This window comes from Zingiber officinale, chromosome 11A (genome assembly GCF_018446385.1).
Source record: "Zingiber officinale cultivar Zhangliang chromosome 11A, Zo_v1.1, whole genome shotgun sequence".
In the NCBI taxonomy this organism is placed as follows: Eukaryota; Viridiplantae; Streptophyta; class Magnoliopsida; order Zingiberales; family Zingiberaceae; genus Zingiber; species Zingiber officinale.
The window spans coordinates 66,701,455-66,845,633 of record NC_056006.1 but is presented as its reverse complement, the minus strand read 5'-3'; the positions used below and the strand labels follow the sequence as shown (position 1 = coordinate 66,845,633).

At 37.5% G+C, this 144,179-nt stretch overlaps 3 protein-coding genes across 6 annotated transcripts in view; 2 read left to right on the top strand and 1 right to left on the bottom strand.

The window, feature by feature from the left end:
* Window positions 1-3,360, top strand: part of LOC122031752 (polyadenylation and cleavage factor homolog 4-like) — an 11,475-nt gene extending 8,115 nt beyond the window's left edge. For 3 of the 4 annotated variants that reach the window (XM_042590880.1, XM_042590879.1, XM_042590881.1), the window contains 3 exons: window positions 1-674; window positions 766-1,299; window positions 2,756-3,360. The exon at window positions 1-674 is cut by the window's left edge and continues 247 nt beyond it. In XM_042590880.1, the coding sequence (XP_042446814.1) occupies window positions 1-674; window positions 766-1,296 (1,205 nt within the window). In that variant the 3' untranslated portion in view covers window positions 1,297-1,299; window positions 2,756-3,360. The remainder of the gene's footprint in view (window positions 675-765; window positions 1,300-2,755) is intronic. The other variant, XR_006125852.1, reaches the window with a different exon arrangement.
* A 56,738-nt stretch (window positions 3,361-60,098) lies between these two features.
* On the top strand, window positions 60,099-63,724 carry LOC122032720. The gene is made up of 6 exons (XM_042592032.1): window positions 60,099-60,516; window positions 61,745-61,868; window positions 62,778-62,917; window positions 63,059-63,121; window positions 63,249-63,317; window positions 63,422-63,724. The coding sequence occupies exons 1-6, from the start codon at window positions 60,322-60,324 to the stop codon at window positions 63,491-63,493; spliced, it is 663 nt and encodes a 220-aa protein (XP_042447966.1). The 5' UTR covers window positions 60,099-60,321; the 3' UTR covers window positions 63,494-63,724.
* Window positions 63,725-92,372: 28,648 nt separating this feature from the next.
* On the bottom strand, window positions 92,373-138,176 carry LOC122031431 (zinc finger MYM-type protein 1-like). Its single transcript, XM_042590548.1, has 3 exons — window positions 138,025-138,176; window positions 93,386-93,840; window positions 92,373-93,343 (listed from the first exon to the last, which is right to left on the bottom strand). The coding sequence occupies exons 1-3, from the start codon at window positions 138,174-138,176 to the stop codon at window positions 92,373-92,375; spliced, it is 1,578 nt and encodes a 525-aa protein (XP_042446482.1).
* Window positions 138,177-144,179: the final 6,003 nt, after the last annotated feature.

The following is a 144,179-nucleotide window of genomic DNA, read 5'->3' as shown; positions in this document are numbered from 1 at the left end:
TCGAACTTCCAATCCTGAGATCATCAGATGTTCAACGGCCATACTCACCTGCTTCAACAGTCTTGCCTTCTGGTCATATATCACAATCACTTTCTTTGCTTCCTATTTTGCAAAGTCAAAGTTCAACCAGAAATTCACTTGATGTTCCAGAACCTAATAGGCCAACACTGATTCAAGGATCCCATTCATTTGTGCCCCAACAACAATATGACCTAGCCGCTGCTAAGGACTCAGATCCATTTAGGTTGCTTACTTTGCGTTACCAACCTCCTGGCGTGCCCTATCCAAGTCAGCAAAGTAACGAAAAGGGTATTCCTATCCCCCTACAGTCTCAGGGGACCTACCTAAATGTTCTTCCACCTGGGCAAGCCAATGTTTCTTCTTACTCAGCTGGCCAGCCCTTGAAGTTGCTACCAGCACTAGGACATGGGATTCCTGAGGCTTCTGCTTTTCCATCTTCTAAAGCATATAGTACAGCTGATGCATCTTTAGATGCAAGGGGTGACCGACCACCTCTGCCTGCTGGACCACCTCCTGCTTCATCTCAAATGGGACCTACATCTCAAAATATAAGTTCCTTGATATCAAGCTCTCCTGCTAGCTCATTTTCAGGCCTTATCAACAGTCTCATGGCACAGGGGTTAATATCATTGAATTCAAATTCTCAATCTCAGGTTAACCATCTTTGTCATCTATTATGGATGAGCTACTTTTTTGTTTCAAAATAATATTACATTTCTCATCTTTTTAAGTGTAAATTTGCAGGATTCTTTGGGGGTTGAGTTTAATCTGGAACTTATGAAGGTGAGGCATGAGTCTGCAATCAATTCCTTGTATGGTGATCTTCCAAGACAATGCACAACTTGTGGCTTGCGTTTCAAGTGCCAAGAGGACCATAGTAGCCACATGGATTGGCATGTAACTAAAAATCGGATATCAAGGAACCGTAAACAAAAGCCCTCTCGCAAATGGTTTGTGAGTGCAAAAGAATGGCTAAGTGGTGCAGAAATACTGGGAAATGATGTTGTTCCTGGGTTTCTTCCCACCGAGTCAGTTGCAGAGCAGAAGGAAGACAAAGAGATGGCAGTTCCTGCAGATGAAGATCAGAATGTTTGTGCATTATGTGGGGAGCCTTTTGAGGATTTCTACAGTGATGAGACAGAGGAATGGATGTATAAAGGGGCTATGTATTTGAATACCCCAGATGGATATACTGAAGGATTAGATAGGTCTCAACTGGGTCCTATTGTCCATGCTAAGTGCAGATCTGAGTCCAATGAATCTGGACAATCATAAAGGGTAAGTACTTTTTTAGTTTGTTTTGACATTGCATTAGTTCTCTAATGATTATGAGCAATGAATTTGTATTTTAGCTGCCTTTTTTTTGAGATTCCAGACTACACATGCTTCTTGATATCTATTAAGAATATGCTGTAGGTTCCAAAAACACACTAAGTTTCAATAATCACTTGTCCCATTTTTCTTCCCCGTACTCTGCAAAATCAAAAGATGTTGGGCAAAGGTACGTGTAGCTGTTTTAATAATTGCTTAACAACACTCCTTGTGCTAGACCGAAGAGTGGAATCAATTTCACTTGTATATAGATTTTTATATGGACAAGTATACAGAAGTCAAGTGTTGTAAAGCAAACCAGACACCTCTTAAACCACCAGGAGGAAATAGAATTATGCTTCAACTCCATCCTTAGCAAAACCATGAGGCAAGAAAGCAGGGAACTAAGAATCACCTTGCCTATGTGCTTGTTAATTGTCCCTGTACAAAGAACATGGCAAACTACTACTAGTTCTGTGAAAAATGTTGTTTTTTTACACTTCTTTAAACCTTTAATGTGATGATCTCTGTTGCTTTTTTTAGGTGTTTGATCACATCCTCACCGTTGTAATGGAATAGGTCTATATACATTTATATTTTTGTTACACATGACTTGACGACACCTAATAGACCAAGTGCTTGGGTGCACGAATTCCTATTTTTTGCGACACATGACCTGACCTCACCTTGCCACCACCATTATGACATTGGTGTTTGCCTAGCTCCTTTATTTTTGACATTGGTATTTGCCTGGCCCTACTTACCACCTCGCATGCTGTTGATATCCTTCTTATTTTAAAATGCCATGACAAGTGGTATTTTATGTTATAAAAAACAATTATTTTAGATTATTTTTATATGGTTCGACTGGTAGTTAAAAAGGGTTTTGAGGGATCTGACTATTGCTGAGTTTAATGAGATCCATGTAACCGTCTCTAAATAGGTGAACAAACATGGCCTAACGAGGACAAATGATTGGAGTGGTACAGTAGACAGAATGTACTGGTCTAACAGATCATCGAATTCTGCATCAGCCCAGTTTTAAACTATTGTTTTTCTTATACTATGGTGAAATTTGATTTAGATTCAACTATTTGAATATATTGTACGGATATTATCTTTTATTTTTCTTTTTATTATTCTATTTTTCTTTTTAGAGGCAACTATTTTTCTAGTGGCTAAGATTGGGATGTTGTTTCTGATAAATGAGATGTTTTGTGCCCATTTTGAATTGCTTGAATATCTTTCCTTGAGAGGGGCATTTACAGATTAGCCTCTTGGTTATTTATTAATTGATTGGATAGGAGATGATGGAGATCAGTTTTTTCCCTTTTCAGATTGGATGTAGCCAATGATTTAATGTTTAATTATGTTATGGATCAACACATCCAACTGACGTGATATCATTTTTTGCATTGAGCAGGAAAACAACCTCTGTTACCAGCTCACAAGATTGCAGCAGGATAATATTTCGTTCTCTGCAAAATCAGTCAGAGAACCAGGTTGACATGGCACTGAAAACTTCATTCTTTTTCCTCCCAATGATCAAGCTGCCTACCATGCTGTACATGTAAAGTTAAACTCGTGTAACTTCTAGCCATGTCTAAGATGCATCCTCTTCATCTTCCTGAGCTTTTAGAATTAGTCTTTATGGATGTTGATCTCTATTGGTAGGCAGCACAATGAGTGACATGTTTATTTCCAAGTTGATTATCTGCATCGCTGGATGTTATCTCAGTTTCCTTTTCTACTATCCACCTTTGCAGCGAGGTTATGCAATTTTTTTGTTCAGAGAGAGGAAAAACAATTTTGGAGAGCCAGCCAGTAGCTTTGCAAGCCTTTGTTTCGAGCGATGTTGATATTCAAAGGTGTTTATGATGTATTAGCATGATGCATGATTGATGCAGCGACGAAACTGCGCTTGTACCATATTATAATTCCATCGTTTATTTTTTATTCTAGTGTACTCCGATCTTATGAATTCAATGTGACACTGCTGCTAAATTTATTCATTTGAAGTTCGTTATATGTGCAATCACAAGTTGTAACATTGATCACCACTAGTACCGACTCTTTTTTCATTTGCAATGGGCAGAGATCATAATGTTTTGCTTTTATCAGAAAGATCGACTATGATATATTAAGGCCGTGGAACATGACGTGTGTTTTGTGCGAATGACCGTTCTTTGTTTTATCGAACCATTTATTGTAATTAGCAAGGGCATAGCCCGCACGGATACGTCATTGAATAATGTAAGGTAGTGCACACTTGATATGTAAGACTGAAACGTTGTACGCGGTTTGTAATTTTGCATTCACTTTTTTGTTTTTGTTTTTTTGGAAACATTGTATTTTGATGTTCGGAATCATGAGTTGCTGTTACTAACTTGTTTGTGTGTGTATTTTGAATAATTGATTGACGTTTTAGCCTTTATTATCTAACGGTAGCATTTCTAACGGTTGCATTTAGTGTACATTTGGCTGAAGGCTTTTTCTAGTAAACGAAAGGTAACTATAAAACACTTATTATATATATAACTCTTGAGAGCTTTTTGACACCAAGAACTCATTGGAAAAATTCAAAAACATTTGTGCTCAAGTGATATAAGTGCCCAGCAATAATTTAGAGTTTGAGAAAGATTAGAAGACCTTAATTATTAAGCCATGGTAGTTCACTTCGAATCTTTCGAACTCTTTTTCATTTAGCGAGAGATGAAGATTTGCTAGAGTGAAATCCGAAATCCCTCTTTAAGAGTCAAGCTTGTGAAATTATAACGATTGAATCAAACTTTTATCCTTGTTTGTAGGATTTTCTCTGTTACCTTTTGTAAAGATGATTAAATGAAAAGTATTTAAGAGTGACATATTAGACGCATTATAAAGCCATGGAGTAAGATTAAGGGTTCTGAATCATGTTATATTTATGTTAATATTATATTTTTTATATTTATTTTTCAAAATACGCACATAAAAATCGACGATCACACAATAATCAAATAAGAAATTTAAAAAATATAAAACACCATTATTTTTTTCGGACGAACCAAAACAATGGTCAAATAGTATAATCCCAATAGATGTTCACGAGAGATCGAAGAAGAGTCGAGGAAATAGAAAAAGAGCGCTTGATTAGCAGATGAAGTTCGGATTCAACAACAGAGAAGGTCGATCTAGGAGCAAGGAAGAGATAGGATCATAGAGAAAGAGAAAAGAGATGCTTCGATAAGAGAGATGTATTAAATTAAAAGTTCATAAAAATCTCAAAGTTGAATAGATGCTTTTTTTTTTTAAAACTTTTAAAGTTTACTAAGAGTTTAAAGTTTGTACTCAGAAAATTCTAAAATAATCCATTAAAATTTATAAAACTTTAGATTTTCATATAATTTTAAAAAGTAAGTTTTAATATATATGACTTTTTAAACTCTATAAAAAATTAAACTTGGATATCATTAAATTTCTATAAAATTTATAAAAATCTAAATCGAATACACTAATCATTTAAAATTTATAAAAATTATTAAAAGTAATTAACAATCTAAAATTAAATACATCCTCAAATGTGATTTTAAATCAAGAATGAATAATCCATCTTACCTTCCCTCCCAACGGCTCGAACCGCCCGACCAAACCCCATCCTCTCGAGTCTCAGTTCGAACGCTCACCGGGACCCACACAGCGTGTGGTCGCGCTAACTGAAGGCGGGACCCGTCCCTGTCAGATCCACACTGGTCGTACAATCAACGATTACCTCAAACGTGTCGATCGCTGGGAGCGGCAGCGTAAAATATCTCCGCGCGTGGGGACCGTCACGTGTCGGTCGAGGAAGGGGATCAGCCGGTGAATCGGGGAAGCGTCGGGAGTCCCTTTTTAGACCCCGTTCGAAGAGGAAGAGGCTCCCCTCATTTCTCTGCCCTCTATTTGTTTGTTTTTTTTTATTTTCACTTCGTTTTTCTCTCGGCGATCTTGCGGCGACGGCCGGCGGAGAGATGGCGTGGCTGGCTCGAATGGCGTCTCCAGCGAGGCGGGTATGTGACGGCGTCGCCTACCGCCTTGGGTTCCGCAAATCCGGTGAGTTCTTCGCGCGATCGGCAGCCGCGACGCCACCGGGGGTGCTAACTCTTACCTCTCTGCCGCTTCCCCTGTTTGGTTTGTCTCAGGGCTGATGAGACTGAGGCGGGAGGTGCGCACGTGCGAATACGAGGACGTGCACGTGATGTGGGAACTACTGACGGAATCTGGACGGGCCGGGCCGTACCGCGCCACGGCGACGGCGGATCCGCCGAGGAGGAATCGACGGAACGACGGGGAGCATGCGTGGGCTCTTCTCTTCGTCCTCTGCCGCAGGTTCTAGAACTCCCATCCCTGACTTTTCCTTTTTCCTTTTTGATTTTTGTAAATACAGTGAGTTAAGAAGATGGCTAATGTTATCTATGATAACTTGGCCTTTAAAGTAAGTAAGTAAGTTTTCTATGTCTGTTCTCGCCCTTAAAGACTCCTTATGTATGCCTGATATTAAATATCCAAAACCTTTGATTTAGAATTTAAGGATAATTGGCTCATTGTGTTTATTATTATTATTATTATTAGATACCAATGAGATGCCTAAGACTATTGGTATATTCCATGTGAGGTGATCATGCTGGCACACCTTTATATGGATAATGCAGCATTTCGCTTGAAGGGTTAGCAACTAGTAAAAAATAGTCACTTGGGAGGCTTACTTGGCTAGTAAGCCATAGTAAATTAGATTTTAGGATGAATTTAAAATTAATATTTTAAATTTATTTGATTGATAAAAAAGATTATAATTTTTTTTTGGTTTAATTCATGGCCATGCTTGCGAAAAGAACATTGATTGATTTATCTCCATTAATAATTCATATTTTTTTTCTATTGCCTCTTGGTCCTATAAAAGGAGCTAATATTCATTTTCAATTCCTTCCATCTTAGTATTTTTATTTCAAATTAAAATTCCTTCAATCTAAAAAGATAATTGTAAATAAACTATAAACACTAAGTCAATTAACTATAAACTCGTGACTGACGTTGGTAGAGGTGACTCAACGACCAGCTTTATTAAGTCAATAACAATGAATATTAAATCAGTGGCAACGGTATTAACAAGTAATATTTCAGCCACCGACGATAAAGTTGTTAGACGATCATTTTAAAGGGCGAGTAAATTCACTTAAAGGCATGTCTCAACAACCGAAGGAGGTTTATTGAGAATTTAAAGGAGATTTATCTATGTGTCATATTGAGACCCCACCGATATGATGATGGCCACCCCACCAATTCGAGTTGTCGATCGACTTGTCAACGAGCTGATTAAAAATAATTATTCCCAATGAGTTTAAGGTAAATATTCCATGAGAATAGGCATTCCATATATAGTCAAATTTTCAATCAATATAGAAATACTTATTTCATTAAAAACAAATATTGATACGAAACAGAATAACTACTACAAATATGACAAGATTTGCCCGTCAACCCCTAACAAGTCTACAATAAACCACAATGGTTCAAACTTTGTGACGATAATGTGACACCCTAACAAACCTCGGATACCATATGATGATTCAATAGCACCATAACCAATTGTCGCATGCCTCTTGGACCAGGGGCGGAGCCATCCTTGAGCTAGGGCGGGCTCCACACCTATTTTAAAAAAAAAATTGAAAGTATATTTTTGCCCCACGCCCCCATCAAATCTTTATTTATTTTTTTTTACCATGCGACTACTTCACCTCACGATGACGCCACCACAATGACGATGCAGCTCACTACTTGCCGCGTAACAGCCTACACCAGTGCCGATGTCATTCTCCTGGTCCCACCTCGCACGCGTCTGATCGCAACTCGACATCGAGCACAAATGCGGCCTCCCTTCTCTCTAACTACGCGTAATATTTATGGATTGCACGACCATTGCCGCTACCTCCAAATCTGCTGTCACTGGCTTCCTCTCTAACTACCATAGTGTTATGTTCACTCTCCTTGACAAGAGTTTTGTCACAGCTGCTCTCTCTGCCAAAAGTGAAATCAATTCCATCCTGTTGTTCCAACCATCGTCACTGGAACACCAACGTCAGCCACGGGCCACCCGTAGCTTCCCCGACCCTGTGCCACCACCAGTCGCTTACCGCCGAGAGCTGCCGTTAGATCAGTAATCAATAGATAATTAAATTTATTTTGATTAATTAATTAGTTAGTTAATTAATTAATGTCAATTTAATTAGATAATTAAATATTAATCAGTTTAATTGATTTTATAAGTAACACTCTTAATCTGTCAACTAAAATGATTTTATTTTGATTAATTAATTAGTTAGTTAATTAAGGTCAATTTAATTAGATGATTAACCAGTTTAATTGATTTTATAAGTAATACTTAGTTTAATTGGTTAGATAAAATGATTCGATAACATATAGATTAGATTATTAAATTGGTTATTGAAACATAAGGAATGAAGGAGAAAAACTATTAACTTATTTTTTAAAGTAAAAGAGCAGATATTGATAAGTAAAATGAATTCTCTATCCAATATTAATATATCAAATCAAGTGATCAACAATCTAACAAATCTTCTATAATTAATATTGATGGCAGTCCTCTTGAACTTGATCCAGTATTACGTACTCCGATATGAAAATATCTTATTAATCAAAGGTATGAAATTAGATGAGCTTATATTAAGATAGGGTCATATCAACCAATTAAGAATGAGTATCCATCGACCAAATTCGGAAGTCAAAATCGACAATTCTAAAGTTATTGGTTTAAAAAATTTGTTTGGTTTAAGTATTCTCCTTCGAAAGGTGTTGTATTTTGCTTTCCATGCTTCTTGTTTGATCATAAGCATTCTTGTAATCCTGCATTTACGACAGATGGATTCAAATATTAGAAGCAAGTTAATGATGGTGATAAATGCACATTTTGATGTATATAGGATGTAATACTTCATATAATAATAATAATAATGATGTGGAATATCTTGATAATTTGATAAATATATCTCATCATATTGATAAAGTGATGAATGCACAATCTTAAGAAGAAAAGTAGAACATATTGCGGCTTATAGTTGTTGGTGCAATTGACCTCTAGGGTTTCGATGTTTGACAATATACCTAAGTTTGGTCCATTTGACCAAGGGTTGATCCAAACAGGACTTGATGTTTGAAAGAGAGAAGTCTAGTCAGGACTAGATGACTAGCAAAGGTAAGTACTACCCAAAGGATAGGTAGGTGAGAAGTCTACTGAGTGACTAGTCCTAACTGGAGGTTAGGCAAAGTGGAAGTCCTGATGAGTGAAGCCAGACCCTAGTGAGTGAAGCTTAGCTAGGTAGTGGAAGTCTTGGTGAGTGGAGTTAGGCCCTAGTGAGTGAAGTTAGGTGGTGGAAGTCTTGGTGAGTGAAGCCGGGCCCTAGTGAGTGAAGCTAGGTAGTGAAAGTCCTGGTGAATGAAGCCAGACCCTAGTGAGTGAAGCTAGATGGTGGAAGTCTTGACGAGTGAATCCGGGCCCTAGTGAGTGAAGTTAGGTAGAGGAAGTTCTGGTGAGTGAAGCAGACAATGGAAGTCTTAGTGAGTGAAACTAGGCAACCCTAGAGGGAGATAACTCTAGGTTATACTTAATTCTGTTAGCACTGTAGTACCTTATCATTTTATCTATTGTGCTAACTCAGTATTGTAGGGAAGTCCAGCTAGATCAACAGGCTGACCAAATAGCTGACACGAAGTCCAAACAGGTCGACGGACTGACTGGATGTCTGGCAGGTAAGTTAAGGTAAGTCACTGGAAGGGAGTGACTTGGTGAGGACACGTTCTCAGTTAGGGAACTGTAGACGTCGATCCAACTTAGATCCATTTTGAAAATATAAGTTGAGATCATGACTAGATTCTGGTCTCGAGGAGACAGAATCAAATTACTACTATATTTGACTATAATTGTGCTAACACTTTGTTTTGCAGAGTAGTATAATTTGTATTTACCTCGAACTAACATTTTCTTGCAGGAAAGTGAGTTGCTGGAAAATGTTGGTCGGGGCGCCCGAAGTTGGTCAGGGCGCCCGGAGTTGGTCCAGGCACCAGGAAGGCAAATCTTATCTTTGCCAGCTAGGAGCATGCCGATTGGTTATACGACGTCACGGTCCAGCTGCCGTCCTATACCAGAAAGGGATTCGGGCGCCAGGAGCACTCCTATAAAAGAAGCCTTCTACCTGGAGCAGAAATAACAATTTCTTCTACGACTGCTCTGTTGCGCACTGCTCCTGCGACGCTGCGAAGCTTCTCTGACAACTTGCGACTCAATATTCTTTTCCTGTTGTTGGTATTATTTTAATAATTCTTGTACTAAAGTTTATAATATTTTGCGAATTATTAGTGATTTCCCAACGAAAGCACTCGACGAATGCGAGCCTTGGAGTAGGAGTCGACAAAGAATTTGAACCAAGTAAAATTAGTTTTGTTAGCGTTGTGCTTATTATTTTCCGCTGCGTACTTGAATTACTAACAAATTTTTGACAATCGCTATTCACCCCTCCCTCCCTCTCCCTTTAGCGAACTTTATGATCCAACAAGTGGTATCAGAGTAGATACCACTTTGAATTGATGCAACCACCAATCAGGCAAAGGGGTTTTTTTAAAGAAAAATTATATATCATTTGCGTTTTAAAAATTATTCTTACGCCTTTCGTTTTTTCTCTCCAATTTTTGTTCGATAAATTCACTCTCATTTTTTTACTATTAGTTAGAATTGGTGAAATATCACATCCGATAAAATTTGTCATTATTATTATTTTCTATTATTTTATTATTTTTAAAATATTTATTATTATTATTTTTGAAATTTGTAAAACACACATATTTCTTTATCTCTCACACTATTTATCCCAAGATAAAATCTAGGAAATTGTTTCTTGTTTATTTTTTGCAAGTATACCAATGTCTCTTCAAGAAGGACGAAGCATCCACGAACCACCACCAAACGATCAAGAAGATTTCAACTACTAGAGGCAAGCAATGAAATGATTCTTAGGAAGTCTAAATTTTGATAATCTGTTGATATTGAAAAAGCCTTTTCGGGACTCAGAATTGAACAAAAATATGAGTAAACTAATTTGTAATATTTTACCTAACAATGTTTTATGCATACTAGAAAAGCACGAGAATGCATATGAGCTTTGGACCCAGTTGATCAAGCTTCACGAGGAACCGATAGAGCTAGAGGATCAAGTTGAACTAGAACTCGGATTACAATCCGAATCCCCAGAGTCATCCTCAGAATCGGACCAAACCAACTTTATGACTTTAATGACACAAGAGGAGGTAGGAGGATCTGAATCAGAACAAAAGTCATAATTCGAATATGAGACGACGATGGACAATAAGGATAATCCGAACGAGGATTCTAAAGGTAAAGTTGTGAATTCAAAATTCAAATATCATATAATATGTTTTGAATGTAGTAAAAGAGAGCACTACAAAAGTAAGTGCCTCATCTATAAGACTCGAACCACACAATCAGAAGTAAAGGAGAAGTCGACACTTAAAGTTCAAAAAGGGAAGGACCATATCCAATGCTTCAATTGTAAAAAGATGGGTCACTACAAACCTCAATGCCCAAAAAGAAAACCCAAAGATCCAGGGGGAGCAAAAGTTAGTAAGTTTACAATACATGACAATCTAATTTTTTCTACACATGTTAGTAAATTAGATAATCATCATTGCTCTAGTTTGGATTTACCTCAACAATTAGATATGCATGCTCAACCAAATAAATTAACTAATAAAAATCTAAACAATAATTTAGAAAACAATTCTTTAATCTTTAAAATTTCATATTCAAGGTTCAGGAAATTAGAAAAACAAAACAATATTTTGAAAAACAAAATTCATACACAAGAAAAGATAATTACCAAATTATTAAATCTAGACTTTGATTACAAGTCTAAGCTAAATTTAAATAAAAAACTAAGATAATCAAAGTATTTCTTGATTATGAAATTAATCAACAAATGTAATAACAAACCAAATCTAAAACAGAAACATAAATTAAAATTCATAAAGTCTAGATTTAACTTAATTAAAATACTTAAATATTTAACTAAACCTAATAAAATAAATATTCACTAATTCAGGGGAGACTCCAAATTAGTTGACACTTTCAAAATTAACCTACCCGGTAGGGTAATTAGGATTAGAGTAAAAAGGGACAAAGTTTAACTTGACCTACGATACTGATGTAGTTTTGGATGATAGTAGGTTAGGGAAGCTCAGTCTATGCATATCTAGGAAGATATGGTTTCGACCTGGTGCATTTGGCTGAGTGAAATTAACTAAAGCTACCCCTAACGAATCCTAACTAGTTAGACCAAGGTTTTGTACTAAGTTCAGTGGATAGGACTATTTGAAAAACCTCGAAGGCATGGTTACTCTAATGATGTTCAGGTGATTCACCATAGCCCAGAAGTTTATCCAAAGAATGCCTGTTTGTTGAGTCTAAAGCTAAATCTGAATCTAACACAAAGTTAAATCAAACCCTGAAATTGAACTTAACTCATCTCAAAAAAATTATAGAATTCCTTATTGAAAATAGAAATCGGGTGAGATGTCTAAGAAATTAAAATAAAATTAAATTAAATTAAAATAATTAAAATTCAAATAAATTAAAATAAAATAAATAAATAAAATTTAAATTTAAATTAAATTATTCAATTAAAATTAAATTAAAATTTAATTAAACTATATTAAAATTTAAATTAAATTATTAAATTAAAATTTAATAAAAAAATAAAAAATAAATAAAAATAAACTAAACTAAAATAAAATAAAATAATCGAATTAAATTAAATTAAATTAGATTAGATTAAATTAAATTAAATTAAATTAATCTAATTAAATTAAATTAGATTAAATTAAATTTAATTTAATTACCTCTAAATAAAATAAATTAAATTAAATTATATTAAACTAAATTAAATTAAATTAATCTAATTAAATTAGATTAAATTAAATTACCTCTTAAATTAAATTAAATTAAATTGATCTAATTAAATTAGATTAAATTAAATTACCTCTTAAATTAAATTAAACTAAATTAAATTAAAATAAAATAAAATAAACTAAATTATCTCTTAACTTAAATTAAGTTAAAATTAAAACTTAAAACTTAAAATTAAACCTTAAAATTTAAACTTTAACTTAAATTTTAAACTTAAATTAAGTTAAAATTTTAAAACTTAAAACTTAAAACTTAAAATTAAACCTTAAAATTTAAACTTTAAACTTAAAATTTAAACTTAAAATTTAACTTTAAATAAAAATAAAAATTAAACTTTAAACTTAAAATTAAACTTAAATTTAAAATTAAAACTTAAACTATAAATTTAAAATTTAAAATTAAAATTAAACCTTAAAATTTAAACTTAAAATAAAACTTAAAAATAAACTTTAAAAATTAAAATTTAAACTTAAAATTAAAATTTAAAGTTAAATTAAAATTAAAAATAAATTAAGTTAAACTTAAATTAAACCTAAACTTAAAATTATTATTAATCGATGTTACTTAGCTTAAATTTCAACTTAATTTAACAACTTGAAATTAACAACTTATTTAATTTAAATCTACTTAATTCTTAACCTTAATTAATAAAAATTAACTTATCTCCTAACTTATTTAACAGATTAATTAATCTATTAGTACTCTCAATCAAAATCCTTTTTAAAATTTTTTTTAAACAATCTTTTTTTAAAAAATCTTTTAAAAATCCTTTTAAATATTTTAAAAATCCTTAAAAATTATTTTTAATTTTTTTTAAAGTTATTTTAAAAATCCTTTAATAATTATTTTAAAATCCTTTTAAATATTTAAAATTCCTTAAAAATTATTTTAAAAATCTTTTAAATTTTATTTTAAAAAATTCTTTAAAATTATTTTTAATATTTTAAAATCTTTAAAAATTATTTTAAAAGGTTATTTTAAAAATCCTTTAAAAATTATTTTGAAATCCTTTTAAAAATTATTTTGAAAATCCTTGTTAAAAAATTATTTTTTTAAAAAACTTATTTTTTTAAAAAAAATTATTTTAAAAATCATTTTAGAAACTCTTTTGAAAATCATCTTAAAAATTCTTTTAAAAATCATTAAAAAAAACTCTTTTAAAAATCATTTTAAAACTTAGACATTGAACTTAAAACTTAAATTTTAATTAAATTAATTAAAATTCAATTAAATAAAACTTAATAATTAATATGTAAATAATTAAAAATTAATTCTTCAGTCTAATTTTATTTAAATAACTTAGGTTGACTTGATGGGTACCTTATTTTAACGTAATTGAAACATGAACTTTACACTAAGTCATTTCTAAATCAAACTTGACTTTACATTAAAATATTAATTAAAATTTTAACTATTTTAATTAAATAATAATTAAAGATTGACTTAAAATGAACCTTACTTAACTTTGTTTAATAACTTTAATAAATTTAACTTCGAATTAATTCTAACTTTAAACTTAGTTAATCCTACTTAAGTTAAATTAAAAAAAAAAGAAGTAAATGAAAAGTTAAATTATAACTAATACTTTCATAAATCAATTAACTCAATCAATATGAAATTTAAGTTGTTTTAATTAAATAAGTATTAAATTGAGTTAGTAACAAATGACTTATTATTGAGTTAGTAACAAATTACTTATTATTACATAAACAAATTGCTTATTGTTGAGAATAATTGATCTTAATCAAACTTAAAATACCAAGTATATAGAAATACTTATATAAATAATATACTTGATGAACATAAGTGTTACTAACACTTAATCCCTTAAAACACTTAGTTAGAAAAATATGCTAAAGTTTTGAAATTTAACATACTCAAACCCAGTGTTAACTTAAGGGGAAGTGTTAACTTAAATTCAATTAAAATTAAAATTAAAATTAAAATTAAAACTCAATTAAATTAAATTAAATTAAAATTTAAACTTCAATTAAACTTAATAAGTATCAAATTATATCTACCTTAGATAATGCATGTTAAGCATCTCTCCAAACACATAAGATTACCATATTTGAAAATCTAGAATTGTTGAGATGTTAGGAAAAGAAAATTAAGTCATACTATAATGATCAACACTTAGTGTCTCAATCTTCTAAAGTCAACCACAAACTTGTAGACTCGGACACATAGGTGGTTAATAGGGTTTTTCTAAGATAGTATCAGGTTAAGTGTCAACTTGAGGGGGAGGAAGGAGTAAAATACTTTGAAAAATCTTCTCAAACTTTATTTAAAAAATATTTCTTAAAATATTTTCAAAATTATTTTTACTTAATCGTTAAAAAAAATATTTTGCAAATTACTTTCCAAACTTATTTTTTTTTACACTTTTCAAATATCTATTTTGAAAAATATTTTGAAAATTCATCTTCAAACTTAGTGTTCTTTTGATTTGGATCAACTCCCTAGACATATAAGAAGTTTTCCTTGTAATTAACAAGGATTACTAAGGTGTGTCAAGTTGAGGGGGAGTCCTGATTGAAAGATAAAACATAATTTTCAAAACTCTTTCAAAAAATACTCCTTTTTAAATTACTTTGAAAATCTTTCAATAATCTTTTGTAAAACTCTTAGTTTTTAACATTATTTGGAATATTACTTTGAAAACAACGTGAAATATATTTTGCAAAATTCTTATTAAAGTTTTGTGCAACATATCTTTAAAAAATACTAGAAGATTTTTTTTTAAAAAAAAATTGAATGTCAAAAGTTACTTAAAAAGTAAACTTAAAAACTAACTTTAAAAATTAGTCTACAACACTACCTTGAAAAATTATTTTGAAAGCCCCTGTTACCAAATATTATTGTTGGCGCAAAATCAAATTAATAGAGAGTAACCTTCAGGTTATGTCATTTTGATATGTGCCAAAAGGGGGAAAGTGATCTTAAGTTAGAAAAGTTAAAGGAGAGAGTTATCTTAAGTTAGAAAAGTTAAAACATTTCTAATCTCTCAAACTTTTCGAATCTCTCAAACTTTGAGAAATTAATCCTTAAAGACCCAAACTTAACTTAAGAAAATTGTCAAAAATAAAAAAGGGGGAGATTATTGGTGCAATCGACCTCTAGGGTTTCAATGTTTGATAATATACCTAAGTTTGGTCAATTTGATCAATGGTTGATCCAAACAGGACTTGATGTTTGGAAGAGAGAAGTTTAGTCAGGACTAGATGATTAGCAAAGGTAAGTCCTACTTAAAGGATAAGCAAGTGAGATGTCTACTGAGTGACTAGTCCTAACTGGAGGTTAGGCAAAGTGGAAGTCCTGGTGAGTGAAGCCAGACCCTAGTGAGTGAAGCTAGGTAGTGGAAGTCATAGTAAGTGAAGCCAAACCCTAGTGAGTGAAGTTAGGTGGTGGAAATCCTGGTGAGTGAAACCGGACCCTAGTGAGTGAAGCTATGTAATGACCTAATTTTCCCTATTTCAAGTTCTAAAAGTCCATAAAAATATTTGGAAATACTTTTAAAATATTCTAGAGATTTTAAAGAATTTTTAGAGTATTTTTACGTAATTTTTGGAGGTCGTTTAGTAGGGTTACAAAAAGAAAGAAGTTTTAAAAAAAATGTTGAAGGTGAGACTCGAACCCGAGACCTTGACCCGAGCCGAACCTCAGCCGAACCCAGCCCAACCAACTAGTTTGTAGTTTTTTTGTGAATATATATAAGGTTATAAAAAGTTAGAAGTTTTGATAAAATAAATTGAAAGTGAGACTCGAAGCCGAGACTCTTTGATTCGGTAAAAGGCCGACCGACCAACTGGGTTAGCGGTTGGTGTTAATTACGGAAAGAGTGAGTAATATTTAAGGTATGGTAATTAATAAAAAATCTTAGTTATAAGAAAGGGTTTAAGTTTTTCCCGAACCCTAAACATTTCTCAACCGAACCTCTCTTCTCCTCCTCCACGCGACGGCGTCTCTCTCGGGCGAAGACGAAGCCGAGCTAGGGCTCTTCCTCTAGCGGCCGGCGAGGGGTTTTTCCGAGAGCTTCTGACGTTTTCGAGACCGTCTCATTAAGGAGAACAAGTAGATATGGAGAGAATCGTCGAGAAAGCGAGTTCATCCGAAACCCTAGAATTCTTCCCGTCGGCTGTGAGACCAAGGAACCGAGGTGAGTTGCTACTCACCTGCAGTAGGAGTAGTTCCGAGCTTCAATTTATTTTCTTTGCTTCCGGATCATGGTATACAGCATTGGGATAGCTCCGAAGTTTATTCCTTGTTTCCTTTCCTTGTTCTGAAGCCTTGCATGAAACCTTAGAGTTTGCTTGTAGATAATTTTGAATTCTAGAAGTTAAATGGTGAAATCTGTAGGTTCCGTTGAATGTTAGCTTAAAGAATGTTGTTCTTTTTACTGGTGGGGGTAAATGGTTTGTTGTTTTACTTATCTTTCTTTGTACCAATTAGAATGTTGGTATTGATAAAATTATCTACCTCACTTTCAGTTTCTCTAGTAGCTATTGAAGTTGATTAGGGATTTAGTTTTTTTTCTAAAGCATTTTCTTTTTAGTCATTGTTATTAGATAAATAGATTCTTGACTAGGCAAGACAGGTCATCCTATAGAAGGAGACAATATATTTTCTTTTAAGGCCTGTGTTTTTTTTAAAAAAAAGCTTACTTATTCATGATAGCTCGATTACCTATTTATGTGGTGTTTCTTCAGTTTGAAATGATCTTTGAATAAGTTTCCATGTCCAGTGTACCATTTGCTTGGATATGATTTAATGTACAAATCCTTATCCTGATCTTGATTCGACAAAACATGAGTGAATAGAATGTGCCTTTAATTCTAGTTGGTTATCAACTTCACGGAGTCACTAAATGAAATTTGATAACAAATATGATTCTGAACTGAAACTCAAGAGACCTTTTAATACATCTGTATAGTGATATGGAAATGGACATACCAAAGCTGAAGTTAAGAATAATTAGCTTCTGTGATTGTACATGTTTAGATTGTCTGACTTATTTGTAGCATGCTTAAAGAATTCAGATTTGCTTTCCTTTGTTTTATTTCTGTTGTAGCATGCTTAAAGAATTCAGATCTCTTTCATTAGAAGTATTAACAAGTAATAAGTAAGAAAAGACCAAGGTCTTGATTTGATCCCAAATTATAGAAGTTGGAGATCAAAGGCACGCCTGGTGCTTGAAGAAATGCCAAGACATTTTATATTAGAAGAGCTAAAAGAATAACAAGTATAAGGAAGCTATAGTTAAAAAGAAAATAAGTATTTTACTTTTAAATGGCATGTACCGGACACAAGGTCCATTGGGTGGGCTCCTAGATCGCCCCTAGGCACAAGATCACCTAGAAGTACCTTAGTAGTTTCGGGATTAGCTACCTCGACTCTTATTAAGGATGCGCGCAAATTGGTACAATGTCGGGCCCAAGAGAAGTTTATTATTATTTTAAAGTATAAAAGTATTAAAGTATAAGTATTAAACAAGTGAAACAAGCTTCACATATGTTTAGAATTAGTAAGTTTAGTTCTTCTTATTTCCAGCATGCAGTATTAGTTTGTATGTTTCCTTTATTGGTTTATGAGCATGATTAGCTATACATGTTTAGTATTTCAGTTAGTATGATTCCTTTGCTATTTATGAGCATGAGTAGCTTTATATGTTAGCATTCAGTTTTAGCATGTTTTTATTTATATACATGCATATCGAGTTTTTGTGAGTTAGATAGCGCTCACTAAGCTTTATGCTTATAGTTTGCGTTTCCTCCTACTGCAGATAAAGGAAAAGCTAAAGTATGAAAGGAAGCCGACAAGGTGGTGGTGATGAAGGTGTGTGATGGCTGGACTATGGGGAGATCAAGAGTTTGCTAAGGAATTGTCAAGACCTTTCTGTTTAGAGTTCTTTTTTGTTTTCCTTAAACGTTATTATGAAGTTGGGACTGTAATTGAGTTTATTCCGTACTTGTAGGCTGATATGTCCTATTGTTGGAGTTATATACTTGTTTACCATTGCTAGAATAGTTTCCCTTGAGTTATTGTGTTGTTTACCATTGCTAGAATAGTTTCCTTTGAGTTATTGTGTTTTTATTACTGCGTGGTTGTGTAATTATATGTTCCAGCCGCCTGTGGCTGAGTATACACTGTTTGTATTGTTGATTTGGTCACTGGTACAGGGGAGACTCTGCCAAATTTTTCGGTAGGGTTTTCATGTGGTTTTTAATCATACCTGTTAAGTAGAGTAGTAGTTAGGTAACGGTCACCCTTAGAGAGTGGTAGTAGTAAGAAGGGTGGTCGTTACAAGCTAGGTAGTGGAAGTCCTAGTGAGTGAAGTTATGCCCTAGTGAGTGAAGCTAGGTGGTGGAAGTTCTGGTGAGTGAAGCCGAACCCTAGTGAGTGAAGCTAGGTGGAAGAAGTCCTGGTGAGTGAAGCTAGGCAATGGAAGTCCTAGTGAGTGAAGCTAGGCAACCCTAGGGGGAGATAACCCTAAGTTATACTTGAATTTTATTAACACTGTTTTACCTTACCATTTTATCTATTATGCTAACTCAGTGTTATAGGGAAGTCCATCTAGGTCAACAGGCCGACCAGATAGTTGACACGAAGTCCAGATAGGTCGACGGATTGACCGGATGTCTGACAGGTAAGTTAAGGTAAGTCACTGGAGGGGAGTGACTTGGTGAGGATGTGTTCCCAGTTAGGGAACTATAGGCGTCGATCCAACTTAGTGTTAGAGTGTATACTAAAAGCCTAGCTTTTTGTATAAATATTTATCTAGAAATAAGAATCACATTGGTCAAATGTCTACATTTATGATAAATGTAGTTGTTCAATTAATTTATATTGTAGATAACATGGTGTGTGGTGTCACACACAGAAGATCATGTTATCAATACCTTATAAATTATAAACAGTAGCTCACGACCATGATGGAAAGGAACAAACCATTGGAAGGTCGTAGTATAATTAGGTGTTAGTTTATCTTAACTATATAATTACACTAGTACACTAAGAGTGTATTGAGTAGGACCATTAGAGGTCGTTTCTTTTATACTGACTTTATAAAGGAACAAAGACCTCAGTTATTATGGAAGTGTGTGCTCTTAATCCTAATATAATAACAAGCACATATATTTGATATTTATTTCTTTAATTTATCAATGGGTGAGATTTAGTTTGATGAATCAATAAGCCAGATAAGTTGGGAAATGATATCACTTATAGTGTGTGTTGTTGATTATAGAAGGAAACTGTGTCCTAGTAATCTAAGTTTAGAATGTCCCCAAGAGGAGCTCATAAGGATTGTCATGTTAAATCCTGCAGGTGGACTTAGTCCGACATGACGATGAAGTTGAGTGGTACTACTCTTGAAGCTAGATATTAATTAAGCGAGTTGTCAGTAACTTACTTAATTAGTGGACATTTGTTATCTTAAACACAGGGAGACTAACACACTCATAATAAGAAGGAGCCCAAAATGTAATTTGGGATTGGTGCGGTAGTTCAATAATAGTTCTTTAGTAGAATGAATTATTATTGATGAAATTAAGTTGTGTGTTCGGGGCGAACACGGGATGCTTAATTTCATCGGGAGATCAAAACCAATTCCTCCTCTCGGTCCCTATCGTAGCCTCTAGTATATAGAGATTTATACTCACCGCATACCCACCTTCTTACCCATCCAATGGGATCGGCCAAGCTAGCTTGGAACCCAAGCTAGGGCCGGCCAAGACCAAGTGGATGAGCCATGTAGGTGGCCGGCCAAAGCTTGGGTCCCAAGCTTAGGTGGCCGGCCACTAGAATATTAAAAAGGATTTTTATTAAAATTATTTCTTATGTGGATATCATGATTTTAAAAGAGAGTTTAAAAATTAAAAATTTCCTTTTATAGTTTTCTACAAAAGATTAAGAGAAGAGATTAATCTCTTTCCTTATTTGTAGTTTAAAAGGATGGTTTTAATTTTTGGTAAAAACTTTCCTTATTTGTAAATCATCTACATGTTTAAAAGAGAGTTTAAAATTTGAAATCTTTCCTTATTTGTTGATTAAAGGAGGATTTTAAATTTTAAGAAAACTTTCCTTTTTAACCATGTTCATGATTTAAAAGAAAGTTTAAAAATTAATAATTCTCTTTTATTAGTTTCTACAAAAGATTGAGAAAAGATTTGATATCTTTCCTTATTTGTAGATTAAAAGATATTTTAATTTTTAGAGATAACTTTCTTTTTATCCACATGTTTAAAAGAAAGATTTTAATTTATTAAATTCCCTTTTATAAACCAATCATGAAGGGATTAAATTATTGGAGAAATTTTATAAATTTCTGGAGACAAATTAGGAAGTTTTAATTAATTAAAACTCTCCTTGTTTGTAGCTTTTATGTGGTCGGCCAAATAAAATTGAGAAAGAAAATTATTTTAATAATTTTTCCTTTTCAATGGAAAAAGAATTAAGGAAATTTTTATTAAATTTTCCTTATTTGCCAGGATCAAGGATTATAAAAGAGGGGGTAGAGGAGGCTTCAAGGCTAACGACTCTATTCTATTTTTCTCCCTCTTTTCCTTGGTGGTGTGGCCGGCCCTATTTCTCTCCTCTCCTCTTGTTGGCCGAAAATTATCTCTTGGTGGTGTTTTTATTAGTGGCCGGATCAAGGAAGGAGAAGAAGGAGAGAAAGCAAGCCTCGTTTCTAGCATCCCTTGGAGCATGGTGGTGGTGGCCGAACCTCTTCATCCTAGAAGATGTTTTGATGGCCGAAACTTGCAAGGAAGAAGAAGGTGATTGGTGGTTTCTCATCTCGGAAGAACGTTGCCCACACAACGTCCGATGTTAGAAGAGGAATACGGTAGAAGATCAAGAAGTTTTTCTACAAGGTATAACTAGTAATTTTTCTTTCCGCATCATACTAGTTATTTATGGAAATAATACCAAATACAAGAGGCTTACGTTCTAGTATTTCGAATATGTTTTTCGAAGTTGTGTTCTTTTATTTTTTTTTTCCCTTGTGATTTGATTGTTCTTTTCGGTTAACCTAAAGTTATTTTAGGAAATTAAATATTAGATTTCTATAAAAGGTTTTGTCTAGTCGGTGGTGGTTGCTCCCATATCCAAGAAGGTCATGTGCCTCGCCACGTCAGTACTGGGAACCAATTATGGAAATTAATATTTAATGGAATTAATAACTTAAGGTGATTTGGGTCGAACGTGTTAAGTTCCGCAGGAGATCCAAGTCAAAACCTAAAAGAATAAATAGATTAAGTTTTGGATCAAACGTGTTAAGTTCTGCAGGCGATCCAAAATTTAATTTAAAAGAACACATGGTAGTTAGGAAAAGGTTCAGACCTTTGTACAAAATTTTTGTACAGTATAACCTCTAGGTTTTCCGAGTAGCAACCAACACTTAGATCCATTTTGAAAATCTACGTTGAGGTCGTGACTAGATTGTGGTTTTGAGGAGACAAAATCTAATTACTATTCTATTTGACTATAATTGTGCTAACACTTTATTTTGTAGGGTAGTATAATTTGTATTTACCTCAGACTAATATTTTCTTGTAGAAAAGTGAGTTGATAGAAAATGGTGGTCCGGACGCCGGTAAGGGATCCGGGTGTCCAAAGTTGGTCTGAGTGCCTGGAGTTGGTCCAGGTGCTCGAAACTGGTCTGGGCGCCCAGAAGACAAATCTTATCTCCGCCAGCTAGGAGCGCGCCGATTGATTGGATAACGTCACGGTCCGGGTCCAGGCGCCCGAAAGGGATTCGGGTGCCCGGAAGAGATCCGGGCCCCCGGAAGGGATCCGAGCGCCCGGAGCACTTATATAAAAGAAGCCTTCTACCTGGAGTAGAAATAGCAACTTCTTCTACGATTGCTCTGTTGCGTACTGCTCCTACGACGCTGCGAGACTTCTCTGACAACCCGCGACTCAATTTCCTTTTCCTGTTGTCGGTATTATTTTAATAATTCTTGTACTAAAGTTTGTAATATTTTGTGAATTATTAGTGATTGTCCAACGAAAGCACTCGACGAGTGCAAGCTTTGGAATAGGAGTCGACGAAGGCTCCGAACCAAGTAAAATTTGTTTTGTTAGCATTGTGCTTATTATTTTTCTCTGCGCACTAGAATTACTAACGAATTTTCGACAATCGCTATTCACCTACTCTAGCGAACTTTACGATCCAACAATAGTAACTATTGAAAGCATTTGATAGTTGACTTTACAAGCATGCACATTTAAAGGGCATGATGAATCTCCATCTTCTAATAATCACAAAAATTTTATTGAGATGATAAAATTTATGGGAAAAATGAATGAGAATATTAGGGACATCGTCTTAGAGAAAACTTGAAAAAATGTAAAGTATACTTTACCAGATATTTAGAAAGATATTTTGAATATTTCTTGCCAATCAAGTGAGAACTAAGATTCATAAAAAAAAAATAGGGGATGCAAAATTCAGCATTTTAGTTGATGGAGTAAAAAAATACATCTAAGAAAGATCAGATGACTATTGTATTAACATTTATGGATATTGATGGTTTTTAACCAGAGTGGTTCTTTACCATTGTACATGTGACTGATCATCTGCTGTAACACTTAAGAAAAAAAATCTGATGCTCTTAGTTGTTATGCTTTGCATATCCACAACATGTGGGGGACAAGGATATGATGGTGCTAGCAATATGCGTGACTCTTGGCATGGATTACAAGTTCCTATTTTGAAACATTGTTCATGTGCATATTATGTACATTGTTTCGCTCATCTACTTTAACTAACATTAACTATAACCTCCGAAAAAGAGGCATCCATTTGATTATTCTTTTCAAAATTGAATTCCACTTGTAATCTCTTTAACACATCTCCTAAATGTCATGTTGAGTTACTTTCTGCTCAAAGAGTTGAAGTTGCACATATGGTAGCTATTGGTGAACGTGATACTGGTAAATGATGAAATCAACTTGAAAATTTACTATGGCCTAGAAAAACTCATTGGAGTTCTAATTTTAATTGAATTTGTAACATGATTGATATGTATAGCTCTGTGATTACCATGTTAGAAAACATGGTGTATGATGGATCTTCTAATTCTATCCATGGTGAAGCTAGTGGTTTGTTGATAGTTATGAAGTCTTTTGATTTCATATTCATATTACACTTGATGTAAAAGAAAATGGAGTTAACAAATATGCTTTGTCGAGCATTGCAAGAGAAATCTTTAGATATTTTAAATGCAATGGACTGTGTTTCAACTACTACAACTTTGCTTCAAACTTTGAGAGAAGGATTTGTTATTCTACTTAATTATGTGAAAAAAGTTTGTGCCAAGTATGACATTGAGATACTTCACTTGGAAGTTCATTATAAATCTGCTAATGCCATTCTTGTCAACAACATAACTTAATCATAGTTGAGTACTACTATTGATTTGATGTATTTACTGCTGCAATAGATTTTCAAGTTGAAGAGCTTAATAATAGATTCAAGGATAAGACAGTTGAACTTTTTAAGCTTAGTTGTGCTTTGGAACTTAAAAAAAATTTAAACTTCTTAATATTAATCACATCTATTAACTTGCTGAGAAATTCGATCTTCTTGATTTTGATACACAAGATTTGCACTGCTTGAGAATGCAATTGGATCACTATAAGATTGATGTTATCGGTCATGACAAATTTCAGAATTTATCACTATCTCTTACTTATGTTAAAGATTAGTTGAAATAAATCAATCAAGAACCTACAATTTGATGGGCAGATAATTTTTTTCATTTGTTATAGTTGCTCCTGTCTTGGACCGTTGCTTGCATCACTAGCTAGTACCGAGGTTGCCCTGTTTCTTGTTCACTATGCACGTCGCGTGCCATTGTCAGCTGCCTTCCTTCTCAAACGTCAACATGAAGGGATCCTACTTGACCTCCACGCCCATATGGCTCTGCCTTTCGCGTGCTGCTTGTGCAACGTAACCACTCCAACAACTCTTGTTAACTTAGCTCAAGATCGACTCTACAGACAAGGGGAACGCATGGCTATGGGTCATGGATTGTCTTGTCGCTAATTCACATTACCAAATGTTAAAAAGATTAACCAAAGTGGGTCGTATCGATCCTTCTATGGCTTGCTCCCACTGTGACCTTCCCTCGCCATGTTTTGTCGGATTTGGCCCCATCATAATCAGAGAACTTGCCATGTGCTAAAGATCCATATTGGACGTGATGATGCATGGGCCCCATGAAGGATGAGGAAGATTTGAGAGTACGTAACACCTCCATTGTAAAGCGATCGAGAGGATGCCGACGCTCAGAATGGGAGGTGTCATAGTGCTTGGATTATTGAGTGTCTAGCGTCTCTCTTGACGCATCCTGGCGCTATATGTGGACTTAGATTTGACATCGTGGCCGAGAGTCGTTCCTAAAAGAAAAAAAACTGACAACTAATAATTAATATATTTCTAAAAAATATATAAATATAGTGGTCTGAACTGAATTTGTAGAGTGTGCATGCCACCATCCTAGCTCAGGTTGGGTTGGGTATGCTCCCTTAAAATGACTCGCTCCCGTATAAACCCACACTTAGCACGACATAGCTCGAATGTTTGTGGGATGTGCTTAAGCCGTTGACACACTTTATAAGTACAAGTCAAAATTCTGTCGGTCTTTTTTTTATCATCTAGAATACGAGATGTCCCGATCAAAAATCATGGATGGTTAAACCACCAATCAATGAACAAATTGATGTGTACGCTCTTTGGAAGTCATCGATGAAGAGGATGAGGTGGTCCTAAAAAGTACTTCAATAGAGGGTTAGATTTGCGTTAGGGAGATCCCAGCAGACCATTTCGATACTCTAAGTTAGGGTTTGCCTATAATAATATGTGAGAAGAAAAAGATGGAAAAGAAAGAGAGAACCTTATGGACTTGTCAAAAAGTCCAAAATTGGATAGAATTCCCTCGTAATTACCTTTGTGAGTGTTTATATAGTTGTCAGAAGAGCATCTCCACATTAGATGTTGTAGAGGCTGCATGCTCTTCCATCATTCTCGTATGTGACAGTGAGGGGACCAGATTCGATCGTCATTAGTTGCCTCTCTATTCATTAAATGTCACGTATAGGAGACCAAATCTCACAACCTTGTAACGATTTCTCTATTGGTGTAGTTGGCACCAATGATTAAATCTAAGTTTTGATGAATGATAAATTGATTAAAGTTAAATATGTTGTGATCTAACCTTTCTACCAAGTGTGCAGGACATGATTGGTCTGACACCAAGCTAAAATCAAGCTAGGTCTAGAGGACCTGATAGCTAGTGTAGAAGTCTAGATAGGCCAAGTGACCCGATATCTAGCGGGAAGTCTGGCTAAGTCTGCGGGACCTGATAGCTGGTTGAAGTCCAGTTGGGTCTGCAGACCTGACAACTAGCAGGAAGACCTGGTGGACCAAGGTAAATTCAAGCGATTCTGCATGTTAAGTAAGATAAGTCATTGGAGGAAAGTGTTCTCGCCACACCCTAGAGGAGTCCCTGCCCGATAAACGGACGACATCTCCCCTGTAACTATGACAATATGAAACATATATGCAATGCCACAAGGCTACTCACAAGCAATAATCAACAGCCATACAGTTGGAATATACATAACCACGCAGTTATATACACATCCCACTCAGTTGGAACAAAATGATCACAACCATGCAGTTGTATAATAAACAACCCACACAACTATATTAAAACACAGCGAAAAATGAAAGGAAAGCCCATAAATCAAAAACAAAAGACTTATTAGCCGGCTAGGCTTTACACAACTACAATAAGACAAACACAAGGTACCAACATAGCAAAATTTTAAAATAAAATTGAAGTGTACAATGCCAAGATTACAAATACATAATACAAGAAACGTAGGAAACTAAACCAAAAAATCATTCTCGGATGTGACGTGGAACCTATAGACAGGATACTTTAAGTGACTCCCTAATCATTACATGCTACCTGAGGAAAAAGACAATACACAAATGCGGCGGTAAGTGCGGGTCACCCAGTAGGTAATAGACAAGATAATGCATGATCTATATAAAAATATGGAGATCAAAACATACAGTCTCAGTAGGGAAATAAGAACATGATCATACTGACATAATCAATGCATCTAAACATAACCGATATAATGAATATACATACCCAATCTGGATATAATGCATAAGATCATGATCACCCACGACATAATAAACATAAATCCCAATCTGGATCTAACACATAAGGTCAAGATCGAAAATGATATAATAAATGTACATACCCAATTTGAAACTAACATATAAAGTCAAGATCGTAAATGACATAGTAAATGCACATACTCGAATCTGTCGAATGCACATGGTGTAATAAAAAGTAAACTCACCAGAGATCATCAATAAACCTGCTCGTAATACCTGAACAATATAACTGACAGCATATACATGTATAATATATATACAGTCTCAATAGGGAAATAAGAACATGATCATACTGACATAATCAATGCATCTAAACATAACCGATTTAATGAATATACATACCCAATCTGGATATAATGCATAAGATCATGATCACCCACGACATAATAAACATAAATCCCAATCTGGATCTAACACATAAGGTCAAGATCGAAAATGATATAATAAATGTACATACCCAATTTGAAACTAACATATAAAGTCAAGATCGTAAATGACATAATAAATGCACATACTCGAATCTATCGAATACACATGGTGTAATAAAAAGTAAACTCACCAGAGATCATCAATAAACCTGCTCGTAATACCTGAACAATATAACTGACAGCATATACATGTATAATATATGACATGTATGAAGCATGATAACTATATACAACAATCATAGCTCATACAAGTGCAACATATCACAATCACATGTAGCTAGTATCTACTAGACATGTATGCAAATATATCTCAACAAGATGCACCGCATATCATATGCAAATGCGCATGCATGCCACATAGTGTCACTCCCGCCCGCCCCTCCACCTGTCACGACCCCTATGTGGCTGAAGGGTCGGGATAATGACAACTGTACAATCCTCCAACAAACACTACTCTCGAGTGGCCAAGGTGATAATGCGCTAAGTAGTTATCTAACTACATACCAATGGGGTCCCTGACTGCTCACAACGCAGGATATCATAACCCCTAGTGACCGGGTGGCACGACAGGATAAGCGACAACTATTCTAGCTACCACTACCCATGAGTGGCCGAGTATGCAGCGCTAACAAATACTAACAACTCATTCAACCACAAGGGAGACATTTGATTGTCAGCATGCAATGCAAATGCTGAGCATGATGTAATAATCATGATACAACCACGATCATCATCAATATAACACCTTAATCCACCATAAATACCTCTAGTACAATGATCCATCTAATGCAACACTAGACAGGTACACACCACACACATACACATCCTATAATGTAGGTATAATTAACATGATACCTCTAATATCACACTAGACACAAAATCACCAACATAGTTATTATCGACATAATATCCCTAATAGTCAGACACATGTACACGCAACATAAATACAATCAATATAGTTTCTCCAATAGTAAATACCGGACATGTGTACACACACAACATGCAACTAGACAGTTAACAAGGTGACTTCTATAATTCATACCCAACATGTGTAACTCAACATAAAATGCATAATTAGCATGTTAACTCAGTCAATAAGATATTCCCTATCATACATACTCTACATGTATATATACAACAAGTATAGATATTCAAAAGCTAAGACTGTATATGAAATAAATAGATCATCTCAAAGGTCAAGCGTTACATATATAATTTATCTAATTATATACGCTGCAAATATATGAATCACACACCAAGATAAATAGCTAACACTAACGCATTAGCTAACCCTGGTCAATTTCCCTTCTATTGATTGAATCAGAACTACTTCCCACCCTAGCTTAAACCATTCATCTTCTTGGTTCACATTAAATCCTTAATTACCTTCAATCCTTCCCCAATTGCTTAAGATGGGAAAACCCTAAATGTTTCAAAATCAATCTAGATTAAGTTTAAGCATGATTCCCCCTCAATTCACCCAAAAACAGTAGCTCCAATTAAACACCTAATCTGACATCAATTCGATTTCAACAATCCTCATAGAATGGATCAACAATAGAAAAATCTAGAAGAAAATCATTGAAGAAAACTCACCTTGATGTACAGATAGTAATCAGATGCCTATACCCCAACAAACACTGCTCTATAGATACCAAACCTAACAATAAATCAACCATTACCAAGGATTAACCCAGATCCTACTCGTAGAGCAATTAAGTTTATGAAATCCTGGCAATTGGAAGCAAAACTTACCCTAATCAACCACCTTCTCCAACTTGGATCTCTTACAGAAGTAAGCCCCAAGAGATCAGTGATCTGCTCAGCGAGATTCTGTCAACACGCTGTTTGGATGCCTCACATTAGTCTCGATAGGAAAAAAACTTTACATCAAGAACTAAATATACAAAATCCATGAATTCTCAAGGTTTCGGATGAAGCATACCTCGGTTGGTCGCCCCCCGGTGGTGGCACTCGATCTGGACCTTGCTTGTGGTGGCACGGGTCACTACTCAAAGAATAAATCGACGAGAATGATCATTGCTGGTTGATCTACTAGGAACGACATAAGCAGAGAAGACGACGGTGCCCTAGGGTGTAGAACTGCCACAATCGAACTCAAGAAATCGTCGAAAGAGGTCGCAGCTTAGCAGGTAATGGGCTGAACGACATAGGCACTGTTGAGATCTGGCGGTGACACACCAGATGATACGGTGAGGGAGAGGCTGGGAATGAAGGAGCACTGCCGGCGATGGAAAGGGAGAAGGAAGACTCGGTGTTGCAGCTCGTGAAAATTAGAAAAGAGGAGGATCACTCACTCTCGAAGCTCTGAGGGTATATCCACGTTGGCGATGGCGAGGGAAGAAGAAAAGAGTCGGGGAACGAGTGGACAGAGCAATCATGGTGAGGGGAAGAAAGGAAATCTCAGACGAGGAGAAGAGGCCACGACGTTTAAAGGTTAGGGCACTGTAGCAATACCTTTATACTTAGGGTTAAATTGGTTAAACCCTAAGTTAACTCCTCAATCTACTCCTACTTAATGGTTATTCCAATCATACCTCCTCTGAGCCTAATCAGTTCATCCCCTTAAACATATCATATGGACTCCGTTTAAATACCGATGTTTTTTAAAAATTCCTAAAAAATCTAATACAATTATTTCTCTAATAACGCTTATTATTAAATTTATTGTATCTTATATTCTCCCTCACTAATAAAAATTTGATCCCTAAATTTATTGTTTAAATTTTGGGATCCTCATCTAACCAAGCAACATACTCATATACCACTCCATCCAAGTATCATGAACAAATCTCCAACTGTAAGAGATGACTCTGTGGGTCATGAGCTCACCTTATTTCTGCTACTCCCACACTGCTATCTAGCCAACTGTGGATAAATCAATTACCTCTGAAATTCATAATGTACACTATCTGCCAATCCTCCAATGTCCATATAGTGCGCTCAGACTGTCCATCTTTATGAGGATGAAAACCTCTTCTACAACAAAGCTCTATATTCACAATTTACTACAAACACTGCCAAAAATGTGAGGTAAATCGCGGATCTCAATTTGATACAATGCTCAAAGATATATCATGAGTCTGGTACTCTCTCTACAATATAACCCTACTAATTGATCCAAATAATCCGTCCTACGGATCGATAGCAGAGAAGGAAATTAGTCAACCAATCAACGATTACCCAAATCGCATCATATCCTCTCCATGTCCTAAGTAATCTCACAACAAAATTAACCATAACATGCTCCCATTTCCATTCTAGTATCTGAATCTATTGAAACAATCTTGCTAGTATTCGATGTTTAGCCTCCACTTGTTGACATACCAGACATCAAGCTACAAAATCCGCGATGTCTTTCCTTGTATCACTCCACCAATAGGAACACTTCAAATCTCTATACATCGGGTAACACCCGGATGTATCACAAATCTCGAACGATGTGTTTCCTGTAGTAACTCCTCTTGGGCAGGAAGTGACTCAAGAATACACATCTTACATGCAAATAAAAAATCTCATTCACATCATGTGAGAATTCCATCTATTGGCATGAGACTAGTCCGCTCATGCTACATCAGAACTGATTCCAAAATCATGAGTCAGATAATTCTTCTCATGAGCTTACAGCTGTTGAGAAACATAAGGAAATACTTGACTGTGCTACTATAGAACTACACCTAACCCCTGGTACGATACATCTATATAGAATACAAATCCGTCCATACTAGAAGGTGAAACCAAGATAGGTGCGGTTATTAGTCAGCGTTTTAACCCTTGAAACTGGTCTCATAAGCATCTATCTAGGAAAGTTCCACACCCTTCCTAGATAGTCCAGTCAACGGTATAATAATGATGAAAAAAAATCCTTAACCCATCTCCAGTAATATCTAGCCAAATGAAGGAAGTTGTGAGTCTCCTGTACAGACTTCAGCTACTTCTAACTAGTAACAGTCTCTATCTTTTGTGGATCTATCGATAAGCACCTTCTAGAGATAATAGGTCCCCAGAAATCCCACAGAAGATAACCTAACATGTGCATTCACTAAACTTTGCATAAAGATGTTCTCGCCAAAGCATCCCCAGAAGTATACGAAGATATTGTTCGTGATCCACCTCGGATCTGAAATATATCACACTATTGTTAATGAAGACAATTACCAATCTGGATCCTTAGGAATATTAAATTCATCAAGTCCATAAAAACATCTACGACACTAGTAAGCCTAAATGACAATACTAAAGACTCATAATATCCGTACAACAGACACTCTCAACTATAAGATCACCAACGAATCTATAATCTGATCACTAATTATAAATTACCAAATCTATAAATATCACAAACATGCTACTCTTCATGTTACTATCATCAACAACAAATACCAAATAATAAACCATCAAGTCAAATATCCATTAATAGATCATCATAAGATCTCACAATATCCATCAATCACAAATCACCCTCAACATCCATCAAACCTGATAACTCCCCAGACTAATACTTATCGTGGTGTACTATCAAGATGTAAAAATATATCACTATCCTACCAAAGGTGTATGACTATTGAAGTTCAAGGGATATCCCTTGACTTCCTGATCATTAATCAACAACTCTCCACATGGTAGAGATACGGTTAATCCTTGAGATATGAGTATGAAAGCTTTACTAATCTTATCTAAAATGTCTAAAGAGTATCTCAAATCTCATCCTTTCAAATACTCAACTATCCACAGTAAAGGAATGACAATCTAACCAAAGAGTCACTCAACTTCCTGACTAAGAGTCTACCAATCAAGAGGGTATCTCCATAACTCTCATAATCATGTCTGTAAACGTCCCTCGACAAATATCGATAAAAGGTCAAACCCTCTGATCTAAGATATAGATTTCAAGACCCTGAGTAAATAGTCATGTGGTCAAGATCTTAAGCTACTTGATAAAGACAATGTTAGTTGAGTCGCCTAACTATTGTCTTGTAACCATTCATACTATGATTGCTCCACCTGAGGTTCAGTAACCTCTAGTGACGAGCCATGCATACAAGGATAGGGGAACATTATCACTAAATAACTATTCAAAATATCTATCAATCGACGTTGTGCCCCTCAAAGATCATCATCTGATATTTCCACTCAGTAATAGTGGGATTTCATAGGCGTTAATCAACTAACAACGCATCTTTCATATTATTACGGGCCGTATAGCTCTAGGTATCATCAAGGTCATCTAACCATATTCGATCGGTCCATGAATTAGGATCTCCTAAGGAGCAGCATTAAGCAAATCGACTAACCATCGCCTTATAAACCATCATGCCACCAAAGGAGGTAGAAAAGTGCTCTCTCTCTAAACACATCAAAGTAATCACCAAGTGATGCCTTGATCTCAAAAATCATTTTCCGCATCTTCCTTCACGTGGTGCCTAGTCATGTAACGGATACACAGCTAACATCATCTATCCCGCATTAGTACAAATCATATATCTGAATGTACTCTCCAAGTTATACACCAGATTACGATTGTATCTCATAAATGTTAAGTTGGTAGCTCTACACTTTTCTACATCAGTGGAGGGGGGCATCTATCCAAATGTACCTTTTAAATTATCCGACCAGGTATAGACAATCCATGATCAAAATTCTCATAGAATATGATACATCGATTCTCTATAGATTGGTCAAATCAACAATGGTATACATCCAACTCAGTCCTTTCTATGTCTAAACAAGTCATATACTCAAACATACCTTCCAGATTATCTAACCAAGTATAAGTAACCCAAATTATCTATAGATAAGGCAGTTATCCGACCAGTGAGGTGCTGAGTTTCCTTCAAATTCCTTGGTGGCGGCATGTCTTGTAACGCCTTTACCTTACTAGGGTTCGCCTCAATGCCCCGCTCGGTGACGACGTAGTCGAGGAATTTCCCACCTTTTGCACCGAATAGGTATTTGCTCAGGTTCAGCTTGATTCCATATGCGCGGAGCGTCTGACAAGGTTCTTCTATATCTGCGCAGAGGTCGGCAGCTCGGAGAGACTTAATGAGTATATCATCGACATATACTTCCATGTTTCGTCCGATTTGCTGCCGGAACACCTTATTCATGAGCCTTTGGTAAGTAGCCCTAGCATTCTTTAGTCTGAACGGCATTACGTTGTAGCAATAGGTGTCGTCCGCTGTGATGAAGCTCACCTTTTCTTGGTCCTCCCGGGCGAGCGACACTTGGTGATATCCCTGATACGCGTCCAGCATGCATATCAGCTCGCACCTAGCCGTGGAGTCTACTACCTGATCGATCCTGGGTAGTGGGTAGAAATCCTTTGGGCGGGCCTTGTTAAGGTCTCGAAAGTCGATGCAGACCCTCCACTTGTTGCCGGGCTTTGAGACTAGCACCACATTCGTAAGCCAGCTCAGGAACTGGACCTCTCTGATATGGCCGGCCTCCAAAAGCTTCTCCACCTCAGCTCGGATGATCTGATTCTGCTCGGCGCTGAAATCCCTTTTCCTTTGCTTTACCGGCCTAGCATCCGATCGGACATGGAGCTCATGCTGCGCCACGCTCGGGGAAACCCTGGGTAGTTCATGCGTGGACCAAGCGAAGACATCATGATTTCGCTGAAGACATCCGATCAGCTCGACCTTCTGCTCAGCTTGCAGGTCGATTGCTATGAAAGTCGTTGCCTCCACCCGTCTAGGGTGTATCTGTACTTCTTCTTTCTCTTCATAAACTAGAGTAGGAGGTTTTTCGGTTATGGCATTTACCTAGTGTCGAGGAACTTTCCGAGCGGACTTAGCCTCCGCCTTCACCATCTCGATGTAGCAGCGCCGAGCAGCCAGTTGATCTCCTTTGACTTCCCCGACCTGGTCTTCTACGGGGAACTTGATCTTTTGGCAATAGGTCGAGACTACCACCCGGAATTCGTTGAGGGCCGGCCTGCCCGGGATGACGTTATAGGCTAATGGGGCATCCACGACGATGAAGGTGGTGGTCCTGGTCCTTCGGAGCGACTCCTCTCCAAGTGATATAGCTAACCTTGTATGACCGATCGGCTAGACTTCGTTGCTGGTGAACCCGTACAAAGGGGTTGTCATTGGTAGCAACTCAACCTGGTCTATCTGGAGCTGGTCGAAAGTCTTCTTGAAGATGATGTTGACCGAGCTCCCTGTGTCAATAAATATGCGATGAATAGTGTAGTTGGCGATTACCGCACGGACGATAAGGGCGTCGTCATGAGGCACTTCGATCCCATCAAGATCCCTGGGACCGAAGCTGATCTCGGGCTCGTTCATCCCCTCTTGGCTGCATCCTATAACATGGATCTCCAGTCATCTAGCATACGACTTCCGGGCTCAGTTGGAGTCTCCGTTGGTTGGTCCACCAGCAATTATGTTGATTTCACCCCGAGTGTCATTGCTTCGATTCTCTTCCTCTCGAGCGGAGTGCCCGACTTGCCCGCGTGAGGCTGGGGTGCGGTCGTCACTCCTTGCTTGATGATGATGTCGTCGCTCGGGTGACCGCCTGATCTCCTCTCGTCGTTCGATACTCTTCTGTCGATATCGCAGTTCGGGGGAGGGTGATCGACGGCGATAACTCCTGGGAGTCGGCTGGGCAACCGCAAGAACTCCGCGACAGTCTCAGGTGTTGTGGGTGGTGGATTGATGGAAGGCACAGAACATAGGAGTCCGTACCTTTCCCTTGGGCCTTGGCCGTTTGGCCGCCACGTGCTGGACGATGTGTGACCTTGCTTCCTGCTGTGGGCGTGCCATATCGGCTCGGGGCCCTCTTGGAGGCTGATGGCTGGTTGGTGGCCTCCATTCGACGTGTACAGTCGATTCTGATGGCGGTTCTTTCCTTCAAGCCGCTTGAGCTTCTTCCACGTTGATATACTCGCTGGCCTTCTTTAGCATATCGTCGTAATCGCGAGACGGCTTCCTGATGAGCAAGCGGAAGAAGTCCCCATCGATGAGCCCTTGGATGAAGGCGTGCATCATTGTTTTGGACGAGACTGTGGGGATGTCCATGACTGCCTAGTTAAAGCGTTGAATATAGGTCCGAAGAGTCTCTCTCGACCCTTGCTTCATAGAGAACAAACTGACACTGGTCTTCTGATAGCGGCTGTTGCTCGCAAAGTGGTGGAGGAAGGTCGTCCTGAAGTCCTTGAAGCTTTGAATCGACCCATCTGGCAACCTTCGAAACCAACATTGTGTTGAGTCGGACAAAGTAGTGAGGAAGACTCGACACTTAACTTCATCTGTGTACTGATGAAGGGTTGCCACGTTGTCGAACTTGCCGAGGTGGTCGTTTGGGTCTGTCGATCCGTTGTACTCGCCGATCGCCAAGGGTACGTAGTGCCTTGGCAGAGGGTCCTGTAGAATTGCTTCGGAGAATTGACGGTTGATCCGCTCGGCTGATGAGTCAGCTCGGGGCGCTTTGCCCTTTCTTGCATCCCGTGTGGGAGCTTCGTCTGAGGAAGACCGTGTTAGGACCTTGACGTCCGCTAGAGGGGGGTGAATAGCGTCTCACCCAAAACTTTACTTCCTATAATGTTAGTGCACAGCGGAATACAAAAACAAACTAACAAATACGAAAGTTAACCTAAAACAAGAAAAAAGAAGACAACAAACCAAACACAAACCCTAACACAAGGTGTTTACGTGATACGGAGATAACTTGCTCCTACTCCACGGCGTGTCCGTAAGGTGGACGATCCCTCAATCCGTCGGTGGATTAGTCCCCGGCAAACTCCGGCTAGCTCAACCTCCTTGTGGGTGGAGAAACCTCACCACAACTCCAACCAAGATCTCTTGGCACACAAAGATCTCTTGAGCACAAGTAGACTACTAATTAGACTTTAACCAAGTCCAATTTCGTCACCTTGGCCGGCCATACCAAGCTCCTTCTTATAGAGCTTGGAACAAATCGAACTGATTTACGTTACCTTACCGTCGTGGTCCTTCCACCGGTCTGTGGTGCCATAAATGGCTCTCTCAACTATGCGCTCATCGATCCATCACCGATCGGCGCTACGATCATGCTGCTTACTTGCGCACTTGATGCTGCTCATACTGTCTGAAAATCCTAAAACTAGGATTTTACTCCGAGTACAATCTCTCATGCACTCGTACCCTCACCCTTATGACTCATTTGACGCTTTCTTTGCAGCTTTGACCTCTTGCCTTCAAGCCTACTTCTTTTGGCTCTCGTCCCTCGGATGCATCCAAGCCCGCGGCTTGTCCCCAATGCCATCCTTCGCGTATGCCTCGAAGTCGCTTCCCTCGGCCCTTGTCCTCGCTGCCTTGTCCACGGTCCCTCGGATGCTCCATCCTTCACCGGACCCGAAGCCGTCAACCTGAGTCACATGTGTCACCTGCAGTCTTACACAACTCAAGTACACATATCAAATAACGAGGGTAATCCTAACTTAAACCCTTTGCCCAAACACCAAAACACATGGTCCCGCGGACCATTGGGATTGCTCCAACAATCTCCTCCTTTTTGGTGTTTGGCAATACGTTTAAGTTAGGGAAAACATATAGCAAATAAACATGCTAAAAACAATGGACTTACGATGCCAAGGCTACACACTTGGACTTACTCCGCCGAATGGACTTACATTGCCAAGGCTACACACTTGGCAACCGCCGAATGGACTTACATTGCCAAGACTACACACTTGGACTTACACCGCCAAGACTCATCCTTGGACTTTCCTCCTTTGCCAAGATCACACTTGGACTTACGTTGCCAAGACTACATGATTGGACTTACACCGCCAAGACTCACCCTTGGACTTTCCTTGTTGTACCTGTATCCTGCACACTCACAATGCATATCAAATACAACAATAAACTTAACTTAAACCTTTGCCCAAACATCAAAACTTAGGGCACCTAGATTGCTCCAACAATCTCCCCCTTTTTGATGTTTGGCAACCTGTTTAAGTTAGGGAAACATAAATGTAATACATATGCAAATAAATATACAAATCAACTCATGTATAAATAATGGAACCTAAATCCCTAGGCTCCCCCTTCACCTAAGCTCTCCCTTGAGCTAGGATTTCCCGCAAAGGTAAACTTATAAAATACCGGAAAATAGGCGAATATTAATAAGGGAATTTTTCGGAATTTTTGGAAATTTTTCGAGAATTTTTCGGAGCTCGTACGGACGAGTTAACGGGGATAAAAACGGGGTCCGGAAAAGCTTGTTTAGGCTACCCGATTTAAGCGAGGAAAAGATTATATTTATATATATATATATATATATCTTTTTCCTTTTTATTTCTTTATTTCTTTTCGTTTGCTTTTGTCGCCGAACCCGAGCATCCCCGCACCTCTTCCCCGACGCCGATTCCTCTCGCGTCGAAGCCCTAACCGCCGGCCACTCGGCGGTTCCCTTCCCTCCTCTCTTCTCCCACTCGTGCATAAGCTCGGACCAAGGGAGAAGCCGACCTTCTTCTTCTCTCGGTGTTTCTCCTCTCTGTGCCTATGCCGCGCGAAGCCTCAGCCGAGACATCTCCGTCGATCCCTTGTCGCTGCTCTCTCTGGACCGAAGCAGTGCCGGCCACCATTTTCCTCTGCCAGCGCCGATCCTCACCCCTGTGCCCTAGAGCCGATCACCGTGCAATACTTTTCTTCCTCTGCCCTGGTGTGAGTTCACTGCCCGGCACCCGAGCCTAGTGCCGACGCTGAAGACTTCTCTTCTCCTCCTCTCTGTTGTGCCAAGAATCAAAGGAGCGTGCCCTAGATTTCCTATTGCTGCCGGATCTGAACAAAATAGCAAGGTGAGTTGGGATTTGTTGTATGATCCGTTTGAATCCAACAACGATTTCAGCAGTGAGGTTGGGTTTTGCAGGGTTGTGCGCTGTGGGGAAATTTGCAGCAAGGAGTTCTTGCTGTGGTATACCTTGTTTCTAGTCAGCAATCAGCTCATCGTGTTCTATGTTCAATAACGACTGAGATTGAGGTATGGTGTAGGGATTTGGACTTACATGAGTTAGTATGATTGGTATATAATTGTTGGTTCATGTTGTTGGATAATTGTAGTATGCCGATATGGAAGGAATAATTATTTGGGTTTGAATAGAGGAAGAATTTATCCCTGCTGTAGTATAATTTAAAACGGAGATTCGGGATAATTAGGGTTTCCCTGATTTAGTATCGTGGATTTTATTAAGCTATTTAAATTCATTTGAATTGTAGCTAAATAAAATATATCTATGTGTTCATCACAGGACTTTGATTCGGGACGGTATCTCGACGAGTATCTTGATTACCGGATTTGACCAGATTGGACTTTTCTTTTGGAGGCGGGTACCTCTTGACTTATCTTTTATGATATTGTCATTGGATATGCATAGTATTTTATAACTACAAGCAATGAATATGTTTGCCTTTGGTATGTCACTGTTTGATATCCATAGCATGTTAGATTTGTCACCTGTGAAGTATCCGTACTTATATCTCGTGATTTGTTGCCATGAGTACCTTATTGCCATGAGTATCTTAGTTTCTAGAGTGACATACCATGCTTTACTGAGGTTAGGGTTAGACTCTGGATTTTTGTTTCTGACATGTATATCCAAATTATCTGATACTTAGGTTTTTATGCCATGCTTGGATTGTGTATTTCTATTGGTATATCATATATGATTCGTGTACTTAGATCTTGTGGTTTTGATCTGTGCATATTGTAGGTACATATGCTATGGAAGGGGGATATGTTTAGGATCTAGGTTGTTATACCATAGAGGACCAGTATACCCTAGATCCGTGGATTTGACATACTGATACTGTGGTACCCATATTATGTATATATGGATTTTTCTTTATGCTGATCAGGACATTCCATACTTATTATGTTCAGGACATAGGTTTTTGATATTCTATCTGACCTGTGTACTCTAGATCTTGGTATGTGACCATCGATTTTACCGTACTCATTTTATACATATGGATATGGTTATGTTGATCAGTTTATGACCATGCTTAGTGTCATGCATCATGATTGCATGCTGCGCGATTGTCGGCTCTACTATGGTTGAGCACATCGCCAGTTACATGTACTGCACACACCACCACTCATGGATTAGTGGTATATCAGACAGGTGTGTGACCTCATTGCTAGCTCCGTTAGTCGAGGACTCGCCGTGGTAGCCGCCGTCTGTTTGGCTCGCCGGCATTTAGTGTAGCGCGTGTGGTAGGCCGGAGGTGGACTCTGTTGGCTCCGTTGGTCGGTGACTCGGCGTGGTAGCCAAGATACCTCCCCGTCATCATATACCGGGAGATGAGAGCATTGAGCTCCCCCATTTATGATTTGGGGTCACAGGACAGGAGTACTCCGACAGCATCCCGTCCACTCGGTCACTCATCAGGAGTAGTGACGACAGAGTGCACGGTTGTCACAGCCCTACCCACTCGGTCTCACCATTTGTGTGTGAGATGACTGACTGGCGTCAGGGGTGACCAGGACACATCATTAGCATCATATGCATTGATGCATTTATATTTTTATGATTGTGTTTGCTGCATTTGGTTGCTGCATTTTGGTTGGATACATACTTTTGACCTGCATACAGGATTATTGACACTTTCGGTTTGACGACCCTTTTGTCTGGATAGGAGTTCCTGGTGAGTACAGCTTCCTCAGTTACCTTTCAGTTTTGCGTATTCCCTATATATGATTAGGAAGCTATATTCCATGTTTGTTGCTGTTAGATATATCTTACTACTCATGTCCATTGGTATTCGCTGAGTTGTTGAACTCACCCCCGTTGATACTATCTTTTTCAGGTACCAGGTTGGTTTTGGTGTCGCTTGGAATATCCTGTCTGCTGGTCCCCACGTCACATCAGAAGACTTATCAGTTTCACGTATGTTTTGTTTGTTTATGTATCAGTTTGTTTAGCTCTGTACTCCGGTTTTGTTTTTGGAGTGTTGATGTTGATATGTGGTATTTTGTATTTGTTATTGGTTGTGTAAGCCTAGCCGGCTAGCAGTCTTTGTGTTTGGTTTTGTTCCAGTAGAGTGGGTGATGATATATATATAGCTGCGTGTGTATATATTCCAATCCGTATATGTGTATGTAGAAGTTTCTTGGATTGTGCATAAATGCACGGCAAAGTCTGGCCAGTGAATTATCTTGGACGCGGGTATAATTTAATAAGCGTGAGCGGTTACTTGCTATGTTTGAGATTTGATTTATTTGATATCAATTTATGGTAAGATCGCTGACACGTATTCCTGTTCGTGTTTGCTGTTCCTGGTCTCCTCGAGTTTTCGTTTTGGGACTCAACAGCAAGACATCAAGCTATAGGAGGTATGTTGGTATATCTTGTTATCCTACCTTTCTCGTAGTATATGCTCTATATTACGTCTTCAATCTTTAGTTCTTTATTAAGTTGCGGTTGTTGTAGCACATATTATATGTGATGGGATAGCCACTGATCTTGATCGACCTTAATAGAGATTAAGGAATATAGTCTCTGCTGATTTTTCATATCATACCATTAGTAGTATTAGCTTCTGTTACTACTAATTGGTTAGGAGATGGAGGCACATATCAGACTCTGTTATTATTAGTGTGTAGTAGATAGTACATTCATATTCATGTTGACTAGTCAGTAGAATACCGATATACTTTAGTTAGTTTTCGTCGGTAGATGATTATTGTATTCGGGTTAGATCGGTCAATAGAAAACTGATTTACACATATTGACTTGGGGTAGTCGTGGGTTGATTTACCTTAGACGCTTGTAGAGGTTTTATTTGTTCTTGATTAGTTAGTTGATGACCGATTAGTTTTGTTGATCCGATCAGTAGGGGATTGACCTACTTTACTGTTAGATGTTTGAATCTTGGGTTATTCGTGCTTAGTTGGATATCTTGAGCACATCGAGTACCTAGCTTATACTGACGTGGGAAAGGATTGGATTAGCCATATACTATTGATGATTTGGTCAGTCGATAGAGGATCGATGTATCATATTCCATGAGTACTTTAATTTTTGACTCTATGTACCTAATAGGATAACTTAGAAGATGGCATAGGGTTTGTGTGATAGATTGGATTAAATATGCTGATTATGCATATCTATGAAGTGTACATATGATTGTTATGAGTTGAAGGAGTTCTATGATGGATAGTTCATTTGTGGATAGTGAGGGTATTCCCATCTAGATATGGTTATTATAGGTTTCTTGTGGATTATAGCTATTTAGTTAGCTGTACGTGCCTGATTGACATATTGGAGGTATCTTATCGATTTAAATCTGTGTCGTGGTATGTGCACATGGGTGTGAATGTCATGTTGGAAGTATCTTGTCGACAACATCGGTGTTGTGATATGTACATATGTGTTTGGTGTGGTATCTGAGGTATCTTGTTGATTATGTGTGATTTGTGAATGCACCTGGGTTTTAGTATGCCTTATTGGAAGTATATGTTGATTATACTCTTGACATATGTGTATATTTGTCATGTGACTGTTGTTTGAGGGGTATTGTTGATTTTACCTACGATGACATAAGCACACGTGTACGGTATGTATTGTTGGAGATATCACGATGATTTATACCTTTGTTATGAGTATGTTGGTGTATACAAAATGGAGGATTATGTCGATCATACATATGTTGTGTGTGCACGTGTGCCGGGTGTATGGTTGGTAGCATCATGATGATTCTGCCTATGTTAAATGTAGAATATTAAATGTCTACATTATGACATTGGTTGTTTTACCTTGTCAACTAATTCTCCCATTAGTGGGTGACCGACCCACTAGGAGGATGATAAAGTTGACTATGGATTTGATTTGCTTACTGGGTGGTTATACCCTAGGCTACCCACATTGGTCTGTGGAAGAGAGATCTTGTGCAGTCTCTAGCTAGATAGTTAGGTGCTTGGGGCACTTATGTATTGTTTGTGGTAGAGCGTAGCTCCCACATGTTATGGATTGTTTGTGGTAGAGCGTAGTTTCCACCTATTCTGGATTCCCACATATTTAGGGATTGTTTTGTAGTGGAGCGTTGCTCCTACATATTGCGGATTGTTTGTAGCGGAGCATTGCTCCCATATTTATTGTGGATACATATTTTGGATTATTTGTGGTGGAGCGTTGCTCACACATATGGAGGATTTCTTGTGGTAGAGCGTTGCTCCCACATATGTGGTATTTCTTGTGATGGAATGTTGCTCTCACACTGGAGGATCTATTCTTAGATGATTTATATCGTTGGTGATCAGATTCCTGATTTGTTGTCGGGGATCTTATGGTTAGGAATGCCTGTCATACAGACATTATGTGTCTTGGTGTTACCATTAGAGATTGCGGAGCCTTAGATGTTTTCAGAGATTTGATGATTTTAGTATTTCCAGGATGTTTGGATCGGTTTCCATTGTCTTGTTGACGATGTTGTGATCTATTTCGGATCCACGGTGAGACACACACACCATTTTGTATAGTTCTGGAGATGTTTCAACGAAAACATCTACATATGAAGATCAGTAGTGCATATTTTGGTTGTTTTCTGTGAGATGTTTGAGACACACGGTCACTAGTAGGAGTATACCGTGGTTACACAGGAGATAGAGGTTGTTATCGTTGGGAGTAGTTGTAGTCTATACAGGAGACTCGCAACTTCCTTGGTTTGGATCGATATGACAAACGATTCGTTGGGTTTCACGCTTGACCAGGAAAAGCGTGAAGTTTACGTGGTTCGAGGACTACGAGACCAGCTTTTAGGAGCTGAGGCGGAGACTAGTGTTGGCTCTGATTTTGGTCTACCTTTCTGGAGAGGACAGATATGTCCTCTACACCGACGCACCTATTCAGGGTTGGAGCACTGTTCTGATGCAGCACGATAGAGTAGTCTCCTATGCTTCTCGACAGTTGTAGGAGCATGAGTAGAACTACCCAGTATATGACCTGTGGCTGGCCGTCATTATTTTGTGCCTTGAAGATTTGGCAGCCTTATCTAATACCAAGATAAAATAACAAAAAGGCGGAGATATGTCTTTTGATGTGACGGTGTTACATTTGAGATTCTCACGGACCATAAGAGTCTCAAATATTTGTTCACTTAGAAAGGAATCTAATCTCCGACAGGGAAGATGGATGGAGTTCCTGAAGGATTTTGATTGTACCATTAGCTATCACCCGGGAAAAGCTAATGTGGTTGTCGACGCACTTAGCCGGAAGTCTAGAGTGACTTTGGCTTGCCACCGAGTTGTGGATACAGATTCTTGTTACCATGGCTGCTTAGTCGTCGATCAGGATGAGGATCCGAGAGCCCTAGGCTGCTGATCAGTATTTGCAGTTCATTAGCAGTCAGATAGCTTCCGGGCAGCAGACCGAGTTCACGCGAGACGGGGAGGGTATTATATACTTCCGAGGCAGATTATGCGTACCTCAGTCTCATCCGATCTTACAGGAGCTTCTTCAGGAGGCTCATCGCTCCCGATTTGCGATCCATCCAGGCGGAACCCGTATGTATCGAGACTTGAGGCGTTCCTACTGGTGGAATGGCATGAAGAAAGACATCGCGGATTTCGTAGCTAGATGTCTTGTCTGTCAGCAGGTGAAGGCTGAACACCAGAGACCTGCAGGATTACTTCAGCGGATTCCTATTCCTGAGTGGAAGTGGGATCACATTACCATGGACTTTGTGGTAGGGTTGCCGAGAACACGACGAGGCCATGACGCGATTTGGGTAATCGTTGATCGATTAACCAAATCCGCGCACTTCTTAGCGATCCTGAGGACTGATCCCCTGGATCGATTGGCTGATCTGTATTGTCGTGAGATCATCAGACTACATGGCGTACCGTTGAGTATCATCTCGGATAGAGATCCACGGTTCACGTCTCGTTTCTGGCAGAGTCTGCAGCAGGCCTTGGGCACACAGCTCCGTTTCAGTACAGTTTTCCATCCGCGGACAGATGGACGGTTAGAGCGAACCATTCAGACTCTAGAGGATTTGCTGAGGTCAGGTGTATAGGATTTTTAGAAGCAGTTGGGAGGACCACTTGCCATTGGTAGGGTTCGCCTACAATATCGGCTTGCATTCGGTTATCCAGGAGACACCGTTTGAAACGTTGTATGGTAGTCCTTGTTCGGACACCCACCCTCTGGGATGAGGTTGGGGAGGCCCAGTTGTTGGGACCTCATAGAGCTCGGCATTAGGCAGAGTTGATCCGTACTATCAGACGGAGGATGTCAGAGGCACAGGAACGCCAGAAGAGTTACGCTGATCGGAGACGCAGACCACTAGAGTTTTCTGTTGGTGATCATGTATTTCTGCGAGTTTCACCCACGAAAGGGGTGAAGAGATTAGGCCTCAGAGGTAAGCTGGCTCCGCGGTATATTGGCCCTTTCGAGATCTTGGAGAGGATCAGAGCGGTGGCTTACCGGTTAGCACTACCACCCCACGATGTATTCCACGTATCTATGCTGCGGAGATACGTACCTGATCCGACGCATGTGCTAACAGATATTCCAGTTCCAGTTCAGCCTGACATTACTTATGAGGAGGTTCCGGTACGGATTCTCGATCGGAAAGAGCGTCAGTTGCGGAACAAGACTATCCGGCTGGTTAAAGTCGGATGGCAGCATCACTCGGATGAGGAGGCTACTTGGGAGCTCGAGGATACTATCCGAGCTCGATACCCCCATCTTTTCACTTGAGGTATGTGATTTATTTACCGTTCGGTATTTGTACTCTATACCTGTTGTTGGTGTTTTCTGATGGTAGATAACGAAATTTGGGGACCAAATTTTTATTAGAGGGGGAGAATGTAAAATACCGGAAAATAGGCGAATATTAATAAGGGAATTTTCCGGAATTTTTGGAAATTTTTCGGAGCTCGTACGGACGAGTTAACGGGGATAAAAACGGGGTCCGGAAAAGCCTGTTTAGGCTACCCGATTTAAGCGAGGAAAAGATTATATTTATATATATATCTTTTTCCTTTTTATTTCTTTATTTCTTTTCGTTTGCTTTTGTCGCTGAACCCGAGCATCCCCGCACCTCTTCCCCGACGCCGATTCCTCTCGCGTCGAAGCCCTAACCGCCGGCCACTCGGCGGTTCCCTTCCCTCCTCTCTTCTCCCACTCGTGCATAAGCTCGGACCAAGGGAGAAGCCGACCTTCTTCTTCTCTCGGTGTTTCTCCTCTCTGTGCCTATACCGCGCGAAGCCTCAGCCGAGACATCTCCGTCGATCCCTTGTCGCTGCTCTCTCTGGACCGAAGCAGTGCCGGCCACCATTTTCCTCTGCCAGCGCCGATCCTCACCCCTGTGCCCTAGAGCCGATCACCGTGCAATACTTTTCTTCCTCTGCCCTGGTGTGAGTTCACTGCCCGGCACCCGAGCCTAGTGCCGACGCTGAAGACTTCTCTTCTCCTCCTCTCTGTTGTGCCAAGAATCAAAGGAGCGTGCCCTAGATTTCCTATTGCTGTCGGATCTGAACAAAATAGCAAGGTGAGTTGGGATTTGTTGTATGATCCGTTTGAATCCAACAACGATTTCAGCAGTGAGGTTGGGTTTTGCAGGGTTGTGCGCTGTGGGGAAATTTGCAGCAAGGAGTTCTTGCTGTGGTATACCTTGTTTCTAGTCAGCAATCAGCTCATCGTGTTCTATGTTCAATAACGACTGAGATTGAGGTATGGTGTAGGGATTTGGACTTACATGAGTTAGTATGATTGGTATATAATTGTTGGTTCATGTTGTTGGATAATTGTAGTATGCCGATATGGAAGGAATAATTATTTGGGTTTGAATAGAGGAAGAATTTATCCCTGCTGTAGTATAATTTAAAACGGAGATTCGGGATAATTAGGGTTTCCCTGATTTAGTATCGTGGATTTTATTAAGCTATTTAAATTCATTTGAATTGTAGCTAAATAAAATATATCTATGTGTTCGTCACAGGACTTTGATTCGGGACGGTATCTCGACGAGTATCTTGATTACCGGATTTGACCAGATTGGACTTTTCTTTTGGAGGCGGGTACCTCTTGACTTATCTTTTATGATATTGTCATTGGATATGCATAGTATTTTATAACTACAAGCAATGAATATGTTTGCCTTTGATATGTCACTGTTTGATATCCATAGCATGTTAGATTTGTCACCTGTGAAGTATCCGTACTTATATCTCGTGATTTGTTGCCATGAGTACCTTATTGCCATGAGTATCTTAGTTTCTAGAGTGACATACCATGCTTTACTGAGGTTAGGGTTAGACTCTGGATTTTTGTTTCTGACATGTATATCCAAATTATCTGATACTTAGGTTTTTATGCCATGCTTGGATTGTGTATTTCTATTGGTATATCATATATGATTCGTGTACCTAGATCTTGTGGTTTTGATCTGTGCATATTGTAGGTACATATGCTATGGAAGGGGGATATGTTTAGGATCTAGGTTGTTATGCCATAGAGGACCAGTATACCCTAGATCCGTGGATTTGACATACTGATACTGTGGTACCCATATTATGTATATATGGATTTTTCTTTATGCTGATCAGGACATTCCATACTTATTATGTTCAGGACATAGGTTTTTGATATTCTATCTGACCTGTGTACTCTAGATCTTGGTATGTGACCATCGATTTTACCGTACTCATTTTATACATATGGATATGGTTATGTTGATCAGTTTATGACCATGCTTAGTGTCATGCATCATGATTGCATGCTTAGTTTATGACCTTGTCTTTGATTAATTTCTTCTTGTCCTTAATCTTGGACACCTCATCCTTGTTATAATTATATGCTACCCTAGCATATTCCTTCTTATTGACCTTGGATGACTCTCCCTTGTCCTTGGTAACACCTCTCCTACCAATGTCATGTGCTACCTTAACACTTGACCTCCTTTTGGTCTTGGAAAATATTTTTATGTTTTCAAATAGTAACTCCCTCTAAAAATATGGTCAAACTTCTATCATTGCACCAACAATGACTTGGGGTTCTTAAATATTTAGGAAAATCAAAACTCGAAGTTTTGAGGTTCAAAGTTCAATAGTGAAACTAAACTTCAACCGAAACTTCACTCTAGTTTTTCTTAACCAATTCATACTTGTTTTCATCATGAAAACTCATGTAGACATTATTTAGGGTATACTTTATCAGGGAAAAATAGTTTTCTATGAAAATACTTTCTATTTTCAAAGATTGACACAAATTTGAAAACTCTTGAAAACTTCAATGTTTTCTCCTAATTTGTGTCTAACTTTTCAATGATGATTACTATCAAAAGATAGTCTTCACAAAGGTTTTTCAAAAGTATTTTGAAATCATTTTCAAAACCAATATCCAACCACATTCTTTGGGCTCAATGCACATGACTTGTACATTAGCTTTCCCAATGATTGGAAGACACATAACTATGTGTTTTGATGAACCTAAAACTCAACAAGATGCACTAGATCAACATCTTGAGTTTTGTTCACCATCTTAACATCTCACTTGTATCTAACGTGTATTAAAACACATATAAGTCACCTTATAGTTCTTTGTGAGATGTATATTTGGTCTTGCCCTAAACTAAGGGATCATGCATCTCTATTTAGGCATTTTAAAAATTATGATCATCCATCTAGGATGTCACTTGATATGATCCCTCTTGTTGGAACACTTCCATACAAAATAAATGCCTTTTGTCCTTAATCACAAGGAAATTGACATACTGCATGATGATTAATGACATACATCAAAATAAGTAATTTTTAAAAGCAAAGCATGTTATAGCTACATGATGTATGTATGACATGACATGGTATTTTTATATTTTTCATAATAAAATGTGAATACTAAATATGATGTCATGACAGATGATGGGCAAACAATCATGGCAAGTTAGCATAAATAAAATTTACCTAGATTACCTATCTAAGTATTCTTAACCCTATCTAACTCAAAATTTAACCCTAGATTGCCTAATTTTATCAAGAAAATGTCAAACCCCAACTTGACATTTCTTTAATTTCTTTCTAAATTTGTGTCATTTTAAGTTAAACAAATTCCTCAAAGTATGGCACATTTTACTCTTTCCAAGAGTAAATGAAATTAAATTAAAACTTAGATTCGCCTTTAACCTTCTAAGAAAATGTCAAAACTCCAACTTGACATTTCTTATCCTTTTCTAAATGTGTCAATTTAAATTAAGTTCAAAACCTCAAAGTTTGACACATTTTACTTTTCCAAAGAGTAAACATCTTACATTAGGACCTAGATTTTCCTTTAATTACCCTAAGAAGATACCAAACCCCCAATTTGGTATTTCTTATGTTTTTCCACATTGTGCCAATTTAATTCAAACATAATTCCTTAAGATTTGGCACATGTTACTCTTTCCAAGAGTGACAATTTGGATTAAGGTTTGCATTTCCCTTAATTCCATAAGAAAATGTCGAATTCCAAATTTGGCATTACTTTTGCTTCTCTCTAGTGTGTCAATTTAAATTATATTTAACTCCTCAAATTTTGACACATATATTACTCTTTCAAAGAGTAACCCAATAACCTTTTTCTTTTTCAAAGGTTAACAATAACCTTGAAAATGCTCTCAAGTGTCAACTTTACAAAGGTTGGGTTAACTACCTTTCCAATTGGAGTTGACACTCTCTAACCTATCTAGGGTGTAGAGAATATGCTCCTAGGAACCCAAAACCTATTGATGCTCCTTGGATGCTCTAGGTACTCACTAGGGATGACTTCCATAGATACCTTCCTAGGGACCTTTCTAGACTTCTTAGAAACCTTGGTCACTTCCACTAGGTCACTTCTAGGGCTAACTCCCCTTGTAACCTTATTTGTGACTTTGTTTAGCCTTTTTGGAGCCTTAGTCACCTTTACTAAGTCAACTCTAGGGATGACTTCCCTTGTGACCTTCTTTGTGACATTATTAGACTTCTTAGAAGTCTTAGTCACATTGGTCTTTGTAAAAGTACTCTTAGGGACAACTTCCCTTGTACTTTTAGCTTGACCACTAAACCTAGGGTTGGTCCCATAACTATATGGAACCCTATGAAAGGAAGTCACATCCTTCTTGGCTTTAGGTTTGTATCCCAAACCTATATAGCCATTGGATGACTCTTGTCTAGCTTTTCCTAGGTTATGCTCATTTTGACCCCTAAGAATATTTTCCATTTTTGCTAGGGTTCTTTTTAAATTATCAAGTCTTGACCTCAAGACTTGGTTTTCCGTCATTGAATCCATAGACTTGGATTTTTCTTGACCCCTATGAGTATTTATATATCTAGTCATATATCTATAATCCTTAGAGTTATTGCCTAAATTATTATTTACCTTCCTAGCCTTAGGTGTGATAAATCTAGCATGAGGAGGGATATATTTATCCTTAGATTTATCATGCATTCTATTTTCATGATAAATAGCATTATAACGATTTAAATTTGAACTAGCTTTCAAGTTAGGGTTTACCTCCCTTACCCTTGAAGCTCTCTTCTTCTCCCACTTCTTCAAGTGCACCAATTTCTTGAGCTCTCCTCTCCTTGGGCACTTTGTGTGGTAGTGACCCCACTCACCACATGTAAAGCACCTAATGTGCTTTTTCTCCTCCTTCTTCTTCTTCCTACAACTCACATTAGTTTCTAAATTAACTTTAGTGAGTTTAGGGTTTACCTCCTTTACCTTCTTGAGTGAAGGACACCTACTCTTGTAGTGCCCCATCTTACCACACTCAAAGCATTTGATGTGGTCCTTTGTGCTCTTCTTGGTAATTGAGGTGGAGGGTTGAGCTTCCAAGATCTCCTCTTCCTTGGATTGCTCTTCTTCCTCTTCACTTGAAGATGTCGATGATTCCACTTCTTCCTCCCTTGAAGATGTGGATGATACCTCCTCATCTTCCTTCTCCTCCTCGGATGTTGACCTTATGTCAACATCGGATTGGTCATTCTCTTCTTGGACCAATGAACCCTTCTCCTTGGACTCCTCTACTCCTTGGAATTGTGAGGGGTCTTCATGATAGGCAATGATCTTTTTCCAAAGATCACATGCACTTGTGCATTCACCTACACTCACAATGATATTAGAAGGTAGTAAATTATGCAAAATTCTCGTTACCTCCTTATCCGCCTCCGATTGCTCTCGTTGCTCTTCGGTCCAATGCCGAGGTGGGAGGCGTTTACCCTTCTTGCCCGTAGGAGCTTCAAATGGGTCACTCAAGACAACCCATTGATTCCAATCCATTTGGAACCATGTCTCCAACCGCTTCCTCCAATAATTGAAGTCTTCTTTGTCATACGGAGGTGGAATTCGGATATCCCATCCGAGCGGTCCTTCGGACTCCATCATCTTCTTCCTCTAGCTTCTTGCTCTCTTGGCGGTTAGTCCGTAGAAGAGCGACCTCGCTCTGATACCACTTGTTAGGACCTTGACGTCCGCTAGAGGGGGGGTGAATAGCGTCTCACCCAAAACTTTACTTCCTATAATGTTAGTGCACAGCGGAATACAAAAACAAACTAACAAATACGAAAGTTAACCTAAAACAAGAAAGAAGAAGACAACAAACCAAACACAAACCCTAACACAAGGTGTTTACGTGGTTCGGAGATAACTTGTGTTAGGACCTTCGGATAGCGGCTAGAGAGGGGGGGTGAATAGCCGACCTCAAATTATCGTTTCTTCCTACAATTTAGGTTAGCGCAACAGAAATACAATGTAGAAACGAAAGTGGAGAAGATCAAACCTCAAACACGATGATGTAACGAGGTTCGGAGATGATACTCCTACTCCTCGGCGTGTCCGTAAGGTGGATGAAGCCTATCAATCCATCGGTGGATGAGACCCCGGAAAACCGGCTAACAACAACTCCTTCTGGGTGGAGAAACCTCGCCACAAACTCTTTTGCAACAGCAATAAAGGAGTACAAGATAGAGTAAGAAAACAAGAAGAATATGAATGTAACAACACTTTGCTTGCCTTCTTGTCGACTGGAGTTCGATGAAGCAACAACTTCACGATGCAAGCAGCAACTAATCAGCAAACCAGCCGAGGGAAGCTCACACGAAGCTTCAGAAAATACAGAGCTCAGCAAAGCTCAGATCGCAAGAGTGAGGAACAAGAAGAAGCGTTACTGTAGAGGCCCTCGACCTCGATATATATCCTGCGAAGAAGAAGACACACAACGGCTAGGCCTGGACCGATCGGGCTCCACCCTGATCGATGCAGACCTTCTCATCGATCTGTGGACCAATCAGGCCCTAGGCGATCGGTCCCGGACCGATCAACCAACTCCGAGTTGGCGGATGATCGATGCGTGGTCGGACTATAGGTGGATCGATGCGTGGACCGATCCTCCTATCGCTCTCAAGTCCATCGATCGGTCTGACCGATCTTAACCTGAAACATTCATTTGTTCGATCGGTCACCGGCCGTCGGACAATCAGTATCGGATCGGTCACCGGACCGATCCAATGAAGTCAGCCCTAAACCTAAAGCCTTCTCGGTCTAGAGAACGAGCTACCCTGACCTAGTCCGGAGAACGAGCTACCGAGCCCTCTCCGACTTCTACGTTCGGTCGAGAGCGAGCTACCAAGCCCTCTCGACTTAGTCCGAGGAGGCGAGCTACGAGCCCTCTTGACTTCATCCGGTCCGAGAGCGAGCTCCGAGCCCTCTCGACCTAGTCAGAGAGCGAGCTACCGAGCCCTCTCCGACTTGGTCCGGTCCAGAGAACGAGCTAGTCCGGAGAACGAGCTACTGAGCCCTCTCCGACTTCCTCATCTGGTCCAGAGAGCTACAGAGCCCTCTTTGACCTAGTCAGGAGGCAGTGCCGAGCCCTCTCCGGGTCAGTCGAGCAGGCTCAGAGCCCTCTCGACCTAGTCGAGGAGGCAGTGCCGAGCCCTCTCCGACTTGGTCCGGTCCAGAGCCCTGACTTAGTCCGGAGAACGAGCTGCCGAGCCCTCTCCGACTTCTCATGCCAAGCTTCCATACTTGGACTTCTCCCGTGCCAAGCTCCCTGCTTGGACTTTTCCGTGCCAAGTCTCCATACTTGGACTTTTCCCGTGCCAAGCTCCCTGCTTGGACTTTTCCGTGCCAAGTCTCCACACTTGGACTTTTCCCCGTGCCAAACTCCCTGCTTGGACTTTTCCGTGCCAAGTCTCCATACTTGAACTTTTCCCCGTGCCAAGCTCCCTGCTTGAACGTTTCCGTGCCAAGTCTCCATGTTGGTGCAATCGACCTAGGTTTTGATGTGTGTGTCAAAGAGTTTAAGTTAGGCTTTCATATGTATTTGATATGTGTTTGAGTCTTGCAGGACTTGGTGGAACACATAAGGACTTGGTGTGACCAAGTTCGGGAAGCTCATCCAAGGGCTCGGATTGTTGAGTCGGTGAAGGATGGTGTGGAAGACATCCGAGGGACCGCGCGGACGAGGAGCAATGGAGTGGAGCCGAAGGAAGTGGACTTCAAGGCAGCGTGAAGGATGGCACGGAGAGGAGCCGCGGGCTCGGGTGCATCTGAGGGACGAAGGCCGAGGAAGAGGACTTCAAAGGCGACTCCGGAAAGGATGAGAGGAGTGAATGTACTGGGACTAGTCGACTGGTCATGGGACCAGTCGACTGATCCAGCTTCACAGAATGCACAGAAGCATTCTGTGCTTGTCGACTGGTCCTAAGACCAGTCGACTGGTAGATGACCGTTGGCAGAAAACGGGCTCTAAAAATAACCGTTGGCGTTGCCTAACGGCTAGCACCAGTCGACTGGTGCATGGACCAGTCGACTGGTGTCAGGGTTTGAGTTGATTGGTGATCAACTCTTTCCTCTTACTTAAGGGGAGCTTTGGGGCATTGAAGGGGTTACTGGTACTCATTGTAAACCTTCTGAATCTTGCCCAAAGCTTCCAAGCCAACTCTCTTCCTTCTAGCCCTAAGTTTCATCTTGTAAAGAGGAAGAGAACTTTGTGAGAGGGTTTCTCCACCGAGAAAGAGAAGCTTTAGCCGGAGATTTCCGGGGACTGATCCACCAAAGGATCAAGGGCTCGTCCACCTCAAGGACACGTCATGGAGTAGGAGCAAGCAATCTCCGAACCACGTTACATCGAGCGTGTTAGCGTTTGTATTCTCGTTTGTGTTTCATTGTTTTAGTTTCTATATTTCCGCTTGCGCAAACTAACGTATTGTAGAGAAGAAATCGACTTGGGGGTGGCCTAGCTATCCAACCCCCCCTTCAAGCGGCCACCGATCCTCCAACAATTGGTATCAGAGCAAGGAAGGTCTTCAACGGACTAATCGCCGAGAAGAACAACATCATCAAATGGCCGGCTCAAACATTCATCCACCCAAATTCGAAGGAGACTTCTCTTGGTGGAAGAAAAGAATGGAGGTATTTTTCAATACCGATTTTGACATATTGCTAATCATGAGAAATGGTTTTGAAGAGCCCAAGGATGAACACAATGAGGCAATCGACATAACAAGATGGACCAAAAGGCAAAAAGAAGAGCATCTAGCAAATGCCAAGGCAATCCATCATCTACACAATGTTCTTGCCCAACAAGAAATAACAAGGGTTGGAACCTACTCAAGCGCCAAGGAGTTATGGGAAAAGCTAGTGGAGTTTCATGAAGGGACATCAGAAGCAAAATTGGCAAGAAGAGACCTCCTTCGAACTCAACTCAATAATATCAAGCTTGAGAAAGGAGAAAAGGTATCAACTTTACATTCTAGAATTAAAGAAATTATTAATGGACTAACAAGTGTAGGTGAGACACTCTCAAATCGAGACATGATGACAAAAGCCCTAAATGCTTTCCCAAGAACCACAACTTGGAGCTCCATTGTAGATTCATACTACATATCAAAGGACCTAGAGAAATCCTCTCTAGATGAACTCTTCTCAACAATGGAGCTTCATGAAACAAGAGTTGAGGGATTGGATGGAGAAGCTCATAGATCAAGAGGAGTAGCCCTTGTGGCAAACAAGGGAAAGGGGAAGAAGAAAGCTCCATCTCCATCATCTTCCGATTCCGAGGAGTCAAGTGCCTCAATGGATAGTGACCAAGAGGCGTATATGGTAAGGAAAATGAGAAGAGCTTTTAGAAATTTTTCATCTAACAAATCTCATGCTAGGCAAAGCTCAAGAAGCAAAAGTAGGACAAGGAAGATAATTTGCTACAATTGCCAAGGAGAAGGACACATAAGAGATGATTGTCCTCTCTTGAAAAAGAAGGAAGGGAAGAATAAGAAGAAGGAGAAGACAAAAGAAAAGGGGAAGAAGGCTCAAAACCTAAAAGCAACATGGGATGATCCTTCATCATCATCGGAGGAAGAAGAGCATCACATAGTCAATTTTGCTCTCATGGGGATTGATGATGTAGCCTCCACCTCATCCGAACAAGAAGAAGGAAGGAGCTCAAGTGAAGATGAAGAGGGGAGCTCAAGTGAAGGGGGAGGTCAATCATCGGATTCGGACTTCTCGGTAAGTGAGGTACATAATCTTCCTCCCTATATTTTAATTAAAATTATTTCAAGCACAAATGATGATTTGTTTAAGGCAAAAAGAAAGAACAAATCTTTGAAAAATGACATTTGCATGCTTAAAGAAAAATTAGAATCCATGCCTATTAGGGATAATGATTTGCATGCTTCCTCTACAAGTTCAAATGATTCATGTTTAGAAGAGGAAAATAGGAAATTAAGGGAAAAGGTAAAATACCTCACCATAGCCCTTAGAAAATTTGAAATTGGCTCAAATACCTTAAACATGATTATTGGGAGCCAAAGGGCAAGTTTTAAGAAAAATGGGCTAGGATACAATGAACCCAATAATGAAAAGACTTATCATTTTCTACTTGCTAGGGGGAAATCAAAGACTAAGACCATAGATAGAAAATGGATCCCCAAGGAATATTTGGTTAACCCAATTAGAAAGAATTTCTATTGGGTGCCAAAATCAATCCTTAAGGGTTAGGGGATTTTGGGTTTAGTCAACCAATGAAATCATAACTCAAATTTTTGAAAAATGGTTGACTTGAGACCTTAAGGGGGAGGACTTAGCCTTGATAGTGATTCATGATCAAGAGGACTAAGTAAAGGTTACCTTTATCTCACAATGATTTGCATGATTTTTCAACCATAAATGTGAGATATTAGAATGATACTAATAATTCACTTATGCTTATGGCATTTTGATGAGTTATGATTTGTATCAAATTTTTAGTGATCATAGACCAACTATGGGGAAAGTAAATGTTTAATTAATGGACATCTTGCCCATAGATCATAGTTGGATATTTTAAATATTTTGAAAACATTTCTATGTTTTATTTACTGTGATGTAACTATATTGAAACATATGAGTGCAAAACTGAGCTTGAAATTGATACACACTTGCATATTTTCGATATTTTTGAAACTTGGTCAAAATTTTTGAAAATAGGTTGACTTTTCATGAAAACATATTTTTCCTAGTTAAAGAACATTATAAGAAATATGTGTTCAAGATTTCATGATTTTTCGAATTTTCTAGAATTTTTTTTTTTTAGATTTCTGAAGTTGGCTGCCATAGCATTCTGTTGGTCTTTAAAATCAAATTTTTTGTTCAAATTTGGTTGAAACTGATACCATAGTATGTGTACGTATCTGGTACAATATTTTTGATGGTGTCAAAGGGGAAGAAATGGGTAGATTTAAGTTAGAAATCTACTTGGGTGCAAATCTTTGAAAATTAAGATTAAGAGCATGTGTTAAGGGGGAGCTTGGGTTTTATGCTTCATATTTACATATTTTCTGTACTTTTCAAAGTTGTTATTGGTGCCTAACTTAAACATATTGCCACACATCAAAAAGGGGGAGATTGTTGGTGCAATCGACCTAGGTTTTGATGTGTGTGTCAAAGAGTTTAAGTTAGACTTTCATATGTATTTGATATGTGTTTGAGTCTTGCAGGACTTGGTGGAACACATAAGGACTTGGTGTGACCAAGTTCGGGAAGCTCATCCAAGGGCTCGGATCGTTGAGTCGGTGAAGGATGGTGTGGAAGACATCCGAGGGACCGCGCGGACGAGGAGCAATGGAGTGGAGCCGAAGGAAGTGGACTTCAAGACAGCGTGAAGGATGGCACGGAGAGGGGGCGGGCTCGGGTGCATCTGAGGGACGAAGGCCGAGGAAGAGGACTGGCGACTCGGAAAGGATGAGATGAGTGAATGTCTGGGACGACGGTGGTCATGGGACGATCGGTGATCCACTTCACGAATGCAAGCATTACGTGCTTGTCGACAAGGGACGATCGGTGGTCCTAGAGACCGTACATGACCGTTCATGAAAACGAGCTCTAAAAGAGCCGTTGGCGTTGCTAACAGCTAGCAGATCGTGGTGCATGGACGATCGGTGTCAGGGTTTGAGTTGATTGGTGATCAACTCTTTCCTCTTACTTAAGGGGAGCTTTGGGGCATTGAAGGGGTTACTGGTACTCATTGTAAACCTTCTGAATCTTGCCCAAAGGTTCCAAGCCAACTCTCTTCCTTTTAGCCCTAAGTTTCATCTTGTAAAGAGGAAGAGAACTTTGTGAGAGGTTTGCTCCACCGAGAAGGAGAAGCTTTAGCCGGAGATTGCCGGGGACTGATCCACCAAAGGATCAAGGGCTCGTCCACCTCAAGGACACGTCGTGGAGTAGGAGTAAGCAATCTCCGAACCACGTTACATCGAGCGTGTTAGCGTTTGTATTCTCGTTTGTGTTTCATTGTTTTAGTTTCTATATTTCCGCTTGCGCAAACTAACGTATTGTAGAGAAGAAATCGACTTGGGGGTGGCCTAGCTATCCAACCCCCCCTTCAAGCGGCCACCGATCCTCCAACACTCCATACTTGGACTTTTCCGAATCAAGTCAACTCAAGTCGGGTCAACCAGGTCAACCTTGACCGAAGGTTGCACCCACAATCTCCCAAGTTTGTATTATTGTCAAACATCAAGATACAACTTTTCTATTCTCGTCAAACATCAAAATACAACTCGAGTCAGGTCAACTCGAGTCGGGTCAACCAGGTCAACCTTGACCTAAGGTTGCACCAACAACTTGCTCCTACTCCACGGCATGTCCGTAAGGTGGACGATCCCTCAATCCGTCGGTGGATTAGTCCCCGGCAAACTCCGGCTAGCTCAACCTCCTTGTGGGTGGAGAAACCTCACCACAACTCCAACCAAGATCTCTTGGCACACAAAGATCTCTTGAGCACAAGTAGACTACTAATTAGACTTTAACCAAGTCCAATTTCGTCACCTTGGCCGGCCATACCAAGCTCCTTCTCATAGAGCTTGGAACAAATCAGAACCTGATTTGCCCATTGCCAGTCGACTGGTCCTTCCACCAGTCGACTGGTGCCAGCCCAACGGCTCTCTCAACGGCTATGCTACATTGCATCAGTCGACTGATCCATCACCAGTCGACTGCTACAGTGCGCTATGGTAATTGCTAAAGTACGCTACAGTAACTGCTACAGTACCACTACAGTAAAATCCTAAAACTAGGATTTTACTCCGAGTACAATCTCTCATGCACTCGTACCCTCACCCTTATGACTCATTTGACGCTTTCTTTGCAGCTTTGACCTCTTGCCTTCAAGCATACTTCTTTTGGCTCTCGTCCCTCGGATGCATCCAAGCCCGCGGCTTGTCCCCAATGCCATCCTTCGCGTATGCCTCGAAGTCGCTTCCCTCGGCCCTTGTCCTCGCTGCCTTGTCCACGGTCCCTCGGATGCTCCATCCTTCACCGGACCCGAAGCCGTCAACCTGAGTCACATGTGTCACCTGCACAACTCAAGTACACATATCAAATAACGAGGGTAATCCTAACTTAAACCCTTTGCCCAAACACCAAAACACATGGTCCCGCGGACCATTGGGATTGCTCCAACAATCTCCCCCTTTTTGGTGTTTGGCAATACGTTTAAGTTAGGGAAAACATATAGCAAATAAACATGCTAAAAACAATGGACTTACGATGCCAAGACTACACACTTGGACTTACTCCGCCGAATGGACTTACATTGCCAAGGCTACACACTTGGCAACCGCCGAATGGACTTACATTGCCAAGACTACACACTTGGACTTACACCGCCAAGACTCATCCTTGGACTTTCCTCCTTTGCCAAGATCACACTTGGACTTACGTTGCCAAGACTACATGATTGGACTTACACCGCCAAGACTCACCCTTGGACTTTCCTTGTTGTACCTGTATCCTGCACACTCATAATGCATATCAAATACAACAATAAACTTAACTTAAACCTTTGTCCAAACATCAAAACTTAGGGCACCTAGATTGCTCCAACAGACTGGTCTTGATTCCTTGCGCGATCTCAGAGGGCGTCTAGAACAAGTCCGGTGGAATGGGATCGATGCAGGTGGCGCCTCTGCTTGCGTACGGGTCGGACCTTTGTTTTAACCCCATATGGAGAGCTGTTCCGGACGGTCCTCGTGCACCGCTCAGCCTTCAGATGCTGAAGTTGCTTGTTGCGCCAGCCACTTGGCTAGCGCCTTTTGTTGTTGCTCTATCATCTTGGCCGCTCACGCCTGCACAAGCGCGTCAAGTTCCTCTTGAGAGAGTGTCACAGTATGTTGGCGTCCAGCTTCTTCCATCTCCTTGACTCGGATTCAGGTGCGTTCCCACAGACGACGCCAATTTGATCCTGTCCGAGTGCTGAGTCGATGGACGCTGGGGACGTGACGCTCCTGTTGACTGGTCAAAGACTCCAAAGACGTAGATCCCTTGCCGCTGTGAACCTGCAAACACAATGCCGAGCCGGGGATGGGTACCTCGGTGATTGCCCTCCGACGCTCAAGTCAAATCTCCAACAGAAAGAAAGAAGTAAAGCAGAGAAGAGGCAAGAACTGTAGCTACAGTAATGAAGTGAGCATACCTCCGTCGAAGTCTGGGGTCCTTATATAGGCCTCCCCAGAGGCGCGTACACGCTCCCCGAGGCATACACACTCCCCGAGGCGTACCTGGAATGGATGTGTCAGGAAAGCACGCCCGACACCCTACCTTAATAGCATGAGCATATCTCTGACGTGATAGTAGAAATTTCCACCGTACGATTCTCTGTCCGACCAGGCCGTTGGCCATGCCTCTTGTCGACGACACTGGTTCCTAGGAAGATCTCGCCACCTGCTCCCTCTGTCTTTTACCAGGCCGAGTGGAGGAACCGCTCGGCTAGCGCCTTTCTCAGGCCGAGCGGAGGAACCACTCGTCTAGTACACTAGCCGAGTGGAGGTCCGTCGGCTGACTACCTTCAGGCGGATGCCTGCTTGGCCGAATGCTGTGGCTATTGTTGGCCGAGCAGGATGGATGCTCGGCTTCCGTTTCTTCCTGCTTTGCTTGGTCAGCGTTGGAAACTCGGCGTCAGGCCGAGCTGTCGAAATGCCGGATCGACCATTCCTCCTGCTGATTAGGAAGATAATCCATCCGGTTGAACGACTACCGAATGTTGACCACTTTAACCTCCTGTTAGACGGATCCTCTTTACCACCAGATCAAATACTTTCTTCTAACATCCACTATGATTTGTAAGAATTATATAACTTAAACAGGGTTTAAGTGTCAAATATACTTTATAATTTATTTTTAAAAAAAATAAAATTAAGATGTCTTAAATAGTCACAACTCACAAGTGACCGGCGGTAACGTGCGCCTTCATAAAAACCTGAATTCATCGGGTATACCTGACGTGACGCTGATTCCTTGGCAACACCATCCAACGGACAGGATCCTCCAACCCATGGAACGACACAAATCTCAACGTATATGACGGACGGCCGCATACGGCCGCCCCTAGATATTTGTTTCACAGGTATAATAAACAAGCAATTAATCGAGACTAAATTTTCAAACTTCGAGGGAGTTTTTCATAAAATTACACTGTCCGGGCACAAATACAATCGTCATTTCATGTGAAACTTCGCCAGGCACCGTCACTCCCAGACCAGAAACGTACGCCGCGCTCGTCACCAATGCCTTCTTTGGACGCGCGTCGATTTTTTATTGGTAGTACTGGCCATCAGGGTTCGCAGCAGCACAGCGGATTAGGTGGAGGGAGCGGAGGAAGAGAAACATATTGGAAGTAATAAAGAACAGAACACTCCAGTCTCATCTCTTCTGTCCCTCTATCTCTGTCTCCCTCTCCAAGAACTCTCACGAATCCCAAAATTTCTCACCGGTTCCGTTTAATTAGACTCCTGCAATGCCTGATGCTGTGATGTAGCTTGAAATTGTCTGATTTGATCAATTTTCGCCGATTTCTCCCCTTTTGTGGGTTGCATGTGTTCCAGATTGGGAGGGGTGAGGGAGTGAAGGAATGCTGGCAGCCGTGGATCGCCGGATGAGCGGTGGATGCCAGCAGAGTTGCGGGGAGAGCAGCGAGGAGGAGCTCTCGGTGCTGCCGAGGCACACCAAGGTGGTTGTCACGGGCAATAACCGGACAAAATCGGTTCTAGTCGGGCTCCACGGTGTCGTCAAGAAAGCCGTCGGCCTCGGCGGCTGGCATTGGCTGGTAATTCCTTTCTATTCCTTGATCTTGGATAATCTGATGCTAAAGTAACAATTTTTACTGAGGTTTCATTGGGCTTGAGATATAATTTAATGGGTTTTCGACCGAATGAGATAGTTAATTTGTTTTCAATTTCAACGATTGGATCTGTTTGGACAATTTGTTTAAATTGCTTAGATGGGTTTTATTGGAGAGTTATCCATTGAGTTTTTTTTTTTTCCTTTCTTTCTAACGATAATGCAGCTTTGGCTATAGATGCGGTTTTCAGTATACCTTGCAATTTATAAATCATGAAATCCTTGAAATGGGAACTCTGTAGCTATGAATTTATCAAGATTTTTGGTTTGATTATACTCGTCATTTTTGTACTTGCTGATTTTGTGTTTGACGTTATTATGATCAATTCACGATTTCAAGTAAATTCGATGATATCAGATCGGAGATGGTAGGATGTTTCAATCTGCAGCATCTGAATAATAATAAAAAAAAGAGCTACAAAAACTGATCTCATTTGTTTTTTTTTACTGAGAACACAGCTTTCTTAAAATTACCATTGGAACCCCTGACTAGTTAATGATTTTCACCACTAACTTCTTTGAAAAAAATGATTTTAAGTTTATTCTTTTTTTTTTAAATACTTAGATCTACATTTTGACGACTTTTGTAAAAAATCGAAGCTATTTTAATATTACGAATTTTTAACAAACATCCAAGGAACATGAAGAATGAATAATAAAAAATATATTACTTTAATATAAATCAATTAATATTCTAGATATCAAATTTATGCACAAGAAACCTGGTACGAGATTGCTGTGCATCAAGAAGCACTACATCAAATTATTTATCAAAGCAATAATTTTTCAAAATCATATCTTCTAAGTCACTGCATTTTTACCAAACGCATTATAGCTGTCCATCAATTTAGTTCTCATCATGTTTTCTGCCTGTGCAAATACCGACACACAAAGCCTTGCACTCTGACTTTTAGTTGATCCTTTTCTAAAGGTTTCACGTTCAATTGGAAGAAAAAAATTAAAATTCTAAAAGAGTAGTGATGCTAAAGAAGCCTTTTTTTTCTTCTTCTTTCTTTTTCAAGCTTGTGTATATGTATACAAAAAAAAGGTCCGATGACAAATTTTGGATCAATCATTCCCTTAAGTCATGCAAGTTTTGTTGTTATTCTCAGTTGCTGCAGCTTTTGACTATTTTAATTTTTGAAATACCTCAGGTTTTAACTAATGGAATAGAGGTGAAGCTACAAAGAAACGCTCTTAGCGTTATTGAAGCGCCAACTGGCCAAGAAGACGATGATGACGAATTTAACAACATGAAGTGGAATGACTCAGATATTAGTAAATATTTTTTTTTTTCCTTTCAAGTGCTTAGGTTCAGTTTATTCTGATGATGATCAGTAAAGTTTCTAACCTGTCTTGTCCTTTCGCTATCAAGTAGACATGATTAGAATAGCTTATTCTTATCATAAGCCTTTAGGTCTTAGGATGAGTGTCTAGTAGAATTTGTCTGAGGTGTTTGTTTTGGAGTTCACTTTTGATATTTTTTATGCGGCTAGCATTACATCCGTCTTCTTGCTTCTCATTTCTATCCTCATGGTTTAGTGTGTCACCTTTTAAAGATTGTGATCCATGTTAAGTTTTTATATAGGAAACTTCTAGTTACTTGCATTGTTCCTGAAGATCTTGTAGGAATGCTGTAGAAAATAAAACAACTCCACCAAGGATAAGGTACATAGAATATTATTAATGAAGACTATGTTTCCAATGTCTTTCTTGGGCGAGCTAATTTCTGGAGATCAATTCTGGATAGTTCTTCGGTTCTTAAATAAGGCATGGCATGCATTGCCCTAGCCACCTCATTTTGCCAAACAGGTATATAGAATTCTTATTAGCTGAATCTAAGTTAAGGTCAGTGTTATATGAATTATGATCTGATTAGGCTAAATAATCTTCGGGAGGATGCACTTCTTTCTAGAATTTTTCCCGTGATTTGTTTTAGCTATGTTATCATGTCTGGACTCGATCGAAATATGGCAGCTTGAAGTTTTCATAAGCCATGTGAACATGTTCATACTCCATCAGAATAATTATGCCAACTTGAGATTTTCATGAACCAGAGCTAATTATCACCTATTCACCTTAAACAATGGCATTTTAGTTTTCTGAAGCATTTCAATTTTTTTAAATCTTCTCTTGCTTAGGTATCACTGTGTTTTTTTTTTAATTTGACATACTTTTTTCTCTCAGCAAGTGATTCTATACAGCTGCAAACACCGCAAAAATTGAGGAATAAGAACCATAAAGGATTTCCCAACAAATTGTTAAGCCGGTCTCATTTTTCTGATTCACATTCTAAGGGATCTGTGTTGCCCACAAGCTGCACCACAGTAAGAACTACCATTTGATTTTCTTTTAGTATCATATCATTATTCTATTATTTGTCTTTGCAATGTTCTTTCTTCAGATACCATAATTTTGTTATCTTAGAGTTTCCAAACGTCTAATGTATCAGCACATTGCTGGTGCAGAAAGTCGATCTGAGCAAACTAGAAACAACAGCACTATGGCGATACTCAAAACATTTTAATCTTGTAAGTTATCACAGTAGTTCACGATGCTCATGTAGTCAACCACATTCCTTGTTTGTCGTTTATCTTGTTCTGGATGAAATCCTACTTATTTCCAGAGACACAAAACCATGTTCTCTGTCTGCAACAGGTGGGTGGGATTCCAAACCCCTCCAAAGAGCAGCTAATTGAAATAGTTCAAAGGCATTTCATGTCACAGGTAAGTGAACCATTGCATTGATAAATGCATCATTGCCAGTGAATGCATTTTGTGAGTCTTTGACCGTCTTTTTGAATCCAATTGCTATACTTGTACTTCTGAAGCAATTGGATGAGTTGCAGGTAATTGTAGGCTTTGTGCAGGCTGCAAAGAGGCTGAAGTCTGTGAGTGATTGATCCCGACTCGGGAGTTATTCAAGCTAACAGAGTTTTCAAAGTCGTGTCATTACATTTTATTGCTTTTGAACCCCAAAGCTTGATTGCAAGATTTTGGAACAAATTGGGTTATTAGGTGCTAGAGTTAGTAGTCTATTGTTGATACTACTGTTAAAAGACATCTGTGGTCAGACAATGGGCACCACTTTAACATATTTTAAGTACAGTTAGCAAAAGTTTTTGGTGGATTTATTCATCTATTTTTTGCTTAACTTTTGTTTTCAATATTTATTTTTGATACATGTAGACATTATCCATGTTAAGTCAGGTTATATTAATTATTCTATCAAATTCAATAGTAAAGGGTGCTGTGGTGGGAGCATGTGCATGTGATTTCTCTATTTGTTTGTCTCCGCGAAGATAAACATGGGTAGCTTGCATGACTTAAAAACCTCTCAACTTCCTAAACCTATGACACAATATTAAAGTCCTTTTATTTTCAATAAATCATGATAATAAGGCAAAAAAAAAAAATTAATTTTCACAAAAAAAGGTTATATGCTGAGTTAGCTAAAAACATAAAGACTAAACAAAAGTTTGATTGTCTTCACACTTCTTTATAACTTCAATATATGTTAAAATTGATGATAACTTTGCTAGCTTCCTTACTTGAATAAGGCTAAGATTACTGAGCTCATCAAGAGGAAAGAGGATTTGTTTAATTGAATTTCTAATGGTGGCAAATCGACAATCTCTTATGGGAGATCCCTTGAATTAAGGAGGTTTAATCGAATAATAAGAAATTGACTAGTTGGTTGAGGGAATACAAATGAAATCAAAAACACTTTTGTGTATTAAGTTTTACACGATAAGAACGCCCATATCTCATTCCTATAAATAATGATATCTTGTGCTCCTTCCTAGATGGAGAACAAAACAGGAAGAATTTTTAAAATTTTAAAAGACTTGAAGCCATAATTTAAATGATGAAATATGACTCTATACACATCCTTCAAAGAGACTCTCCTATATATAAAAAATATTTGTGTAATATTATTTTTTTAATTGAGAACAGATATCTAATTTAAGTATATTAATCATGAGGTGATCCATCCTACGAAATTTTTTTACTAGTCATTAGGATAAATCGTAAAGTAATAATAATGGATGACCTATTACAAAAATTTAAGTTAACCGCCATTAAAAAAAAAACTCAAATATATATGCATTATTGTGGCTAGGAAGCTAGACCCATTCGTATGCCTACTAAAATCAAGGTATACCAATGCACAGCCATTGACCTAGATCATGGGATTTTTTTAACGACTCTAATTCTTAAAATATTAAAACAACACTTGTTTTTTTTATTTCAAAAATATTTGTATTTCAATTTTATTGTAATAGTTTTAAACAAAACTATTATTATACGTGTTTGTTTAAAAATATTATATAATATGTAATAACTTTGGGTTTAAAAATTACTTTATATTATAGTAATTTTACGTAAAATTGTTATAACTTGTAAGGGTATTCACATTGGCAGGTGTTATAACACCCCTTATTTCATCAAAAAGTGAAGGATCCACATGCCACATTCACATTATATTAACACATTCATTCTCTCATATTGGTTTTAACATTAATTTTCATTATTTGTGGGATCCGTTTTCTATTTATCTTTATTTTTATTACAATTTCAATTATATTTACACAATTTAAATAATTATTATTTAAAATAATTAATAATATTATTTTTAAATATATTATTTACATAAAATTAAAATATATTTATTTAAAATTAAAATAAATAGTAATATTAATAATTTTATTTAAAATTAAAATATATCCATTGTTATATGTTTAAACGATTTTTTTAACTTTTTATTTTTTTTAAAGTTTGTGGTGGGCCACAAACTTTAATATTTGTGGTGGGTCACAAATTAAAAAAATGATGGAATAAACATTAAACGCGTTCAATGTTTGTGTAGGCCCCATCTATATTTTAACAATCTTTGCATTGGTTTTAACGTTCATGGAACATTATAACATGTGAATATCAATCCAGTGCAGTTGCTCAAAGGGTATTTTAACTAAATTGAAATGATTTTCATTAAGTTAAAAAAGATTTTTTTATTAAAAAAATAATTTTATAATAGTTTAACTAAAGTTGCTATAATAGTATTGAAATAAAAATATTTTTAAAATAAAAAATAAAATATATTTTAATATTTTTAAAAATTAAATATTTTACTCAAGTTGTTAATATGTAGTGCATTATATTAGAAACTCTTTTATATACAAAGCTTGATTATTTTAAAGCCATTTAAGTCAGTAAGGATGACTTTCATTTAATAATATATTCCATGAATACTTTTTTTCTTTTTTATTTTAAAAATTAAAATTAGTAAGACCTTAACCACTAAGAATAATAATGTATATTGGACACATGAATTAAAAAAATAGTGTATCAATGCACAACTATCCTCATATTATAAGATATATCTAAATAAAAAAATAAAAAAATAAAAAAAAATGCAACTGACTAAATAAAAATTAATAGAGGTGTCAATATTGTTGGATAGACTGAGTTGAGATTAGACTGAAATAAAAATATTCAATTAGAATTTGAATTTAATTAAAAATTATAAATTCAGATAATTTGACCAACTTAAATAATTCACCCAATCCCAAAAAATCTTTTTTATTTTATTTTAATATTTTCTAATTTACTTTTATTTTAATATTTTATTATTACTAGTGATCGTGCACGCATCGCGTGTGTAATATAATACATTGAAATCACATTGATCCTTTATAATGAAATTATATTAATTAAAGCATTTTAGCATTAAAATACTAAAGTAGAGTCATTAGGGTAAAGTACTTGACTTTTGAAAATCTGAATTATTTGGTTCTTTGAAAATCCGAATTGTTTAGATTTTTGAGTGTCACCCTTACGGCTTCACTATGAAAAAATTAATTTAATTTAATATTATACTTATCTTAGTAAAAAAAACTAAGAAAAATATATTTTTTAACATTATCGACCTAAAATATTTATAAAACTTTTTTAATCATAATATTGTCAATTCTAAGATGTGAGACTAAAGAGAACTATATTTTTTTCATATAAAGCAATCAGAGAAAATTAATGATGAGAAAAATTCATAATAATATGCCGCAGCTAAGTCTTGAATTCTAGATCATTGATTGTTTCGCTTGTTGGATTACTAATAAATCTTGAGATTATTTTTGGTATGAATAGAAAAAAAGATATTAACGTAAATTTATTTTGGGAGATTTTTAATAAAATAGTAAGATTATACTAACATTTACTATATAAATATCTTAATTTTTAAAATAAAATTTAATTTAAATCTTAAAAAAAACGGTTAAACCTTAAATTTAAATCAATCCAAATTCAACCTAAACTTAAATCAATCTAAAATATTTAAACTCGAATCCAATCTAAAAAATCTATATTTTTTAATCTGATCGACGGATAAAGTTCATTTTTGACATCAGTAAAAAAATAATTTTTTTTACATACTTGCATCGGCTTTTTCTTCATTATTATCAATGTCAAAATGATTTTCAAATGTATTATGATATTTACATAAGACAATCTTTTTATGTTTTATTTATCATATAAATTTGAGGTACAATTTTATATTGTATATTTCTTGATTCTTAAATGAGCCTTTCCGTCAATATCATCAACGTCAATATGGGCTATCAAAGACACATTTCAATAGCCTTCTCATGAAAGGTAATGTTACCGGGACAGGGTGGTGTAGTTAAGATCTCGAAGGATAGGTTAAATATTTAGAGTTCAAAATTTAACTATGATATATTGTAGAATTTTTTCCCTCGATATATAGCGGATCCGTGTATAGGATCGATAAGCAATATCATACGTTGTCTTTTTACTTTTTTGGAAAAACAATATACAGTGGAAAATAAAAGAAACAATGTTAATATTTTTTCTTTTACTTGGTTCATATTTTGATAACTGCTAGGTCAAGGTCCACACTCACTAAGTATTTTCGTTGGACAATTTACAATAAACTCGATGATAATACAAATGACTTGAAAGTGAAATACACATAAATAAAAATGATACCAACGATGTGAGGAATATAGTAAATTTGAGCTTTGGTTGTCGAAATAGTATTTTGACATTGTAGAGTGAGTTTCGGAGCAACGGACGAGTACAAAAATTGTAGTGAATGCTCTTCTGAAATTGCTATTCGAAACTTCTTTTATAGATTTTTCTAGGCGCCTAGACCACCCCCGGACGTCTCTATTAAAACATATCTGATCTTACTTCATTGCTGAGTTTATCCATCTCGGAACGTGTAGATCTCTTTCAATTGGGCTGCTAGATCCCTTTCAGGCACTTGGGCTGCTAGACACTCACTGAGGCAAACATCAACCATTTTCAAAACATCTAGAATAATGATATAAGGTTAAAATATCGGTTTTCAAAAAAAAAATATTTGAATAAGATAATTTTTGAAATTGGCCTTTTACAACTTTTAAAGGAATTTCGAAAATTTATTTCAATGCATTTTTCCAAAAAAAATTCAAAATGGTTTTTTTCAAACATTCAAAGATTATGCATGGGTTTGTAAAACTAATTTTAAAAATTAATAATAGATATTTCAATCAAGACTCCACCTCAATTTGATAAACCCTTAAAAATCTTTATTAATCATAATGAAGATATATCTATGTATCTAGGGTCTTAAAAGTTTATGATTGACCCAAAGGATCTAAATACTAACACTACAATAAAAATGTTAAAAGATATATAACATTATAAAGACAACGATTTTAGGAGAAACTGTTGTGAATTTGATTAAAGACAACGATTTTTGACAAATCATTGTCTTTGAACCTCTATAAAAATAGGAAAGATAATAGTTTTGTAAAAATCGTTGTCGTTGAGTAACTTTTTTTTTAAATCAACAACACATTTTACAATGATATTTTAAAATAGTTGTTTTTAAGCACTTTTTTAGGTGTTATGACAATAGTTTTGTAATCGTTATATTTTTATATTATTTTATATAGTCAAAGACAACAGATTTAATAAACCGTTGTCTTTCACTTTATTCTTTTGCCCTTTTTCCCCTTCGCCTTGCAGTCATGTTTTATTCCCTCTCTTCAAAAATTTTTTTGCACCGTGTTTTCCCTTTGCGTTCCTGAGGCTTCTTGACCCCTAAGTTATTTTTCTTTTTCTCTCTTCATACAATCTCTTCACGTTGCGAATCCCTCTCTGGCAAACCCTAAGCATCTCCATCCAACCCCTTTCCGACGAACCCCTCTCCATGAACCTCTCCTCCGAACTCCTCTCAGCCTAACCCTCTCCCGTTGAACATCTCCGGTGAACCTCTCTCCACTAACCTCTCTGTTGGTAATATATTTAAAGCAATATAAACAGCAGTATTATATTGACACAAAAATAGCATGCAATAGACAGATAAATAAAGTAGTCGGGTTTAGAATATAGTTATCCGATTGAAGCGTCGGCACGCCGACTGTCCTTAGAAAATTTATTGTCGCCTCACGGTGCAAAGGCTCCCCGGCAAAATTCCCCCAAGATCCGACAACCGCTCGTCTTGTCCATAGGTGCACTCCAAAACAGACGCGACACTCGGACCCAACCTCAGATCGCCGAAAGACCAAGCCTCAGGACACAACAAAGGCGCAGAAAGACTCAAACTCGAAAAGAAAAATAGAGGAGGTGCTGTGCAGAATGTATCGCACAGAGAAGGGAGAAGAAGGAAGATTGAGTGAAGAATAGAGGCACTGCTTCGCTAACGAGGAAATGCATCCGCGTCTCCTCACGCGGAACAAGAGTTTGGTTCGAACCAACCGAACCGGAAACCGTGAGCGCAAGACCCACGAGCTGGGGATTTGCACCCCCCCTGCGCGCGAGCGTTAATCGCGTACATGACGCCCGGTTTATGGATTTCCGGCTTGAACCCCCCAAATCCACTCGATTTGGGCTTGGCCCGCGCATGCGTGTAGGTCGCCTTATCATTGCTAAGCAAGGATGGAAGGACTTCCTATATAAGCCCTTCCAAGCTTCTCCACTTAGTAATGTGGGACTAAAAACATTACTAAAAAATACTTTGAATTTAATACAAAATTCAACACTCTCCTCCGAACTCCTCTCATCCTAACCTTCTCCTACTAATCCTCTCCCATTGAACATCTCTACCAAACCACCCACCTTCGTTCCCTTTTCAAAGTGGGATGAATCCACAATTACACTGATATGCCTCAGGTATGACTAGAAAAAGTGCTTCTAGTTAGTTTCATGTGACGCTTATGAAACCTCAAGCCTAGACCAGACGACCAAATGTACAAGTCTGTCCCCTCCCCTTTCTTTATACAGAACATCACTGCATAACCATTGGCCTAAGCTTGATGCCCCCTCCTATCAAGCATTGTTTTAAGGATTACTTTGACTGTGTGTATATTGAAACTCCACTCTCCTCCGTTGGTGATCACTAAGTAGTATACCTAAATTTTAGGTGTTATTTCTGAGAATTGGTACCGAAGGTGGCCTACTAAATTTGTTGTTAATAAAAGCAAATAGGCATACTTTTGCGCTTTAATTTTATCCTATCTGAGTTCTTCAATATAGTGAAAATTTGTCATGAGTTGATTGCTGCGCATTGGTGATAAATTGATGGATCATTCATGTGAGTTGAAATTTAGTTCTGTGTTGATCATATATGTATCAGATAATGCCTCCATCAATTATTGATCTATTTTATCATGTTTTCCTATGAGTTGGTGTTTTTTTTATTGTTTGTCAAAGATGCTTTGTTGTCATTCTGTTCCCATCTTTAGATGACATGTAAAATAGAAGACGATGTTTCACTGTCTGCTTGTAGTTCTTCTCCTTTTCTATAAAATCTCCAAAGTTTTTTACCTAACTTTGTTCTTTGTAAGCTAAACTCATGTTCATCGTATCATCTGACAATTAATGAGGCAAAAACATATGAATTGAATAAGAGATGTCATGTGCTTAGCTGTCATACTACAATGATTCATTCTGTTTTCTTTATATAAACCTGCTTTATTTTATCTTCTGAATTAGATAAAGTAGCTTTGGTTAACAATGCAGATGCAAATCCTTTAATATTGTTGAAACATCAACTAATGATTTGGTTGAACAGAATGTTTGTTTAGTATAATAACTTGTCCTGATTGTTCTTGTAGGGCTAGGAAGAAAATGAAGGCATTGGCAAAGAAAAGCAAGGCATTAAGGGTAAATTTGTAAAAATATTTTCTTGTAGTTTAGAACTTATTTTAAATACTATTGCCTTTTTGTTGCTCAAACAAAAAGGATCCTTATTGATATAATTTTAACTTGTTTTACATGACCAGGATTTGTTGGTTAAGGTTTCTTAGATTTTGGTTATTTGATAGGGATCTATGAATCTGTATGTTTGTGTACATGTGCTCTATGTTTTGTGCATGTGCCAAATTTCTGTACATGTGCTTTATTTTCTATGTCTAGTATCTTATTTATCCTATTTTATGTGGTGTATGCTTGTTTGGTCTATTTTTTCCCCTTGCTTTTTAGTGACATCTACTACAGTAAGCTATTACTTGTCAGTTTCATTTTTGGTTGTTGTGTGAAGCTACTTGCAAACTAATGGATGCTTCATTTAGTAATTGATTCTTGTTAAAATAAATGTTGCAAAATTGAATATCTTTTTATAGTTGATGAACTGTCTTGTTTAGTTAATATCTTTTGAAGTGGAACTTAATTTATCATGATTCTTATGAACTGATTCTATTTTATTGTTGCAGGCTGAATTAAAATTTTTTTGTTTACATGGTGCAGATTTCTTAATGGCATACAAAACTTTGATCGTGCTCAAGAAATTCCCTATGAGGCTCCTATATGTGACCTTTTGTGGTCTATTCCTGATGATAATGCTTCTGTAGTATGATCCTATATGTAATCTTTTATTTTTGATCTTTTGTGGTTGGGGTATTTCTCCATGTGGTTATGGTTGGGACAGATTGTAGTAATTATAGATGCTTTTGAATAGAACTGAATGTATATATATTGTAAATAGATAATATTTTTTGGTTGGGGCATATTGTAATAAATAGATGCTTCTGAACTGAACTAAACTAAATGTATATATATTGTAAATAGATAACAATTTTTCTTACAAATACAATTATTTTTAACTATTGAAAAGGGTGATCAAAGACAACGGTTTTAAAATATTGTATGAAAAAAATCAAAGACAACAATTTTTTATCTATTATCAATGTATTTTTTTAATCAAGATAGACAACGGTTTTTAAACTATTGTGAAAAGTAATTAAAGACAATAGTTTTAAACTGTTATTAAATTATCATCTAATAGTAAATCCTTAAGAAAGACAACAATGTTTAACTATTGTCAAGTGCCATGTGGAGACATTGCTGTCTTTGGTATTAAAAGACAACAGTTTAAAAATATTATCGTTTAGCACACTTTTAATAACAGTGTCAACTATAATAATTTTTAAACAGCAAAGACAACAGATTTTATCCGTTGTCTTTTAACATTTTTATTATAATGTGAGTGTTGGTCAATAGTTGTTATCAAATGTGTATAGTTTTGAAAACTATACATGTAATTAGTTTTGAAAACTATACATGTAATTGCACTTCATTAATTATACAAATTTTGAAAATGAATTTTAAGAAAATAGACTTATGAATTTTTGAAAACCTTTTCAAGAATATTTTTAATTTACTTTTTTTTTTTTTGGCATCTCACCCATTTTAGATTTTCAAATACTGTAACCATATGTGCTTGTTAGCATAATTTATCTAAGGTAGAAATAGTTTGATTTAAATTAATTTTAGATTAAATCAGATTTATTTAACTTAATTTTATCTTAAAGATTCTTGGTTAATTAATTTAATATTGAAAATTTTAATTAAACTTGAAATTATTAATTTTGAATTAAATTGAATAATTTGAATTAAATAATTAATATTTAATTAATTTATTAACTTTATGATTTTAGGTTTTATTTTAATTTAAGTTAAGTTTAATTAATGTTTAGTTAAAATTTTTAATTTAATTGTAATTAAGATTTTATTTGAAGTTTGATTGAGATTAATGAAAGTTTTAATTAAAATTTTAATTTAAGTTTAATTAAGGTTTAGAGTTTAGTTTAATTTAAGTTTAATTAAGGTTTTAATATTTGTTTAAGTTAAGGTTATAATTCAAGTTTAATTAAGGTTTTAATTTATGTTTAATTAAGGTTTTAATTTTTGTTTAATTAAGGTTTAAATTTACATGTAATTAAGATTTTAATTAAAGTTTAGAGTTTAGTTTAATTTAAGATTAATTAAGGTTTTAATTTATGTTTAATTTATGTTTTAATTTAGGTTTAATTAAGGTTTTAATTTATGCTTAAGGTTTTAATTTACGTTTAATTAAATTTAATTAACTTTTTAATTAAAGTTTTAATAGAGTTTAGTTAAGATTTAATTAAGTTTAATTAAAATTTTAATTTAAGTTTGAAATTAAATTTTAATTAAGTTTAATTAGGTTTAATTAAATGTTAATTAAGTTTAGATCAGATTTAAACTTTAGTTAACCTATTCATCTCACCCGGTTTAAGTTTCGACCAAGGTACTAATTTTATGAGATATTTAGTTAATTTTTCATGATTTGTAGATTGTTTGACCTTGTGTTAGATTTATGTTTAACCGTCAATTAGTTAAATATTCATTTAAAAATTGGCTTTCAAGCTGTAGCGAGACACATGAGTCTTCTTAGGTATCTGAGCAACAACGACTTCTAGATAAAATCTTTTTAGGAAATTGGGCATTTAACAATGCATTGAAAAACCTTGATCTAACTAGTTTAGGATGTGGCAAGGTTGCTTCGGTTAGTTCCACTTAGCTAAGTATACCAACTATGGTATGCCTTATCTTACTTGACTCCTTAAACCAAGCTTCTCTAACATACTATTATCTGGCCCCACCCTGATACTATGTTAATTGACAAGAATAAAAAAAAAAATCTTTTTTCTATCTAACCCTAATTACCCAAGTGGGTAGGTTATGTTCTTGAGGATCCAACTAATGTGGTGTCTCACCCTTAGTCATAAAACTTTTGTATTATATTTATATAATGAATTTTATTTTTAGGCACATAATATTTATTTTGTCCTACTTGCTTGTTAGATAAGCTTTCAGAACTCATGCTTTGGTTTGGTTTTTATTTTGACTTACAAGTGAAATGAATGTTTTGTTAGTTGAGTTGAATTTGTATTCGAGTCTAGACTTGTTATATACAGCTCTTTGAGATCCAAGTATCATATATAGATATTTGAATCTTGTATTGAATTTCTCTAGAAGTTCTCTAAACTTTTTAACTTCACATTTCAAAATGGAATTTTCTTTCTCAAGTTTTACTACTTGGGTTGAGTTTCCATTTTGAATTTGTATAGTTGAGGAGTTTAGGTTAAGTTGTTTCTTAAGGAGAAATTTAACTTGCTCTTCAGCTTTAATTAATTTTTTATTTAGACATGCAATTACTTTAAAAAATTTTACATTTAAAATAAATTTTAACTCGTTGGAACTTTTGAAAACAGATACAGATCCGTGGCTCAATTTATACTCAGACTCATCTTCTTATTCTGAATTATTTTTTGACTCAGGTCCAGTTGCCATCAATGTAAGGTAGCTTGCTTGGTTTGGATCTTCAGCTTCTTATTGTTCTGAAAAAGACTTATCCTAAGTGGCTTGGAGTGTCTTCTTTCTTTTCTATCTTCTTAGACTTGTCTTCTTTTAGATTGGGGCATTCAAGCTTGAAGTGACCCTTCTTGTAAGAACCTACAAGAAAAGCTATACCTTCTTAACCTGATTTGAGTCAGTTTATTCATACAATTCTAACTCAAAAAATAACTCATCTAATTTTAATTTTGACAAATTTCTCAAAACTTTATAGGCATCTACTATAGATATCCACAATGCATTTCGAGGAAACGAGTTAAGAGCATACCTTAATATGTCCCTGTTTTCCAACTGGTGACCGATCAGATAAAGCCCGTTGAGGATATTCTTGATCCTTGTATGCAGTTGAGCTGCCATTTCTTCATCCTACATTTTTATGTTAAGTAAATTGTTTAATAATAAATCATGCTTCGTTACCTTAGCATTGTTTGCACCTTCGTGTAGCTTAACCAACTTGTCCCAAAGTTCTTTTAAATTTTCAAATAGTCCAACCCAGTAGAGTTCTTCCTTTGTTATCCCATATTGGAGGTGTTCAGTGCCTTTGAGTCAACTTGGGTCTTCTTCTTCATTTCTGGGTTCCAATTTTCTAGGTCAAACGACCCACCAATTGTATCATCTTTTGGAGCCTTGAACCCTCATCGTATGTTGAACCATTTATCAATGTCGATCTTCAGGTAAACCTCCATTTTCTTCTACTAGTAAGGGTAGTCATCCCTACTGAAGAGTGGAGGGCAAGCAGTACTATAACCTTCACTTTATGCTATTTAGATGAGAGAATCTTGCAACAAAAAATTGAAATAAAAGAATTACCAAGACTTGGTCTTGGATTAGTAGTGTGGGAGAAGAATAATATGAAAACTAAATTACCTAAAGTGATGTTGCACCAACTTTGAGAAGTGAAAAATCATGAATGAAAAAAAAAGATCAAAAGGGGTTATTGTACCAATTCTGGTTGACAATGAACAAATGGAAAAGATGCTTAAAAAAGTGGTTACACTAGAGGAGAGGGGGGGGGGGGGGTGAATTGCATTCATCGCTTTTTCACTCTAAACATAGAATATGTAGAAGAAAAGAAAAGAAATAATACTAACACTTTTTCTTTTACTTGGTTCACAGCCTAGTGACTACTAATCCAAGGTCTGCACCCATTGAGTGCTTTCATTTGACAATTCACTATAAGCTCAGTGATAATACAAATGAATTGAAAGTAAAGTACATGTAAATAAAAATGATACTAAAAACTTGAGGAATGTAGTAAACTTGATCTTCGATTGTCAGAACAACATTTTGACTTTGTAGAGTGAGTTTTGGAGCAACAAATGAGTACAAAAGTTATAGCGAATGATATTCTAAAGTTGCTGGTGAAAGCTTCTTTTACAAGCCTTTTTAGACGCTTGGACCACCCCCCAAGTGTCTCCACTGAAGTCTATCTGATTTAGCTTCATCACTGAGTTTATCTATCTCTGGACATCTGATCCCTTTTGGACGCTTGGACTGCTGATGTAGCTCGGGCATCTGGATCCTTATTTGAGTGGCCTTTATCACTTCTCGGGCGCTTGGACTGTAACAGCCCGGCCCTTTGGCCTCTTGGGCGGCCCTTGCAGCAGCCCCCACTAGCGGCCCCTTATGTCGTCGACCCATTTGGCGACCTCTAATGTCGTTGATCGACGATCTTTAACCGTGCCGTTACTCACTAGGACTTTCCACCCCTGGCAGTGGATTTTTGCCTTCCCCAGGATTCGAACTCTAGACCTCCAGGCTAAGTAGTAGAGTTGTAACGACCCGACCCTTTGACCTCTTGGGCGGCCCTTGTGGTAGCCCAATTGGCGACCCTTATGTCGTCGGCCCATTTGACGACCTCTCATGTCATTGACTGACGACCCTTGGCCATGCCGTTACTCACTAGGACTTTCCACCCCTAGCCAGTGGATTTTTGCCTCCCCCAGGATTCGAACTCTAGACCTCCAGGCTTAAGTACTAGAGTTTATGAATCCTGGTAACCATGTGAGCGCCAAAGGCATCTTTTTATTTCTCGCCTTTTTATTATAACGATCCGGCCCTTTAGCCTCTTGGGCAGCCCTTGTGGCGGCCCAACTAGCGACCCTTATGTCGTCGGCCCATTTGGCCGTGCCGTTACTCACTAGGACTTTCCACCCTTGTAGTGGATTTTTGCCTTCCCCAGGATTCGAACTCTAGACCTCCAGGCTAAGTACTAAAGTTTATGAATCCTGGTAGCCAAGTGAGCGCACTCACTTGGCTACCAGGATTCATAAACTCTAGTACTTAAGCCTGGAGGTCTAGAATTCAAATCCTGGGGAAGGCAAAAATCCACTGCCAGTGGCCAAGAGGTCAAAGGGTCGGGTTGTTACATGGACTACCCCCTGAGTGCTTGGAAGTTAATGTAGGTATGCCAACCAGTGTCTTCCAACTCAGCTACTCGTGAAACTGGATTCAGACCATTCCGAGTGCCAAGATCCTATCTGGTCACTCGAACGTTTAGTTGCTTGGATCCCTTCCAGGTGCTTAGAATGACCTAACTCAAACTTTGATTTCCTGCATCACAGAGTCAATAAATAGACATAGTATGAAATATAAGTATTAAAACATTTAGACAATATTAGGACTGTCTAGTCCTGAGTTTGGATTTCATTAAACCCTAGTTGGACCGACAATTATTGTCCCCTCAGTGGGGAATGCGTCCTCACTGGATATCTCTCCTCTAGTGCTTACCTCTGCTTTCTATTTGCAGTCTTACTTGATACTGATCTCTTGACCTACCAGGTCTTCATGCTAGATGTCCTATCTTGACTTTAGCCAGTTGTTAGATCCCTCAGATCCAACTAAACTTCTTGCCAATTATCATGTCCTCCAAACCTAGCTAGACTTCAGTTTGATGTCAGGTCTAATTAAGTCTTTTGTAGGATCATAGACGTGCTAGAGGGGGGGGGGTGAATAGCACTCATGACTAATTCGTTCATAAATACACAAAATATGTAGAGGAATAAAGAGATAAAGATCACAATCACAAACACCAAGAGTTACTTGATTCGAAGCCTGTGGCGACTCATACTCCAAGGCCCGCACGTGAGAGTGCTTTTGATGGGTAATCACTATAAGTTCAAAAAGATTTACAAAGAAATAATATAAGTATGAAGCTTTACAAATATGAATTACAACTTGTTACCGATGACTTGGTGAAATCAATCTTCTGGTTTTGATCGTTGTCGGAGCAACGTTTAGATGTTCCGGAGTGTGGGCAGTTGTTTGTTCTTGATCTTAGAAAGGTGTTGTTCTCGAAGCTTCTAGTTGACCCTCCTTTTATAGCCGAGGTAGACTTGATCCAGATCCATTGATCTCGGGATTAGTCTTTGACCCGACTACAATCGGTCGACCGATCTAGGTGTTCAGTCGACCGAACCCTCTAAACCTACCCAGCTTCTCGTCTACATGCTTCTACCACCTGGATAAGTCTTCGTTCGGTCGACCGATCCCGCTGACCTCACTGGTTTATCTTATCTGATCCACCCAGCTCAACTAGGTCACTGCTTATCCTCGGTTCGGTCAGCTGATCCCCAAGTTCGGTCGACCGATCTCTCAATCAAACTCGGTCTACTATATTGGGGTTCGATTGACCGATCCAAAGGTTCGATCGACCGATCAAGGTCGAATCTAACCCTGCACAAAATGTTAGTCTCCTGTAAAATAGAGTTAGCACATAGTAGATAATATCTAAATAAAAAGTTTTGATAGCCTTTGGACTGTCTGATTTTGACTTCAGATTTCCTTCAAAAATCTTAGGTCAAATCGACGCATACTGTTCCCTCATAGGGGACTCATAGGGGAACGCGTCCTCACCTACTCCTCTCAGGAGAGTTTACTTGTTGCCAGACTAGTCCTCCAGACCAATTGGACCTTTTACAAAATAGAGTTAGCACATAGCAGATAATATATAAATAAAAAGTTTTGACAGTCTTCGAACTATCCGGTTCTGACTTTGGATTTCCTCTAGAAATCCTAGGTCGAACCGATGACTACTATTCCCTCACAGGGGAGCACACCCTTACCTACTCCTCTCAGGAGAGTTTATCTATTGCCAAACCGATCCTCCAGACTGACTAGACTTTCCGCCTAGGGTTACCACCCCCTAGGACCTAGGGTTACCTCCCCCTAGGGTTTTCCATAACCTAGGGTTACCACCCCCTAGGGTTTTCCACCTACCTAACTGCAGCTAGGACTTTTCATCACCTAGGGTTACTGCCACCTAGGACCTAGGGTTACCACCTCCTATGGTTTTCCACCTGCCTAGAATCCACTAGGACTTTTACCTAAGACAACTTAGGACTTTCCTACAAGCTCAATCAATCTTGTTAGATCACAAGACAACTTAACGTTGGACCCTTTAACATAATCAAAATCTAGGTTCGATCATCTGATGCTTTCCGCACTAACAATCTCCTCCTTTTTATATTATGGCAATATGGTTCAAAGTTAAGTAAAACATAACAATAAATAAAGGAATTTAAGCATGAGCATAAATACAATAATGTATAAAAAAACTCCCTTATGCTCCCCCTTTCATAAAAATTATGTTTAACTCTTAACTTTTAACTTTTCTCTCCCCCTTTGATATATATCAAAAAGGAGAGAAGTTTGTTTGAAAATTTTTTTTTACTTTGTTTAACTTTAAGCTCCCCCTAAAGGGTAGTATTTAAAAAAACTTAGTTAAACTTAGCTTTGAAAATAATTACTTTAAAAAACACTTAGCTAAATTAGAAATACTTTGAAAATACTTACCTTTTTCAACAAAGACTTAGCTAAACTTAAGCTTTAAAATTAGCATAGCCCGCTTGCACACTTGGTCAGCCACGTTTTGACAGGAACCCCTGATCGCGGGTTCGATCCCCTCTTTCGCCTCTTTTATTTCAATTTATTTCCTATTCCTTACTGCTTAAATACATTTCGTTCCATATTCATTCACAAAACAATTGTGGAACAGTTGGCTAGCTGGATTAAGTTAAGGCTCGATTCAGGTCCGAGGTCCACGGTTTGAATCTCGGCTCGAACATTTTTTGTCAAAACTTCTTTCGTTTAGTAAAAATACCAAACGACCTCCAAAAATTACATAAAAATACTCTAAAAATTCCTAAAAATCTCTAGAATATTTTAAAAGTATTTCTAAATATTTTTAAGGATATTTAGAACTTGAAATAGGGAAAATTGGGTCATTACAGTTGCCATCTTAAATTCAGACTCAGATTTAGCTATCTCTTCTTTGGCCATCAGTGCTATGTAATCGGTCTGATCCGATTCTTCTAAGTCTGATTCGGAGATTGACTCTAGATATTCATACTCAGATTTGAACTTAGGTTTGACTTGGTTGTCTGGCTCTGAAGGAATCTCATGAAACTTGATCAATTTCTCCCAAAGCTCTGAGGTCCACGGTTTGAATCTCGGCTCGGACATTTTTTGTCAAAACTTCTTTCGTTTAGTAAAAATACCAAACGACCTCCAAAAATTACATAAAAATACTCTAAAAATTCCTAAAAATCTCTAGAATATTTTAAAAGCATTTCTAAATATTTTTAAGGATACTTAGAACTTGAAATAGGAAAAATTGGGTCATTATAGTTGCCATCTTAAATTCAGACTCAGATTTAGCTATCTCTTCTTTGGCCATCAGTGCTATGTAATCGGTCTGATCCGATTCTTCTGAGTCTGATTTGGAGATTGACTCTGAATATTCATACTCAGATTTGAACTTAGGTTTGACTTGGTTGTCTGGCTCTGAAGGAATCTCATGAAACTTGATCAATTTCTCCCAAAGCTCCTTAGCATTGTTGAACTTTCCAACTCGATCAAGCTCTGAATTTGTTAGTCTGCATAGGAGAGTACATGTTGCTTTTGCATTTGCCTCTATTTTTCTTCTTATTTGTGCATCCCACTTGTCACAGGTGATGGACACACCTTCTTCGGTGGGGAGTGTAAATTCGATCTGGACTATGGTCCATATCTCCACTCGGGTCTTTAGTTGGTACTCTATCTGGTCTTTCCAATATCCAAAATTCTCGCTGGACAAGAGTGGTAGGTGTGTGGTGTTGTACCCATCTTAGTAAGCCATTAAAAAAGAATCTCACACACAAAAAAATAATAACAAATATTCTAAGACTTGGCTTTGGATTAGTAGTGTGGGAGAAAAATAAACTAGCAATTCAATAATTTCGAGAAAAAATAATAAAATATTAATAAAAAATATTATTACAAATTTTGGTAACTGTGATATTTTACTAATACTAACTAATGGTGAAAAAATAAAAATAAAATTTTCAAAAATAATTTTGGAGGGAAAAAACGAAAGGTGTAAGAGACTTTTTTTAAGAAAAATGGTATATAATTTTGTTTCAAAAAAATCCCCTTTGCTTGATTGGTAGTTTTACCAAATCAGAGTGGCCTGACTTTGATACCAATTGTAGGATCATAAACGTGCTAGAGGGGGAAGGGGGGGGGGTGAATAACACTCGTGGGTAATTCGTTCGTTTCATAAAATACACAAAATACGCAGTGGAATAAAGAGACAAATAACACAATCGCAAACACCAAGAATTACTTGGTTTGGAGCCTGTGGCGACTTCTACTCCAAGGTCCACACGTGAGAGTGCTTTCGATGGGCAATCACTATAAGTTCAAAAAGATTTACAAAGAAACAATACAAGTATGAAGCTTTACAAATATGAATTACAACTTATTACCAACGACTTGGTGAAATCAATCTTCTGGCTTTGATCGTCGTCGGAGCAGCGTTTAGACATTCTGGAGTGTGCATATTTGTTTGTTCTTGATCTCAGAAAGGTGTTGTTCTCGAAGCTGCTGGTCGACCCTCCATTTATAGCTGAGGTAGACCTGATCCAGATCCATTGATCTCGGGATCAGTCTTTGACCCAACTACGATCGGTCGACCGATCCAGGTGTTCGGTCGATCGATCCAGGTGTTCGGTCGATCGAACCCTCTGAACCTGCCCAGCTTCTCGTCCACATGCTTCTATCGCCTGGATAAGTCTTCATTCGATCGACTGATCCTGTTGTTTGATCGACCGATCCCGCTGACCTTGCTGGTCTATCTGATCTGATCCACCCGACTCGACTAGGTCACGACTTATCTGTAACATCCGTAAAATTTCTCTTTTCCAAAAGAGAAAAAATAAAAGAAATAAAATATATTTATAAATGACCCGGGCTAGGATTGAACCCTAGACCTCTGGCTTGAGATTTGTTTAAGTAGCCATTAGGAGGTGGTAAAGCATCACATGAGCAATATGAAACAATGCATTATATGTGGAGAGATGCTTCAACTTCCACTTGGTATAAAAGGGAAAGGAAGAGATGAAAACCTAACTTTTCATCTTCCTCTTCCTTTACTCTCTAGCTGAATCCTCTCTTGTCCCCTTTGTGGTTTCGACCAAGATCAAGAAACCTAGGCCCAAGGTTCTAAGTTCTTCAAGTGGAGGATCTAAGAGGAGAGTTTTTGCAAGGATTGGTATGCGGGTGAAGGGTGACTCGAAGATTAAGGCATACGAGGGAGGATTTTTTCTTCCCTACACCTTATAATAGTAAGATCTAGCGAAAGGAAGTAAGTACCCCTCACCTGCAGTATAAGTTGCTTCAAAGATGCATTTTGTAATGTCTTTTATGCATGATTTAGAAGATACATGTTGAGATACGCTTTAGACATGTTAAGGAAGATGCATGTCATGTTATGTATGATGCCCTCTAAAGTTTTAGGGATTAAGAGCATGTGTAGGAAATCTTGAATTGCTTCCCATTTAGTTTTGGGGCTAAGAAGCAAATTCAAGTGCCCTAAAGTGCTTCCCTATAAGTGTAGGGGGATTAAGCGCACATAAGGTGTTTGTTTAAATAACAAGAAAGTGAAAGTAAAAGAAATCAATAGTTAAAAGAAAGTATTTTAATTTAGAAAGGCATGTACTGAACACAAGATCCATGGGTGGGCTCCTAGATCGCCCCTAGGCCCCTAGATCGCCTAGTAGTACCTTAATGGATTCGGTATTAGCTACCTCGGATCTTATTAAGGATGCGCACAAAGTGGTACAATATCGGGCCCAAAGCAAGTTGTTTATTATTTTCACTAGTTATGTAATATAAAGTTTTCAAAATTCATTGTTTGCTTTAGTGGAAGCATTCCTATGGTCGAGAACCTGAGTTATAAAGCGCAGTATTGATGAACTCTATAGTAAGCCAAGATTTCTGTTTTCATTACATTACCAGCATACTTTTAAGTTGATGTTTTGCATGATAAACCTGTTTAAAAATACATGTTATGCACATATTTCTGAATTATGCATTTTAGCGTGAGTTACTGTCAAGTGCATGTTTGTGTTTTCCCTAATCAGTTTTAAAAGCATGTTTCCATTATTGTACTTTCCTCAAGCAGTTTTAAAAAGCATGTCTTCTTTTAATGTATCGTTTTGTGAGTAGATGGTACTTACTAAGCATCCGCTTATAGATTTGCATTTCCTTATACTACAGATAAAGGAAAAGGAAAGCTTGAGTAGGAGGAGGTAGCAGGGGCAGTGTTTGTGGGTGTGTGTCATGGAACAATGGAAGGAGATCGGAGAATTTGTTATTATGTGGAACATGTTAGAACTTGAGTATTTTCTTCTCTCCGTTGTACATAAAATACTATCATTAATTGTTTAGGATGAATTTATTGGTTTGGCAGAATTTAGAGTGGCAAGGATAAGTGAAAAAGGGGAGAACAAGCTCTTTTGGTAGAGCAGGGGTGACCCTCCGCACGGCCCGTGGCACAGCCGTGCGGGTTCACACGACATACCACTGCCTTCTCTCGGCCAAGGTGACACGGTCGTGTGGAATCACAATGCCGTGCACCTCTTCCTCTTGGCCAAGGTGACACGGTTGTGTGGAATTACACGATCGTGCACCTCTTCCTCTCAGCCAAGGTGACATGGTCGTGTGGAATCACACAGTCGTGCACCTCTTCCTCTCGACCAAAGCTACACGGCCGTGTGGATTCACATGATCGTGCCTCTCTTCCTCTCGGCCAAAGTGACACGGCCGTGTGGGTTCACACGATTGTTCCCCTTTTCTCCTCTGCCAAGGGTCACGACCATGTGACCCTCACACGGTCGTGCCCTGCGCCAGCCGGGAGTACACTACCTATCAGGGCCACACAACCCAGACCCGTTAGAAGCTTTAGACTCCCTTTCAGCTGTGCTTGGCTCCAAGTTATGTCTTACCAGTCATAACAAGTTAGAATAGATTTATGGACTGAGTAGCATATAATAGGTAACTAAAATTTAGATTTACAAAAAGGGTAACGTCTGTCCTGTAAGTTAAGGTAATTAGAAGGGCGGGCGTTTCAGTTTAGTATCAGAGCAAGTTCCATCCTTCCGTCACACACCTCAAGCATTGATCCTGCAGCTTCCAAGTAAGAAAGTACCATTTTCATAACTTTTATGCATCTAGTTTCCATTATGATTAGTAAGAAATGCTTGTTAAGATTTAGCATGCTTATATATGAAAGTAGTGAGGATAGCAAGTAGGAATGAGGATGGGCTGACGTATGTCTCACTGGTTTGGTTAATGATATGTAGAATGGCTAGAGGATGACCGGCTAGACCGCCGAGAGTTAATGAACCTCAACCAGTGGAAAATGAATCTGGACCCCAGCCCAACCTTCTAGAAGTAGTAGCTCAGCTGCAGAGACAATTGGCGGAGCAGCAGCAGGTTATTGCCACCCTGACTGCTAACCAGCAAGCTCCTCCTATAGTCCCACTAGAAGCCAATATGGTGGCACCTATTACAGTAGAAGTTCCATCAGTTACACCTATAACTCTAGTAAAGGAAGTGAGACAAGAAGCATACCTCATCCAATGGCAGAAACTGAGACCAGAGAATTTCTCTAGCACCAATGAACCATGGGATGCTCAGGTATGGTTCAAAACCCTGGAGATCATAATGGAGCTATTGGAATGGCCAGAGGTAGAAAAGATTAAGTGTGCTTCCTTCTACTTTAATGGTGATGCAAGAATGTGGTGGGAATGGGTCAAGGCAAAATGAAAAGTGGATCAAATGACTTGGTCTGACTTCGAGACTGAGTTCTTTGAAGAGTTCGTCCATATGCGAGTCACGAATAAACATTATGATGAGTTCACTGAATTTTGACAAGGAAATTTATCAGTGGACGAAGTCGTGAAGAAATTCAATAGACTAGCTCACCTATGCCCCCGAGCTGGTCAACACGGAACGAGAAAGGGTGAGGCTAATGCTCAAAATGCTGAGGCCGGAGAAAGCTCTAAATGTAGCTAGCGGAATTAATAGACTGCAGACTGTAGAAGAGTTGATTAGTAGTGCCCTGATCACAGAGCATTACCTGAACAACATCAAGTAGCAGAAGCCAATACTGATTGAGAATAAAAGTCAAGGAAGTTCTGGCACTCAGAAATCCCAGGGCAAAGGTTCAATTTGGAACGGGAGCTCCAAGAGGAAGCAGTAGAGCAATAAAAAGGGAGGATTCGTAAGCAAGCAACCTAAGTATGCTACGTGTCCCACGTGTGGAAAGATGCATCCTGGAATCTGTCACAAGGGCACTAGTGGTTGTTATACATGTGGTTAAGAGGGGCATATAGCCAAGTATTGCCCAACCAAGATCCACCTACCCCCAGCACAACCAGTTCAGTATGGAGACAAGCAGGAACAGTTACACCAGATGCAGGTCGCGTTTGAGGGTCCTTATATTAGTCAAGGCAGATTGGAGGCTCCACCAAGTGCTACAAATGCTCGAGTTTTCTCCCTTACTAGAGAGGAGGTAGCAAACGCCTCCACTATTGTCACAGGTCAGATACGCATTTTTAGTCCATATACAACTGTGATATTTGATACTGGGGCAACCCATTCGTTTGTCTCTATAGAATTTGCCGAAAGAATAGGTATACACCCGGAGGTCCTATGCGGACAATTCTTGATGACACTACCCTCGGGAGAGATAATGATATCTACGCACTGGCTACATGTTGTGCCAGTCAAAATTTCAGACAGAGAACTGTACAGTGACCTGATAATGCTGAACATGTCTGATTATGATGTTATTTTTGGGATGGACTTTCTGAGCAAGTATGGTGCTTCCATCGAGTGCCATAAGTGAAGAGTCCTATTCCAACTCGAGGCAGAGTCTAAGTTTGAGTTCATCAGAGTATCAAAGAAGAGAACCCAGAAATTCTTATCGGCCATAAAAGCTCAGAAAATGTTAGCCGATGGATGTGCCGGGTTTCTAGCTCATATGGTTAATACCTAGCAAGAAAGAGACCAAAAGCTAGAGGAAGTTAGAGTCGTATGTGACTACCCGGAAGTGTTTTCGGATGAGTTGCTAGGCTTAGCTCCGGATAGGGAAATTGAATTTGAGATTGAACTCATCCCTGGTACCCATCCAATCTCAAAGGCACCCTACCGTATGGCTCTTGCAGAATTGAAAGAACTTCAGGGACAACTACAGGAACTACTTGACAAGGGTTTTATTCGCCCTAGTCACTCACCATGGGGAGTTTTGGTGTTATTCGTAAAGAAGAAGGACGGGTCCATGCGAATGTGTGTGGACTACCGAGCGCTGAACAAAGTAACAATCAAGAATAGGTATCCCTTGCCGAGAATTCATGATCAATTTGATCAGTTAAAAGGAGCCACAATCTTTTTCAAGATAGACTCGCGGTTCGGATATCATCAAGTGAAAGTGAAAGCGGATGATGTACCGAAGACGACATTCCGAATGAGGTATGGGCACTACGAGTTTGTAGTTATGCCTTTTGGAGTGACGAACGCTCCTGCTACGTTTATGGATCTGATGAATAGAGTATTCAAAGCATATTTGGACAAGTTCATAATCGTCTTCATAAACGATATCCTTATATACTCTAGAACTCAGGAAGTGTTGGTGTAAGTTGCACCAGAATCAAACCTGAGTTTTGATGTTGTCAAAGGTTCAAGTTAAGTCTTGTTGTGATCTAATAAGTTGACTGAGTGTGCAGGATGTTTACTCAACCGGGAAAGACCTAGTTAGAGGCTAGGCAGGAAAAATCTTAGCAGATCGTGGAACCTAGGTGAAAGTCCAAGTGGGTCGAGGGAACCCGATGCTTAGCGGTGTGATCGAGAGGTCTGGAGGACCTAAGATCAAAGGAAAAGTCCTGGGGAGCCGATCAATGCTTAGTGAAAAGTCAAAACTAGATCTGGAGGATCTAAGTTTGGCAAGTAGGTTGAGGTAAACAACTGGAGGAGCGACAGTGAGGTCGGGTTCCCGAAGGGAACAACCTTAGGTCGCTGATCCAACTGATGAAATCGGGAAGGTTTCAAAAGTTGAGATCAAGACAGTCCTATTGTCGTGCATATTCTTGCTTTATATATTATTGCTCTAACATTTGTTTTGCAGGAGATTTTTTTAGCTAATACTGTTTTGCAGATCCGAGCTGATCTGTTGACCGAATAGTAGGATCGGTCGACCAAACCAACCAGAATCAGCACAGAATCAGGTCAGTTCAGAACTGAGTCCAAGTCAGATCAAAGCTTGATCGGTCGACCGAACCGTAAGATCAGTTGACCGAACCATAGTGACTCAGCACAGGACAGATCATCAGCACCGATCAGTAGCAAAGGAAATAAGCTGATCGGTCGACCGAACCTGGGGATCGGTCGACCGATCCAATCAACATTTATTCAGCATTAAATGATGATCTCGGCAGAATCACGACGAACAGGGAAGGAGGCTGTTCGGTCGATCAAAAGGCATGATCGGTCGACCAAACCATTAAAGACCAGTAAATGCGAAAGATCGAGCCAGCTTCGAACTTGAGCCAGGAAGGAAGGGAGAGGGTTCGGTCGACCGAACCTCCAGTACATCTATAAAAATAGTCTCGAAGACGGAGGCATTAGAAAATTTTTCTGATCGACTCTTGTGCTCTTTTGCAAGCTGCTCACGCTACAAGTCCTCATCAAATTTGCAAGCAACTTCATCCGATTGCTGACCGAGCTATGATTTACTACTACTATTGTCGGTTAAAGAAAAAGTTTTAAATGCGCGATATTCACCCCCCCTCTATCGCTCCAAACGATCTATCAATTGGTATAAGAGCAGGTTAGCTATGAAATTTCTTAACCGATTTTCAAAGCAGTTTTTTTGTTTAAAAACTTTTTCTTTTCTTTTAGAAATATTTTTTTTATTTATTTCATTTTCTTCTCAAGCACTACTAATCCCAAGATGAAAGTCTTGGAAATATATTTCTCTTAATTTTTTTCTTGCAAGGATGTCAAACTCTTATCAAGAAGGTTACAACATCGTAAGGCCTCCATTGTTCAAAGGAGAAAACTTTAGTTATTGGAAAAATAGAATGGAGTGCTACTTGAAGTCCAACATCGAGCTCTAGTTCACAATCCTAAAAGGTTACACTCTACCGACAAAAGATGGAACAACTTTAGAACCAGAAGAATGGACTCCTCAAATGATCAAGAAGGCTCAACTGAATTACAAGGCGATCAACACTATTCAGTGCGGGCTCACAATGGAGGAGTTGAACCGAGTCGGTCCCTACGACAACGCCAAAGAATTGTGGGTCTCACTAGTCAAACTACACGAAGGCACCGACGACTCGAAGGTAAACAAAAGGGATTTGCTTTTAAACAATTTATTTAATATAAAAATATTTCCTGGAGAGACGACCTCGCAACTACACGCTCGTCTGAAGGATATACTTAACCGCCTCCACCTAATCGGACACAACCTAGAAAACCGTGACACTATAAGGTATGCTCTGAACGTCTTTCCGAGGAATGCTTTGTGGGCATCGATTGTAGATGCCTACAAAGTTTCCAAAGATCTTTCAATTCTTAAGTTAGATGAGTTATTTTGTGAATTGGAATTACACGAATAGTCTAACACAAGCCATGTCAAGAAAGGTGTAGCGTTGTATACAGGTTCAAGCAAGGAAACAAAATCAAAAATGAAGATCGAGTCAAAAAGCAAACCAGACTCGGACTCAACGAACGAAGAAGAATTAGTCAACATGGTCCGAAGGTTGTTGACTAAGAAGACATTTAGAAGAAGCACCAAGAAGATCCCACCGAACCAGATCCAAAACAAATCAGAAGTGATCTGTTATGGATGCAACAAGAAGGGACATTTCAAAAATGAATGCCCAAATCGTAAAGAAGAAAGACCCAAATCAACAAGACGAAAGAAGGCTCTTCAAGCGACATGGGACGAAACTTCTTCCGATGAATCCGACGTGGAGCAAACAAAGCACTGGAGCCATCTTGCATTTATGGTAAGAAATGAAGATTCCGGGTCTGAGTCCGACGAAGAGTATGAATCCGAGATCGACATCGAGTCCGACGAAAGCAACGGATTAGAAGATCCAAATATGGTAACAATTTATTCCAAGTCTAATTTACTTAAAGTAGTTAAATGTTTGTTTAAAAAATTATCGAAATATGAAAAAAAAAATAACTTGTTACTTAAGGAAATAGACCACCTTAAGCAACAAGTTAACTTGAGTGACTTGACTAACTGAGTTCAAGTCAGAACTTCAACTCAAGTTGAAAAACTTGAGGAAGAAAATTCCGATTTGAAAGGTCAAGTCGAGCGACTCAAGAAAATGTTGGAAAGGTTCAAAATGGGATCCAAGTGTCTAAATATGGTACTTGGATCGCAACGAGCCGTGTACAACAAATCAGGACTCGGTTACAAATCCAAACAAACAAACAAATCATACTTATCATTAATTAGTCAAAATACTAGAAGGCAAGTCCAAGCATGGGTTCAAACAAAAATTTTAATCAAACAAATTGAACCAAATCTATACTTGGTCCCTAAGAGTCAAATCCATTACTTAGATAGACCTTATCTAAGCTATGACTCAGGGGGAGCAAGTAGAAAAATAATACAACCAACTTGATTAACCAAACTCAATACTTAGGACTAGGTTTATTTCTGCTTAGAACGGTTCGATGAAAAAGGTTTACCAAACCCTATAACATAGCATCGGAATGGATTGGGATGATAGTACATCAAGGAATCTTTGTCAAAGGCATGTCTAGGCTGAATATGGAATTTTACCTGGTGCACTCTTAGTGGATCTGATCGAAGCTACTCCAGTCAAACATGGGCTAGTTAGACCAAAATTTAGTATTAAGATTTTTGGGTGGGAACAGTTTGGAAAGCCTTCAGCAAGTAGTCTAATGATATCCAAGTAGGTCATATGCCTCGCCACTGAACTGAAAGCTTATCCTTAGGAAGCCTGCTTGATTACCCCAAAGCTAAGTTTGAATCTAATATGGGTTTAATAATCTTTCTCGAATAATTAAGTCAAAACTTTAATTCAAAATTAATTATCAAACCTAATTCAAACTTTAATTATATCAAACCTAATTCAAACTTTAATTCAAATTTTTTTATCAAACCTAATTCAAACCTAATTCAAACTTTAATTATATCAAACCTAATTCAAAATTAATTCAAACTTTAATTCAAAATTAAGTATCAAACCTAATTCAAACTTTAATTATATCAAACCTAATTCAAACTTTAATTTAATTCAAACTTTAATTCAAAATTAATTATCAAACCTAATTAAATTAAATTATTAAAAAAAATTTAAAAATTATTTTAAAACTAATTAAAACTCATTTTAAACTTATTAAAACTTATTTTAAACTTATTAAAAATTATTTTAAACTTATTAAAAACTTTTTAAAAATTATTTTAAAACTTTTTAAAAATTATTTTAAAACTTTTTAAAACTTATTTTAAAACTTTTTAAAAATTATTTTTAAACTTATTAAAACTTATTTTAAAACTTTTTAAAAATTATTTTAAAACTTTTTAAAAATTATTTTAAAACTTATTTTAAACTTATTAAAAATTACTTTAAACTTATTAAAAACTGTTTAAAAATTATTTTAAAACTTTTTAAAAATTATTTTAAATCTTGTTAAAAATTATTTTAAAACTTTAAAAAAAATTATTTTAAAACTTATTAAAAATTATTTTAAACTTATTAAAAATTATTTTAAACTTATTTAAAATTATTTTAAACTTATTAAAAAACTATTAAAAATTATTTTAAAATTTTTTAAAAATATTTTAGACTTATTAAAAATTATTTTAAACTTATTAAAAATTATTTTAAACTTATTAAAAACCTATTAAAAATTATTTTAAAACTTTTTAAAATATTATTTTAAACTTATTAAAAATTATTTAAAACTTATTAAAAATTATTTAAAACTTATTAAAAACCTATTAAAAATTATTTTAAAATTTTTTAAAAAATTATTTTAAAATTTTTTAAAAAATTATTTTAAACTTATTAAAAATTATTTTAAATCTTATTAAAACTTATTTTAAAACTTATTAAAAATTATTTTAAAACTTATTAAAATTATTTTAAACTTATTAAAATATTAATTAAAAACCTATTTAAAACCTAATCACTTACTTGATTCGAACATTAAATAATAAATATTAAATGCATGTCAATCAACTAAAGTTCAGAACAACTTACTCACTTAATCCTTTAACCACACTTTGGTTTCATCTTACATTTTGTAGGATTCCAAAGGTCTGGATAAATGGATCTTGGATAGCGGGTGTTCCTGACACATGACTGGGGATCAACACAAATTTATCAACATTGAATTAAAAAACTTAGGGTCAGTTGCCTTTGGAAACAATGACAAGCTAAAGGTAATTGGTACAGGTGAAATTCAATTACAGTCCAACATTTCAATTAAAAAGGTTTTTTCTTGTTGAACATTTTAATTATAATTTGCTTAGTATAAGTCAACTTTGTGATTCAGGATTTAAAGTTAAAGTTTTAGCTTCTGAATGCTTAATAAGTTATAATGACTCAACTAATATATTACTAAAAGGTTTTAGAGATAAAAATATATACTTTATTCATCTACCTAAAACAATTTCCAAATGTTTTCTAACAAATAATGATGAAACTTGGTTACAGTGCCGGACCTGTGATTTTGGGGCCTGAGGCGAGCACAAAAAAATGGTGCCCTCAAAGTTTGACATTCATATATTTCCAATCAATGTAAATATAACAATATTTTTAATTCTAGAAATAAAAAATAAAAAAATATCATCCAAAACAATATGTCATAAGCAAATCTTAATATAATCAAAATGATCCAAACAAAATATAAAATTCATCTTCCGGACCAATATATGTCACTTGAATATTGCTCGCCTCGCAGTTTTAGAAGCAAAAGTATTGATTAAGTTAGCATAATCAACTTTCTCAACCACTTTTTTCTCGATAGATAACATAGCCAAGCCATTTAGTCTTTCTTGCGACATAGTTGATCAGAGATAAGTTTTGATCAATTTCAACTTGGAAAAACTCCTTTCGAAGATCTAACTGGTATAGTCAGTAAAATTCGATAAGCAATATAAGCATTTGGATAACAACTATCCATTTTCTTCAAATAATTCAGCACATCAATCGCTCTTTTTGATTCTCTTGGTAATGAGTGTCTTAACAACTTTAGTTCTAAATATAAATCTGATCCATCAACATCAGAGTGTCCATCATGTGTTAAAGACTCTTGAAGATTGACACATGAGTGTAAGAGACTATCATCATTAATATACTTCAATCTCTCCAAACTAAATAAAAATCCAAATGTTTCTTCATATTTTTGAAATTGTTCAAACCGAGTTTGAAGTGAAGAAAGAGCTTGATCAATTATAAATAAGAAGTAATTAACTCGAAAAGATTCTTTAGGAGACTGGGTTACCTCTTCACTATTGATCTCATTAAATTGTCTCTTTCTTCGGATGATGCGTTTTTCTCGAAAAATAGGTTCAATTCCCATTTCACTTGCAATATGTTCAGCTTAAATTAATGCTTGATCAAATCCAGATTCTCTAAACTCTTGGAGAGAAGAAATAAGTCCTTTTAATTGTCTAATAGCAATATCAATATCCATATTTTCTGCTTGGAGAAACTTACTAACAATGTTAATCTCATATAACAACTTATACCAAATTACCATTCCAAACACAAACTCAAAATTCTCAAGTTCAAATGATGCCTAACCCTCAGCTTCACTCTTTATTTTTGAGTCATCAGAAATGTTTGCCAAATCAATTAAAGCATCTCGTATTTTCGAAGTTTGATCTTTTATGGGCTTCACACTGTCAACATGGCTTTCCCATCGTGTCTGTGATAGTGGCTTGACTGTAAGACCTTGCACATGATCTTTGAAGATTTGCCACCACTTGGTAGAAGAAGAAAATAATGAATATATGCGTTGTATTACACCGAAAAAGGACATTGCTTTAGGACAACATTTCACCATATCACATAATGTGAGATTAAGATTGTGACATCCACATGGAGTGTAGAAAGCTCTAGGATTAATTTCAAGTAATCTACTCTGTACACCCTTATGTTTTCCTTTCATATTAGATCCATTGTCATATCCTTGACCTCTTATATTATCAATGTCAAGTTTGAGATTGTTCAAAATATTTTTAAGCTCTGTAAAAAGCCCAAGTCCTGAAGTTTCATTAACTTTCAAAAATCCAATCCAAAATTCTTCAACCGCTATTGCATTTTCTGAATCATCCACACATCTAATTACAAGTGACATCTGCTCCTCGTGACTTGCATCTAGAGTGCAATCAAGTATGACAGTGAAATACTTTGCATGTTTAATTTTTGCAACAATTGAACTTCTTACTTCAGCCGCCAACATCTGTATCAATTCATTTTGGATTTTGGGTCCAAGATAAGTGTAATGAATCTGTCTTTCTTGAACACACCGAAGGTGCTCCTCCATTATTGGATCAAATTCAGCAATCATTTTAATTAGCTGCAAAAAGATTCCATTATTCTCAACATAAAGCTTCTCATTATCTCCCCGAAGTGGCAAGTTATTCTTCGTAATTCTTTGCACAACTGCAATTATTCTCTTCAATACTTGTTTCCAATGTTCTCTCTCCTTGTTAATTGCTACTTGTATATTTTCATCAACTGTCTTTTTCTTTCGAAGTCTTCTTTCTAATTCAATTCAACTAGTCATGCAATCAATATGATCTTTACTAGTTTCATGAAGACTGAGACATCGACTGATATTCTTCCAATCTTTGTATCCTTCGTCAGCTAGATGACCAAGTTTCATTGTGGTTCTTTGAGTCTTGAATAGTTTGCAACAGAAACAAAAGATCTGTGATGGATTGAAGTGTCTGCCGGTGTTATCAAGAGGAAACAAAATATCATCATCTTTTCTAGGACCTCTTTCAACTAGAAAATCCCTAATATTTTGCATTTTGTCCCAATTTCCTAGATCATCAACATTTAAAGGGAACACGATCTCTTGATTTATATCTTCATCACTGTTATTTTCAGGCATATTGACTTCAACTTTATCATTTCCATATTGTTTTTGGTATTCATTTTGAAGTTCATTCAATTCACTATGTTTCTGATCATTCAACTTATTATCAGTGTCATCCTGATTCAGTTGTTCAGCTACTTCTGTTTGCTCTACTTTTTGGCTGTTAGTGAAGTACTTATTAAGACTTCCTACTTGGCTTTGAATTAAAGCTTCTTCCTTTTGTTTTTTCTTCCTTTTTTTTTGCTCCAGACAATTGTTTTCTTATAGGAAACATGTTTGCTAAAAGCCTAAATATTAATCTGCAACAATAGTTCATAGATTAAAATAGTTTCAACATTTAAATGTATAAAAAATTCACCAAATCATAATATGTGTAAATATCATCCTGCTAAATCATACTCAAATTTTTATCTAATATTAAAAACTATGGTGGACTAATCATATTCTTCGAGCACCCCCATTCAACCAGTAAAGAAGCAAAATAAAAAGAAGAATTGATAGTAGATTCAGAGAACTAGAGAAGTAAAGTGTCATCTCAAGAGAACATAAATAGAACATACTATTGTATCTTCCTCTTTCCCTTCCATTGTCTTTAAAATCTGCACATACTCTCTAATCTCAAGCCCTAATTTATAAAAGTTATGGTAAAAGAGACATTGAAGAGAAAAACTGGATGCACAATGTATCAGAACCACTAGAGTCGAGATGCAAGATTTCACATATATTGTTATATGTTAAGTTGGAAACGTAGAAAAACAAGCAAGATGCCACTGAAAGTTGAAAGTTCAATGCCTATATATTGATTATGAAAATTGTTAATTTAAGTCATGAAGATAGTAATTTTCATCAAATAACTTGCAAATCAAATCATTCATGAATAGTATTTATATTTGCCATTTTTCTTACTTTTTGGCAGCCAGCAGCCTGTCTTCCTTTTCTAATAGCAGCACCAAAAAGGAAAATTAAAAAGAAACCTTGAAATGAACAAAACGAAAAATTTTAGGGCTTTGAGAAATTTACTTCCAAGCATAGTACAAGATTCAGCAAGGACACAAGTCACACAACTCACCGATCTTAAGAAGCAGGAGAAGAGATGATCAAGAACAGTGCGAGCGATTAAGTAACTGCAACTCAGATCGCACCACTGGAATCTTTAAATTTGATTGGCGCAAACTGCGGGGGAGGACAAGCCGTCAAGGTGAGCGGAAGATGAATCAGCCGTCGTTGAGTCGCTGATGGCAAAACGACGGAGGCGGCTTGCAGCACTTCTGCCGTTTGGCCAAGGGTGAACTGATATGCGGAGAGGAGAAGCAACAACGTTTAGGGCAAGCCGGCAAGGAAAAATAAAATTAAATTAAAACAACAATAGAGCGTTTTTTTTTTAAAATTCGTATATATATGCTGCGCATATCAGATTTTTTTAATTATTTTTTTTAATTTGAATTAAAAAAATTAATACTTCTTTAGATAAATCCATAATACATAAATATATCCCCTAAACATGTTACAATACTCCATAAATATTTAAATTTATTTCATTTTCAATTTTTCTTTTTACTAAATACTATAATCCAACTAGAAAGTCTAAACCCTAGAGATAAAATCTTTTAAAAAAACAGCTTAAAAATTATAACCCAATTGGGAAACATCAATACTAAAATAAAATTTTAAAAGAATATTTTAATTAATTTTTTTAATTCAATTTTTTTTAAAAAATAATAACAGACAAAATCTATTATTTTTTTTAGATTTTTAATTTTAAAAAAAACAATATTTTCTTTTATATATCCCTAAGCCATGAATACATCCCCTAAACACATTACAATACTCCGTAAATACTTAAATTTATTTTTTTTTAATTTTTTTTTACAAAATACTATAACTCAATTGGAAAGTCTGAACCCTAGAATTAAAATCTTAAAAATAAAAATAGCTTACAAATTATAATCCAATAGAAAAGCCTCAACCCTAAAATAAAATCTTAAAAAAATATTTTAATTATTTTTTTAATTCAAAATTTTAAAAAATAATTAAAAAGAAAAAGAATTAAAGCTTATATCCTGCGCGACGTGCACAGTGGCGCACTGTGCACGTCGCGCATGATATCATATTCCTCGAGATATATATATATTATATATATTTATTTTTTTAAAAAAATTTTGGTGCCCCTGAAATTTGGGGGCCCGAGGCACTTGCCTCACAACTTTTATTAAAGGTCCGGGCCTGCTTGGTTATGACATAGGAGATTAGCTCATACTCACTTTAGAAATTTATTAAAATTAAGCAAACATGGGTTAGTAAAAGGTTTGCCAAAATTAGGGAATCCTATAAATAAATTTTGTAATTCTTGTCAACACGGAAAACAAATTAAAACGACTCATAAACTTACAAATCAAAATAGAACAAATAGAATAATTGAATTAATACATTTACATTTATTTGATTCTCATGGAATAAAATCTTTGAATGGATACTCTAATGACTACTCTAAATATACTTGGGTAAAATTTCTATCTAATAAAAGTGAAACCTTTGAAACCTTCTGGTTTAGAGTATGGTTAGCATGAACAGCCTTGATCTAGCTAGCATGAACAACCATATTATAAGGATTTGGGATTTGTTTATTTTGCTACTTTATCTAGTATCCCAGTATTTAGCTCCTTGCAGTTTTGTAATCTTCCTGTACTACCGTAAGCATGAATAGCATTTTCGTTGCTACTCAAAGGGCAAGAACAACCCTTTATTTAGTTAGAATGGGTTTAGCATTTTCCTTGCTACTCAAAAAGGCAAGAACAACCTTTATTTAAAGTATGTAGTGTTAGTTTCTTGGTTTTCTTGAACATGAACAACTATTAAGCTTATCTTGTAGTTTGATTGGCTTTGCTTTATTTTTATAGCATGCTCAGTTAGTGGCAATCCTCTACTTATTAGATATACTTACAGTGTTCTAGTAAGCTCTATTAGGAGATTATGAGAAGTTATGAGTAGAGAAAAGACCAAGGTCTAGTTAGAAAAGATAACAAGTAATTTAAAGTAAGAGGTTAGTACCCGACTTCCAAGGTTGTCGTTAAACAAATCCAGGTGACCAATTCCAAGGTCTTGGCCCTGGTAAGACCAAGGTCTTTACCCTCATAGGACTGGAGGCTCGCTACCTCAGTCTCTATTAGAGAGCGCACATTTGGTACTAAGCCTGGGCCCAAGAAAGAGAAGAAGAAAGTTAAATATTAATTTCAAGTATAAGGCTATAAGTAAATAAAACAAGTATCACCTATATTTAGAACTAGCAAAGTCTAGCTCTTATAATTCTAAGCAAACAGTATTAGTTTTCATTTGCTTCCTTATGAGTTTATTGAGCATGATTAGTTTTATTTCTGTATATGCGATTTAGTTTTAATTCTTTGTATATCATGAGTATGCATTTAGTGCTTTGCTATTAGATGAGCGTGAGTAGTTTTACTAAGCATTTCGCTTATAGATTTATTTTCCTCCTACTGCAGATAAAGGAAAAGCTAAAGTATAAAGAGGAAGGCGACAAGGAGGATGCGTGATGGATGTGTGTGATGTTGAACTATGGAAGCCTCGGGACTTGGCTAAGAAGTTGTTTAGAGTCCTTCTTTAATGTTATTAGAGAAGTTGAGATTGTTAAAGAGTTGTTTCCTTTTTCTTATGTTGCTAATTGAGTCTATTCCGCATTGTTAGTTTAGTTGTTTCCCACTGTTGGAGCTTTATTCATTTGCTATTGCTAGAATAGTTTTTTTAAGTTGTTGTGTCTTATTACTGCGTGGTTGTGAAATATATATACCAGCCGCATGTGGCTGATGGTTTATTTTGCATGTATTGATGATTATTGTCACCGGTACAGGGGAGACTCTGCCGAAATTTTTCGGTAGGAACTTCTCTGGGGCCGTGATAAATTTAAGTGTTGGTAATAATAGCATAAGTAACACTAGTAAGTAGAGTAATAGATAAGTAACGGTCACCCTTAGAGAGTAGTAGTATAGATAAGAAGGGTGGTCGTTACAGTTGGTATCAGAGCAGTTCCCATTCTCCAGCATCACACACACATCAGCATCAACATTGCCGTCTTCAAGTAAGAAAGTATTTAAGTTTTTCCTTTTATGCTTTCTTTATTATTTGCAGTAGAGAGTAATTGCTTATATGTATGCGCTTTAGTAAGATAGAAGTTTTGTTTTCTTTATTCATACATATGTTTGTTTAGAAAGGATGGAGAAGATATCAAGCCTTTTTCTTTGCATAATTAGATGGCAAGAAGAGGGTGTCCCCGTACCGCTCGTACCGAGGACTAGGATCAGGAGAACAAAGGCCCAGGCTCAACTGAGCCCAATCTCTCTGAAGTTGTTGCCCAACTCCAGAAATAAGTAGTAGAGCAGCAGCAAGTAATTGCCAATCTGATGGCAAATCAGCAATCAGTTCCTCCCCCTCCCCCAGCTGCCACTGCGGAGACTCCAGTGATAACTGAGGTTCCACCAGCTGCCCAGAGAGTCGTCACAGTACCTCAGAGACAAGAAGCTTACCTCATACAGTGGCTGAAATTGAAACCAGAGAGCTTCTCAGGCACGACTGAGCCCCCTGGGATGCCCAGGCTTGGTTCAAAACACTGGAGAGCACACTGGAGCTTCTTGACTGGCTAGAAGTCGAGAAGGTCAAGTGCGCCTCTTTCTGCATGTCAAGAGATGCTCGTATGTGGTGGGAGAGGATAAAGACCAAGAGGGCAGCCAATCAGATGAGCTGGGCTAATTTTCAGTCAGAGTTTTATGAAGAGTTCTTCCACCTACAGATCACTAACAAGCACTATGAGGAATTTATAGAGTTCAAACAAGGTGACCTGTCAGTGGAAGAAGCAACCAAGAAGTTCAACAGACTAGCTCGTCTCTGCCCAGAGCTGGTAAGTACAGAGAAGGAGCGAGTCAGACTAATGCTCAGAATGCTGAGACCACAGATAGCATCAATGATGTGAGGTGGAGCTCACGACCCAGGGTGAAGAGTTGATCGGTGGGCAATTAATCTACAGACCACTCAATGACATCAAAGCACAACGAGCACATCACAAGCTTGAAGATAGAGGACAAGACAATGGGGAGCCGAAAAATCAAGTCAAGAACTGGAAAGGCAAGGGTAGTAAAAGAAAGCAGTGGAACTCAGGAAATAACTAGAAGGGAGGACCAGCAAACAAGAAGACCAAGTTCCCTCCCTGTCCCAAATGTGGGAGAACACATCCAGGAGCCTGTCTTTTGGGTAAGACTGGATGTTATTCCTGTGGTCAGGAAGGATACATGACTAAAGAATGTTCTAACAAGCTCAAAGCACCTCAGCCACAGCCAGTGCAATATGGAGGCAAGCCTGCACAGTTATATCACATGGAAGCATCATTAGAGGGACCCTATATCAGTCAGGGAAGGTTGGAAGCTCCACCAGTTCCAGCCTTTGATAGTGCCAGAGTATTCTCCCTCACCACATAGGAAGCTGCTAGTGCCTCCACGGTTGTAACAGGTCAAGTGGTTATTTTTCAATATTTAGCTACTGTACTATTTGATATCAGTACCCTTTGCCAGTAAATTACAGGTGCCTACAGAGAGTATGAACTCCAAGTTCTTGACGACCCTACCTTCTGGGGAAGTCATGGAGTCCAATCAGTGGCTTCGAGCTGTACCGGTCATAATTACAGACCGAGAACTATATGTTAGCCTAGTAGTCCTCGCCATGCAAGATTTCGATATCATTTTGGGTATGGATTTCCTCAACAAGTATAGTGCTTTAGTAGACTGCCGTAGAAGGAAAGTAATCTTCAGTCCAGAGGGTGAACCACCTTTTGAATTCACGGGAGTGCCAAGGAAGAAGACCCAGAAACTTCTCTCTTCTCTAGCAGCTCACCAGATGTTAGCTAAAGGGTGTGCTGGTTTTCTTAGTACTTAAGCAGGAGGATGTTCGGGTAGTATGCGAGTATCCAGAAGTATTTTCAGAAGAGCTACCTGGACTGCCTCCCAATAGAGAAATGGAGTTTGAGATTGTATTGGTTCCTGGTACAGGTCCAATTTTAAAAGCTTCATATCGCATGTCTCCAGCAGAGCTGAAAGAGTTACAAGAGCAACTTCAGGAGCTACTTGACAAAGGCTTCATCCGCCCTAGTCACTCACCTTGGGGAGCTCCTGTGTTGTTTATCAAGAAGAAGGACGGATCTATGCGGATGTGCATAGAATATAGGGCTCTGAATCAAGTGACCATCAAGAACAAGTATCCACTGCCCAGAATCGACGACTTATTTGATCAATTGAGAGGGGCAACAGTGTTCTCCAAGATAGACCTACGCTCTGGGTACCATCAGTTGAAAGTAAAGGAAAGTGACATACCCAGAACAACTTTCAGGACCAAATACGGACACTATAAGTTCGTAGTCATGCCTTTTGGTATGACTAATTCACCTGCAGTTTTTATGGAATTGATGAACAGAGTGTTCAGAGAATACCTTGACAAATTTGTCATCGTGTTCATCGACGACATTCTAGTCTATTCCAGAACCTCAGAGGAGCATGACACACACTTGAGAATAGTGTTGCATACCCTTCAGCAAAAGCAGCTGTATGCTAAATTCTCAAAGTGCGAGTTCTGGTTAGATCAGGTGGCATTTCTATGTCACATAATTTCTAAAGAAGGTATTCAAGTAGATCCAACCAAAATAAAAGCGGTCAACAACTGGAAGAGACCCAAGAATGCCAAGGAGATCAGAAGCTTCCTTGGTTTAGCTGGGTACTACAGAAAATTCGTGGAGGACTTTTCCAGGATAGCTTCTCCACTAACGGCCTTAACCAGGAAGAATAAGAAGTTTGAATGGTCAGACAAATGTGAGCAAAGTTTCCAAGCGTTGAAGAAGAGATTGACCAACGCTCCTATCCTGACAGTTCCAGAAAGTGACAGGAGTTTTGACATCTACAGTGATGCTTCCAAGATGGGCTTAGGAGCTGTACTCATGCAAGAAGGAAAAGTCATAGCTTATGCTTCCAGACAACTCAAAGACTACGAGAAGAACTACCCCACTCATGATCTTGAGCTGGCAGCTGTGATCTTTGCACTGAAACTCTGGCGACATTACTTGTATGGAGTCCAGTGCAGAATCTTCACAGACCATCAGAGTTTAAAGTATTTTTCACCCAGAAAGATTTAAACATGAGACAACGTAGGTGGCTGGAGTTGGTCAAAGACTATGACTGTGAAATCCTCTACCACCCAGGTAAAGCTAACAAAGTGGCAGATGCACTAAGCAGAAAGTCCAGTGCATTCCTGATATCCTTGTCATCATTAGTCCTGCCACTGCAGAAAGAGTTGTTAGACTTTGGAGTTGAAATTATTTATGGGCAAATTTTTACATTGACCTTAGAGTCAACCCTGCTTGAGGATATACAGAGAAAGCAAAGTGAAGATCCAGATATCCAAAAGATCAAGCAAGGGATACAAGAAGAAGGAAATTCAGAGTTTCGAGTATCAGATAGTGGAATCCTCTATCAGGAGAACCACCTTTGTGTCCCCAATGATGAAGAGTTTAGAAAGAAAATTTTAGAAGAAGCTCATAGTACACCTTACTCCATGCATCTTGGTTCCACCAAGATGTATCAGGATGTGAAACAGAGATTCTGGTGGTCTGGACTCAAAAGAGATGTTGCAAAATATGTCAGTACCTACCTGACATGTTAGAGAGTCAAAGCAGAACATCAGAGACTGGGAGGAATGTTACAACCTCTTCCGATACCAGAGTGGAAGTGGGAAGACATATCCATGGACTTCAGGTCTTCCAAGAACTACAAATGGATATGATGCAATATGGGTAATAGTGGACAGATTAACCAAGTCTGCCCATTTCCTAGCCATCAAGGTGTCCTATTCTATAGAGCAGTTAGCACAACTGTACGTCAAGGAAGTGATCAGATTTCATGGAGTTCCTAAATCTATTGTTTCTGATAGAGATGGGCGCTTCACCTCTCACTTTTGGGAGTGTGTTCAGACTGCACTAAAGCCTTCTATCCTCAGACTGATGGACAAACAGAGTGAGTAAATCAGATCTTAGAAGATATGCTCAGGGCTGGTGCACTGGATTTCAAGGAAAGTTGGTGCAAGTATCTGTGCTTAGCTGAATTTGCCTACAACAACAGCTATCAGGCCACCATCAAGATGGCACCATATGAGGCGTTGTATGGGAGGAAGTGCAGTTCACCTATTTGCTGGCAAGAAGCAAGTGAGAGAAAAGAAATGGAAGTAGAGCTGGACATCCAGATAGAGATGATAGATGAGACCACTCAGGCTATCCAGAAAATTAGACAGAGAATTGAGACTGCCCAGAGTAGACAGAAGAGTTATGATGACACACGCCGTAGGCACTGGAATTCCAAGTAGGGGATTCAGTTTTTCTCAAGGTTGCTCCGATGAAGGGAGTGATGAGATTTGGCAAGAAGGGCAAATTAAGTCCTCGCTACGTAGGACCTTACCTGATCATAGAGAGGATTGGGAAAGTAGCTTACAAGCTGGACTTACCACAAGACATGTCAGCAATACATAATGTATTTCATGTCTCCATGCTAAAGAAGTGTCTCCATGACCCTAGCCAAGTGATTGAGCCTCAGTCAGTGCAGATTCAGGAGGATCTTAGCTATGAGAGCAGACCTACACAGATAGTGGACAGATAAGTTAAGAGACTAAGGAATAAAGAAGTACCACTAGTGAAGGTCATTTGGCAGAACTAGAAGCACGAGGAAGTCACTTGGGAGCGTGAGGATAGTATGAGATAGAAATATCCAGAACTATTCTAAGTTCGAGGATGAACTTTTTATAAGGTATGTGTTGGTGCGGGAAGCATCCGACGATCGAACCTGAGTTTTGATAATGGCAAAAGATTCAAAGTTAAGGGTTGTTGTAATCTAACATGGTTGAATGAGTATTTCAGGAAAGTCCTAGCTGCGGTTAGGCAAAGGGAAAAACCCTAGGGGGTGGTAACCCTAGGTCATAGGGGGTGGTAACCCTATGCGGAAAGTCTTGGCAGGTCGATGGCTTCAGGCAAAAGTCCTAGGGGGTGGTAACCCTAGGTGGAAAGTCCTGGTGTCGCGAACCAGGTGAAAGTCTGGACTAGCCGGGAAGCGGATGTCCAGAGAAGTCAAGCATCGAGTCTTGAAAAGAGCGAACAGTAGGCGTCGGGTCGACCTAGGATTTCCGGTTGGAAATCCGAAGTCAGACTCGGACAGTCCGAAGACTGTCAATTCTTCTTTACGATGTTTTGTCTTATTCTAACACTGTCTTGCAGGGGATTTTGCTCGGACTAACCTTTGTTTGCAGGTGAGGAACCTGCTGGAAAAAGGCTGTCCGGGCGCCCGGGACCAAAGTTTATCCCCTGCGCGAAGTTGACACGTGGAGCATCCTGGTTGGTTGGCCACGTCACACTCCAGGCGCCCGGAAGGGATCCAGGCGCCCGGAACCTCATATAAAAGAAGGGTCGAGGTGCAGCACCAAGTACAACGACAATCTAAGTAATCTCCCTGCGACAAGCTGCTAACGACTCGATCCAGACCCCGACAACCCGGAGCTTCGATTTAGTCTTTTGTTGTCGGTATAATCTGTTTACTGCTTTAAATTGTAGTTAATCTGTAATAGTTTTATCGTGCTTATAGTTGTTGCCCACGGAAAGCGATCAAGGATCGCGGGCCTTCGAGTAGGAGTCGCTTTAGGCTCCGAACGAAGTAAATCTTCCTGTCTCTCTGTGTTTGTTATTTCTTTATTCCGCTGCGCTTTTACTCGTTTGTTTTACGAATCGAAAGAAATAGCCACGAATGCTATTCGATCCAACAATTGGTATCAGAGCGGGGTCGTTTTGAATTGGTGCAACCACCTTTCAAAACAAATTTTTCTTTCGATTTTATATTTTTCGGAGTCAATTAGAATTTAGCCTTAAAGCTTTATTCTAATTCTTTTATCGAATCGGCTTTTGCCCGAAGTTGGTGCAACACCACTCGAGCTCGTTATTACTACTATTCTTTATTCCCGCACTACTAATCCAAGACGTAGTCTTGGAACATATATTTTTGTTGTTTTTGTTGCATATTACAAATGGCTCAACAAGAGGGGTTCAGTACTGTTCGTCCCCCACTATTCTCCGGAGATGATTTCGGTTATTGGAAGGGAAGAATGGAGACGTATCTGAAGATTCAGTTTGAAACATGGATGATCATTAAGACGGGACTTCAGCTACCTTCCGATGACGACGGCAAACCAACCCCCTGCGAGAAGTGGGACGCCTCTCTAATCAAAAAGGTGGAAGCCGACGCCAAAGCTACCTGCACCCTCCAGTGCGGCCTTACCAAAGAAGAACTCAACAGGGTCGGCCCGTTCTCTTCCGCAAAGGAGCTCTGGGAAAAGCTAGTCGAACTCCACGAAGGCACTAACGACACCAAGGTAAGTAAAAGAGATCTTTTACTTAATAAATTATATAATCTAAAGATGCAGGAAGGCGAGACGGCAAGTTCTCTACATGCGAGAATCCAAGACATCCTCAATTCTCTTCACGGAATCGGACAGAAGATAGAGAATCGGGACGTCATAAGGTATGTTTTAAACTCATTTCCAAGGAACACATTGTGGGCATCAATGGTAGATGCCTACAAAGTTTCCAAGGACTTATCTTCAATAAAATTAGATGAATTATTTTGTGAGTTTGAACTTCATGAGCAGACTAATGCACAGCCAACCGAGAAAGGTATTGCGTTGGTTGCAGGTACAAGTCGAACACGGGAACCGAGATCACGACGAAGAACGGAACCGGAGTCGGAAGATGAACCAGACTCAGACGATGAAGACATTGAAATTACAACCGAGCTGATAAACCTCGTAAAGAAGCTCTACAAGACGAAGGGCTTCAACAAAAGAGATCTAAAGAAGGCAGTGAAAACGAAGGAAGGTTCACAGAACTCAAAGATGAAGTTTGAAGTTACATGCTACGGGTGCAACCAAAAAGGGCACATCAAATCCAACTGCCCTAACCTGAAGGAGGTCAAAAAGCAAAGAAGGAAAAAGGTCCTTAAGGCAACATGGGACGAATCTTCATCGGAGGACGACGACGACGAGCTCGAACAGACGAGTCTACTCGCATTAATGGCCCGGGACCAAATCGTCGAATCCGGAAGCGAGAGCGAGTCTGAGGCAGAGTCCGAGCAAAGCCACGGATCCGTATCCGTTTCCGAAGGACCAGACCCCGCTGTAAGTATCTCCCGGTTAAACATTTTAGTTAGTTATTTATTGCGCAAATTAGTTAAGTCACTTCTAAATGAAGTATCTGTCCTTAAAGAAGTGGCTGACACTAAAACCTTACCTGACCAGAGTCAGACTGAATTTCCAACTCAAGTTCATAAACTTGAGGAAGAAAATTCAAGTCTAAAAAACCAGGTTAAAGATTTAAAAACTACTTTAGAATGGTTTTCTTTGGGCTCCAAGAACTTGGACTTAATTCTTGGGACACAAAGGGCCATTTACAATAGAACTGGGCTAGGATATAAAAGTAAATATAAATCTTACTTATCCTTAATAAACAAACAAAGTAGTAACACAGCCCAAGCATGGGTCCCCAAGTCCAAATTGATCAATCAAGTTGGACTTGGTCAATACTGGGTCCCGAAGGATCAAATACATTACCTCGATAGACCATATCGAGACCGTGATCCAGGGGGAGCAAAGAGAAAAACGATAATTCGAAATTAAACTATAAATTCAAAAATTCAATTCAAAATTCGAAATTAAATTATAAATTCAAAAATTCAAAATTCGAAATTAAATTATAAATTCAAAATTCGAAATTAAATTATAAATTCAAAAATGAAATTCAAAATTCGAAATTAAACTATAAATTCAAAAATTCAATTCAAAATTCGAAATTAAATTATAAATTCAAAAATTAAATTCAAAATTCGAAATTAAATTATAAATTAAAAAATGAAATTCAAAATTCGAAATTAAATTATAAATTCAAAAATGAAATAAAAAATTCGAAATTAAATTATAAATTCAAAAATTAAATTCAAAAAATTAAATTATAAATTCAAAAATTCAAAATTCGAAATTAAATTATAAATTCAAAAATTCAAAATTCGAAATTAAATTATAAATTCAAAAATTCAATTCAAAATTCGAAATTAAATTATAAATTAAAAAATTCAAAATTCGAAATTAAATTATAAATTCAAAAATGAAATTCAAAATTCGAAATTAAACTATAAATTCAAAAATGAAATTCAAAATTCGAAATTAAATTATAAATTCAAAATTTCAAAATTCGAAATTAAATTATAAATTCAAAAATGAAATTCAAAATTCGAAATTAAATTATAAATTCAAAAATTCAAAATTCGAAATTAAATTATAAATTCAAAAATTCAAAATTCGAAATTAAATTATAAATTCAAAAATTCAATTCAAAATTCGAATTTAAATTATAAATTCAAAAATTCAAAATTTGAAATTAAATTATAAATTCAAAAATGAAATTCAAAATTCGAAATTAAATTATAAATTCAAAAATGAAATAAAAAATTCGAAATTAAATTATAAATTCAAAAATTAAATTCAAAAATTAAATTCAAAAATTAAATTATTAATTCAAAAATGAAATTCAAAATTCGAAATTCAAATTCAAAAATTAAATTATTAATTCCAAAATGAAATTCAAAATTCGAAATTCAAATTCAAAATTCAAAAATTAAATTCAAAAATTAAATGAAATTCAAAATTCGAAATTAAGTAATTAAATCAAATTAAAAGGAAGGCTCAAGATTATCTGGCACCTCCGAACTTAATATACCCGATAAGGGTAACCAAGAGTAGACCACCCGGCAGGGTAATTAAGGTTAGGTAAAATGGGCTAGGTTTAACTTGACCCACAGTACTGGTGAAATTTTTTGGATGATAGTACGTTAGGGAAGCTTGGGCATCGCATGTCTAGGAAGATATGGCTTCGACCTGGTGCATTTGGCCAAGTGGAACTGACCGAAGCTACCCTTAAATGGATCCTAACTAGTTAGACCAAGGATTAGTATTAAGTTCAGTGGGTAGGACTATTTGGAAAACCTCGAAGGCATGGTTACTTTAATGAGCTCCTTGTGACTCACCATAGCCCAGAAGTTTATCCAAAGAATGCTTACTTGTTGAACCCAAAACTAAACCTGAATCTAACACAAAGTTAAGCCAGACCTCTGAATTCAACAATAAATCATCTCACATCAATTATAGGATTCCCTGATTGACAATTTAGATCAGGTGAGATGACTAAGCAAACTAAATTTTAAATCTTACTTAAAGTTAAGTTAAACATCCTTCAAAATTAAATTAATTCAAATATCTCCAACCTAAACAGTGTTAATCAAGTTAAATTAATAATAATAATAAATAAAAAAAGAACTTTAAACACTTTTCTAAACAATTGCAACAATATGACCAATTATTGTTAACTTAGCCTGGATAAGATAAAATTCTAAGGAGTCCACTTCAGTCAAACTATCTTTTTATCCATTAACAAGAAACCAATTCATTCACTTTATGTGTAGGAGTTGGATCAATGGATGTTGGATAGTGGATGCTCCAGACATATGACTGGAGATAAATTGAAGTTTTCAAAGCTCAAACTAAAAAATTTAGGATCAGTTGCATTCGGCAACAATGGTCAACTTAAAGTAATCGGAAGAGGTAATATCGAACTCAGCTCCGATTTTATTATTAGAAAAGTTCTATTAGTTGAAAATTTCAATTTCAACTTACTAAGTATAAGCCAATTGTGTGATAGCGGATACTTAGTCACTTTTGACAAAGCTAGATGTTTAGTCAAAAATATTGAAAATCCTGAAATCACACTTAAGGGACTTAGGAAAAATAATATGTACTCAATCAATCTACCCACATCCTCAATAAAGTGTTTAATAACACAGGAAGAGGAAACCGACTTGTGGCACAGAAGACTGACTAGACTCATTTCAAAAATGAGTCATAATGGTCTAGTTAGAGGTTTGCCCAAAATAAAATTCATTGAAAACTCAATCTGTAATGCTTGTCAACAAGGAAAACAAACTAAGTCAACACACAAATCAACAAATCTAGAAAGAACCAACTCGTTACTTGAGCTCCTTCACCTTGACCTATTTGATTCACATGGAGCCAAGTCACTAAGCAAGAACCAGTATTGCTTAGTAATAGTTGATGACTACTCTAGGTTTACATGGGTAAGATTCCTAAAAACAAAAGATGAAACCTATGAAATATTTAGTAATTTTTGCAAACTAATAGAAAATGAAAAGATACTAAAATTAAAAGAATAAGAAGTGATCACGGGGGGAATTTGAAAATCATAGATTTACTCAATTTTGTAAAGTAAATGGATACCGCATGAATTTTCATGTCCTAGAACCCCTCAAGAAAATGGTCTAGTGGAACGTAAAAATAGAACACTACAAGAAGCCGCTAGAACTATGTTAAATGAATATAATTTAAATCACCAATTTTGGGTGAAGCAATAAATACTGCAAATCATATTCAAAACAAAATTTTAATCAACAAATTTCACAAGAAAACCCCTTATGAACTATATTATCATAAAATTCCTAACTTAAACTATTTAAAAATATTTGGGTGTAAAGTTCACATTTTAAATACTAAAGATTATTTAGGAAAATTCACACCCAAATCTAACCCAGGAATATTTTTAGGATACTCCTCAAATAGTAGAGCCTATAGAGTCTACAATCAAAACACCCTAAAAGTTGAAGAAACAACTAATATAATATTTGATGAAGAAAATAATCTACCAAATATAAATGTGAATGTTGAACCAAGAAATATAGAAGATGATGAAATTCAACCAAACCTTAATAAACCAGAGGAACCAGCCCCTGACCCAATTATAAGACCAACTAGGGCCAGTACTTCTCATCCACCTGACTAAATTTTGGGTGATCCAAACCTAGGAGTCAGAACTAGATCTTCCTATAGAATCCATAGTCAGATTGCCCTAATTTCTAAAATCGAACCTAAAACAATAGAAGAAGCACTACCCGACCCGGACTGGATCATAGCTATGCAGGAGGAATTAGCCCAATTTAAAAGAAACCAAGTCTAGGACCTTGTACCTAAACCCATAGATAAATCAATAATAGACACCAAATGGGCGTTTAGAAATAAGTTGGATGATCAGGGTGATATCATAAGAAACAAAGCCAGACTAGTAGCCAAAGGGTTTAGTCAAGTTGAAGGATTAGACTATGATGAAACCTATGCACCGGTAGCTAGACTCGAATCCATTCGAATGCTATTAGCCTATGCAGCAAATAAAGGGTTTAAATTATACCAAATGGATGTTAAGTCAGCCTTTTTAAATGGTTTCATCAAAGAAGAGGTCTATGTAAGCCAACCCCCAGGATTTGAAGACTTAAACAATCCTACTCACGTATTTAAGTTAAAAAAAAGCCTTGTATGGACTTAAACAAGCCCCTAGGGCATGGTATGAACGGTTGTCCAATCACTTAATTTCCAAAGGCTTCAACCAAGGTCAAATAGATCCAACTCTATTCGTAAAAACTGTAGAAAAAGACATCTTCATAGCCCAAATCTATGTTGATGATATAATTTTTGGATCTACTAACTCTAAATTTCTAAAAGAATTTGTTAAATTAATGGAAAGTGAATTTGAAATGAGTATGGTTGGTGAACTTAATTTTTTTCTTAGGCTTACAAATAAAACAAACTAAAGATGGAATTTACATTTATCAAACTAAATATGCTAAGGAGTTAATTAAAAAATTCTGCATGGAAAATTCAAAGATAATAAACACTCCAATGGCAACCAACATCAATATTGACTCTGACCCAGTAGGAAAACCAGTAGACCCAAAATATTATAGAAGTGTAATAGGTAGTTTATTGTACCTAACTGCAAGCCGACCTGATATATTGTTTGCTGTAGGTATATGCGCAAGATATCAATCCTGTGCAAAAGAGTCACACTTAACCTATGTTAAAAGAATACTTAGGTACATTAAAGGTACTCTAAATATAGGACTCTGGTACCCTAGAACTTGCACTTTTGACCTTCATGGCTATTCTGACTCAGATTACGCTGGATGCAAGTTAGATAGAAAAAGCACAAGTGGCAGTTGTCAATTTCTAGGGCAATGCCTTGTAAGTTGGTCAAGTAGAAAGCAACATTGTGTTGCTTTATCTACCACTGAAGCTGAATATATAGCCTTAGGTGAATGCGCATCTCAATTGTTATGGATGATGCATACTCTTAAAGACTATCAGCTAGATTATCATAAAACAAAATTTTCAATTGATAATATAAGTTCAATAAATCTAACAAAAAACCCAATTCATCACTCAAGGACTAAACATATAGAGGTGAAGCATCATTTTGTAAGGGATCATGTAGCTAAGGGTGATATTATACTCAACTATGTTGAGTCAAAATCAAACCTAGCTGACATTTTCACAAAACCCTTACCTGAACTTGAGTTCAGCTCACTTAGAAGACAAATAGGCATGTGTTGGGTAGAATAGATACTATAACTTTATATTCTTTACTTGTTTTTTTATAACTTCTAGGCAAAATTGATTTACCAAAATCCCCACTTTACTAGACTTTCGAAAGTTGGATTTAGTCTAGGACTCAGCCAGAGCATCTCACAAACACCTAGGTTTACCTTGATTGTGTTTGTAAAACATAGAACGGTGTGAGATGCATAGGGTACAGCCTGGACTCAAGAATGCTTATTTCTGTGCATCAATATGAGTCTGGGCATTAAATACATAATTAACAGTAATCAAATCAAGTCTTCCAGCCTTAGTCAAATCTAACTGGATCAATTGACTTGACTTGACTAACCAGGTGAACACTGTTGCCCTCTAGGCAATCAGCAAGTAGCTAAATGGTTAGACAGTTGGTGGAGGCAATATTAAAAGTTTAAGCATGTTTGTACTTAAGGGCTCTGATACCTGATCAAAACCAAATCTTGACTCATGCTTGGACTTTAGAACACTGAAACCTTACTAAAACTAAATTAAGGTTATCTCTTCTCCTTTGCCTTAAGTATTCCTGAAATTTATCTCAAAAACATTCCTTAAGCAGTTTTATCAAAATTTTCTCCAAACTTAACTTTCAAATATCTTCTTCTTTGGAAATTTTTTTAAACCCTTTTGAAAATTCATTAAGTTGTTAAAGCTTTAAAAATTATTTTTCCTTGCAAATTTATTTGAAAATCTCTGAAGTTGAAACTTGTATTTTGAAATTTTTCTATGAATATTTTGGAAACCAATGTTTTTCTATAGACTCCATAGACTCAAAAAGAGCTCATGTTTTTCGATGTCTATTCAAACAAAATAAATTCTAAGGTGTTGTCCTTCACTTTCCTTGCCTAAGTTAAAATGTTTTTTTTTTGAAAATTAATTTTCAAAATTCATTTTTGTACTATATGGCAATGGATAGAGAATTGTAAAGATTGAAAGTTAGTGATTTGGTGTCCACCATCAACAAGTGGAAGTGTGCATTATCACTGCACAAAGGTATAAAAATATACCTAACTGTTGGTGCGGGAAGCATCCGACGATAGAACCAGTGTTTTGATAATGACAAAGGATTCAAAGTTAATGTTATGTTGTGATCTAACAGTCTGAATGAGCTTGCAGGAAAGACCTAAGTGTATTTAGGCAAAAGTCCTAACTGCGGTTAGGTAAGTGGAAAACCCTAGGGGTGGTAACCCTAGGTCATAGGGGTGGTAACCCTATGCGGAAAGTCTTGGCGGTCGATGGCTTCAGGCAAAAGTCCTAGGGGTGGTAACCCTAGGTGGAAAGTCCTGGTGTCGCGAACCGGTGAAAGTCTGGACTAGCCGGGAAGCGGATGTCCAGCAGAATGTCCGGAAGCATCGAGTGTTGAGCAAAAGTCCAGTCGATCCGGAGGATCGCCGGCAACAGGTAAATCTCTTGAGTGGAGTAGGTGAGGACGCGTTCCCCGTAGAGGGAACAATAGGCGTCGGGTCGACCTAGGATTTTCGGTTGGAAATCCGAAGTCACACTCGAACAGTCTCGAGACTGTCATTATCTTCTGTTATCATGTTTACTGTTGTTTTGTGCTAACTTTGTTTTGCAGGGTAAGTGTTTGGGACAACACTTTTGCAGCAGGACCAAAGTTTATCCCCTGCGCGAAGTTGACATGTGGAGCATCCTGGTTGGTTGGCCACGTCACACTCCAGGCGCCCGGAAGGGATCCAGGCGCCCGGAACTTCATATAAAAGAAGGGTCGAGGTGCATCACCAAGTACAACGACAATCTAAGTAATCTCCCTGCGACAAGCTGCTAACGACTCGATCCAGAAAGTGCTGCAACGACACCCCGACAACCCGGAGCTTCGATTTAGTCTTTTGTTGTCGGTATAATCTGTTTACTATTTTAAATTGTAGTTAATCTGTAATAGTTTTATCGTGCTTATAGTTGTTGCCCACGGAAAGCGATCAAGGATCGCGGGCCTTCGAGTAGGAGTCGCTTTAGGCTCCGAACGAAGTAAATCTTCCTGTCTCTCTGTGTTTGTTATTTCTTTATTCCGCTGCGCTTTTACTCGTTTGTTTTACGAATCGAAAGAAATAGCCACGAACGCTATTCACCCCCCTCTAGCGTGGTCTCGATCCAACAGTATGGGGGATTGTAACGACCCAAATTTCCTTGTTTTAAGTTCCAAAAGTCCTTAAAAATATTTAAAAATGCTATATAAATATTCTAGGGATTTTTAGAAATTTTTAGAGTATTTTTATGTAATTTTTGGCGGTCGTTTGGTATTTTTACTAGACGAAAGAAGTTTCGACAAAAAAAATATTCAAGCCGAGAATCGGACCCGTGATCAGAGGTTTCGGCGGAATCCGGCTGACCAAGTGTGCCAGCGGTCGACGCTGATCAGATATGCAGTGACAAATATTTAAGGTATAGTATTTAATAAAAAAACCCTAGTTACAATAGAGGGCTTATTTTTTTCCCGAGACCGAATTCTTTCTCCCGAAACCTCTCCTCTCTCGCTCGCGAACGACGTGCGATGGCACTTGGGCGGCAACGAAAGAAACCTAGGGTTTCACCTCCGGCGGCCGCGAGGGGTTAACTTCGAGAGCTCTTCACCAATACAAAGTCCTCTCGTCGAAGGGAGGCCGTGGGCACAAAGAGGAGCCGGAAACTCGAGTTTTCTCCGAACCCTAGAGTCAGTTTCTCGGTTGTAAGTCCAAGAACTCCAATAATATGTAAGTACTACTCACCTGTGGTAGGAGTTGCTCCGAACATAGGGTTTTCTATTTCCTTGCTTTCAAATTTTGCTGTGCCGAGTAGGATTATATGCTAGAGCTTTTCTTTCCATGCTTTGTTTATCTAGCCGAATTGCTAAGGTTAGGTTTGCTATGCCAAATTGCTGTGCTATGGTTTTCCTTTCCATTCCATTTGTATGAATTGCCTATTAGTGATGTTAGATTCTTTATGCTGGAAAGTTCCATGATGAGACCGTAGTTTCAGTTTGTGGTTAGTTTCCCTTATAGCAGAATTCGTTCCTGATCATATGAATCCGTAGCCTGCTATTGCTCAAAACAAGTATCACCTATGTTTAGAACTAGCAAAGTTTAGCTCTTATAATTCTAAGCATACAATATTGGTTTTCATTTGCTTCCTTATGAGTTTATTGAGCATGATTAGTTTTATTTCCAGCATGCAGATTTATTCTTGTATATCATGAGTATGCAGATTATTTTAGTGCTTTGCTATTAGATGAGCGTGTATAGCTTTTCTTTTTAGCATTTCAGTTTTAGCATCCTTTGTATCTTATGCACTTTCGAGTTTTTGTGAGATAGTTTAGTACTTACTAAGCATTTCGCTTATAGATTTATTTTCCTCCTACTGCAGATAAAGGAAAAGCTAAAGTATAAAGAGGAAGGCGACAAGGAGGATGCGTGATGGATGTGTGTGATGTTGAACTATGGAAGCCTCGGGACTTGGCTAAGAAGTTGTTTAGAGTCCTTCTTTAATGTTATTAGAGAAGTTGAGATTGTTAAAGAGTTGTTTCCTTTTTCTTATGTTGCTAATTGAGTCTATTCCGCATTGTTAGTTTGGTTGTTTCCCACTGTTGGAGCTTTATTCATTTGCTATTGCTAGAATAGTTTTTTTAAGTTGTTGTGTCTTTTTACTGCGTGGTTGTGAAATATATATACCAACCGCATGTGGCTGATGGTTTATTTTGCATGTATTGATGATTATTGTCACCGGTACAAGGGAGACTCTGCCAAAATTTTTCGGTAGGAACTTCTCTAGGGCCATGATAAATTTAAGTGTTGCTAATAATAGCATAAGTAACACTAGTAAGTAGAGTAATATATAAGTAACGGTCGCCCTTAGAGAGTAGTAGTATAGATAAGAAGGGTGGTTGTTACATTTAAAACCTAAATCATGCTTGCTTATGATTCCTCATGATATGACATCCATTATATGATGTTAGTTTAAAGTCTTTCATGCTATATATTGCTTAGAAATTAGATTCATGCTTTTAGGATTTCGGCCAAGAAGAGATAAAAAGGAATTAAAGGAAATTAGAAACCTAACTATGCTTGCTTATGATTCCTTATGATGTATAACCACTATAGGATGTTAGTGTGAAGTTTTCATGTTTTATGTTGCTTAAAAATCTAGATCATGCTCTCTTTAAGTTTCGGCCATGAAAGAATAAAAAGGATTAAGGGAAATTTAGAAACCTAACTATGCTTGCTATAATTCCTTATGATGTGTAACCCATTATATGTTGTTAGTTTAAAGTTTTTCATGCTTTATATTGCTTTGAAACTAGCACCATACTCTTAGGGTTTCGGCCAAGAAGAGATAAAGGGATTAAGGGAAATTTAAGACCTAAACTATGGTAGCTTGTGATTCCTCATGATGTGCAATCCATTATATGATGTTAGTTTAAGGTCTTCATGCTTAAATGTTGCTTGAATAACCCATAATCATGTTTGTATGTTTCGGCCAAGGTTTGGAAATTAGGGTTAGGAGCTCATTTATGCTTGCTAAGAGTCTCACTTGCTATGTTATATATGGTGTGATCTTAGTTAAGGTTTCATGCTTAGATGTTGCTTGAAAAACCTAGAACCATGGCTTGTAAGTTTCGGCCAAACTAAGAAAGCTAGGGTTTATGTTATGTGCACTTCATGCCATCACGTTATGACTTTCTATGATATGCTATGTGTTAGGTGCACTTATGCCATCATGTAATGATTCCTATGATATGTTATATGTTGTGTGCACTTCATGCCATCATGTTATGATTCCTATGATATGCTATATGTTATGTGCACTTCATGCCATCATGTTATGATTCCTATGATATGCTATATGTCATGTGCACTTCATGCCATCATGTTATGACTCTACATGCTATGCTATATGCTATGTGCACCTTATGACATCATGTTATAGTTATGCAAGGCTTATGTAAGATGAAAGGCCTAAGAGATGCTTCCCTTAAGTTGTGATTAAGAGCACTCTTCATGATAGCCTAAGAGATGCTTCCCTTAAGTTGGGACTAAGAGCACTCTTCATGATATGACAAGAAACATGATATGTTATGATATGACAAGAAACATGATATGCTATGATATGACAAGAAACATGATATGCTATGCTATGACAAGAAACATGTATGCTATTTTACTTTTGTATGGCTTGTACCAGGGATGGGCTCCTAAGTTGCCCCTAGGTCGATGGTCTATGAAACGGGCCTAGTAAAAGGGATGGGCTCCTAAGTTGCCCCTAGGTCGATGATCAATGAAATGGGCCTAGTTCCTAGTAGGTTCAAGATTAGCTACCTAGGATCTACTTAGGATGCGCGCATTCATGTATGTATGTGGTACAAAGCCGGGGCCCTCATGTTGAGATTATGTTTAAGTACTTATATGATATATGTTTTCAAAAGAACATCTCACATATATTCATTTCATGCTACATGATACATGTTTTCAAAAGAACATCTTGCATCTACATATCTCATGCTATATGATTTCTTATGCTTTAGGTAGATGCTCTCTTGAGATGTTTCATGTTATATATGCTTATGCTTCCATATGCTATGATTTGTGCTCTTTTGAGATAGGTTTATGATGCTTAAAGGAACATGCTATTACCTTATGCTTATGCTCTCACATGTTATGTTATGATTGGATTAAGTGAGTATGCCACTACTTTATGCTAGCATGTAAATGTTCAAGTTATAGGTTGAATAAATGAATATGTCACTACTATATGTTTAATTCCTGATTCATGATTTTGTGAGTAGGAAAGGATCTTACTAAGCCTATGTGCTTATAGTTTAATTTCCCTTGTACTGCAGAGAAGGGAAAAGAATGGATAAACTAAAGGGAGCAGCAGGAAGGCCAAAGATGTGTGTGGAAGTGGCATGGTGGAAAGAAGATCTATTTTATATTTCAAGACTTATTCATTCTCTAAGTTTTGCTTATGAACTATTTTTCCTACTAGATACTTTTGGATGGTTTATACTTGATGTGAACTTATGTTTCATGTTTTATGCTTTAGTAAGATGATCATGTTGCACGTAGTGTCAAAAATTATATATGTTTTAAAATATGCATGTGAACTACTCTATGTTTTCTACCTTAGGTTTTGATGGTTGCTACAATATAATAACTTGAACATGTTTAACCTGTTTGGATACTTATGTTTCCACTTGTTCACATGCTACTTTCTAAGTCAAGTTATATGCATGAATGCTAGCATGCTCACATCATATGTTGAAAGGATTAGCAAGTTAGCATGTTTAATAGGTTGCATGACTATCATGTTCACATGTTTAGTTAAAAATGCTACCATGATAGTATGATCATGTAGTTCTCCATGCCATGTCATGTTAACATGTTTATATGAGTATGATGATATGATGATATTATTAAAAATTAAATTACTTCCGCTGCCATGATTTCATATTTATACATGTATGAATGTTTTAAGTAACCCCGTCCTTCCTAAGGTAGTAGTGGAGGGACGAGCGTTACAGTTTGGTATCAGAGCAGGTCTGTCTTTCCACTACACACACATCGAGCCTCCATCCTGCCGCTCCAAGTAAGAATTTCTATGTCATCTTATGCCTACTCTATTTCTTTTATGCATGATAAGAAATGCTTTAATCTAAGTATGCATGCCTACTCTATTCTCTTAATTATGATAAGGAATGTTTTAGTCTAAGTATGCATGAAGGTAGGGTAGGAATGATGATAACTTATGCTAAGCCATGTTAAGAATGATAATGACCTTATGCTAGCCTTGTTGTCATTGATGAAGATAAACATGGCTAGAAGACGCAATACTAGAGCCGATGAGGAGGTACCCCCACCTGATCTAATGCATGTAGTTACCAAGCTCCAGAGTCAAGTTACAGAACAACAGCAGGTGATTAATGCCCTGATGAATCAGCAGGGGAACCCTGCTACCCCACTAGTGAATCAGAATGCGATGTCAGTCGTACCTACGGCTGTACCAGTACCACTGACACCAGTACCACGGTAGGCCCTGCCCTAGTGGTTCGACAAGAGGCATACCTAATTCAGTGGCAGAGGCTGAAGCCAGAAGGTTTCTCTGGTAACTGCGAACCATGGGACGCTCAAGCCTGGTTCAAGACTGTGGAGAGCATAGTAGAACTTCTGGATTGGTCGGAACATGAGAAAGTCAAGTGTGCATCGTTCTGCCTTACGGGTGATGCCAGAATGTGGTGGGACAGAGTCAAAGCAAAGAGACAAGTAAATCAAATGAGATGGACGGACTTCGAAACTGAATTTTTCGAAGAATTCTTCCACATGTGTGTGACGAACAAGCACTACGACGAGTTCATCGAGTTCCGGCAAGGTGACCTATCAGTCAATGAAGTTGTGAAGAGGTTTAACCAATTAGCGCGCCTATGCCCAGAGCTGGTCAGTAGAGAAAGAGAAAGGGTCAGACTTATGCTGAAGATGCTCAGACCCGAGATAGCTCTGAATGTGGCCGGCGAATTTAATAGACCGCAGACCGCCGAAGAGCTAATCAGCAGTGTCCTGATCACCGAACACTATTTGAAGGCGCTAAACGAGGGCAAGAGTCAAGCCCAGTCGGGAGGACAGAAATCTCAAAGCACCCGAGCCAGCTGGAAAGGAAACCACAGTGGCAAGAGAAAGCAATGGAACGACTCTAAGGGTGGTCCAGCGAGCAAACAACCCATGTTCCCTCAGTGTACCACGTGTGGGAAGAAGCATCCAGGGATATGCCGTTTAGGCACAAATAGGTGCTAAAACTGTGGATTGGAAGGACATATGGCCAGGAACTCCTTATGTAGGGAACCATGGTGACTTCAGGTCCAAGGATTAGTAGTCATACTAATAGCCACATGAGAAAGTATATGACACTCATATAACGATCCATGATACTTTCTCATGGCGGGTCATTCAGTATACATTCTCCAATGCATACCCATGTGTCAACTTGATATCTCTATATCCATGACTTGTGAGATTAAGTCATCGAGTTGACCTACATGCTAGTCTCGTCGCATTAACATTGTCCCTGAATGTTAATACTTAACTAGGAATGATTAAGAGTAGTGTTCCCTATATCATCTCACTATCGATTCAACCAATCGATTGATATAGGTAAGAATCTTCTATTCAAGGACGCTATTATACTTAGTTATTTGGCACCAATACAAGTAAGTATAATAACCAAAAAACAAATGCCTTTATTTATATAAAAGAATATGATACAACGAGTCCATACAACAATCATCGAATGATTGGCTTTAGGGCTCTAACTAACAATATTAGTAGTGAGGAGGGTGGGGTGTTACACCGGTAGCCAGACTTGAATCAATTAGAATGTTGCTCTCTTATGCCGCATTTAAAGGTTTCAAATTATACCAAATGGATGTTAAATCCGCATTTTTAAATGGATACATTAAGGAAGAAGTCTACGTAAGTCAACCACCCAGTTTTGAGAATATAGTAAACCCAACCTATGTCTTTAAGTTAAAAAAGGCATTATATGGCCTAAAACAAGCACCTAGGGCTTGGAATTAAAGACTATCTTGTTGGGTTTTTCGGGCCGCGAAAATCGCTTTTTCGCGTCACGGAAACCCCGAAACCCCCATGCCACCGGATCCGTGCGAAGTAAAATAAAACATAATTTATGAGTACGAGTTTCTTACATCTAGATCTACATTAGGAGAAGATCTTTACCCTTGATGCGAAGCCCTTCGCGCATCCCGCTCTTCCAAGTGATGCCGAATCTCGAGGTTGTCAAGTGTACAACCCTCTAGAAGTATCCACGCGAACAAATAGGTGGAGAAACCTAACAGAAAGGTGTGCTAGCACCTTGGTAAGGTTCGGCCAAGAGAGGAGAGGGAGAAAGGTTGAGAGCTTGAGGAAGAAGATGATGGAATGAATGAATTGAATGAAATCAAAATTCCATTCATCACAAAAGTGGCCGGCCACATAATGGAATTGTAACCTCCATTCATATTTAATGTGGCCATTAAAGAGGGGATTTGTAACCTCCATTAGGTGGCACACACATGTGCTAACTATGATGATGTGGCACATCATCATTGGCCACTTAATGCCAACTCACAAATGAGGTGGCAAATGGTCAAGTCAAACTTGACCTTTCATCTTCCTTCTCAAGTCAAGTCAAACTTGACCAAATCTCTCTCATGGTTGATCTAATCTAACCATTTGATTCAAACCAATTTAATATAATGAATCTAATTCATTTAATTAAATTGATTCAATGAGTCATAATCTAAATTAGACTCATTGAACACATGAATCAACTTGAGTCCAACTCAATTAACACAATTAGGATTACTTTTAATCCAATTTGATTCATCACATGAATCTAACCCTCTTGGTTCATCATATGAACCTAATCTCCATCTAATTGTCCTTTGTGTGTGACCCTATAGGTTCTTGTAACGTTGGCAATGCCCCTAAACCCATTTAGGAGCATAAGTAATGAGCGGTATCTAGCAACACATCATTACTACCCAAGTTACAAGAATGTTGAGATATAACATCACCTTGTGACTACTAATTGTGACGCCTCACAATATATGACAAGTGCCCTTCTATCCTAGACATCTAGATTGATCAATATGGGGCATAGACCATGTCATCCTCTGACCAATCTAAATCTTGCACTCCAAGTAGACTCACTAAATCAAATGAGCTCAATATCTCATATTGACTCATTTGGGCAAGACCATGCACTTCGTGGTCTCACTCTATCAAGAATATCGATGTCTCTCCCGTCATATAGGAGGGATAGATCCCATCTACATCACTCACATCCCTCTGCATAATTCGTTACATACCCAGTAATCGCCTTTATAGTCCACCCAATTACGGGTGATGTTTGACGAAACCAAAGTACATAACTCCTTATGTAGGGAACCATGGTGACTTCAGGTCTAAGGACTAGTAGTCATACTAATAGCCACATGAGAAAGTATATGACACTCATATAACGTTCCATGATACTTTCTCACGGCGGGTCATTTAGTATACATTCTTCAATGCATACCCATGTGTCAACTTGATATCTCTTTATCCATGATTTGTGAGATCAAGTCATCAAGTTGACCTACATGCTAGTCTTATTGCATTAACATTGTCCCTGAATGTTAATACTCGACTAGGAATGATTAAGAGTAGTGTTTCCTATATCATCTTACTATCGATTCAACCAATCGATTGATATAGGTAAGAACCTTCTACTCAAGGACGCTATTATACTTAGTTTATTTTTCACCAATACAAGTAAGTATAATAACCAAAAATAAATGTCTTTATTTATATAAGAATATGATACAATAAGTCCATAATACAATCATCAAATGATTGGCTCTAGGGCTCTAACTAACAATCTCCCACTAGCACTAGTGCCAATTCGTGTAGGCTCTAAGCCCCAATGACTTAGTGTGACCATCATGCTTCCTCTGTGCCAAAGCCTTGGTCAAGGGATCTGCGATGTTAGCCTCTGTAGGTACTCTGCAAATCTTCACATCTCCTCTCTCGATAATCTCTCGAATGAGATGGAAGCGCCGTAATATGTGTTTGGTCTGCTAGTGTGAGCGAGGTGCCTTAGCCTGTGCTATAGCTCCATTGTTGTCACAATAGAGCTCAATAGGGTCGGTAATACTAGGAACCACCCCAAGTTCAGTGATGAACTTGTGGATCCAAACTGCCTCCTTTGCCGCCTCTGATGCAGCAATGTATTTGGCCTCTGTCGTAGAATCAGCGACTGTGTCCTGCTTCGAACTCTTCCAACTCACAGCACCACCATTAATGCAAAATACGAACCCTGACTGCAATCGATAATCATCCTGATCGGTCTAGAAGCTGGCATCACTGTAACCCTTTACAGCTAGCTCATCATTGCCTCCATATATCAAGAAATATTCTTTAGTCCTTCTTAAGTACTTAAGAATATTCTTGACCTCTATCCAGTGACTTTCACCTGGATCTGACTGGTATCTACTCGTCATGCTCAAAGTATACGAGACGTCAGGACGAGTACATAGCATGCGTACATGATAGATCCTATGACTGAGGCATAAGGGATCTGATCCATGCGGTCTCTCTCCTCTCTAGAAGAAGGACCTTGAGTCTTCGAAAGACTCACGCCATGTGACATCAGCAGAAATCCCTTCTTGGAGTTCTGCATGGCAAACCGTAGGAGTACCTTGTCAATATATGTACTCTGACTTAGGCCAAGCAATCTTTTAGATCTATCTCTATAGATCTATATCCCTAGACTGCGGTATGCCTCACCTAAGTCCTTCATTGAGAAGCAACTCCCTAGCCAGGTCTTGACAGATTGAAGTAAAGGGATGTCCTTCCCAATGAGTAGTATGTCATCCACATACAATATGAGGAAGACAACTATATCCCCTACAACCTTCTTGTAGACACAAGGCTCATCTTCATTCTTGATGAAATCAAACTGTTTGATTGCATCATTGAATCGAAGATTCCAGCTCTGAGAAACTTGCTTTAGTCCATAAATGGACCTATACAACTTGCATATTCTGCTAGTATGCTGTGGATCTACAAAACCCTCAGGTTGTGTCATGTACACATCCTCGAGCAGGTTTCCATTCAGAAACGCAGTTTTGTCATCCAGCTGCCATATCTCATAGTCATGGTATGCTGCAATAGCAAGCATGATCCGAATGGACTTAAACATCGCTATTGGAGAAAAGGTTTCATTATAGTCAATACCATGAATTTGCTTGAAACCTTTAGCTACCAAGCGACCCTTATAGATAAGTCCATCCATGTCAGTCTTTCTCTTAAAGACCCACTTACACCCAATGGGTTTTACCCCTTCAGGTGAATCAACCAAAGTCCATACTTGGTTGGTGTACATGGATTCCATCTCGGATCTCATGACCTCTAGCCATTTCTCGGAATCTGGTCTCATCATAACTTCCTGATAGGTGGTAGGCTCATCCTCTATGAGCACAACGTCATTATGGTCAGACAAGAGAAATGAGTATCTCTCAGGCTGACGACGTAGAGGTATGTCTACTTGAACTGGTTGTTGTTCCTCAACTCTTTGTGAAACAACATCATCCACAACACTTTGTGGTTCCAGTTCAATTTTCATAGAGGCTTCAGTGCTATGGTCTGCATCTTGAACTTTTTCAAGATCGAACGTACTCCCACTAGTCTTTCTAGAAACAAAGTCCCTTTCTAGAAAGACCCCAGTCTTTGTCACAACTACCTTGTGCTGACTGGGAATGTAGAAATAATATCCCTTAGTTTCCTTGGGATATCCAATAAAGTAGCACTTGTCGGATTTGGGTCCTAATTTGTCTGAGACTTGACGTCGAACGTAAGCCTCACAACCCCAAATCCTCATGAAAGACACCTGGGCATCTCTCCCAGTCCATATCCTATATGGTGTCTTTATCACGACCTTGGATGAAACTCGGTTGAGTATAAAAGCTGCCGTGTCTAGAGCATAGCCCCAAAGGTATGTCGGAAGATCTGTGTGACTCATCACAGATCGTACCATATCTAATAGGGTACGATTCCTCCTTTCGGATACACCATTCCACTGTGGTGTTCCAGGAGGAGTGAGTTGGGATAGAATCCCACAGTCATCTAGGTAGTCACGAAACTCATGGCTAAGGTATTCCCCACCTCTATTTGATCGAAGTATCTTAATACTCTTGCCAAGCTAGTTCTGTACTTCATTCTTGAATTCTTTGAACTTTTCAAAGGATTCTGACTTATATGTCATCAAGTACACATAACCATATCTACTGAAGTCATCAATAAATATAATGAAGTACCTATAACCGCCTCTAGCAGCGACATTGAAAGGGCCACATACATCACTATGTATAAGTCCGAACAAATCCGTCGCTCTTTCGCTGTGCCCACTAAAGGGAGTCTTGGTCATCTTGCCTAGTAGGCATGACTCGCACGTCTCATAAGATTCAAAATCAAATGAGTCCAGCAAACCATCCTTATGGAGCTGGGATAATCGCTTGTCATTTATATGACCTAAGCGACAGTGCCAGAGATAGGTTTGGTTCATGTCATTTGACTTGAACCTCTTGGTATTTATGTTATAGATAGGTCTTTCAAGGTCTAGAATGTAGAGTCCATTTATCAGAGGTGCACTACAATAGAACATATCTTTTAAATAAACAGAACAACATTTGTCCTTTATTATAAAAGAGAAACCTTTCTTGTCCAAACAAGAAACTGAAATTATGTTCTTAGTTAAAGAAGGCACATAGCAACATTCATCTAATTCTAATACAAGCCCAGAGGGCAGAGATAGATGATAAGTTCCTACAGCAACAACAGCAACCCGTGCTCCATTGCTTACGCGTAGGTCCACCTCTCCCTTTGCCAATGCCCTGCTATTTCTCAACACCTGCACAATAGTACAAATGTGAGAAGCACATCCGGTATCTAATACCCATGATGAAGAAATAGATAGATTGACTTCTATAACATATAAACCTGAAGTGGAAGTCTCACTTCGCTTCTTCTTAAGATCTTCCAGGTACACCTTGTAGTTCCTCTTCCAATGCCCGGTCTGACCGTAGTGGAAGTAGGTAGCATCCTTGGCGACCCCTCCTTTAGGCTTCAGTGCCTTGCCTTTGCCCTTGGCTTGGGACTTTCCTTTTCCTTTCGGCTTGCCCTTGCCCTTGTGTTTCTGAACCATCAGAATAGAGTTGGGCTTAACCTTCTTAAGGTTCAGCTCAGCAGTTCTTAACATGCTAAGCAGCTCGGGCAGTGGCTTGTCAATTTCGTTCATGTTTTAATTTAGAACGAATTGACTAAAGCTATCCGATAAGGATTGTAAGATCAGGTCAGTGGCCAGCTCTTGGCCAAGCGGGAATCTTAACCTATGTAGGTTTTCTATGTACCCAATCATTTTGAGTACATATGGGCCTACGGGAGCCCCATCTGACATCTTGCACTGAAATAGTGCCGTTGAGATCTCAAATCTCTCGTGCCTCGCTTGTCCTTGATATAGTTGATGAAGATGTTCAACCATATCGTAAGCGCCCATCAACTCGTGTTGCTTCTGAAGCTCAGAGTTCATGGTCGATAGCATTAGACAGGACACATCTAATGCGTCATCTTGATGCTTCTTGTAAGCATCTTTGTCTGCTTACGTGGCATTGGCAGGAGGAGCCTCCGGAATGGGCTGCTCTAGAACGTACAGTTTACGTTCCTGGGTGAGAACTATTCTCAAGTTCCTGTACCAGTCCAGGAAATTTGCTCCATTGAGCTTGTCCTTCTCAAGGACAGAACACAGGGAGAAAGAGTTCATATTCGACGTCATGGTAATCTACAACAGAAATTAAAGCAGAAAGTAAATATCATATTCTTTTAATCATTTAATTAGGCCTTTAACTAAATGATGCTCCCACTGAATTCTATAATTCATGTGGGACAAGATCCACATCATACTAACCCTTGAGTTAGCTTTGGCTAATACGCCCAAGATTTAGTATGAACGGTAGGTAACGATTTACCAATTACATCTCTATGCAACTCTTGTTTATAGGATCATTATCCGCAGTTATATTAAAACTTGAGTTAGCTTTGGCTAATACGCCCAAGAATTAATATAAATGTGATTTATGTCCTATCTTTCCAACCATTGGAAGAATGCCTATAGTTGTACTCGATCCAACCGAGTTAACTAGGAATACTCAATCTAATTGAGTTTGTATTCGCCCATGCGTTGATAAGTGGGACCAAGATTGTCCCTCCATACCCTACCAAGATAATATGTGTTGCTCTGCTTTGGAAGATTCAACAACACATGTGATCGAGGTAGTGATAGGTATCATGACACGGTAGGCATTTGAGTTGACACGATTGAGATATAATCTAATCGAGATGGTGCATCTTGTACACGATTTAGATCTAATATAATCGCTAGACACTAATTAATTACTAATTATGTATCACATACACTCAAGCAATTAATTAAATTATTTATGATTAGTCATGACCCTACTACGATCTTCTCAAGCCAATGAGAAGATCAGATGGTCAACCTAAGGTCAACAGCTTCTCAAGCTCCTCCCTTTGACCACCTTGTGTTGCTCGCGCCCTTCTCGTAACTCCGTCTCGAGTGGACCTTCCACCGCTCCAATTTTGTACATTACAATTTTTGAAACTCGAGTTACATTCAAGTCTAAACTAATTTACAACAAGAATATAAAATAGAGAAAGGTACGACGCGTAGGTCGCGAATCAAATATACAACACGCACATCACATGACGGCACGCAGGCCGTATTATGAATTACAACACATTTCCAATCAAATTGGGTCTTTTTGGGCCATGACTATCACAAAATGATACATAATTCTAAATTATGTATTTTTTTATAATTTTCTGTATTTTTTACTATAATTTTTACAATTTTTATGAGTAAAATTCCCGGCGGTTCCGTTTAGTGGGTTTTCGGGCGCAATTGCGGAACGAATCCCCTTGCGGGGCCAGGGGCAGCGCCCCTACCCGCGATCTAACCATCGCGAGTGTTCCTTAGCGATCATACAGTGCCTTAGCCCGCTATCCCAAAAAGATTTGGGGCGAAACCTTGTCGTTTCGGAAAAATCTTCTCGGTAGTCGAAGCCTACAAGTGTTAAAACACTTGTGCTTCGCTTCTACGAGAAAAATACCCATAAAAACTATAAAAATATGAAATTTATAGAATATTACAGAACTGCTATTTTTCATAAAAATACAAAATAAACTCATACAAGACTTCGCACGTAGCTCTGATACCACTGTTAGGTTTTTCGGGCCGCGAAAATCGCTTTTTCGCGTCGCGTAAACCCCGAAACCCCCATGCCACCGGATCCGTGCGAAGTAAAATAAAACAAAATTTATGAGTACGAGTTTCTTACATCTAGATCTACATTAGGAGAAGATCTTTACCCTTGATGCGAAGCCCTTCGCGTATCCCGCTCTTCCAAGTGATGCCGGATCTCGAGGTTGTCAAGTGTACAACCCTCTAGAAGTATCCACACGAACAAATAGGTGGAGAAACCTAACAGAAAGGTGTGCTAGCACCTTGGTAAGGTTCGGCCAAGAGAGGAGAGGGAGAAAGGTTGAGAGCTTGAGGAAGAAGATGATGGAATGAATGAATTGAATGAAATCAAAATTCCATTCATCACAAAAGTGGCCGGCCACATAATGGAATTGTAACCTCCATTCATATTTAATGTGGCCATTAAAGAGGAGATTTGTAACCTCCATTAGGTGGCACACACATGTGCTAACTATGATGATGTGGCACATCATCATTGGCCACTTAATGCCAACTCACAAATGAGGTGGCAAATGATCAAGTCAAACTTGACCTTTCACCTTCCTTCTCAAGTCAAGTCAAACTTGACCAAATCTCTCTCATGGTTGATCTAATCTAACCATTTGATTCAAACCAATTTAATATAATGAATCTAATTCATTTAATTAAATTGATTCAATGAGTCATAATCTAAATTAGACTCATTGAACACATGAATCAACTTGAGTCCAACTCAATTAGCCCAATTAGGATTATTCTTAATCCAATTTGATTCATCACATGAATCTAACCCTCTTGGTTCATCATATGAACCTAATCTTCATCTAATTGTCCTTTGTGTGTGACCCTATAGGTTCTTGTAACGTTAGTAATGCCCCTAAACTCATTTAGGAGCATAAGTAATGAGCGGTATCTAGCAACACATCATTATTACCGAAGTTACAAGAATGTTGAGATACAACATCACCTTGTGACAACTAATTGTGACTCCTCATAATATATGGCAAGTGTACTTCTATCCTAGACATCTAGATTGATCAATATGGGGCATAGACCGTGTCATCCTCTGACCAATCTAAATCTTGAACTCCAAGTAGATTCACTAAATTAAATGAGCTCAATATCTCATATTGACTCATTTGGGCATGACCATGCACTTCGTGGTCTCACTCTATCAAGAATATCGATGTCTCTCCCGTCATATAGGAGGGATAGATCCCATCTACATCACTCACATCCCTTTGCATAATTCGTTACATACCCAGTAATCGCCTTTATAGTTCACCCAGGTACGGATGACGTTTGACGAAACCAAAGTACATAACTCCTTATGTAGGGAACCATGGTGACTTCAGGTCTAAGGACTAGTAGTCATACTAATAGCCACATGAGAAAGTATATGACACTCATATAACGTTCCATGATACTTTCTCATGACGGGTCATTCAGTATACATTCTCCAATGCATACCCATGTGTCAACTTGATATCTCTTTATCCATGATTTGTGAGATCAAGTCATCGAGTTGACCTACATGCTAGTCTTATTGCATTAACATTGTCCCTGAATGTTAATACTCGACTAGGAATGATTAAGAGTAGTGTTCCCTATATTATCTCACTATCGATTCAACCAATCGATTGATATATATAAGAACCTTCTACTCAAGGACGCTATTATACTTAGTTTATTTGACACCAATACAAGTAAGTATAATAACAAAAAACAAATGCCTTTATTTATATAAGAATATGATACAACAAGTCCATAATACAATCATCAAATGATTGGCTCTAGAGCTCTAACTAACATATCTAGCTTCTTAAAATCTAAAGGGTTTAAAGAAGGAAAAAGTGATCCTACCCTATTTATAAAAACCTTTAATTTAGACATTTTCATAGCGCAAGTTTATGTTGATGATATTGTATTTGGTTCAACTAACTCACAATTCTTAAATGAATTTGTAACCTTAATGGAAAATGAATTTGAAATGAGTTTAGTTGGTGAATTAAATTACTTCTTAGGTCTTCAAATTATACAAACTAAAGATGGTAACTATGTACATCAAACTAAATATACAAAAGATCTTATTAAAAAATTTGGTATGGAAAATTCAAAAGAAAGTAAAACTCCTATGGCAAGTAACATTAACCTTGATAATGATGAAAATGGTAAACCTATTGACTTAAAGCTTTATAGAAGCATGATAGGAAGTTTACTTTTCCTAACTGCAAACCGACCTGATATTTTATTTGCAGTTAGTATGTGTGCTTGTTACCAAACTTGTGCGAAAGAGTCCCATTTGTCCTTGGTTAAACGAATTATTAAATATTTAAAAGGAACTGTCAATGTAGGAATTTTGTACCCTCGAACTTCACATTTTGACCTAGTCAGATATTCTGATTCTGATTATGCCAGGTGTAAGTTGGATAGAAAGAGTACAAGTGGAGGATGTCAATTGCTAGGTTCATCTTTAGTTAGTTGGTTTAGCCGTAAACAACAATGTGTTGCCTTATCAACCACTGAAGCCGAATACATAGCAATGGGCGAATGCGTAGCTCAATTGCTATGGATGTCACATACATTAAAAGATTTTAATCTAGATTATAAGAATGTAAAAACCTATATTGATAATATAAGTTCTATAAACCTAACTAAAAATCCAGTACATCATTCTAGAACTAAACATATAGAGGTTAAACATCACTTTATTAGGGACCATGTGTCAAAAGGAAATATTGAACTAAATTATATAGAATCTAAATCTAACTTGGCTGACATTTTTACTAAACCATTACCTGAAGCAGAATTTAGTAATCTAAGACGACAATTAGGAATGTGCTTTATAGAATAAGTTCTTTTGTTTTGGAAATTATTACTTAGTTTATTTTTCAAAAATATTTTTGTAAGAATCTTCTTTCAAATTTTTGGTTTTCATAATTTCTTTCAAATTTTCTGGAGTAGCCTAGGTCTTACCGTAGATTGCATGATCCTATAGTTCTGGAAGCCAGCATCTCACAAGCACAGTAGGATCCCCTGTTTGATAACTTAGAATGGGTGAGATGCTTAGGTCTTAGCCCTAGATTTCAGATGCTTATGTCAGTGCATCGATATAAATCTGGGCTTTAAACAATATACATGAATCAATTTGAGTTAACTAGCTAGTAAAAACCTAGTTAGTACTAAATACTCAAATTGACCAACCTGAGTCATTAGCTACTATCTTATGGTAGTTAGCCTTGAACAAAGGTTGGACATTTCATCATAAGGACAAATTTCCATAGTTTTCCTACCCATGCTTGGATTTTTAGGAATTTGTCAATTTTAGGGGGAGCTTCAAAACAAGATTTTTAAGTTTATATTATTTTTACTTAGTGACCAAATTATTTTTAAAATATAATTTTCAATTTTTTAAAAATAATTATTCTTTTAAAATATAATTTTTCAAAATGGTTTTCAAAATTTATTCTTTTCAAAATATAATTTTTCAAAATATTTTTCAAAATTTATTATTTTTAAATTATAATTTTCAAAATGTTTTTCAAAATTTTTATTGACTTAGTAAATTTTTTTTAATGTTTTCAAAATATTATTCAAACTTAGTAATATATCTAAATTTTTACTTAGTCATATTCTTCGATAATTCTATTCAAAATTTACTTTACTTAGTTAATATTTTTCATATTTTAATCATTTTTACTTAGCAAAACGTTATGGTTAAAATCATACTTGATTTTTGGGTCTGCCCCTATTTTTGATGTGTGTCAAAGGGGGAGAGATAGTGAATTCAGGGGGAGTTGTTTAACTCAGGGGGAGAAAAGTTAAATTGTTTGTTTATTTACTTTTTGCATATTTTTAAACTTAACTTTGAACCTTGGTTGCCAAACATCAAAAAGGGGGAGATTGTTGGTGCAAGTTGCACCAGAATCAAACCTGAGTTTTGATGTTGTCAAAGGTTCAAGTTAAGTCTTGTTGTGAACTAACAAGTTGACTAAGTGTGCAGGATATTTACTCAACCGGGAAAGACCTAGTTGGAGGCTAGGCAGGAGAAATCTTAGCAGATCATGGAACCTAGGTGAAAGTCCAAGTGGGTCGAGGGGACCGGATGCTTGGCGGTGTGATCGAGAGGTCTGGAGGACCGAAGATCAAAGGAAAAGTCCTGGGGAGCCGATCAATGCTGAGTGAAAATTCCAAACTAGATATGGAGGATCTAAGTTTAGCAGGTAGGTTGAGGTAAACAACTGGAGGAGTGACAGTTAGGTCGGGTTCGAAAGGGAACAACTTAGATCTCAGGTCAGATGATAAGCCAGGAAGGTTTCAAAAGTTGAGATCAAGAAACGCAGCATATTCACGCTTATATATTGCTCTAACATCCGTTGCAAGAGATTTTTAGCTAATATTGTTTTGCGGATCGAAGGTGACTGATCGTTGGTAGTAGGATCGATCGACAGAACCTACCGAATCAGATGGTTCGGAAGTCGTTATTGAGTCCAAGTTAGATCAAAGCATGATCGGTCGACCGAACCATAAGATCGGTCGACCAAACCATAGTGACTCAACATAGGATAGATCATCAGCACCGATCAGCAGCAAAGGAAATAAGCTGATCGGTCGACCGAACCTGGGGATCGGTCGACCGATCTAATCAGCATTTATTCAGCATTAAATGATGATCTCGGCAGAATAACGACGAACAGGGAAGGAGGTTGTTCGGTCGACCGAACCATTAAAGACTAGTAAATGTGAAAGATCGAGCCAACTTCGAACTAGAGACAGGAAGGAAGGGAGCGAGTTCAGTCGACCGAACAGTGGGATCGGTCGACTGAACCTCCAGTACATCTATAAAAATAAGCTAGAAGACAGAGGGAGTAGAAAATTTTTCTGATCGACTCTTGTGCTCTTCTGCAAGCTGCTCACGCTACAAGTCCTCATCAAATTTGCAAGCAACTTCATTTGATTGCCGACTGAGCTACGATTTACTACTACTATTGTCGGTTAAAGAAAAAGTTTTAAATGCAGATATTCACCCCCCCTCTATTACTCCAAACAATCTATCAGGAAGAACATGTTGAACATCTGAGGATAGTATTACAAATTCTTCAGCAGAGCCAGCTGTACACAAAGGTTTCCAAGTGCGAGTTCTGGCTCAATCAAGTGTCCTTCCTAGGTCACATTATTTCCAGGGATGAGGTTATGGTAGACCCGATAAAAATAGAACCTGTGAGTAACTGAAATAGACCCAAGAATGCTAGTGAAATCAGGAGTTTCCTTGGGTTAGCAGGCTACTACAGGAAATTCATAGAGAACTTCTCAAGGATAGCTTCCCCATTGATGGTACTTACTAGAAAGAACAAAAAATTTGAATGGATAGAGGATTGTGAGAAGAGTTTCACTGAACTGAAAAGGAGACTGACCAGTGCTCCAATCCTGACTCTTCCAGAGAATGGCGAGATCTTTGATATATGCAGTGATGCTTCTAAATTGGGACTCAGAGCTGTACTGATGCAGAATGGCAAAGTCATTGCCTATGCCTCGAGATAACTCAAGGATTATGAGAAGAACTATCCTACTCATGACCTTGAGTTAGTAGCAGTAGTCTTCGCTCTTAAAGTCTGGAGGCATTACTTATACAGAGCTCAGTGTAAGTTTTACATAGATCACCAGAGTTTGAAGTATTTCTTCACTAACAAAGACCTGAACATGAGACAATGGAGATGACTTGAGCTAGTCAAAGACTATGACTGTGAAATCCTCTACCATCCAGGGAAAGCAAACAAAGTGGAAGATGCACTAGGTAGGAAATCTTGTGCAATGTTATTGTCTATATCTACTATATCCTATCCCCTACAGAAAGAAATAGTAAATTTTGGGCTTGAAATTATTAACGGATAGTTCTCTACTTTGACACTAGTGTCAACCCTACTTGACGATATACAGAAAGGGTAAGATGAAGATCCGAATATTTAGAAGATCAAGCAAGGAATACAGGAAGGAGAAAATGGGGAGTTCTGAGTATCAAACTGTGGGATACTATATTATAGTGATCGCCTCTGTGTCCCTAACCATGAAGAACTACGACGAAAAATTCTAGATGAAGCTCATGGAAGACCCTACGCAAGATATTGCAAGATATTCCACCAAGATGTACCAAGACTTAAAGGAACGCTTCTGGTGGTTTGAAATGAAAAGAGATATTGCAAGATATGCCAATGGGTTAAAGAAGAACATCAGAGACCGGGTGGAGTTCTGCAGCCTATCCAGATTTCAAAGTGGAAGTGGGAGGATATATCTATGGACTTCATAGTAGGACTACCCAGAACCACGAATGGTTACGATGCTATCTGGGTAATAGTGGATAGATTGACCAAGTCTGCTCATTTCCTAACTATCAGAGTATCCTACTCTATTGAGCAGTTAGCACAATTGTATGTGAAAGAGGTTATCAGATTACATGGAGTTCCCAAGACCATAATTTCGGATAGAAATGGCCACTTTACTTCACACTTCTGGGAGTGTGTTCAAAGAGCTCTTAGCACTAAGCTGCAGTTTAGCACCACATTTCATCCTCAAACTAATGGGCAAATAGAATGAGTAAATCTAGTTCTAGAGGATATGCTATGGGCTTGTGCCTTAGATTTCAAAGGGAGCTGGTGCCGATAACTATGCTTAGTAGAATTCGCATACAATAATAGCTATCAAGTTACTATCAAAATGGCACCCTACGAGGCTCTATATGGGAGGAGATGTAGATCTCCTATCTATTGGTATGAAGGTGGTGAAAAGAAAAAAATGGGACTCCAGATAGATCTTATCGAGGACACCACCAAAGTCATTCAGAACATTCGCAAGAGAATAGAAACTGCTCAGAGCCGGCAGAAGAGATATGTGGATGTGCGCCGTAGACCACTGGAATTTGAAGTTGGGGATTTAGTGTTCCTCAAAGTGGCTCCTATGAAAGGAGTGATGTGGTTCGGAAAGAAGGGAAAGTTGAGTCCACGTTATGTGGGGCTATACCTGATCACCAGAAGGGTTGACAAGGTAGCCTATGAGCTGGAACTACCTCAGGAAATGTCAGCCAACCATAATGTATTCCATGTCTCAATGATGAAGAAGCATGTTCTCGATATAAATCAAGTGATTGAGCCATAGATGGTACAAGTTCAAGAGGACCTCAGTTATGAAAATCGACCTATTCAGATAATAGATCGAGGAGTTAAGAAGTTGAGGAACAAAGAGATACCGTTAGTAAAAGTGTTGTGGCAAAGTCAACAGTATGAAGAAGCAACATGGGAATGTGAGGATGATATGAGACAGAAGTATCCACAACTGTTCTAAGTTCGAGGACGAACTTTTTATAAGGTATGGGGGATTATAACATCCGTAAATTTTCTCTTTTCCAAAAGAGCAAAAAGAAAAGAAATAAAATATATTTATAAATGACCCAGGCTAGGATTGAACCCTAGACCTCTGACTTGATATTTGTTTAAGTAGCCATTAGGTGGTGGTAAAGCATCACATGAGAAATATGAAACAATTCATTATATGTGGAGAGATACTTCAACTTTCACTTGGTATAAAAGGGAAAGGAAGAGATGAAAACCTAACTTTTCATCTTCCTCTTCCTTTCCTCTCTAGCCAAATCCTCTCTTGTCCCCTTTGTGGTTTCGGCCAAGATCAAGAAACCTAGGTCGAAGCTTCTAAGTTCTTCAAGTGGAGGATCTAAGAGGAGAGTTTTTGCAAGGATTGGTATGCGGGTGAAGGGAGACTAAGAGATTAAGGCATACGAGGGAGGATTTTGTCTTCCTTACACCTTATAATAGTAAGATCTAGCAAAAGGAAGTAAGTATCTCTCACCTGCAGTATAAGTTGCTTCAAAGATGCATTTTGTAATGTCTTTTATGCATGATTTAGAAGATACATGTTGAGATACGATTTAGACATGTTAAGAAAGATGCATGTCATGTTATGTATGATGCCCTCTAAGGTTTTAGGGATTAAGAGCATGTGTAGGAAATCTTGAATTGCTTCCCATTTAGTTTTGGGGCTAAGAAGCAGATTCAAGTGCCCTAAAGTGCTTCCCTATAAGTGTAGGGGGATTAAGCGCACATAAGGTGTTTGTTTAAATGACAAGCAAGTGCAAGTAAAAGAAATCAATAGTTAAAAGAAAGTATTTTACTTTAGAAAGGCATGTACTAGACACAAGGTCCATGGGTGGGCTCCTAGATAGCCCCTAGGCCCCTACATTGCCTAGTAGTACCTTAATGGGTTCGGGATTAGCTACCTCGGATCTTATTAAGGATGTGCGCAAAGTGATACAATGTCGGGCCCAAAGCAACTTGTTTATTATTTTCACTAGTTAGGTAATATAAAATTTTCAAAATTCATTGTTTGCTTTAGTGGAAGCATTCCTATGGTCGAGAACCTAAGTTATAAAGCGCAGTATTGATGAACTCTATAGTAAGCCAAGATTCCTGTTGTCATTACATTACCAGCATGCTTTTAAGTTGATGTTTTGCATGATAAACCTGTTTAAAAATACATGCCATGCACATATTTCCGAATTATGCGTTTTAGCGTGAGTTACTATCAAGTGCATGTTTGTGTTTTCCCTAATCAGTTTTAAAAGCATGTTTCCATTGTTGTATTTTCCTCAAGCAGTTTTAAAAAGCATGCCCTCTTTTAATGTATCGTTTTGTGAGTAGATGGTACTTACTAAGCATCCGCTTATAGATTTGCATTTCCTTATACTACAGATAAAGGAAAAGGAAAGTTTGAGTAGGAGGAGGCAACATGAGCAGTGTTTGTGGGTGTGTGTGTGACGGAACAATGGAAGGAGATCGGAGGATTTGTTATTGTGTGGAACATGTTAGAACTTGAGTATTTTCTTCTCTCCGTTGTACATAAAATACTATCACTAATTGTTTAGGATGAATTTATCGGTTTGGCAGAATTTAGAGTGGCAAGGATAAGTGAAAAGGGGGAGAACAAGCTCTTTTGGTAGAGCAGGGGTTGACCCTTCTCACGGCCTGTGGCACAGTCGTGCTGGTTCACACGACCTACCACTGCCTACTCTCGGCCAAGGTGACACGGTCGTGTGGAATCACACGGTCGCACCCCTCTTCTCCTCTGCCAAGGGTCATGACCGTGTGACCTTCACACGGGTGTGCCCTGCGCCAACTGGGAGTACACTACCTGTCAGGGCCACACGACCTAGACCCGTTAGAAGCTTTAGACTCCCTTTCAACTCTGCTTGGCTCCAAGTCATGTCCTACTAGTGGTAACAAGTTAGAATAGATTTATGGACTGAGTAGCATATAATAGGTAAGAATGCTGAAATTTAGATTTACAGAAAAGGGTAACGTCTGTCCTATAAGTTAAGGTTATTAGAAGGGCGGGTGTTACATTATCCTTGGTTTAGTCAACCGATCCCTAGATTCGGTCGATCGATCCCTCAATCAAACTCGATCTGCTGTATTGGGGTTCAGTCGATCGATCTAAGGGTTCGGTCGACCGATCCAAAGGTTCGGTCGATGAATTAAGGTCGAATCTAACCCTGCATAAAATGGTAGTCTCCTGCAAAATAGAGTTAGCACATAGCAGATAATATATAAATAAAAAGTTTTGATAGCCTTCAGACTATCCGGTTCTAACTTTGGATTTCCTCTAAAAATCCTAGGTCGAACTGATGCCTACTATTCCCTCACAGGGGAGCGCGTCCTTACCTACTCATCTCAGGAGAGTTTACCTGTTGTCAGACCGGTCCTCCAGATCGACTGGACTTTCCGCCTAGGGTTACCACCCCCTAAGACCTAGGGTTACCTCCCTAGGATTTTCCATAACCTAGGGTTACCACCTCCTAGGACCTAGGGTTACCATCCCCTAGGGGTTTTCACCTGCCTAGAATCCACTAGGACTTTGTCTAAGACAACTTAGGACTTTCCTATAAGCTCAATCAATCTTGTTAGATCACAAGACAACTTAACTTTGGACCCTTTGACATAATCAAAACTCAGGTTTGATCGTCTGATGCTTCGCATACCAACATCTTTAAATCTTGGATACTTGGTAAATAGATTAGAACACAAAATATCTAACTTTGATCTTTTATCATACATTAAAACTGAAGTTTGATTATTAGTGCTAACTACACCCACACCAGAACACTGGCTATCAAGAAGGGCCTACACGTGCGATTCCTTGATTTATATTAGTGGCTGGTGGGAAACTTTTGTTGGACCGAATCGGTGATCAAACTTGAATTTTACGAATAAAGTTTAATGTGATCAAATAGTGAATTGACAACTAAAGTTTGATATGATCAAATTTTATCATTAATATGATAATGATGGACTCACATTATTGGGTTTTAGAAAAGTTTTAATATTCGATGGGTCAAGATAGAAGAAAGAAAATGGCTAGGTTCAGTTTGTTTTTCTTACCCACGCATCTCTTTATTTTCCTTGGAGAGATTATGAAACACATATCTCTTCATCTTCCTTAGAGAGATGATGAGACATCCTTAGAGTTTTGTGTAGCTCCCTCTCCCAAGTTTCCCCGTCACCCCTTCGCAAAGGAAGAAGATAAAGATATTCTTCCCTTTCTTTCATTAAGAGAAATCCATCTCTTTTAGATTCATGTAATAGTAAACATACTGAGCAATTACTGCCAAGAAAGTTGTTACACTTAACTTAGTTGCTCTATCAAATGAATTAGAGACATCAATATCTTACCTTTACCCTAGATTAAATCATTTATATTAATATAAACATCTCTAATCCCTCATAATGACTATTATGTCAAGAGCATGTTTAATATCTTCAATCAATACAATTATTCACAAACATATGTTATGTACTCAACAAAATAATAATTGGTCGACCAGTAAATAAATGTCAAAAATATAAAATTATTTTAATCTTCATTTTTTTTAGCTATAATCTATTTATTTTAATCAGTTACTTTCTTAGTTATGCTTCATAGACCAAATCATCCATAGTCAATAGAATACATGCTAAAGTAGCATACACTGATTAGAACTTTAAGTAGACAACTAAATAGTCACTTAGGGTAAAATTGAGATTAACTTATAATTTTAAGGGTTTCACATAGTATAGAAGTATGAATCCATTCTTCTACTACCCTTATTGTCGCCAAAGCACATGTGATATGAATCACATGTTACTAGGCTTTTCTCTTTACCAATAAAGAGTGCATATTTTTCTCAAAATTTAACATCATACAGATTTTGATCTAGACATACTTAATGTTTAATCCTAAATTCAACTTATGAATTTCAATATGGCCTTTAGCAGATTCGGTAATGGTGTGTTTATTTAATTCAATCATTAATAATATATTAATGATCTCATCTTGACACATATATTATGGCGACCCCAACTTACGAGTATGTTTCTATTCATAGCTACATAAGTTATCCCATAAGTAATGATTTTATCTCTATTTATACTTAACAAATAGAGATGATTGTCCATGTGAATGGACCAATCTCAATTTACCAACATGCTCACCAAGACTTTTATCCAAAATATAAAAATAACATATACACTGAATAGTTCATGATATTTTACAATGTGTTACATTTTATGAAGTCTTAAAGACTTCATATATCCTTGAAAATGGTTCTTTAGCCAATGACTTGGTAAAAGATCTGCAACCATAATGCATGTAGAAATATACTCAAGAATTATCTTTTTCTTATCAATAATATCCCTTACAAAATTATACTTAATTCTATATGCTTACCTTTGTTATAATATTTGGGATCCTTAGAAAAATCTATAGCAACTTGATTATCACATAACACTATAACAAGACTCCCATTGTCTTCAACAATTTTTAATACTTCAAGAACCTTGTCAACTAGATAGCTTCTTACATAGTTACTACACAAGCCAATTACTCTACTTCTATTGTCGACAGTGCTACACAATCTTGTTTCTTGCTATTCCATGAGATGGTGTCATCATTCAGCAAGAATGTATAGCCATATGTAGATTTTCTGTCATCAAGGTCTCCCACCCAATCTGCATCCGTGTAGCCCTTCAGGCTCATATTTGATTCTTGGAATCAAAAATGATAATTTGCTATCCTTTTGAGATATCTAAATATCCATTTCATAGCATTCTAGTGTCTTGATCCTAAGTTTGAATGGAAATGGCTAACTAAGCCAATAACATAGTTTATATTAAATTACTAATGGCACTAGCATGTGATTTTTTCTTCATTTTGGCTTTTTTTCAGGAGGCTTGGGATATATACTTTTGCTCAGAATAGTACCTCTCATTGCATGTGTTTGCTCAATATTGTAATCTGACATGTTGAAGTGCTGTCGCATCTTAGTGATAAAATACTCTTGAGACAAACCCAAAAGTCTTTTTTTTTATCAATCTCTAATGATCTTTACTCCTAAGATATACTTAGCTTCTTCCATATCTATTATTTAAAATTGTAATAAAAGAAAAGATTTGACTTCTATTATAAACTTTATGTCACTTCCAGCTATTAGCATATCATCAACATATAATGATAATGTCATGCCCTAGAGGTATACTTGTTCGACGATACAGGCAGTACCACCTTGTGACAATGATAGATACAACATGATATAAGTCCACAAGCAGAAATAAACACAACAGTGGAAGATAAAATAACCAACTGCATAATAGAGCAATACCAAATCCACTCAACATAAAAACTAAATAGAGTGTGTGTCAGTATGACTTATACATAACAAGTATCATAACCAAGATAAAATACCTAACAAGACCAAATCCACACACAAGTCAATTATTATAAGAAATGAGTTCGAAAAACCCAAAGTGCAAGGAAATACAAAAGAAACAACATAGAAAACTCTCAATGTGACATGGGACTGGTGGACAAGATCTCTAAGAGATTCCATTTATTCTCTATCTATTACATGAGAAAAGAAATAACACAAATGGGGTGGTGAGTTCAAATGACTCAGTGAGTAATAAGAGATAAATAGTGCATAAGCTAAGTATAAGGAGATGTAAAAGGATACAGTCTCGCTGGTGGTATCAGTAAAATATCAGTAAGAATATAATAAATACACATACTAGAACTGATCTGCCAAGTCTAGTATAATGAACAGTAATAAATGGAGATCTACAACGAAGATACTCATAACCACATAAGCAACATATAATGGCATGTAACATGTATGACAATGTCAAACATATACAACATCCATATCTCAAACATATGTAACATATAACAAGAATATGCAATAAGTATCACCATAAAATTTAACACACATCACATGCATATGATGAATAGACACTCCTAAACACCACTCCAGTTAACATGATATATGTGTGACAAAGTAGGCAGAACTATGTCAACTATACCAACTTCAGCTACCACTACACACTATAACAAAATTGCTAAAAGACAATACCACAAAGACAATAATTTTAGAAAAAAAAATGTTGTAAGTTTGAAAAAAGATAACAGCTTTTGACAAAATCATTATCTTTGATGCAACAGTTACCCAAAAAGATAACAGTTTCACACTATCCATTGTTGTTTAGGGCAACAATTTTTTTAAATAACAACGTATTTTATAATGATTTTCCAAAATCATCGTCTTTAAGAGTTTTTTTTATCTTAATAATAGTTGGGACAACGGTTAAATGAACCATTGTGATTGAGAATATTTTCACAATGCTTGGAATAATAGTGCATAAACTGTTGTCGTTGTGATAATAAGACAATGGTTATAACCTGTTGTCAATAAAATTATAACTGTTGTATTTTTTCCTGCCTCAAAATTCATGCATGGGGAAATGAAAAAAAAAATAAAAACCTTAACCCTAGATCTGTTTTATGCAGAACTCCTTTATAAATATATGCACTTCAGCCTTCGACCTAGCCACTTCACTGCCCTACCATAAAACAAGAAAGAGAGAGATAGAAGAGGAGGATGGAGAAGATGTAGAATCTCACGGTCGTCGTCTCTTCTTTCTCTCCATCTCTGTCGTTGCTATCGTAATCGTTCTCAAGTTTGAGAGCATATGGGCAAGCGGTGCTACATGCCCCAGCGGTTACGAAAGCGGGCTAGGTCTATGATGACCGCCTTCGAGGAGATGAGCCACCTTCGAGCTCGATCGTGGGGGCGATGGCGCCATTGCTTCAATCTTTGCTGATGCCTATAGTGAAAGAGCAAGAATGCTGCACAAACTCCTCCTTGCACTTCTCATCTTCACAGACTACTTTGTCATTGACAAATGGGAGTAGGCAGAAACCCTAGGTTTGGATTCACACCACTAGTTCCCTGAGGAGCCCACCTTCAAACTCGCCCTAGATCGATCCTTCCTCCACCCCTATGAAAGGTTCGAAATAGTTTGCTAAAGTTACCTTGAATGAGTATATTGCCGGTGAATTGAACCCATGATATGGCTTCTCTGCCATGGACATAAAATTAATTTGTGATTTAAAGTTATTTTCTTTTTATCCTCCCACTAATGAGTTAAAAAATCTCTATTTACGGATGGGTTATGCCTGTTGCAAACCCATTAACTTCCATTTGTGATTATAGCAACATTATTAAGTGTGAACTAATAGAAGGATGTTGCATATGATATGCGTTCTATTTTGATGCTTCTGATCTATTTACATTCTGCATCTGCTCTAACCATGTCCATAGTGTGATCTTTTTATTAGCATACCAATATAATGGGCGCCATCTTGTTTTGATAATGATTTGCACTCAGTTCTCACCTTGTAATAAATAATGTATATTGTGAAAGTTATTTTGTATGTTGTTATTCTTAACTGATAATGTTTAGATATAAATTGTTTGCATCCTATAATATGAATGTTAATCCAATTTTTTTGAGGAGCCTTATTGAAAGGCTTGTATTGTTAGGTTTCCTCCACTGTGAATGACGTCGGTGAGCAGCTTCATTTTTCAATTGGTCACACTATTTGTTATTTTATTTTATTTTATTTTTGCAAGAACCAATTGACAATAATGTAAAAATTTGCTATGCATAGGGTGGTTGATTTGAAAAGGTGCATGATGGAGAGTTCTACTAGAGCCTTAAGGGATGAGCAAGTTAGCAACACAAACAACAAAAATTGGGAAAAAACTAGTATTTTCTCCACATTCGGATGAATAAAATCTATGTTTTGTTTCCATTTATAAGTATTATTATTTATAACCATGATAATTCCACATGACATGAATTATAGTCTTTTGTTTTTTCCCAACTCATTAGTCAACTTGTAGTATTATAATTAGCAACATCATTAGTTCAACTTACTGATGTTTATAAGGAAATAACAGCTGAAAGGTCATCTTTTAGTTTTTTGATTGGTTTTCTACTATATATTCTTTTTATAATTCTAGATTTATCAGAGAGACACTTGTTAATTCTATTTACTTGGATTTGGATTATTGTCAATATGCTATTTAGTAAAGGATTTAGGATTGTGATGTCTCTTGTCATTTTCAACTTTCAAAGTCATGATGCCATCCTTGGCAAAGGTTGGTAAGACAAAATACAAAAGCCTAATTTTGGAATGAACTTTAGAAACTTCCCCTGACTTGTAGGAACTTGTTTTATTTGTATATTAACAATATCATGATTAGTTTTTCCATCTCAAGTCATTATCTAAGATATAAAGAAAAACTAGATAACTAGAAGATCATTGATCTAGGTTTACTTGATTATTAATACAAAGAATTAACTAGATATGAAGGGAAGAGATCTCTCAATGAAAAATGTATTGGTAGTTTGACAAGCATTATGTATAATAAGTTTAATTAATTATTATGTGCCTTTTATTTTCATATATTTCAGTATTATTATTATTATATATTTTTTAATAATTTGCTACACATGTGTCTTTATAATGTATATACAATATCTATTGACCTGCTAAAATACTGCTTATGTTTGTTAGTTAAAATCGGGCCAGATTTCCTTGTCTATACATATAATTGACATGCTACATCTAAGTTGTTCTAATTTTTTGTTCCTATATAGCTAAGTGGATCACTTCCTAGTGAAGACTGTTGGATGATACTCAGAATATCGTACTGGTTTCCCTATTCAAAAATTTTGTACAAGTCTTGAACCATTTTCTAACAACCTATTGTCTTCTTTAGAAATTAAATTAGGAATCGCAAACGGAACTTAACATTATTGATTCCAAATTTAACTTATCTATTCTTAGAGGTTTAGACTTGGATCGTAAACGATACTTAACATTATTGATCCAAATCCACCCATGTTATAAATTCAATTAAATATTAATTTCAGAGATGGGCTTCCAAGTTAAACATGGTGAGGCACTAGGCCTTCTTGGGTATGGGAGCATCCACCACTTCCTAGGCAAAGACTTTCAACGAAATTTAATATTTAATTTCCTTATAGTAACCCTAGGTTTAACCAAAAAGAACAATCGAATCACAAGTTCGAAAAAACAAAAAAACACAAACTCGAATCACAAATTCAAAACCTAGAATCATATGTCTCTTGTGTCTGGTATTTCAAAATCTATACAAAAAAAACTAGTATGATGCGGAATAAAATTATTAGTTATACCTTTTTTGTAAGTAACAACCTCTTGATCTTCTATTGTATTCCTCTTCTTATCTTGGACGTCGTGTGGGTGACGATCTACCAAGACGAGAACCACCACCACCTTCCTCCTTGCAAGTTTCGGCCACCAACCTTCAAGCTCCAAGGGATGCTAGAACAAAGTCTCCTTCTCTCCTTCTTCTCCAAGCAAAATCCGGCCACCACAAGAGCTCCAAGAGAGGGTGCCGCCGACCACTAAAGAAGAAGAGAAAAAGAGACTAGGGGCCGGCCACGCCAAGGAAGAGAAGAGAGGGAATAATAGATGTTAGGTTATGAGGTGAGGCACCTCTACCCTCTCTTTTATATTCCTTGGTCTTGGCATATAAGGAAGGTTTTAATAAAAACTTCCTTATTCTCCTTGCCAACAAAAGGAAAATTTAAACAACAATTTCCTTTTTAAACTTCAATGGCCGGCCACCACCTTGAGCTCCAAACAAGGAAAGTTTTAAATACAAAATTAAAACTTCCTAATTTGTTTCTGGAAATTTTTAAAATAAAATTTCTCTTTAAAAATTTCCTACATGGTTGGTTATAAAAAGAAATATTTATAAATTAAAATCTCTCTATTAAAACATGTGGATGATTACAAAAAGGAAAGTTTTCTCCAAAATTAAAATCTTTCTTTCAATCTACAAATAAGGAAAGATATCAAATCTTTCTCTTAATCTTTTGTAGAAAGCTATAAATGGAAAGATTTATAATTTTTAAAACTCTCTTTTAAATCATGAGCATGGTTAAAAAGGAAAGTTTTATCAAAAATTAAAATCTTCCTTTTAACTACAAATAAGGAAAGATATCAAAGTTTTCTCTTAATCCTTTGTAGAAAATTATAAAAGGAAAGATTTAAATTTTAAACTCTCTTTTAAAACATGCTTCCACATAAGAAAAGATTTTAAAAATAAAATCCTTTTATTTTTTATTTTTTATTTTTTATTGTGGCCGGCCACCACCTTAGCTTGGGTTCAAGCTAGGGTCGGCCACCTAAGAAAACCAACTCACCTTAGTTTGGCCGACCCTTGCTTGGGGTCCAAGCTAGGCTTGGCAGGCCACCTTAAGGTGGGTAAGAAGGTGGGTATAGATGGGTATAATATTTTATTAATAAGAGGCTACGATAGGGACCGAGAGGTGGAATTGGTTTTGGTCTCCCGATGAAATTAAGCTTCCCGTGTTCGCCCCGCACACCCAACTTAATTTCATCAATAATAATTCATACAACTAAAGAATTATTATTGAACTACCACACCAATCCCAAATTACATTTTGGGCTCTTTCTTATCATGAGTGTGTTAGTCTCTCTATGTTTAAGATATAGAATGCCCACTAATTAAATGAGTTACTAACAACTCACTTAATTAATATCTAGCTCCAAGAGTAGTACCACTCAACCTTATCGTCATGTTGGACTAAGTCCACCTATAGGGTTTATATGACAATCTTTATGAGC

What these genes read in the sequence shown, in the direction of transcription:
- LOC122032720 (XM_042592032.1), top strand. Translation starts at nt 60,322, where the DNA reads ATGCTGGCAGCCGTGGATCGCCGGATGAGCGGTGGATGCCAGCAGAGT. An exon ending in TGCCCACAAGCTGCACCACA is followed by an intron (nt 62,918 to 63,058) that starts GTAAGAACTACC and finishes TTGCTGGTGCAG; the next exon opens with AAAGTCGATCTGAGCAAACT. An exon ending in AAAGGCATTTCATGTCACAG is followed by an intron (nt 63,318 to 63,421) that starts GTAAGTGAACCA and finishes GTACTTCTGAAG; the next exon opens with CAATTGGATGAGTTGCAGGT.
- LOC122031431 (XM_042590548.1), bottom strand. Translation starts at nt 138,176, where the DNA reads ATGAGCCTGAAGGGCTACACGGATGCAGATTGGGTGGGAGACCTTGAT. An exon ending in CTGTCGACAATAGAAGTAGA is followed by an intron (nt 93,841 to 138,024) that starts GTAATTGGCTTG and finishes CTTCACTAACAG; the next exon opens with CCAAAAAGTAGAGCAAACAG. An exon ending in TCTCAGTCTTCATGAAACTA is followed by an intron (nt 93,344 to 93,385) that starts GTAAAGATCATA and finishes GAATTGAATTAG; the next exon opens with AAAGAAGACTTCGAAAGAAA.